The sequence below is a fragment of the Aulonocara stuartgranti genome (assembly GCF_965226115.1).
Source record: "Aulonocara stuartgranti genome assembly, chromosome: 14".
Taxonomy (NCBI): Eukaryota; Metazoa; Chordata; class Actinopteri; order Cichliformes; family Cichlidae; genus Aulonocara; species Aulonocara stuartgranti.
In genome coordinates this window covers 2,429,660-2,573,838 of record NC_138950.1, presented here as the reverse complement: position 1 = coordinate 2,573,838, position 144,179 = coordinate 2,429,660, and the positions used below count along the sequence as shown (strand labels likewise).

General features: G+C 42.8%; 5 protein-coding genes and 1 long non-coding RNA gene across 7 annotated transcripts; 2 read left to right on the top strand and 4 right to left on the bottom strand.

Annotated features, from left to right (window-relative positions):
• Positions 1–69,129: 69,129 nt before the first annotated feature.
• LOC309687843 (uncharacterized protein) lies at positions 69,130–79,560 on the bottom strand. 2 transcript variants are annotated; one of them, XM_082503074.1, is made up of 7 exons: positions 78,730–79,560; positions 74,133–74,402; positions 73,419–73,513; positions 72,810–72,966; positions 71,495–71,674; positions 71,187–71,234; positions 69,130–70,704 (listed from the first exon to the last, which is right to left on the bottom strand). In XM_082503074.1, the coding sequence occupies exons 2-7, from the start codon at positions 74,272–74,274 to the stop codon at positions 69,827–69,829; spliced, it is 1,500 nt and encodes a 499-aa protein (XP_082359200.1). In that variant the 5' UTR covers positions 74,275–74,402; positions 78,730–79,560; the 3' UTR covers positions 69,130–69,826. The 2 variants fall into 2 exon arrangements, with proteins under 2 accessions (XP_082359200.1, XP_082359199.1); XM_082503073.1 differs by lacking the exon at positions 78,730–79,560 and adding an exon at positions 78,046–78,289.
• A 20-nt stretch (positions 79,561–79,580) lies between these two features.
• LOC309686952 (synaptosomal-associated protein 25-like) lies at positions 79,581–82,934 on the bottom strand (the record flags this gene model as incomplete). Its single annotated transcript, XM_082501623.1, has 5 exons — positions 79,581–79,646; positions 81,106–81,250; positions 81,495–81,641; positions 82,553–82,664; positions 82,910–82,934. The coding sequence occupies 5 exons, from the start codon at positions 82,932–82,934 to the stop codon at positions 79,581–79,583; spliced, it is 495 nt and encodes a 164-aa protein (XP_082357749.1).
• Positions 82,935–83,241: 307 nt separating this feature from the next.
• Positions 83,242–93,502, bottom strand: LOC309687854 (synaptosomal-associated protein 25-like). Its single transcript, XM_082503097.1, has 5 exons — positions 93,298–93,502; positions 89,625–89,775; positions 84,708–84,749; positions 84,033–84,081; positions 83,242–83,758 (listed from the first exon to the last, which is right to left on the bottom strand). Exons 2-5 carry the CDS (start codon positions 89,706–89,708, stop codon positions 83,637–83,639), a joined length of 297 nt encoding a protein of 98 aa, XP_082359223.1. The 5' UTR covers positions 89,709–89,775; positions 93,298–93,502; the 3' UTR covers positions 83,242–83,636.
• Positions 93,503–95,608: 2,106 nt separating this feature from the next.
• Positions 95,609–103,723, bottom strand: LOC309687309 (calpain small subunit 1-like). Its single transcript, XM_082502167.1, has 11 exons — positions 103,579–103,723; positions 102,141–102,199; positions 102,022–102,058; positions 101,543–101,635; positions 98,167–98,224; positions 97,972–98,036; positions 97,764–97,832; positions 97,594–97,672; positions 97,292–97,408; positions 96,647–96,705; positions 95,609–95,917 (listed from the first exon to the last, which is right to left on the bottom strand). Exons 2-11 carry the CDS (start codon positions 102,185–102,187, stop codon positions 95,891–95,893), a joined length of 651 nt encoding a protein of 216 aa, XP_082358293.1. The 5' UTR covers positions 102,188–102,199; positions 103,579–103,723; the 3' UTR covers positions 95,609–95,890.
• Positions 103,724–105,384: 1,661 nt separating this feature from the next.
• Positions 105,385–127,581, top strand: LOC309687841 (transmembrane protein 87A). Its single transcript, XM_082503069.1, has 22 exons — positions 105,385–105,419; positions 105,635–105,866; positions 109,757–109,829; positions 110,266–110,360; positions 111,783–111,896; positions 111,993–112,049; positions 112,296–112,349; positions 113,013–113,051; positions 113,154–113,274; positions 114,099–114,160; positions 114,267–114,450; positions 114,536–114,635; positions 118,984–119,077; positions 119,167–119,243; positions 121,012–121,118; positions 121,193–121,251; positions 121,450–121,553; positions 121,639–121,712; positions 122,124–122,185; positions 122,750–122,802; positions 122,892–122,922; positions 127,053–127,581. The coding sequence occupies exons 2-22, from the start codon at positions 105,744–105,746 to the stop codon at positions 127,092–127,094; spliced, it is 1,725 nt and encodes a 574-aa protein (XP_082359195.1). The 5' UTR covers positions 105,385–105,419; positions 105,635–105,743; the 3' UTR covers positions 127,095–127,581.
• A 10,440-nt stretch (positions 127,582–138,021) lies between these two features.
• On the top strand, positions 138,022–139,799 carry LOC309687857. Its single transcript, XR_014270878.1, has 5 exons — positions 138,022–138,658; positions 138,771–138,839; positions 138,931–139,025; positions 139,440–139,566; positions 139,721–139,799. It is a non-coding gene; the product is annotated as an uncharacterized lncRNA (long non-coding RNA).
• Positions 139,800–144,179: the final 4,380 nt, after the last annotated feature.

Genomic DNA, 144,179 nt, shown 5'->3' with positions numbered 1-144,179 from the left:
AGTCACTCACAGACTAACACTGCAAAATTGTTAAAGTATTAATTTTCATTTCGATTCAGGTTAGATTTTTTTTGTGCGCAACACAGATTTTCTGTGCGCAGAGACGTGCCAGCAGTGCGCTATTGTGCACGAGCGCAGCTTAGAGGGAACATTGGCCTCGACTGACTTGGGAACACGTTGGAGTCCAGCCATGGACGACCTGAGCAAGAGGAAAGTCGTTTGGATGGATGGATGTGGCAAAGCAACAATTCTTTTCTTGTGCCTCTCTTCTTTGCTTTTTCACATATTTTCTCTTTTTTAAATTTTCTTTCTGATGTCTTTCCCTCCTTTGCTTGAATTCCCAAAGCCATCTGAATGTCCCCACTCTCTCTTTTCTCCTTTCCTCTTTCTTTGCAGGTCTCTCTCTCCCTGGGGTTTACTGTTGCAGTGATAACCAGTGTCTATCAGTTCTGTGTTACAGTGTCTGGGTGCTGTAGATAGCTTATCTTAGGAAGGCTTACACCTCCAGGAGCACACACACACACGAATCCCACTGTACATGCACACAGACACACATGTGCACACGCAGCGCTGAGACGTCGCACACTCGCTCAGCAAACACACACACATGTGCTGCAGAGAGAAAAGTGTCCCCCGACTGCTGTGTTATTATCTTCATTCACACCACGACAGATTTGAAAAATTCTTTGGGTGTATCTGCAGGCCCAAACAGAAGCAGGGTTTAATCAGCCAGGCCCAGACCCCGGAGTCTCCACAGTAAGTAGAACAGAAGAAGAGATGCTTAAATAAGCGTACCGTTTCATAAATGTCAGAGGTGGTGGTCTTAAGCAAATGTCCCAAAATTCCCATTACAATCCTCAGTTACTCCAGTTCAGTTAAAAAAAATGCTTTTGCAGGATGAGAGGCTTCAAGCTCCAATTTCTACATTTCATTGTTAGTGTAACTGTCCTGGTTCAAGGCCTTAGACCCTGATTTTTGACTCGTTTGGACTTGTTGTTCATTTTTGCAGAATATTGAGATTCTGCTGTTCAGTTTCAGAGAGCCTCTGAGTTTTGTCACATTTCTAGTTCTTGTTGATTCAATTCCCTTTCATCTCCAGTCTACTCCAGTCTTCCCTCCTCAGCGTCCCCAGTGTGCACTCAGTCCTGTCTGTTTATATTTGTCAAAATTTGGTGTCTTTCTCGCTCTCCGTCTCTTGGCCGTGTCGTCTGTGGTTCTTATGTTCTAGTTTGTCTTTTGCTTGCTTTCATGTCTGTTCCCCATTTCCAGCCCAGTCTTTTCTCTCTCTGTCGTTTGTTTCCCTGTCCTGGTATCAAGCTCACGTCTGAGTCTGAGTCTCAGTGTGCTTGCCACTTCCTGTTTTATTCTGACAGTCCCTGGTCTCACGTGCGTTATGTTTATTGTGCTCCCCCTGTTAGTCGGATTTGTTCCAGGTGTGTTTTCCACCTGTTGCCCATCCTCTCGTTATCCTGTGTATTTAGGGCCTTAGTTTTCCTCTGTTCCTTGTCATGTTGTCATCGCCTCTTGTTGTGTGTCTGTTTGTTAGTCAGGGTTTGGGGTTTCAGTTAGTTTGCTATAGTTCAGCTCTGCTTGTTATATTGTTCAATCAGCAGTTTGCCAGGAACTAAAACTGTTTAAGTTACGTCTGTCTGCCAGGTCTTGAAATTTTTTCTCACAAAAAGAAAAATGCAGGATAACCTTTTTTTAATGTCTTTCTGTTAAATCTATGCCAGTGTCTTTCTCTATCCCATAAACAACACAATCAAACGCTGTCAGTCACTCTCATGGCCAGTCAAAAGTTTATTGACCTGGAAGACAATTTTATGAAACAGTAACATAAAGCTGACCACGTCCTTCAGTGTTGTCTCAGCGAAGGATGACTTGTAACAGATTTCAGCTGCATTAAACAGAGTGGACTTCTTTATCAGCCTCACAGATTAGAAATTGTATCAGTGTCAATATTGTGTTACAGAAGAAAATGAAAGGACAGAAAAAGTGTGAACTTATAAACATGAGAGCCAAACAGCCCTGTGAGGTCTGTTCTTGTAGATCAAATGTTAAAAGTTGCTGCTCAGATAACATTAAAGGGGATTTTTTTTTCTTGTCCTTTTATATTTCATGCTGCCATCAAACATGATTATTTACAGAAATGTGTGCACTCATGTATGTGCATGTCTGTGTTCCATGTGCTGAGTGGTTTTTCTCTTTGGGCTTTTTGATCCATTATAGATCAGAGGCTGAATATAAAAATGAGATAAAATAAACAGCATAGGTATGTGCCGAATATTCGAGAAGGCCGAGGACAGGTGTCTGTCTGAGGCGAGCTCACTGTCAGCCGCGCCTGCACTTCCAGCTTAGCGCTGACACTGAATCTGGCCAGAATGTCATTCGCTCTGCTCCACGGATATATATCGTGGCAACTGGGCTGCTCGTGCCAGTTCATCTGAAATCACATCTCCGCTTTGCTCTCGAGCAGCTTCGGTTCTTGCTGTCATGAATTCACAAGAAGTTTAAACATTCCTTTGATATCCTGCTCCGCGTTGCATCACATAGTTTCTGCAGATTTGTCGGCTGCGAAATCTCTCGTTCTACCGCATGTGAAAGGTGCTCTGCTCGATTCACATCTGACTGAGGTCACTGAAGTCCACCAGAGAAACTGTCATTTTCATCAAACTAGTTCTAGTGAAACTTCATTTTTGACACGCTGTATTATCCTGCTCCAAGTTTCCTTCAAACGCAAGCCCAGACTCAGAGGCCGACACTCCAGCCTGTGCAGGAGAATTGTGGAATTTCTATTTGTTTTTGGTAAATAGTTTTTACTACATCACCAGCTCTCCTCCAAATATCCCAGGATGCATCTCTGGATATCCCAGAGGCTGGATTGGAATCTCTCTACCTGTCTGGAGCTTTTCTTCAGACCAGGAAATATAGATTCTACCTCACAAAGTACTGCCTGCACTCTCCAGTCTCAGCTTGAAACCTGTTCTTGGTGAACATTGCCCTTAGTGTGCTGTTCCTGTGCCACTGTAAAATAAAACACTTAAATGGTGGTTAGACCCTGTGTCTGCATTTACATCCTCTTGGCTACTAAATTATGACAAGTCCACCAAAATTCCTGTTGTGTAAAATAACCACACACCAGCCTTTGAGCCCGATAAGCAGCAAAAACATGATGAAAAACTGTTTTTCACCTAATTGTCCACTTTAAGCCGACTCCAAGCGACTCAGTCTCCATGGGGATCCATGTTTGAAATAGAAATGTTTTTGGCATTGGTGCATAGTTTCTACCTTCATGACAGCTGTACAGGGGGTTTATCTTTTAGAAAAATAATACAACAATTTGAATTTTGTTAAGACTTCGAGTACAGGACGGGTCCTCTGCGGAAAAATTGTTTTTTTTTATTGAAATTCCTAAAAGAAAAAGCGCCACAGAGCAATGACTGCACTGAACAAACATTACATAGCCGTGTCCTGCAGGTTTTAGACGTGTCCTTGATCCAACACAGCTGATTTAAATGGCTAAACGACCTCCTCAACATGTCCTGAAGTTCTCCAGAGGCCTGCTAATGAACCAATCATTTGATTCAGGTGTGCTGACCCAGGTATTTAAAACAAGCAGGATGCTGGCCCTCGAGGCCTGGAGTTCTCACCCCTGCTCTAGACAGTGAGGGAAACAAATGCAGGATGTATCACTTGCATGGTGCTGCTGAGATTAATATACATCAAACTAAATGTACTCAAAATTACATGAACGAGGTTAAAAAAGGATTGTTGGACGTTACAGGTGTGTACCAAATTTCATACACAGCAGCGGGGCTGCTGAAATTTGATGGAGACACTGTGCACCCTCTGTGTGCATAAAGCAATAAAGTGATTCATTTTCACCACTCCTGTGCAAACTTTACCACTTTTTGATCTGAGGCCCCAAAATTTGATTCATTTGCATAAATGACAATAAACGGTGCAGTCACATCACACGTCAGGTGCTCATTTTAAAAAGTGTGTGCATGTTACTGTAGCCAGTGATAAAAATGAACCTGTGTGGAGTGACAAGACGCCATTTACTCCAGTGAATCTCTTCATTAGCAATTAGCACATGAAACTCTAAGTCACATAAATCATTGCAGGACCTGTTTTAGTGGCTCCTGACCTCTTTCAGGCTAAAACAGCAGCTGTCCAGACAGCCATGTGAGCCCTGTCTGACAAATAGCTGACTGTCATTCTTGTCTCCATTCTTGTGTCGTTCCAGACTTAGAATAACTGTATAATGGCCACTCATCCATCAAACTCTGGGCTCTCTGAGGAACAGAAGGGCGACGGAACATTTCTGCTGTGTAGGGACATTGATAGTCGCTCGGTGTTACGGAGCCGCGGCTGATATTCACAACGTGTTGGAGAAATGAGTTGAATGACGGCATCGCCCGCGGTGTAATAGAGGACATTAAAGGCTTTTCAGACATAATTGGGTTTCTGGGGTTTGGCTGAATGAGTCCTCGCTCATAAATCACCACAATCACAATCTATATTCGTGTCTTACTCCCCTCGCCTTTCTCTTTATTGCTCCCTCGAGCCTCTTGTTTGCTTGTTTTTGTTGTCCTTCCTATCACTTTCCTTTGTGTAGTGTGTCTTTTTCCCTGTTGCACCTTTATTAAACATATGTAAATAAAGATGCCGGGAGGAGGCAGCTATGCTGCTCATTCTCAGACTTTGACTCTACTGGAGTAGCTTTGTATGATTCACAGTTCAGAATAATCTTGTCTTAATCTGGGGCTGTTTCCAGCCTCAACTTCATAATCTGTCTGAAATGAGTCATTTAGTCTCCCCCCTCCGATTTCCTCTCTCTGTGCTCTACGCAGAGCCAAGAGAAGAAAAAACTGTGTAAAACTGAGTGTTTAAAGCAGTCTAGAGGCTTAAAGTGTTTAGTTGTACATATACTGACCTTTATTCTGCCATATTTAATATGAACATCCACCAATAGAACAGCAGATCCATGATAGAAAATAAGGAAAAGCTGAATAGTTCCACTTTAATGGAAGCCACAAATATCCATGTAAAAAATATTGATTCATCTTCATCGTCTGTTGCTCATGACATCACTCACTAAACTCACATAAAGAAGCTGAGTGTCTTTGCTGAGGTCACAGATAGTCATTGGTGTCTTGATAACATCACCAGAAATCTCTCGTTGTCGTGTGTGTGTGTGTGTGTGTGTGTGTGTGTGTGTGTGTGTGTGTGTGTGTGTGTGTGTGTGTTCGTTCCATTGTCGTTTTTCAGGCTTTGTTCTTTGATGTCCTGATAATTTTGTTCAGAATGATCAGACATGATGTCCTCCAACCTTCTCTTGCTGATGTCAGCTGTAAAGAATAAATGATATTATTAATACTTGACATTAACTCTGGTAATAAACATGTCCCGTGTCCCGTGTGGACAAATAAACGCTGACTGCTAATCTGCTAATAAAGTTCAGTTGAGAAACAGTGATGAGGGGAAGAATTACCTGCTGAAGCTAATGGGACAATTTTAATTACTCAGCAACATAATAAAGTCGATCACTTTAATCATTTGCACTAAGTCATGATGAAATGTGACTATTAAAGATGTTTATGTGAGAGGGCCAATGAAAGAGCAGCAAGTGTGCCACAGCAGATTTCTCATTAACCCTTATGTGCAGCAGTTGATTCACTAATCCAGCTATTGTTCAAAACAGCCGAGTTCAAGGCAAAGGAGACACTCAAAGCCACAAAAGAAGCTTTTCCAAGAGGAAGTAAAATGTTCTTGGAAACCTCCTCTGGATTTCACACTGGTTTCTTTTCCTGTATCGCTGTATTTTTACGGGCTTCAGTTCCCAAATGGCATCAAATTGTAAAAACTTTTAGGTGTTGCACATTTTCCATCCATGTTTTTACTCCTTTCTTCAGTGCAGCCTTTAAAATCAAGCACTTGTATAACTGGGTCCTTTGTAATTCATGCAAATCTCAGAGGGACGCCAGAGCAAAAACTTTATTCACCACCCCGACACTCAATCTCCCTCCTTTTTTCCCTGCAAGATTCATAATAAAGCCGTGCTAATCTAGCCTCTTTTTTTCTTTTTTTTCTCTAAAGAGACCTGAAGGAAAAAAAAGTTTCACAAAAAGAGCGATAAGCTGAGCTAACAAGAGAACAAATCTAGTAATGAGAAAACAAGAAAGTGAAGGAGACACACAAAGAGCTAAAGGACGAAACAGATGAGAAGTCTGAAAGCGGCGCAGGCCTTCGGAGAATTAAATAACAGAGCACAGCAGCCATCCTGAGCATCCTTCTTAACACGCGTGTGCGTGTAACTGAACATCAACACTTCTGACACAGAAGAAAAGTGTTTGCTTCAAGTTAAAAACAGCAAAGAATCAAAGTTTGAAGTTAAATGAGAACATAAAACTGTTCTTTTGTTCAATGAGCAGAAGAAGGTAGAGGAGTTAAAGCCCATGATACAGGAGAAGGATAAAGTCTCACACCATGGAAACACGGGTGCCATTACTTACGCACAGCGCTTATTGTGACTCGCTTCCACGCCTGCAGTCGGGAGCCTTCCTGTGCTCTACAGAAAGCTTCACTGTGGGTTCCACGTGTGCTTCTGCCCAACATCTGTGCTTCACTGAACCCGAAATAAAGCGAGAGACTGAAGCAAAGCAGAGCTGGAGCAAGGCCACATTTCTTTAATAATATGTGATTAAAATAATGTTATTGAATAGGAATATATTAGCAGTCCCACCGTATCGATCACCACAGTCTCTCAGACACTTGAGATATCAGCTGAACTCAGACTGCGATAGACCGATAAGAGTTTCTTTGCTCTTGCAGGATTTTCTAGGAAGGGTAACCGTCTCCTGATTTAATTCAGACTCCTGCCAAGGCCCACATTAACACTTGTGCTGTTTATCTTTCTGTGAACTTTAGTTTATATTGACTTAACATCAAAAGAGCCTTAAAGATTTATATTTAAGTGCCTTCTCACTTGGCCTCTTATTCAGCTTGTCTTAAGTATTTTTGTTGTTCAGAAGATGTATAGGAGCCTAAAACTGGACTCTGCTGGGCTGTAAAGTGGTGTTACATTTTAGATCATCTGTTTGGAAACAGCTTGAAAACCTCGACTCTGCCTCCATGACTTACATTTGTGCACTGATGGTTGAACTTTTACATTTTCCTGGAAACATTACTGCAGCTGCTTCGATCACGTGACAGACCGCGTGGATATCCTGGATATTACACATGTGATCCATATAAACCGCTGTTCCGCTGCTTATTCTTCCTCTCACCTTGAAATGAAGTGGACCTCCTGTGCTTATTGGGTGGTTTTAACTTCAGCGACTTTAGACTGACAGACGTTTCCGGGGTGAGTCCGTGTCTGTCCATCTGACTTTAGGACATCATCAGCTTCTGAAACGTTTTAACCAAGATAACATGATATTACATTTCTCTAAACATAACACAGTGGTTTTAATGCCTGAACCACGGTGGCCCTGAGAGGCCAAACGGACTGCAACTAAAGAAAACATCAGCAATAAGAGAAACGCCGCAAAAGCACACGAAACACAACGGAAATAGGAAAAAACGGATTTCCAAAAGCACAAGGGAAGTGTTTCTGGGGAGACAATAACCCGACCGACCAGTTGCAGGAACCAAAATATGCTAAGAATTGCGCCGGGAGACACTTAAAAGAAGTGCAGGATCAATCGTTTTTGTGAGGAAAGAAAAGATGAGAGATAAGTGTGTTAGCCTAACTATTAGCCTAAAAATCCAGTATGAATCATGATAAAACACACCTACCATGTTTTGGGTTCCTGCAACTGGTCCCTCAGGTTATTGTCTCCCCAGAAACACTTCCCCTGTGCTTTTGGAAATCTGCTTTTTCCTATTTCCGTTTGTTTTGTTTTTCTTATTGCTGGTTCTTAAGTTGCAGTCCGTTTTGGCCTCTCAGGGCCACCGTACTGAACCAAATAAGTATGAAAACATGTGATGTGTACAACTCAAAACTGAGTGGCAAAATGATTCACTTCACTAAATATGGACTTTTTTTGCCCTGTAAAAGTACAGACACATTCATTGTGTGTACTGTGCATGAATCAACAGATTGGAAGTCATTACTATTATGCAAACTGTCACTAGACTGTTTTTCACAGAAACTATTAGTGAAGGTATCAGAAATAAAGAACTCAAAATGCAGTAGAGGCTCATGTTTGGTTTTTTCTGGCCTCAGGGCTGAGTGACGGGACTGGGAGAGGAAGCGTTGTGTTTGTCCGGTCCAGTTACAGTCATCTCAGAACGAACATTTTCAGTCCTATTAGAAACTAAATACACATCATGATTTAATATCTTGATTATTTTTCCAAACCCGGTGATGTGCGTTATGGCCAGAACTCTCTGCTTTGGTCTTGTCTGTCTTGAGTTTTGTTCAGATCTGAACCAAGTCATTAAATGATCTTATTAATAATGGAAGCATGTTTGATAGAAATGCACTGGTATCCAACAGTCGGTCTATTTGATAAGAATATATTTGATGTACTTCTGGTCTTCTTCCTTCCACACAAACCTGTGAGGTGAATAAAGATGTGTAATTTCATGCAGGATTATTCTTCGGGGTGTTTTACAGTACACAGACAGAGGGCTATGAACATCATCACTACAAAAGCAATACTAGCTGTTACATCAAAGCAGCAGGTAGGAGAGACCCATTGGCAGATGTACAGACAGTCCTGAGGGATGGATGTCTCTGCAACAGAGCCTATTATGTCACCAAACTAGGAGTACATAATGTATCCCTGCACCCAGAGGCACTGCTCGCTCTGCTCCTGCCTGGTAGCTCGTCTTGAGTCTAATGGGGAAATCTGGACGCCGACGGGCCATTTAGTTATCTGTATGTCTTTGGGGCCTGGGATAGGCCATTATAATCACTGGCTTCACCATTCGGTCTTCCTGCAGTATTAAAAGTGTTGGAGAAAAACTACCTATTCAAGTAAAACTAAAATGAAGTTTCTGACTTTTTTTTACCTTCTAAAAATTTCTGAAAGGGTCATTTAACACTTGCAATGAGGGCACAACGCAAAAAGAGCGAATACACCAACACCAATATTTGAAGCTCACCTGTTGCCTCCACCAAGGACATTATGTGACTGATTTGGTTTGTTTGTTTGCAGAATAGCTAAAAAAAAAAAAAACTTGATGTGAGCCTTGTTTCAGTGTGACGCTGACCTTTATCTTTGGGAGTTTATGATGAACAACCACATATAATATATTTGAATAAAATTAAGCCAAAATACAGATGCACTAAGTATGCCTTACTTCCATGGCAAGCAAGTGGGAAAGTAGCAGCCAGGTGTCACATGTCCGCCTCCATTAAAGCTGAAGTTCTGGCATTTTGTTGATCTGGATCATTCAGGTGTGTGTTAACACAATGAGGAGGAAAAACATCAGCACTGGTCTTCATGAAGCAAATACTGCTGCCTGTGAGTCTGGGAACCACTTAAAATCCATCATTCTGCAGTGAGAAAGATTATTCCCGAGTGGAAAACATTCAAGGCAGTCTTCCCAGGAGTCAACGTCCCAGCAACTGCAAAAACCCCAAGAGCTACGTCTGTGATTCTACAGGTCTCAGTTAGCACGTTAAAGTTGTCATATGTTGCTGTTTGGGGCAAGCAGGACCTCAAAAGAACCCCCAGCTTACACAGGGAACTGCTGGGCGGGCTTTCTTGAACCCCCAGCGGGTGAACAACGTTCTGACTGAGGCTGCGCAGGGCTCGACTCCGGCTGTGACTGTGGCTGAAGCTTGGTTGCTTTTCTCCGAGGAGCAGGTGCAGGTGCTAGGACTGGCCGAACACCAGCCGCCCCCACCCGAGGAACTGGTACGAGTGCAGGGAAAAACTGGCTCCTGGTTGCCCTTACCCAGGGAACTGGTCTAGGTGCAGGGACTGGCCGGACCTCTGCCGCTCCCACCTGAGGACCTGGACCTTGAGAAAAAAAAGGCCTAATAGTTAGTGTGCGTTTAATTTTTTACAAGACTGTAAACATTGCAAAACTCCCTCCATGTTCTCAAGAAACTATCACAAATTAACCAAGACCTATGCATCCTGTAATTACGCAATGTGCTTTGGTTTTAGTTATTCTCTTTGTGAAATATTATTATTAATATATAAAAGGAACTTATAAAGAAATAAAAGCTGGGTTAAAAAATAAGGTAGAGCTGCACTGAAGCTACAGGTTGTTTTCCACTTATTCTGTGGTACATAAATTCTAGTTGTACTGTTTCCCACCACATTCTGCCGGAGGGCCTTCACTCCAGATTTGTCGCCAAGAGATTTGGAAAAATGCAAACTCTACCAAAACAACGTGTACCTGGGCAATCATTCATACCTTCTAAAACTTTTGGCTTTTCATTTTTACCAATACTTTTACCAAGTACGACCTAAAGTAAATACAGGTAAACAACCGGGCAGATGGATTTGCTGTTAGGTAGCTGCGAGGATCTGCCAAGGTCAGTGTTTGCTGATGTCTGAGTGGCTTATGCAAACTTGGCAAGACCAGAGTGGACAATTATTAGAATAAAACCCAACATGGGAAATGCAGGACTTGGCCTTTAAGAGAACTGAAGTACTTGCAATGACAAGGATTATGTAACAAAAACACTTCACCAGTATGCAATGTATAAACTTCACTTCAGCAGTTGGATGAAAACATAAAGCAGCTTAGTGCAGCGAGACTCTGCTGTCCGTGCTGCAGGAGAGACTCTTGAGGGAAAGTGGTGATGAGCGTGTTTCTGTCTGCGGTGCTGAAATTACAGCTGAAGTAAATTGTTGCCTGAGGGCTGAATTTTAAACTCAGGAAAAGAACAAGTTGTTTAGAAAGCTGCACTTCCAGAATGCCATGCAATATATATCACTGAAAGAAATCTACAAAAGCTCCCGACACACAAGAAAAGAAGGAAACACTCGTGCAAATGTTCTTCTTTTTTAATTTAGAAGAAATCTGCTCAACGACACGTTTTCATCACTCTCCTATTTATCGATCTGCATGTGTGAAGTCTTTGTTCAGCTCTTTTCCATGTAAAGAATCACTCACACACTACTAAGCACAAGATACCAGTACACTCGCTCCTCTTCAGTACAGTTAAACTTCGACATTGTGGACTTCTATTTCACTGAAGTACTTTTGTAGAGGATTCATTGCTGGCGACATTCTGTGCTGGATTTCCAGTAAATTGCCTGTCAGTCAAACAGTGACTTCAGGACAGTCAGCGAGCTTCTTCGGTGTTTGATCGTGTAGCGTAATATTGAAAGGTCCAGGCTTGTGTAAGGCTGTTGCGCATTTATGGCTAATTCTCTTCATAAAAGATCCTCCTTCCTCTGCGAGAGGATTGATAAGAACTAATGGAATCTGATTCCATTATCAGTTCTCTTCTTGGCTCTCATTGGGTTCTCACTGGCTCCACTTTGAGAGTCACCACCATCACTAACCATCTCAATCTTAATCTGCATTCATGGAGAATAATTCCACGCTGTGTGCTCAAATGTTTGCACATGTTGGAGGCATTTCTCCTCTTTGTTTGGGGTCATTACTCAGTAGTAATTATACATATTACACAGAACTCTTTCTTAAAAGTAATGCCGTATGTCACTTAATCAGAAGTAACATTTATCCGTAAAATGACCTGAAACACATTGTCTCATAATTGTCAGTCAACAATATAAACTAAGAGGGTTTGATATTAAAATGTAAATGTGTCATTGTTTACAATTTCTGATAGCGAGAATATACTTTCATAACCGTAAATACAATTAAAACCTACAGTTTGGTAATGAAAAGGTTAAACTCCTGCATCAGCGATAAGTTTTTGCAGACATGTTAATTATTGGATCTGTAGCCATCATTATAGCATGACTGAGGATGAAGCTGATTGTTGGGCAGATGAGCCTTTGCAAGTCAGACTGGAGAGTAGCCCTGGTATGTCTCTTTGGAACTGGGAATTCTGCACTTCCACTTCCAGTATTTGCAAAGATCCTAGATCTACTTTTTTACCTTGAGAAAGCATTTCTCCCGAGTTGGGTACCCAGAGGCGCAAAGATAGCAGCTAGGGTGAAACGGTCACACTTCATGAAGGTTTTCATGGCAGGACCTGCCTCCACATGGAGCACCTTGAGCAAATGAGCTTGGAAGACTCATTCGGAACCTGCAGAGATGGATGGGTGTTGTGCCATCTAAGGACATGTTAGGCATGGGGAGTGTGTTGCCCCTACAGAATATAATGGTCCATCACAGACAGCCACATTGGATCCAGGTGACCTCAGGGTCCATTTGGAGGACACCTGTCATGGCGCCCAGAAGCCCCCATGTGTGTGTTTTTTTTTTTGTTGTTTTTTTTACCTGACGCAGGGTTATCATTTACAGTTCCTACACAGGCGGGAAGAGACACTTTTTTCAGTGGTGATAGATCTATTAAGGATATACAAAATTAAAAAGGTAAAATGAGGTAAATTAACCAAAAACACCCAATGTTAGTATCTGTACCACTCAGCACCTCTACTGTCTGCACTCATGCCCTAAACCTCCGAGCAGCTTTCTCGGTAAATGTTGTCACATCAGTGCATGTTGTTCTAAAAAAACGGCAGAAGAAGGACAAAGAGGTGAAAGCTGTGCACTTTTTATCTAATTATCTAACAAGTTGATCCCGTGAGCCCCTGAGTTACAACATGTTTTGAAATTTCCACTTTAGAAAAACATCTCCAAATTCAATCGGTATCCTTGGTCCCTTTGGATGAGAGACGCTGCAGATAAATCCGTGTCTCCATCACAAGGCCAAAACAAGATTTCAAAAATGTAATTAAAAACTGACACTTGTAACTTGTGCAATGGTCACCTTCAAAAAGTTTTCTCCTGAAAAGCTACAAAATCCGATGCTTCAGAAATAAAGAATACCAATACATCATTTAAGTCATAGAAATATAAGGAAGGTGCTTAGAGGGTTGTATTTCAACAGCAGATGCAGCTCTGGTGGTGAGATGGACTTCTGAAAGAATGAGACAAAGATGAATAAAAACAAGGTTAAAGGTAAAAAAAAAAATTAAATTTTTTTTTTAAACTGCAGTTCCATCAGTGGCCACAAGAGGCTGGCTCGAAAACTGAGTAAGTCCCCATAAACTCCCATGTTAAAATGTCGAATTTTACTGCAGAAATACACATGTTTACAGCCTGATGCAAAAACTGTGATGGTCTCCATTGCTAACAGCATGCTTCATGGCAATGGTGCAATCAGAGAACTGAAACATCCAGCTGTGTTTGTGCTGTTGAAGCATTTTAATGCAGCTTTTTCAGATACACTGCAGCTTGTTATGAAGTTAATTGCACAAACCGCACATCCAAGAAGTCTGTCAGCATGAAAAAGGGACATCGTATGTGACTTGGATGCTGCTGGATATGGTCACCCCTAAAAACTGTAGTTCACATATCAGAGGGTGACATCAGCAAGTATAGGTCCATCTTTTATATAAAGCCTATAACCTATATTAGCTCCAAAAAGTGCAAGTTCAAAGATTTGTGGTTCACTTTTCCGGCATGACAGCCACAATAAAAGAGCAAAGCAGGAAATGAAACCTGAGCAGAGAAACCTTCAGAATGAGCGACTGCTTTATTAATACTGCCAACTGGACACATTTCTTTTGCAGCAACAGGCCCACAGAAGGGTTCAGTCCTGCTTGTTGGATGGCTCTACAGAGAATGAAAATTGTAGAAAAGTCATTAATTATTCAGGGGTCTTCTTTCCAGCACATTAGACTCAATACTTGAAATGTGCAATTCACTTGTATTTTTATTTTTTTATTCCTATTTATTCTATTTATCCCCTTTGTATATTTTATTTATATTTGTCTCTGTATTTATGTGTGTGTGTGTGTGTGTGTATATATATATATATATATATATATAACAATTCTGTAACTGTAACTTCGGTCGTTGCTGTGCTTTTTGGAAGTCGAATTTCCCAGAGGAACCCACCCGAGGGATTAATAAAGTTCTATCTTATCTTATCTTATCTTATCTTATTCACTGCTATTCTCAGTCATGGGAAGTATGGACAGTTAATGCCTTTCCATCATAAGGAAGTAAAGCAAGGTTGCTGTTTAGACCCCAAATTCTCTACACGTGAGGGTTTTTCCAGCTTTCCTGTGTACTCAGATTATAATCCACATGACAGCACACTGATGTAGAAAAAACATGTATTTTAAAGACATCTTGGGATAAATGTAAAAAAAAACCAGTGAGTTATTATGCACTGGCTTTGCTGTTTCAGCCCACTTGAGATTAAATTGGACTGAAGTGTAAAAAGTAAAATGAGTGTGAGACCTCTGGTTTAAGATGAGGTGAGAACATGACCGATGGATCCGGATAAGAATAAAATCTCATTACAGCACAACACCAAAAGGTTCCACATTTCTAATTCACTGTTAGTCGGCCCTTTGGATTAAGCAGTATCCACCTCTCAGATTTAAAATCAGCTTTTGTAAAAGGAGTGCTGCTTTCAAAAGCACCAGGGCTGTCTAGTCTCTGAATGTTTGCCGTGTTGTGTCTGCTTTCCTCCTGTCACAATACTTTTGATATTCCAAGGCTGGATTTCAGGAGCTTTATTAAACTTTAACAATTCTCACGTCACCCATACATTTGTCTTGTTTTTTCTTTCTTTTTTTTAAATCAAAGTGGAGAGGTGGGTTGAAGAGTTCATGGCCTTCTGTCTCCTTCCCTGACAGAAGACAGTGTAGATGGTGTAATTGCCTCAGAGCCGTCCATGTGGCTTCAGCTGCTTTACCCTGGGCTCATGTCCAGTGCTGAGAAAGTGCGTGTGCTGGTTAGGTGTCTGCTTTAAGGTACAGCTTCAGAAGCCTATCAGTGAATGACTCTCAATCATACTGATGTGTGTGATAATTGTGGACACTGTAAAGACCTTTTTATTCACATAGGATGCTGAAGCATGCACACATGCACTTTAACCGAGGGGCAACGATTGGAGCTGAAAATGAAGCAATTCTTTAAGTTCCAAAATCTGCATTTCCTCTAATGTCCACATGAGCCTGGAGTCGGTCTGCATAGGTGTTAAATGTCCAACTTCACCACAGAAATAAAGCATATTTACAGCCGCCTGCAAAAGGCCGTTTGGATAGCTTTGCTTTCATAACAATCCTATTCAGGGGAATTTTCTTATAACTCTTCCACCTGGGTACTACAGGTTGGGTCGCTGTTACATTGACTGGCGTTTGTCCCAACATGGACGCGCCGTCGCTGTCTGCTAGACTTCATCCACCACTTCTGGATCATTGAACTGGATTTGGAGCATTTTTAATAGATTATCTGACAAATAATTCAACTTGTTGTGCAGGTAGTTACACTAACAGACCGGCCAAGAAGTCTGGGCTCCAGTTTTGTGTGTGAAATTCTAGGATTTTATTTGGATGTTACTTATCACTACTTCAAGTCAAGTCAATTTTATTTATACAGCGCCAAAGCACAACAACAGTCGCCTCAAGGCACTTTATATTGTAAGGTAGACACTACAACAATACATGCAGAGAAAAACCCAACAATCATATGACCCCTATGAGTGCGCATTTTGGTGACAGTGGGAAGGAAAAACTGCCTTGGGGGGAGGCAGGACTTTATTTACAATACCAAGTGAAATACATACATATATACAGTGATCTGATATACTTCATGTAGTGACTCACTCACGCTCATCCAAGGAGGGTCCAAGGGAAACGGGCAAGGGCCCCCGGGGGTCTGTACAAGGAGAAGGAGAAACAACCATTAGAAGGAAACCAAGGAACACAAGGGAATTCATTGAGGAGAGCCTGGCTACACCACCTGAGGTAAGTACAATGATCCAGCGAGGAACATTCTTAAAAACAGGCTGGAATAATCAGGAATGATGAGTCTCAGGTGTGGAGAACAGCAGAAGGCCAGAAAACCAGATGCTGCCCTGGCGGGAGGAGGGGAAAACAGCAACCCCCGGCAAAACCGGAGGACCATGACATCTCTTTTAACAGGAGGACACCTCCAGCAGGACCAGGCTCAGGGAGGGGCGGCCATCTGCCACTACCAGTTGGGTTGAGAGTTACACCCATGCTGTTTATTAATGAGCTGAAGCAAGTGCATTACTCACGACATGTTTTTATGCATATAAGGCGATTTCTGGCTCTAAAGCATTAACACATGCACTAAACCAAAGCTCTAAAGGGCCCTTTATGGCCACACCAACGGTGTCATGTGCAAACAGTGACGTCACCACACCTGGCACCATTTACACCACCACTGCAAGCATGGGTACTCCTGAACAAGTGTAGGTGTAGGAGCTGGAGAGTACATGACTGCTCGGGTTTGGAAAGGGACTCCAAGATCAGGTGAACAGGACCCACTCTGGTCATGAAGCAGGTTTTGAGGATTAAGGTTAAAACAATCTATACTGTGTTTGGCTGCATAAATGAGAAACAGTCATTTCTCTCCATTTGTCCAGCTTCATTCAGACACTCACTTAAAGAGTCTTGTTTTTCAAAGTGTCAAGCTTTGTTTTTCTGTGTGCCGGTTACCAAATGTTGTATCTATAATACATGAAAGGCCACCACCTCCTGCTAACTTTAGCTTCCAGCCTCGTGCTTCTTTTACTCACCTTCACACTGCTGTCAGGTTAAGTGGTTGCTCAGAACACAGCAGGAAGTTAATGCTCTCGTGCTTCATCGGTGCACACTGGACAAATAACTTTTTAGTCATGACCAAGTGTGAAGCAGTTTTTTATATTTGGAGCTTCGTTCTTCTAAAAGTCCAGAGCAGGTCTGCAGAGAAGTCTGTTGATGGCTTTTGGGTGGAGAAACGGTTACCATCTACGACATGTGTGTTTCATAGTCAGTGAGTCAACACTGCCCGCAAACATCCCAGCAATGGCTCAAGCCCAAGATCATGAAAATCTAATTATTAGTTGTTTTTAAATCAATAGAATCAAATGTATGAAATACGTTTTTTCACTTCTGGGATATAAGAAAGAACACCAACAGCAATCTGTCCTAAAGTCCAACCACAAGAAAAGTCCAATGTTTTCAGCTGCTGTATCAGTTTTACATTTACATTTAATGCCAGACCAACATCAGCCCTTCTTTTTCTTACTGTCACCATCTCTGGGGGTCAATCTTCTTTCTCCCTCCCTCTTTTCTTTCTCTCTTTTTGTCTAATTTCTGCAGAATCTTAATAAAGAGTTATTAGAAGAACCACAGTCAGGATACCTCTGGCTTCACTGTCAGCAAGTTCCTTTCCTATAGCATCATTTACCTGGATCACCTTGCCTTGCCAGCCTACTCATCTGCCTGTTCAGCAGCTTGCCCACAGTACCCCAACCTGATCCTATTGTAAGAAGTGAGCTAATAATTCCTTTGCTACTTCTCCAAGCTCTCGTTCTTACTACACTCAGACCTCTGGTGGCATTAGCTGGACTCAGATGCAGACGGAGTTAAAGACGAGTCCAGTAGAGGTAAAGTATTAAACTTTGACAGAACTTACAGATTCAATTTCTCTGATAACAAACTAAGAAATCTGATCAAAGAAACAGATTTTTATTAGTTTTTTTAATGTCTGATATAAGAAGGGTTGCCACCATGCACCGTTTTAGCCGGAACATCCCATATAATGTGCACAATTAGTTTTTCCCTTACTCTGCCTTTAATGTCATGCATATTGACCGTCACCTGTGATGCAACTTTCTGACCATCAGATGGCTCTCTTACAAACACCAATTCTGATTTGACCGCAATTGTATCAGACGAGTTTGTGTCCTTCAGTGACAGCCCACCAGATGTCTTTGGTCTGCTAGTATAATCTGGAAGGCAGTCATGGATAAACCTGCCAGAAAAAGACTTTGAACCCAGCTGTGCTTTTCCTCACATTGTTTGTTGTAGCTGCAAACTGCCAGCATTGATTCAAAAAATATCCTTGGAAAAAGTAAACTGGGTAATTGAAGCCCAGATTACTGTATTTTATTTCAGTTTTTTCTTATTTTCTCAAAGGGAATGCCCCTCGAAAAACATTTTTACAACTCAATGGTTTAAACTTTTAGGATTTTCTCAGTCGTTCCACATAATTTGTGATACAACAGTGGGTAGATCCAACTTTTTTGCAGCATTCATACACCATCACAGCCGTCTACCTTCCCTTTCAAACTACACTAACTAAATAATCCCAATACGATCCTCAGCGAAAGGGAACAGACTTACCAAGGTGGACAGATCTGAACTGAAGGAAACCTGAAGCTGACTTAAAGCAGATTTCATGAGAAGAAACCCATGATAGAAAAACCCAGAATCAGTGTGCTGGGGGATGATCTGGGTGAAACACAGGTCTCTGTGGTCCAACTCACTGGGATTTCAGCCTGCAGGGAACACAACTGAGGAAGCTCAAAGGACACAAACAGAGAGCCAGCCAATGGGGGAGCTCTGATCTGCTGATGTAAAAGCCACACTGCTGCAGGCTGTTTCATCAGTCAGCCAACAGATGGTGATTTATTAGCACAGTCTGAAAAGTCACACGTGCACAGTCATTGAGACATTTACAGGTTTTATTCAGTGGAATTCTATCTAACATTCACTCTCAGATCCAGATTTAGTCTTTTATTGGTTTTTCCCCTTATTTCTCTCCTATAAGCATTAAAATACTTTCCTAAAATAGAGCACGTATTTGTTATTGTCATGGTCTTGAGTCTGCTGACTCAGTGTTTGTGGTTTTTTGATCATTTTTATTCTCTGATTCATGGTTTTGGTTCCCTTTGTTTTCTGCTTGTGTTATATTCTTACTTTAGGTTTCTGTTGCTCTGCCTTCGCCGTGTTCCTCGTCTAGGCCCTCTTGTCCCTCTGTCTCACAAGTTAGTGATTCACATGTCTCTGTCTCAGTGTAAGGTCCACATCTTTGTGAATGGTTTTGATAGTTCCTTGTCCTGTGTTCAGTGTATTCCGTTTTGCTTCCTCCACCTCTCGTTATGTCTGATTAGTCCCAGCTGTGCTTCCCTTCTGTCACTCCCTTGTGTATTTAAGTCTTGTGTTTCCATTTGCCCTTTGTGGTTTTGTACCACTGTAGGTCTCGTGTTTCTGTTTCTTTCTTAGTCCCACGCTTCTAGTCTCCAAGTGTTTTGTTCTTAGTTTCTTACTCAGGGTTTTTTCCCAGTGACTAAAGCTTCTGTTCTCAGTTTACCTTTTTGTGTTTGAGTCCTGCATTTGGGTCCACTTCCTGCCTGCCACACACGTGACAGTTATTGTGGACTTCTTTTTTTCTACTTTCTCTTCATTGTCGAGCGCTTAAAAACCACCGGACTGCAGCTCGGGCACTAAAAACTGTCTCACACACATAAACATTAATTCAGTAGAATATCAGTTATAATCCCTCAGATTCTCCCGTTTCGTAACGATAGAGTTGTGATATTGAAAAGTCCGTTAACTCATACAGTCGGCATGTTTGCCGGCTTTCTTCTTGGTTTCATATAGACTAGACTTTGGTAAAGCGCTGCTATGTTAACAAAGTGTTTTAAGCACACACACACATTCATACAGCACTCTTAATATCGCACTGCTGTACAGCACTTTTCCTCTCACACACACCCTGACTGCAGCAGCTGTGTTGCTTCAGTCGGTATTATGTGTTTTACGTCGTCTAGTTTTATTTTGTTGCAAACATTGTCCCTTTCACGTGAACTCAGTTGTAGCTAAATTGAACCCTGGGTTTGCTCAGCAAGCTGTTAACCATCAGACTGCTTATCCTCAGTGTCCTCAGGGGTACGTGCACAGTGCAAAGAGAGCGTGGGTACGTTGAACTCACTGGTTACTGCAGGCCCCCGATGGAGAGGTAGGCTGTCCCAGAGTTTCAGAGCTGTAAGTGTGAAAGAAAGGACTGAAAAAGCCAGTCTAGTGTTTGGAGCTACTAACAGCTGCCGGGCGACTCACGTTTGTCCTGGGATAGAAAATTGTGAAAACCTGAGAGAAACTTCAGGGTAAAATATAGACGTGAACTAGAAGATTTTTAAATCATTTTCAATCATAGAGGTATTTCAAAAGGCCGAACTGAGATGATTATTCATGCTTTTATCGTTTCCCGTCTGGATTACTGCTGTGATCTTCTGACTTGTTTTAACAAGCCAGCTTTGGATGGCCTTCAGACTGTGCAGAATACTGCAGCAAGACTTAACTAGCACCAACAGAAGATCGCATACCCTTTAGCCTCCTTTCACAAGTAAATTTTAGGTTTCACTTTAAAATTGTAGTTTGAACTTTTAGGGCCCTACATGGTCAGGCTCCCCTGTACACCTCTCACCTGCTGAAACCTCGTTCTTCTTCCCGAGCTCGCAGGTCATCGGGTCAGAAAGCTGGCCACTGGCCTCACTCACTCGTAAAAACTTCTCTTTACGCTGTACAGACTCCACTCACTTTATTCTGCTGCTTTACATTGTTGTGATACATTATACTTGTTTTATTGTGAAGCATTTTGTGATTTTTATCTGTGAAAATTAGATATATCTATATCTAGACGGATGTATGGATGTTCCGCTGACATCTAGCATGTCATCATGAAGGCCACGTACTGTCTTCAGTTTGTGTCTAAAGTCTAAAAACATTGTGCAGATTCAACACTGACGCCTGAAAACGTTTACGTTCCCAGCAGCATCATTTCTGAATCTGTAGGTTGACTTTATTAACCTTCCATCTTTTGTTTGCTTATTCCTGCCATAGTGACTGTTCATTCAGAGTACTGATCTCTGCTTGAGACAGTTTTGCTGTGAGCATAAACGTATGGATAAAAAGACACCCTGCTATTTGTTTTAAACACACACCACGTGTGAAATGAGCATGTCATGTTGCGATTTTCCCTCTTTCTCACATCCTGCCTGAGACTTTCGCCCTGCCCGCAGGAACACCCAGCAGGTCGTTCTCAGACAGATGTCATTCAGAGGAGCAGATGCCTTTTGGATCTGATGTGCTAACAGGCTAACGAAGATCACTTTAAAAAAAAAGCAGCACAATTACAGCCATCTAAAGAGATAAAGATTAATTAGTTTAGAGGGAGACACATAAAGATGAAAAGTTAGAAAGCAAGACTGAAACATGCGCGTAGATGAAAGGCTGGTAGGGCGGTTAGCTAATGCTTAACTTTCAGGCATGTCAGATTATGTGTCGTGTATCTGCGTATGAGTCTGTTTCTGAGTGCATCCAAGTGTCGTGTGTATGTTTGCCAGAGTGTCTACGTCTACATGCAGCTCTCTCTCTCACACACACACACACACACACACACACACACACACACACACACACACACACACACACACACACACACACACACACACACACACACACACACACCGTAGCCCTTCTCAGCAGGCATCCCTCTTCTCCCTGCAGAACCTGTCAGCTCCCTCATGCTCTGAATCCATCATTAAAATTTAAAGGCACAGTCAGAGACACATACAGCAGCCTACTTTCTGACTTTATTTTTTATTAAAAATTACTCTGCAAAGTTTTAAAACTTTGCAAAGACCAGAAAATAAATACACATATAAAAAAGAAGAAACATACAAAGATATAAAATAAAGTAACATTTAAAAATGAAATAGAATTCATAAGAATAAAATTTGCAATTAAATATTACATAAAATTTAAGCTGAGTGAGTTAAAATACACCAAAATACAACCTGACATCAGGACAATCACATATCAGCATCATGCAAATTCACAGTGGTGTGCTTGTGGTCGTACCACCCCGAGCATGTCCGGGCGTCTGGATGCATGAATTTCTAGACCCTGCCAAGTGTTTTCAGAAGCAGCAAAGACATTTAAAAGGTACAAAAGAAAGCAAATAGTGAGGTGCTGGGCAGACATATTGCATTTTGATGTAGGTGATGCTGTGCGCAACTCATTCGTTTCTAACAGCATCTTCATACTGAAGAGGAAAAGTGTGAACGGTAAAGCAGCTTATTTAAGGAACACAGAGTTGACAATTTGGGATTAAACAAAAGAAAGCACAAAGCTTCTCTACTCTTGAAACACTGTCCTAATTTTTAAAAAGCCGGCTGTTTGCTGAAAGGAGATCTTTCATGGAGTGCTTATACTCCCTTTGTTACTGAGTTTTGTCTAATCTGCAGCAGCTCTGCCCTCCTGAAAGAATCTCTGAACACAGCATAAATTAACATTTGCTCTCTGACTAAAACTTGGCCGCATTCCTCTCGACTCATTTGGGCCACTTATCCATCCTACTCAGTGTCACTTTTTCATTCCCACACACCGCTGTTCTTTTCTTTTTGTTAACTCTTCTTCTGTTCTCCTGTCCTGTTTCTCTGCCCTGACTCCAGTGTGCTGTGCATCTATTGTTTGTATTATGTATTGATGATACTAACTAAATAATAATCTACCCGAAGATCACAGAAGACCAAGCAATGCTGACTGTCTGCACTTCCCACCATTCAAAACGGTGTGAAGCCAAGTTCTGCACAGAACACACTGTCTAAGCCCCACCCCCCATCAACCTACCTCAACGGGACGAGACTCGGCTGTCCATCTGCATCTAAAGGTCAAAGGTCACTCTTTCGAGGATACCAGCATTCACGTTTTGGACAGAGAAGACAGAGGAGTGAAAGAAGCCATTTATGTCCATTGTGAACGACCATCTTTGAACAGAGGCGGTGGTTTACGACACCAACTGTCTGCCATCTTTAATCTGGCTTTGAGATCCGTCTGAGACGCCCACTCACATCCGGGGCCACTTGACCTCCGTAAATCACATGATAGGGTGGGGCTAGGGTTCACAATGAGCTCACCTGAAACCTTGGCTGAGTGTGACCTACACCCGTTTTCACACCTTGGCTCATGTGATTAGGTAGAGGATCAACTGGGGGTTCATGACCCTCTTGGGGACACTCCCATAGGACTTAAAATTTGGGACTCTCCACCAGTTGCTCTTAGAACTGAAGAAGTTTCTCAGACGAAACATCTTCAAGAAACATAAAGAAGTCGAGATGGTTTCATTAGACTACGATGACCTGGACGACTGAGAACCTTCAGACACACTGAACATGCTGTCACTTTGTCCTGAGATTAAAGAAGTATTAGACTACTACATATTACCATTTCTAATGAAATAGCATTACATCCACAAATTAATGCAAAATAGACGTGTAATCACATCTGTTCTTGCATTTTGGATCCAATGTACAGGTACAGTATATCAATATGAATATGTACTTCTGCTCCATGTGGTGGAAGATTTGTTTTCTAAAGTCTGTGAGAGTTTCCAAAACCTGACGGTGATATTTGGGAGGACGTTTGATTTGTTGAGTAGTTTTTTTCTGTTGCTCTGCTTGGATTCTCCTTCTCATCTGCACCTCTAAGAAGTTACAAAAGCTTATTAAATGTCTTCAATCTTGAATTAAGCAGATAAATTGGCACCCTGCACCAAAGTTTGAGGTAACGAATGAGCTGCTTTGCTCTGCCGTTGCCCTCCTTCCCATCACATTCACAGTACAAAGAAACGTCCTCGAGGTTCACGCTCAGCTCACGCAGCTTCAGAGACATTTGTTGTTTGGGGTTTTTTTTATAAAGACTTAAAGAGGAAATTCACTTTGTCAGGTGAATACAGAGGGTGATGTGGTGCTTTTATTCCAGAAACTGGAAGACTGATTATTGAAAGACTGTCAGAGCTAATAAAGAGCTTTGATTCAGCCCTTTCACTCTCTGGCTTCTGGTTTTATTTCATATAGTCTCAGCTTCACACCAGAGACCTCTGTGTCCAGCAGGACAGGAGAAGCCCAATAACAACATGTGGCACCTGGACCCCATTAACCATCCTCATATCTTTCCCTTTGTTTGTGTCAGCAGAAGAGAGGCCTTGGGAGAAAAAGGGTGAGGAGCTGCGAGGCTCCTCTGCGTCACAAGGAAACAGTTTACAGCCCGTCTTCAGTGTAACTCGTCCTCTTTTCTTTTGTTCTTACCATCAAAAAACATGAGACACAATATTCATTCCATTAAAGGTAAAGGTAAGCCCTGAGTATGAATAGTAAAAATTACATTTAGATAAATGGAGGTAAAAAGGATTATTTTTACTGGACTTAAAGAGCCGTCTGTCTGGTTTCTAACCAAGAAAGATGACAAATTGGTGGAGCCGCCTCCCCCAGCTCTCCCAGTGACACACAGGTGTTCTCAAGCCAGCCACAGGAGATCATCTCTCCAGTGTTTCCTGGGTCCACCCCACGGTCTCCTCCTCCTTCAGGACATGTCCAACACTCCTCACCTCTGAACCACAGGAGGCATTTTCCCAGATCCCCTCAGCTGGCTTCTGTCAGTGTTGGGGTTCAGTGGATCTACTCTCAGCACAGCCCAGAGATCCTTCCAGAACAAAACAGAAGCTTTACTATTAGCTGTTTACTGTTAGCAGCTGTTAGACTTTCATTGTGTTTGGTGAGATTTGTGTTTTTCTACTTTTGTTGTATTTTATTCATCTTTTGCATTGTGTTTCTCTTTGCTCGTGTTTTCCTAAGTTGCAGAGTGTTTGAGCTCTCAGGGCCACCGTACCCTTCAGTTCTATCTGTGATCTTTTCCTTTCAGTCCCTACAGCTTGTGCTGGGTGATAGTAGGGAGCAGATTATCCAGCGCAAACTGAAAGGTTCACCGTCCAGCTCAGCTCTCTTTGCATCAAAACAGACCAAAGTAGCAGAACTAACAAAATGCTTCACTCATAAAAGTACAACAATGATGACAGTTGGCTCAGTAGGAGAGGAAGTAGCACCAAAGGCCAGAGGTTATAACCAATGAGGGTTTTTTCCTTCTCATTCTTACTATTGAGGAATAATGACAGAGACAGTAGAAAACAGTTCATGGACAAGTCTAACAAGGTGATCAGGGCAACCTTCACGTCCACGTTAAAAGTATCTTAAAGAAAATAAAATTTGCTTTCTGACAGTTTCACTGCAGAAATTGTCAGAATGGATTTTCTGACGTGTTTTAAACATTCATCTGAGCGCTTTTCAGAAAGCAACCAAATAGATTCTTAAAGAAAACCAAGGTGCTCCGCTTTGTTTAGGTGTCGGAGCAAAACAAGGCCACGTGAAACACATTGCTGACTCCTTTCAGCTGGAGAGGCTTCGACTGTGTGGTATGCCCGCAACACATTTTTATTTCGAGAGGTTAAACCAGGTCTTTAAAGAAGGATTTAAAAGCATTAAGCTTTGAGTCTAACTAATGTTTGACACTGTGAGCAATAAAGGAGGATTCTGCATGAATGAAGAAAAGAACAGAGGAGACTCAAACTGTCTGTATCACTGAAAGTTCGTGACACCAAACACGTGACAGAATGTAGAAACTCAGATGTTGCAGAAGAAAACAATGAAACTGTTGGAAAGATTTTACTAAACGCTGAGTTGCTTCAGAGAGAAGCTGTTTCTGAGATCTCTATTTCAAATCATTTCATACATTTTCAACATGCAAGTTGTAACTTGAAATGGGAGATCACCTTCTTTTGTGTTAATCTCATCGGGGAAACACTTTAGAAGTGAAAGTGCAGTTTGAGTGTCGGCTCCTGGTGAAATGAGACGTCGGCACTATTTGCACTCATTGTTGCTTTGGTGAAACGACCTCCAGCTCACCACACATGGAGTTAATATAAAGGAAAGAAACAAAGAAAACTGTCAACCTGCCGCAATACTACCCTCCTCGCTCGCCTCCTTTTTCATCCCACATAAGCATTTTGCATTTCCCAGAAAATCAGGAGATTCTGGGAAGTAACAGTAAAAGTTTCCAGGTCGACTTTTATTTTTATCATTAAAGGCTTTTACAGATAATTGAACTAAAAGCAACCAAAAAACCATTATTATTACGTTAGAGACACAGAAACACTCGGTCACCAAACCAAAGTGAGAAACAGCCCGTTTACGCTGCCCTTGTTTCCCGTACGCCAAAAGTGATGTCACAACTGCTGACCGCACATTGGTGTCGTTTTGCACGTCATGCAACTCCCGATTTTTGGAACCTGATGCATGAGTTTTGTTATGGAAATTTTAACAATAACCTGCAACACACCCACTGAGCGTTTTGAAATGATTTTTGAAATGACTCCAGCCAAACACTAGGATGATCTCTGAATTGTGGCCACCGCCCTTACATCTTATATACGCAGACACAGACGACCAACCGTCACCTCCTTTACAACAGGATGTCCAGAGCCCTCAAGAGGAAAATGAGTCTGCTGTGAAGGTGCCATAAAACCTGGGCCCCACTTGTGATCACATTCCACAAGCATACAAACTGGTGACAGGAGCGCTCTTACTATACTAAAGTGACTAAATTGATAGATAAATTGGAGCTCAGAGATTCCCAGATCGCAGACAGGCAGACGCTGCAGCCTGAAAAGACGAGACATTCTGGATAAAAATCCTCAAACGCTTTGCTTCCTGTTTTGATTTCTTCTGCTCTGATGAGCTGCAACACCGAGCGTTCAAGACTTCAGTGAGTCCGGTGCACCTGAAGCAAAAGTATTGACAGTTAAGGTCCTTTGTTGCATGTACAGCAACCAATGTGGGAACCATAAACTGGGCTTAACCCAAAATATGCTCCTATTCTTAAGGAGCCAGTAGCCACAAACACACGGTTCACTCCCTGCTGGCCTCAGAGCTCTCTGCTCCCCAACCTTAAGTAGTCTTTAGCTAATGAATGCAGTTAGCTGCTAGTAAAGCCACACCCACAAGGGGAAAATCACAGAGGGCCTTTGTAGCGCCATAACACTCTCTAATAACGCTGCAGCTCCGACACCAAAGCATGTCTTGAGTGCATCTCCCAAAGGGCAGCAGCTTTATTTGATGCCCACCATGAGAAGTTTTTCTGTCGGCATTTAAAGTAGTACAAGGTGATATATCAGTGCAAGTACACTCCATAATGTAGGATCAGTGTGACATGAAGTGATGCACAGGTGTCCATAACCAATCTTTGATTTACACATGCAAACAGAGAGGCTGAAACCTTGCATTGCTCTTGCTATACTCTGCTTGCCGGTGTTTAGTAAAGGCTTAGTTTCATACCTGAAACTCATAAATGCCTAAAATTAAAGATACTTGTCGAACAATCATCATTCTTTCCTGGTCTTGTTTTTACCAGTTTTCTTCCTTCTTGCTATCCTTCTTTCATCTCCTTTGTTCCTTTTCCACCTGGGATCGAAATAACTCTTTCCTACCTCCTCACCTTTCCTCCTTCCTTAACTCTCTCTGCCTCTCCTCTTCGCCCAGTATGTCAGTGCTGGGAGTGTTTGCCTTCTCCTGGAGACTCCTCCTGTCAGTCTGCTTGTACAAACCCACGGAGAACGGGCTGGATTAATAACAACCTGCTTCAGCCTGTCATCTCCTGGAGGAGAAAGAGCAGGAGGGAGGAAGGAAAGGAGAGAGAATGAAAGGATGCAAGAAAGATGGGGGCTTGAGGGAGGAATAATAGAAGGAAGAAAAAGGTAGAGGTGGAGGCAGGCGGTTTAAAAAGTCAAGGTAGGAATGGAAATATGTCACAAAGTAGAGGCGATTCTAGTGAAAGGGCAAAATGGTGGAGAAAAGGAGATGGACAGATGCAGAGGGAAAAAGATCAAGGCTAAGCTAAAAGCTACGAGGAGAGATGATAGAGGGGTGGATGCGGAGAAACATCAGGATGCCTGGAGGGAGAATTCCTGTTGAATCAAACTGGAGGAGTGTTAATTAGAAAATTCTTTTCTCCTCCCTGTCTTCATTAGCACCCCTCCCTTCCATCTCCGCTCCTTCACCACCTCTTTCCTCTCCACGTGCCCCTCACCCTTCCTCCACCCCTATGTCTTTAATTAACTGTCCTGTCCCCTCTCCCCTCAACCGACCCTGCTCCGGTCCTGAGCACTCATGAGCTGAGGCGTGTGTTCCGGAGCATTAACACCAGGAAGGCGGCCGGGCCGGATGGAGTGCTGGGCCGGGTGCTAAAAGACTGTGCTGCGGACCTGGCGGACGTCTTCACCTCTATATATAACACCTCGTTGTCCTGTTCACTGGTACCATCCTGTTTCAAAGCAGCAACCATCGTTCCCATCCCAAAACAGTCAAATGTCACATGTCTGAACGATTTCAGACCTGTGGCACTCACCCCCATTCCCGCCAAATGCCTGGAGAGACTGGTCATTAAACACATCAGAGCTGCTTTTCCACCATCCCTGGACTCGCACCAGTTTGCATACAGGGAGAACCGGTCAACCGAGGATGCGATCGCCACAGTGCTGCACACATTACTGAAGCACTTGGAACACAGGAACACCTATGCACGGCTCCTCTTTGTAGACTACAGCTCGGCTTTTAATACCATCCGGCCATACAAACTCCGTCCCAAACTCCACCAACTGGGACTTAACTCCTCTCTGTGCAACTGGATTGTGGACTTCCTCACTAACCGTAGACGGAGTGTCAGAGTGGGTAAGAACACCTCTTCCACCCTTGTGGTCAACACCGGTGCCCCTCAGGGGTGTGTTCTGAGCCCTCTGCTATACACTCTCTTCACCCATGACTGTATTTCCTCCTGCGCGTCCAATCTCATTGTTAAGTTTGCAGATGACACTACAGTGCTCGGACTTATATCCAACAATGATGAGACAAACTATAGGACAGAGGTGCAACAACTAGAGTCATGGTGCCACGACAATAACTTGGTCTTAAACACCAAAAAGACCAAGGAGATCATTGTAGATTTCCGGAAGAGGGGCCATAACAACCATCTGCCTCTCTTCATTGGCAGTGAGGCGGTGGAGAGGGTGAGCAGTTTTAAATTCTTGGGGGTAACTGTGACCGAGGACCTGTCCTGGGGCAACCATATCACCTCAGTTGTACGGAAGGCCCAACAGCGCCTCTACTACCTGAGGAGACTGCGGAGCGCACACATACCCAGATCTCTGATGTTGAACTTCTACAACTGTGCCATCAGCAGCGTTCTGACGTATGGATTTCTAGTGTGGTTCCCCAGCTGCACCAAGGCCGATCAGCAAGCACTCCAGCGGGTGGTGAAAGAAGCTGGCAGAATTATTGGAACAAGTCTGCCAGAGATCAGTAATATCTTCCCCACTCGCTGTCTGAGGAGGGTGCACAGTATCCTGCGGGACCAACATCACCCTGCGCGCCACCTTTTCCATCTGCTGCCCTCAGGGAGAAGGTACAGGTCTATACAGGCCAGAACATCCAGACTGGCCAACAGCCTGTATCCACAGGCTGTGAGGCTCCTGAACTCTCTGCCCCCCTCTCACGGACAATAACCATATCCAACTTCTTAATAGCAATGAACTGGTCTGCATTGGTGCATCATATCTTTATTCTCTTCCCCCTCCTGCCCCCCCCCCCTCTTTCTTAAATAGATAACTATCATATCTGATATCATATCTCACAGTACAATAATATTGAATGGGTTGCATTGTTGTATTTTGTCATGTTTCTCAGGTCTTTGTCTGAATTTCTACGAACATTATTGCTAAGGATTGTCTTATTGCATTGGAGTCACACTGGGTTAAATATGTACACTTGGGTTTTAAGGGGTATTTATTATTTTCTTCTTTTTTTTGGGTTGTATGGAAGCCCCAAACACAATTTCATTGTTCTTGACAATGACAATAAATAAATAAATACTAAATACTAACTTCCTCTCCTTTTTTAAATGACCAAAATCTCACCTTCTCACCCCCGTTTCTCCCACTACCTGCAGCTTTTCCACAGCTGTGTCACCAGGAATAAAAACACAAATAGAGTTCCCTGTTTTATCCACTGATGAGTCAGATCTGAGCTCATTGCTGCAGCTTCATCATGAGCAGCCATCAGCAAATTAAACTGACAAATCTGATCAGGGGCCACCTGTTTAGCTCCACTGATTAATACTCGCATAATGATGCCGTGATTCAGCCTTCTCGCAGAAAGCTGCAGGTTCAATCAGTCTTTACAAAATCCGTTGATAATATCACGTGATGTGCTTTACATGCTAACATGAAAGCCGTGTGTTTGCTGAATCATGATTTTGCTCTGAGCCTTCACTCAGCTGGTTTCCACTGAGCCAGAGTCCAGAGCTGTGTCCACTGATGCCCTCGCCTGGAGAATGGATAAGAGGAAACCCTGTTGATGTCTCCATGCTTCCTAGTTTGATTTAGTTATGTCTCCATGATGGGACCTGCAAGACTTTATCAAACTATATGTTCCTTTAGAAATCCATCCATCTATCTATCTTCTTCAAGGGCCGGGTCGTGGGGCAGCAGCCTAAGCAGAGAAGCCCAGAGCTCCCTCTCCACAGCCACCTCCTTCAGCTTGTCCAGAGGAACACCAAGGCGTTCCCAGGCCAGCCGAGAGATATAATCTCTCCAGCGTGTCCTGGGTCTGGCCTGGGGCTTCCTCCCAGTGGGATATGCCCAGAACACCTCACCCAGGAGGCATCCTTGTCAGTCTCCTTTGGATGTGGAGGAGCAGCTGCTCTACTCTGAGCCCCTCCCTGATGGCTAAACTTCTCACCCCATCTTTAAGGGAGAGGCCAGCCACCCTTCAGAGGAAGCTCATTTCTGCTGCTTGTATCTGCGATCTCGTTCTTTTAGTCTACCCACAGCTCGTGACCACAGGTGGCGGTAGGTTTCCTTCAGAAAGTTAAGTGAACATGGTGCTTATTGGACTGGATTTTTTTTTTGTCACAAATTTTGGCAGCAACGGTTGCTCAGTTTTCTTTCTGATATCCGTGCCAGGAAAAACATAAGGAAAACAGCTGAAGGATTGTAAAAAGCAGCCAGTTGTAAGATTTTAATTTTCCTCTTCCTCTGTCATAAAGCTGAGGGGTTTACATCATGTTCTCTCTTATGAAGCTATAATTGAACTGAAGTTCGGCGGAGCTCTGTGTGCTCTCGCCTTCCTGCGTTCATTCTTTTGCCCTTGCTGTCAAACACAGTTCTGCTGTCATCACTCTGATTCAATAATCATCTCTATGAACCAATCACAGACATCTTCCTGTTCTTTAAAATTCACTGCCATGCTTTCGTTCTGCCTCTCAGACTCTCATTTCTTTAACGTTCTCCAGTTTATCCTGGATGTTCAGAGACCCTCATTCAAGTCTCCACCTGCCATCTGCTCACCCACCAGCATCTAAACTGTGGGGGCATCTGTCCTACTGCTCAGCTTCATTGGAGCCACCAGTCTGCTAAGTGATGTATTAGTCAAATCTGTACATCAGTACATATTGTTACATGCTTTAAATTGACTGAACACCTGCGTGTTTAGGTGTTTTAGCATCCCTGCTGCCAAAAATACTCCATCTGTACATTTTCACCTGTTTATCCGGGTTAGGGTTGCAGAGCTAACCAGTGGCTTCTGACTGGGGGACATCGAGATGTCTCCAAGCAAACTGTGAGACATGAGCATGTCCCGCATCTGCCCTGGGGTGTCCCCCAGTCAGACAAGCACAAAACACCACAACCAGGAGGCATCCATCAAGATGTACCTCCTTTCATGTAGAGGAGTGGCTCTGTTCTGAGATTCTCCTGAATGGTCCTGCTCCTCACCGTGTCTTTGGTACATCCTTTTACAGAAACTTGTCTCTGCTTCTTGTTTTTGCGATCTCGTTCTTTCAGTCACAGTAACAGCTCGTGGCCATAGATAAGCATAAGAATACAGATCACAAAAATCACCAGGAGAGTCTACAGCAGACCTGTACTGTAGCCATTACATCAGACGCTGCACCAGCCTGCCTGCCAATTCTTCTCCCCCGACTTGTGAACAAGAGATACCATAAGATATTTGAACTCCTTCACTCAGGGCAGTAAGTCATCCGCCAACCTGGGACAGACACTCGCCTATTTGTTCATTCTCACCCAACTATCCAGCCTCTGAAAGCTGGAGGTCGTTGCTTGATGAGATCCTGAGACCAACAAATATGGCCGCTTTCTTTCCACGTCTGCACCTAGAAGTCCAACATCCATCGGGAATGTGCAGAGTTTAAATGAGTCATGTTTTGGGTTGTGAATCCTGCCAAACCTCTCCTGGGGCTCTTTATGAGGAAAGAGGGCGATCTTGGCACGGCTGTTTTTGTTTGTTTCACATGGATCATGGAGCCTTTTAATGTGCAGAGCTGCCCTTCTTAAAGACAAAAGTGAGGGTGAACATCAGCATACGATGAAGACTTTCTCTCTGAATCTGAAATAGCAACAACGTTAAACTATCCTTAGGGGACTTCTAAAATAGCAGCGCGTGGCACTGAAGATTATGCATGCATGTAATTGTTCTGCAAAGGGAAGAAGATTAATCAGTGAGTAGCATGACGCAGTGAAGCTCGTTCACGTCTTACTTTCAGAGTCTTTATTCCTTTTTGTGAGTTTAACGGTGGTTTTAGTTTGCCATCAGTCTGCTGTTGTTGCACCCTCAGAGACAGGACTCCATTCTGCTTTTGGCAACTTTTTTCTATTTTCCTCAGTTCAGGTTTGGAGTTTACATGAAGCACAGTGTTGGAGCTATTTGTTCTTTCTTTTTATTATTTTGAAATTTGTTAAAGTTTGTTGTTGTTGGTTTACTTATATTTTGGGGGTTATTCACAAGTTATATTTGTAGGTAATACTTGTTTCATTGTTTTGTTTTGTTGTTTATCTTGTTAAGTCAGTCAGGAAGAACTGTGAGGCCATTTTTCTATAAATAAAGCGACTGGTATAGGACCAGCATGCACTGGAGTGGGCCTATGGTTTTTTACCAGATCTTGTTGTTGCTTACCAAACTGGATAAATACACCATAAAGCGCAATTTTCAAGTTTGGACAGTGGACTTCTTTTACCTGCGTACAAAATATTATCTCAGTGCAGCAGTGGCTTGTGAAATTTAAATTTTTGGATGTTTGGTTGGTCAAACAAAAGGAATCGCCACTACACGTAGCATCCCATCAATGCCTATACTCTCTCGTCTCGCACTGTTTGTTGTTTGTTTTCTTTTTGTGCTTACTGATGACATCATGAGCCAGTCAGAACTCTAACCTCCCGGAAACAGTAAAACTCTAATAATTCACTGTGCCCAAAAATAAAATACAATTAAATCAGTGTCCTCCTTAAAGATTTTCAGCTCACAACACTATCAGTCTGCATGTTATGGGGTCAGGTTGTCAATTACTGTACTTACTCCTGTTGGTGAGAAATGAACAAAATCTGCAAATCTGTTTATGTCTATATAAACAGAAATTCCTCCCATGTCATTCATCTGTTCCTGACTCGCAGACTGGACTACTGCTGGTCTGTACTTTGGTTTGGACCAGGCCTCTCTGCATCGTCTACTGTTGGTCCAAAATGCAGCTGCTGGCACAAAACTGAAGGCGCATATTACCCCAGGCTTGGCTTCTCTACACTGGCGTCCTGTTCCTTACAGGATCCAGTTTAAAATCTTACTTTTTGTTCATAAATGACTTAACGGTCGAGCCCCTTCTTACCCGTCTGAGCTCCTATTTGTTTATGCTCCAGAAAGAATTGTGAGGTCCAGGTCAAAACTAACCTTAACTACTCCACGGACTAAACTTAAGCCTTGTGGCCACAGAGCCGCTCTGTGGCAGACTCTACACTAGTCTTCCTCTTAATATTGGATCTGCACAAACACTCGAACATTTAAAATTGTTACATTTTTTGGTCTGGCTTTTAAAACACATCGATCTAAACATTTTAGTTTTAACTGTCTTTACTGGATCATTGTTGTGCATTTTATTTATTTTAGTGGCATTTCACATTGTTAAGCACCTTGTGCAGCATGGACTTTTGGTAATGTGCTATATAAATAAACTTGACCTTGACCTCCCAAATCGTGACATACAGGACTGATTTCACTGCAAAGCGACTCTGGGGCTCATAGCCCTGTTTGTCTATAAAAATACAACCAGAATACAGCCAGTTAAGTCCAATCCCCTCCTGCCAAGAGAAGCGTCACAGACAAACTGCACTCACAATTGCAACAAGTTGCCCATCTGTCTGTATTTATAGATTAGGCTGCAGTTATTTGCAGACCTCCTCCAGCCCGTCTGAGAGCGACTGCAGTTAATCCGAATCACATCACAGTTGTTTGGAGACAAGTGGAGGTTTCTTTCCTATTTTGACCCTGGTGTGACTGAACCATTAACAATGCAAATGCAAAAATAAAAATGCATGTAGTTCTCAGGAGACTTCTCTACTGGGCATTTTCCTCAGGGGGCTGCTAAAAAAGTTCTCCAAACAGCCCTGCATGTTTGGTGCTCTGCTGTCATTGTGTGAAGTGCACTTCTTCTAGTTAGATTTTTTTCATGTGCTGATTCATGCATCTATTCCCCACTTTGGTTTATAGTTAGCACTGGGGCGGGTTTATGGGCTTTCACAACATATTGATGCTGGAAATCAAAGAATGTTCCAACACAAGTGACACAAAGGGACGTGCAGCAAATGAGAAAAGTGCGAGAGGAACAATGTCTTTCACACAGCTGGCCAATCAGATTGTGGGACACAGACACAGCCTCTCCAACTTTGGGGAAGGTGTGGGTGGTGTGGATTTTGCACAGTTATCCATCATGCAATAAGTCCAGAAGTATAAAGCAATCATTATTCACACTCAGAGATCCAAAAAGTAGTTTGCTGGTAAATTTGTCATCATTTCCACCAGATCCACGCGGACATTTTTCAGTTTGGAGTTTGACATTTCATATATCAAGTAATCTTCAAGCCAGTTACCTTTATTGGAACCTAAATTTAATCATCAACCAGCTGCAAATTGACTTTTCCTCCTCCTTCAGTCCTCCTCAGCTTCTAGGTTACTTCTAGCTTACCTGTGACTTTGGTAGAGCAAGACTATTGTTGCCAAAGTATGTGTTAAGTTTCAGTACGAAATGCAGTATTTAGTGCTCGCAGCACTGTTACTGTCTGAGGCTGAAATAAACAACGTGTTGGTCAGCCGATGGCAGTTTCTCGTATACTCGGCGTATAAAGAAAATAGCAATCATTTCTCCTTTGCAACTCGCACAACAGGCAACAAGCAGTTTGATCATATCGTCCTCCATGATGTTGGCATTAGCAATTCAAGCTGCCAGCTGGTCAGAGTTCCTGTTGGCAGTGCAAATTTAACCAAAAAAAGCCTGTAAAGGTAAATAAAGCGTTTAAAGCCTTCCTGATGAAGCATGCTATCAACAGAATGTAAGGACACAACCACTGTGACATTATTATGAGAGGATTTTGTACCACTGGATGGTGAGAGTCAGTGGTTCATCAGGAGAGGTAGAGGAAATGTTAGGGCAGCTGTAGCTTCCAGGTCTGACACATCAAGTCAGCATCCAGATACCTTAAACCTCCATCCTACCTTTTTTTTTTGGTCACCAGGGGGCGATACCTGTGACAACATGACTTCAGGTCCTATGGAAAAAAGAAAAAGCCCCTCGGGCCTGACCTTAGTGAACACTTTCCTCATGCACTCATATTGGGTCATACAATATCATACAGCATCGGCTAATGACAAGTTGGTAGCTAATAATGCTCCATCATTTGTCCCTGATTAACTTGTGATTAATTATTGGACACAAGTGGACAGACATCAGCTCAAAGGGTAAAACCGCCTATAGTAAATTTTCCACGAGGTTCCATTCTTGTCAAATATTTATTATTTTTGGGGGGGAAGAATATAATACCATGTAATAAATTCAACAGTAGCCTTTCATTAAAGGTTGTAGTTCTTGTCTATTAAAAGATCCCCAGTGCTTAGATTGTGCGGGGTTAACGTACAAAAGTAACGATACAGTTGCCGTGTGTGATTAGCACTTCTTAGCCATCTCCCAAACTGTCCACTGGAGGATTCTAGACCATCAATCTTCTTAATCGCTTTAGAGCTGAACTCTATCCCAGCTGTCACAGAGTGAGAGCCTGGGCTCCGGTCCATCAAAGGACCTTCACACAGGCACACATATGGCCAACTCAGACTCTCCAGTTACATACAACGATGTCTTTGTCCTGTGGGAGAACGTCCAACCTGCACAGGAAGTCTAAAATCAGAAGCTTCCTGCAGTAAGAAGAGGGTGCTAACCGCTGCCCAGCATCAGGGCAAATATCTCATTTTACTGTTTATAACTACAGGGGCAACTACACTGACAATTTCTGATAAAACACTGCCACCTAGTGGTGGAAAGTGTACTAACAGCATGAGAAAATCTAATTACACTCCCTTTAAAGGTATGTCATTACCAGGCAGCACCCCAGGGGGCGGTTATCATTAGAGAGCCCCCAGAACTGTCCTGTTGAGAAGCATTTTAAGTAAAGCTCAGGCTGGAGAGCCACACATGTCTTTACTCCCCGAGGTGTGCGCGGTCGTTTTTAATCTTGAGGCACCGGCGTCTTTCCTGGCACAGAGTGAACCTGCACATACACACCTGGGTGTTAATCCTGAATATTGTCTTCATTGTTCTATAACCTAACAAACAAAGTGGTTCTCAGAGGTCAGAGAGTCATGTTGCTTTCCTCTGTTCATTTTCATTATTATTTTGCCTCCAGCAAATTCAGCCCTAATGATAATTCATCTTCTTTTACACAAACATGCAGCTATATAAAAATTAAGCGTCTCTGTCGTGTTTGCATAAGATGGAAAGAGGAGGAAAAGGGTGGAACTGTGCTCATCGTGAATGAGTGAGCAACAGTTAGGGGCCATTCTGATCTCGAGTGTCTTTAATGAGATGATTAGAGTCCATTAACTGTTGCCACTGATGACTGCAAATCACGTGTCTAAAATTTTGATAAAGATGCTCCACGAGGATGACCGTTAGCCCCCTGCGGTTTACACCACACATTTTTCTAAATGAAATAGCCGTAGTTGACATTCTGTCCACTGCTGCAGCCACGCACACAACCACACACTGCATGTATTAGACAAACAGCACAGCATCTCATTCTTAAGCACCGGTTCTCAGCATTTTCACTGCAGCCATTTCTGCTTTTGGAGCAAGAAGCACCATAATTACATAGCAGGGTTAAGTGTAAGGTATCTGCACATTTACCTGAACAAAACTGGTGCACAGACTAATTGGATAGTCTGTTTGTGCAATTAATCACACAGCAGTCATAGGATTTGTCAAATAATTGCATCAAAAATGCTCCAGAAGCCTCCAACAGCACGGAGCACCAGAGGTCCAGCTCAGGGGCTCCAGTTAGAGGAGGTGAAGCCCCGGCTAGAAGCTATCTGTTAGTTGAAGCTGCCACACCCCCAACTTTAAGCTTCATCAGTGTCCACCTGAACCCGTGCAGCTGTTACGAAGGACAAAAACAGCTGCAGAGGCCAAAACTTTTAGTGGCAAGCTAAACATGTTTATTTCTGCTGTAAAGTTGGAGATTGGTCTGTCTGTTGCGACTCACTTTTGAAGACAATGCAATGTTTGGTACAGCTGCCTAATGTAGGACTTTACAGAAAATGTGAAAAGATCAGCTGAGTATGAAATGCATGCAAGAACATAATAAAGTCAGCAGAGAGCTAAAGCTCCCATACATCTGTGTGGACCAGGAGACACATGAAGTCACAGCGGTTTCCATCATGTCCATGATGCACGAGCCTCCACAGCTTCCACACATGCAGCAGCTCAAGGGGCAAAGAGTGCACAAAGCATGCAAAAGTGCTAGTAGTCACAGCAGCAGAGCAAAGAAGACTCAGCTTGTGTTTTCCTGATCATGAGCAGCAGATACAACATTTATTAAGGTCTTGATTCTCCTCCTCGCCTTCATAAAACATTAAGTCAAACGTGGTTTTATTGAATATATGAGAAAAGTGTGCCACTGTGTCGTGTACTGCTCTGCTTTTCCTCCGTGCGCTCCACACCTCGACGGTGTTGAAGGATGCACAGCAAGCAGCAGCTGCGTTTCATCTGTTTGCTTTGTCTGACGTTAATATTCTGTTTAACAGAAATGCATAAAAATGAAAGATAATCAAATGTATTACAAGTGGGATGTAGAGAATAAAGTAGCTCCCACAAAAACTGTGGGTAAGTTTGAGATCTGATTTTTCCTGCAGGAAGCTTCAGCTGCCTCTCATGCTGCAAGTGTCAAAACTGCCGATGTCTCATATATGCACAAGGTATCCTTTGGCATCAGTGCTGGGACACGTCAGGCGGTAATGAGACATTTTTAAAGGACCCGAAGGCATCATGTTTAAAACGTTTTTCATTGTGCAGGCTTCATGTTGTGAATATTTAAACCAAACCACAACCTTTTCCTAAAAATAAGCCAATAAGATTTGAGTATCCGGCTGCCAGCTGGGGTCTCCTGTGCTTACATCCTCCATCCCACCTATTTTCTGCTCTATTCACACATTAGATAAAGACATAGAGCTGCGACACCTGTGTGTGAAACTGCTGCAGTAACCTGTAGGTGTGATAATTGCGTTCTCATCTTTGCTCAAACACATTAACCACGCAAAAAGACTCCAAGTTTGTTTTTCCTCAGACGTGTCAAAGTGTCCCGGATGTCCCTGCTGTCTCCAGGTTGCGGGTGGCAGCAGGTGAATCCTGCGAGCTGCTGATTCTTCCCGGTGTTTGGTGATAAAAACTCGAGCTTCACGATGAGAAAAGCTGTTGGCACAGTGCAGCCGCTTGGAGAGAAAAGTGCTGACCAAAACGGAAAAACCTCAGCGCTGTGCTGAAGAACACCTCGAATGGAAAAAAGGAAAGGGAACACATTGGGCTGACAGCCCTGCTGCCATTTTGCAGTGTGAATGAAGCAAGTTAAACAAGAGTTTATAGGAAAGGGACGTTATTCACCCACATGCAGCAGAAATGAAGTACCTGCTCACTTGTTTTGGATGGTGAACAGCAGCTAGATGTAATGAGATTTACAAAGTGACGATGACCCCGAAGCGGATCGTAATTGAAACTCTAATTGGGTTGAACTCTTTGCAGTGTGTGTGTGTGTCGCATGTGCCAAACCTTCATGCGTGGAAGAGGAGTCCCTCCATCAGCCACTAATGAGCAAGTCCTGGTGAGAGACGTGTCATGCCTGTGTCTGTCACCCACAGTCTGAGGAAGTGAAAATAATCAGCGATCCATATGCAGCATACACGCGTGCCGTCATTCATCGCACAGAAACATGACGTGAAATCCAGATTAGCCTTTCACACGTCTTAGAAACGAATGAAACGTACTCTGTGGGGTATTTGCATAACAGAAACATTTAGTGTTGGCTGTCTTCCAGATGTTATTAACGTGCACGCATGGCTTCACGCGACAACTGCCGATGACACGGCTCAGTTACGTGGGTTTGTGTAAACCGTGTAAAAAGCTTTGTGTGATTGACAACACACATCATCTGTTGACGGGACTGATGCTAACAGGATGGAAGAAGCAAGACAGACACACACAAACACAGTAAAGCGGAAGACGACTTGATTTATGCGCACTCGTGTACTCGTACAATACACACTCGTGCTGTGAAGCCTCGCGTGTACTTGATAATCAGGATAATAGTCTAATTTGTCATATCTGTAATAGGCCGTTTGCATATATCGCAGTCTTCACCTAGCTTCCTTTACAGCATGTGCCACTTTTAATTACATCAAATCACGTTTTAAAATTAACCAACCAATGACCGCCTAAATTAGAAGACGTCACTGTCACACTTTTGAGGGATTACTTCCTTATGACACTTTCACCACATGTCTAAAAAGACAAAAAAGCTAACTGGATTTCTGTCTAAGCGGACAGGCTAATCCACGTTTTATCAAAACTGTGACAAACAGCTGTAGAGACAACGGCGGTCTCTGCGATTCTTTTGGTCCTGGTGGAGATCACGCTGAGATGTTTCCATGTTTCACTCAATCCTTTTATTACACATTATTCTTACAGATGCATCTGGAGATCAGCACACTGCGTCCATGCTAAAGGCTGATCTAAAGAACCTCTGGTCTCCTCCCCCCATCTCCTTTTAAGGTAGTGTCCGTTTGCCCTTTGTCTGCCCCTCCTGTCCTGCACCCCAGTTCTTTGTTCCCATTCCAGACCTATTTTCTATTTTGTATTCTTACACCCGCAATATTATAATGTTGCAAGCAATCCCAAACGATATTCTCTTTGACTCTGATGTATATTCAGGAATCTATTCTCAACACAGCTCATCGTGCCAGTGTTGCATATCTGAAGACACAACAGTGGCTTTAAACACACAATACATTCATCGGCTTCACACCCTCGTGTCTTATCATCTGTATTTGTGGAGCTCATTATCACCACATCAGTGCATCCTGAAGCTGTTGAGTTAAATATAAGTGCATCATCTGTGGGTCAGTCTCAGGGGTTGTTTTTCTATTAAAAGAGTCAGCAGGTCTTAAAATGAGATAAATACAACCTGAGATGACCAACATGATGAAGTCCACTGTGTCATGACAAACTCTAAGTGAAGATGCACTCCGCTGTACCAGCATCTTTAGAACCTCCTTTAGCAGCAGCGATGGTTTCCTGAATGACTTCATCAGCCTCTCACATCTTTCTGGTGGAGTTCTGGCCCGCTGTTCTTGACAGCGTTCCTTCAGTTCATTGCATTTGCATGCACTGATTTATGCACAGTTCTTTGAAGGTCCCATCGCATCATCTTATTTAACCTGAGGTCTGGACTTTGGCTGAAAAAGGAAAGAATTAATTTGCTGCAATGGTCCAATTAGTTGTCTGCTGTGCTTTGGATCGTTGTCCTGTTGATGACCCAGTTTGGTCCAAGCTTGATGGTCCCATCACTGACTGCAGTGTTCCCCTCCACTGCCGTGCTGACAGCTGCAGCTGATGCATCCCAGAGTGGGAGCTTGGGGAGAAATTGTTGGGACATCCACTCGTGGGAAGATTAGCTGTTCTCTTGAATGTTTTCTACGTGTAAATCATGTTTTTCACTGTAGAAAAATGCCCTCATAACCTTTCCCAGGCTGATGCACGGTTGCTTCTCAGCTGATGTCCTGACTTGTGTTAAATCTCACCTAAAAACTTCAGACCAGAGTTCTTCTACCTCCATAGAAGTGCTCACACAGTTAGTGTTAGTTTCATTATAGCAGCACCTGCCTGCTACTGACACCGAGGGTGTGCTTAGTTTTTTGAACGCAATTTTCATTTTGATTCATTTTTTGTTAAATACATAATTTAATAAACTTAATAAATATTTTAGTTGGTCTCTTTACTATAAGTTTAAACGAGCCGACCAACATTACTAATGTGTATAAACAATGAAATCTTTTGCCACACGTGACTCTCACCGACTATTTCTGATTGTTTTCTACTTTAAGTTTGCATTTTCATTACAGCTTTGACACATTTATCCTGCACAACTATAAAGCTGTCCAAAAATGTCATATTGCTTTGTCTTTGTTTTCTTTTTTTGCACACTTGCACTTCATGTAGTCCTGTGTTGGTCTGTCATATGTAGCACCATGGTCTCAGAGGTACGTTGTCTCGTTTCTCTGTGTACTGTACCGCTGCACATGGTTGGAACGACAGTAAAGCCACTTGACTTGACCTTTAAGAAAATATATAACATATATATGCTTTTATGTTTAATTCAAATGAATTTCTAACAATCGACTACCCAAACATTTTGTGGCTGCAACATGTTTGTGACAATAATGAACATTTAATGTCTTTCGCTTTATAAAAAATGCAGCTCTCAGCTTTTCGGCCATTTTTTGTGACACTCTCCTGAAAACGTCAGCACGAGTACGTCGTCCACATGACCTCTCAGACAAACTACTGAAAAATGGATGCGGTGTTATATAAATGCTTCTGTGCGCTGCAAAAGCTCAAACTTGATGTCACACACGAGTGATGCATTTCTCAGTCAAGTTTACTGAGCTGAAATTTTCAAAGATGAAAAAGTTTTTCTTACTTTTTCATGCAGTATTTGGACCAACTGTTTACTTTGGGACAAGCAAACATTTTGACCTGGATCTGTGTGTGACAGGGCTGTAGCACAGTGAGGGTGAGCTCAGCCACGCCTTAAAAAGGAGAGAGCTGGATTCCTGTTATGGCTCGGTTGTTATATACATCCAAAAGAGTTTACACCATCTCAAATTACTCAAAGAAACATATCTTCCCACCCAATTTCCTTCAGAGTCAACCTTCGGGATCAATAAAGTTTTATTGAATTGAATTTGAATCTTCCAAACATTTCCCCCTCTTCCCTAGCCCATTTGGTACAATCCCACAGGAGCTTGGCCAAAGGGCAGCAGCGTGTACTCATGAGGAAAGTTAAGAGAGACAAAAATGAAAGAGTAAAAACGTTTGACTGTTGTAAACAAAGAGCAGAAAAACCATGAACAGACTGATTCTTTACGTTCACTCAGGAATGTCCATCATGTGTCTTAGATGGAAAACAAAGGAGACACAACGTGAAGAAAAAACAGATTCAGTGGAGAAACTGGAATTGTAAAGCTCTCTTCAGCCAACGAGCCGCAGGGCTACTGTGCTTTAACCAAACCATCTGTCATAATACAACCTTGTTGGCTAACTAGCTAACCAGCTATTTAAAGCCATATGTCGTGCTGGCTCTCTGCTGCTTACTGCGAGGCTTTTATTGACCGACCATATGTGCTGTAAATGGCTCCATTAACTCAGAGTCACAGATTCTTTTTCACTGTTGATGGCAGCTTTGGTTTTCGGTCATCTCCAAATCATTTTCCCCTAATAAATCCTCATTTCCGGGTATTGTTTCACTTATAAGATAAGATAAGATAAGATAAGCTTATTTATTAATCCCTCGGGTGGGTTCCTCTGGGAAATTCGACTTCCAAAAAGCACAGCAACGACCGAAGTTACAGTTACAGAATTGTTATATATATATATATATATATACACACACACACACACACACACACACACACACACACACACACATATATAAATACAGAGACAAATATAAATAAAATATACAAAGGGGATAAATAGAATAAATAGGAATAAAAAATAAAAATACAAGTGAATTGCACATTTCAAGTATTGAGTCTATTGCACTGTTGACTATTTACAAAAAGTATTGCACAAGGTATTGTACAGTGAGGTGCAGAGGCACTACAGCTTAGTTGTTCCCCCCTCCTTTGTCCTCCTGTTTCCCCTCCCTCTCCCCTCCAGAGAGGAGTTAAACAGTTTGATGGCGTGTGGGACAAAGGAGTTTTTAAGTCTGTTAGTTCTTGTCTTGGGGAGAAGCAACCTGTCACTGAACAGACTCTTCTGATTGTTTATGGCCGTGTGCAGAGGATGCCCAGCATTGTTCATAATGTCCATCAGTTTCTTTAATGTCCTTTTCTCTGCCACTGTCACCAGAGTGTCCAGCTTCATGCCGACCACAGAGCTAGCCTTCCTGATCAGTTTCTCCAGCCTGGATGAGTCCTTCTTTGCTGTGCTGCTCCCCCAGCACACCACAGCATAGAAAAGTACTCCAGCAACCACCGACTGGTAAAACATCCTCAGGAGCTTCCTGCAGATGTTAAAAGACCTCAGCCTCCTGAGGAAGTACAGTCGGCTTTGGGCTTTTTTATACAGGTGCTCTGTGTTGCATGACCAGTCCAGTTTATTGTCCACCCACAGCCCGAGGTACTTGTACTTGTTGACCACCTCCACCTCCTCCCCCTCTATCTGAACCGGCAGTGGACCTGCTCTAGACCTCCCGAAGTCCACAACCAGTTCCTTAGTCTTTGAGGTGTTGAGTTGCAGGTGGTTTGTGTGACTCCATGCGACAAAGTTCCTCACCAGACTTCTGTACTCCTCTTCCTGATCATCCCAGATACACCCCATGATGGCCGTGTCATCTGCAAACTTCTGAATATGGCATAATTCAGAGTTGTAGCAGAAGTCAGAGGTGTACAGGGTGAAGAGAAGAGGGGACAGCACAGTTCCCTGTGGTGCTCCTGTGCTGCTGACCACAGTGTCAGACGTGATGTCCTTCAGCCTGACGTACTGTGGTCTGTCGGTGAGGTAGTCGGAGATCCAGGCGACCAGGCAGGGGTCCACCTCCATCCTGTTCAGTTTTTCCTGAAGCATACAGGGCCGGATGGTATTAAAGGCACTGGAAAAGTCAAGAAACAGGATCCTGACCGTGCCTTTTCCCCCATCCAGGTGTGAGTGGGCTCTGTGTAGGAGGTACAGGATGGCATCCTCCACTCCGACACCCGCCTTGTATGCAAACTGTAGTGGGTCCTGGGCATGTTGTACCTGTGGTCGGAGGAGGTTGAGGAAGAGCCGCTCTAGAGTCTTCATAAGATGTGACGTCAGTGCCACCGGTCGGAAGTCATTCAGCTCATTGGGCCGGTTCCTTTTAGGGACCGGGACGATGCAGGATGTCTTCCATAGGGCGGGCACTCTCTTATACACCTCATCTGCTTTGCTCTCGGTAATGTGCTCTGACAGTGTGTTATTTAGAGCTTGGAGCTCTTAAAGCCAGGAACAGCATTTGACTGTAAAAACTGCTCATTGGACAGCTCCAGAACACAAAGGCAGGCAAATTAATCTGTTGTTTATGTTGTCAGTGACATCTAACAATGCCGTGATTTACCTTTAGCTCATACTTCAAATGAAGTGATAAGAACGGGGCTGTCTCATTGGTTCATTTTATAAACTATAGTAGATTTAGTGACACTAGATCACAGCCAGCAATAAGTGTGCCGTGCTAACAAGAACTCGTAATATGGATGATTGGATTTTTTTCAGAAGAGCAAGCAGAAATAATTCAGTCTGAGACTAAAACATGGTGTTTCATGATTTCCACGTCTCCTGCACATCTTCAGCTTTCTGTTCTCCCTCCTGTTTGGATTTGTTTCATAGATGTTTTATCTCATCATCAAAACGTTGCCAGCAGTGGAGGAATTTCTAGAACCCTTTCTTTAAGAAACCAGCAGTACACCTAACTGCTGCGTACTAGTAGCAATGTTTATTTAAATACCTAAAAACAAATTATTCTTCAGAAAAATGTCCATCAGTGATAAATAGATGAATATTTCTGCTGTAATCTGATGTAATGCATCATATTTATAAAGTCATATGTTTGCAGAGTGACCGCAGCATGCTCCTTCTCCCATCAGTGTTCGGTCAGAGACCTCGGGTTAACGGTGAGAATGACAACCAAAGAAAGTAGCTTTCCTCTCAGCTTCACAGGTCTAGCTGTTGTTAATGGAGCAAGGAAAGTAAAAAAAAGTTGTAGATTCAAGTCAAGCTCGCTCACAGAGACAGGCGCCACCTGCAGCCAGAAGATGGCAGAATTTACAAAAATGATGCAAATGAGCAACAGGAGAGCCGTTACTGGACAGGATGCTGATCATTCAATTCAATTTTATTTATACAGTGCCAAATCACAACAACAGTCGCCTCAAGGCGCTTTATATTGCACAGTATATCCTACAATAATACATACAGAGAAAAACCCAACAATCATATGACCCCCTATGAGCAAGCACTTTGCATCATGGGAATCCCCGGCAGCCTACGTCTATTGCAGCATAACTAAGGGAGGATTCAGGGTCACCTGGTCCAGCCCTAACTATATGCTTTAGCAAAAAGGAAAGTTTGAAGCCTAATCTTGAAAGTAGAGATAGTGTCTGTCTCCTGAATCCAAACTGGAAGCTGGTTCCACAGAAGAGGGGCCTGAAAACTGAAGGCTCTGCCTCCCATTCTACTTTTAAATACTCTAGGAACAACAAGTAGGCCTGCAGAGCGAGAGCGAAGTGCTCTAATAGGGTGATATGGTACTACAAGGTCATTAAGGTAAGATGGGGCCTGATTATTTAAGACCTTGTATGTGAGGAGCAGGATTTTGAATTCTGGATTTAACAGGAAGCCAAAACAGGAGAAATCTGCTCTCTCTTTCTAGTCCCTGTCAGGACTCTTGCTGCAGCATTTTGGATCAGCTGAAGGCTTTTCAGGGAGTTTTTAGGACTTCCTGATAATAATGAATTACAGTCGTCCAGCCTGGAAGTAATAAATGCATGAACTAGTTTTTCAGCGTCACTCTGAGACAGGATATTTCTAACTTTAGAGATGTTGCACAAATGGAAGAAAGCAGTCTTACATATTTGTTTAATATGTGCGTTGAAGGACATGTCCTGGTCAAACATGACTCCAAGGTTCCTCACAGCGTTACTGGAGGCCAAGGTAATGCCATCCAGAGTAAGAATCTGGTTAGATACCATATTTCTAAGATTTTCAGGGCCGAGTACAATAACCTCAGTTTTATCTGAATTAAGAAGCAGAAAGTTAGCGGCCATCCAGGTCTTTATGTCTTTAAGACATTCCTGCAGTTTAACTCATTGGTGTGTGTTATCTGGCTTCATGGACAGATAGAGCTGAAAATGTATGCTATGTCTTCTAATGATGCTGCCTGATAGGATGGAGCCATTATGCTCTCATGTCACATCATGTGTTGCACAGCCTTGGTGGCGTGTGGTGCGCTCTGGTGCGCCGTGGTTGCCCCAGCTAAGTTGACACAGGTCTACAATAGCCTCATCATAACAAAGTAAGGACTGTATGATTCAAGTGTACAATACAGAGACATCCAGATGTACAGAAGGAGATTTCAAAGTCTTGTCTTTTGGTTTTGATTTCTTCTTCTCCTACATCAGCACTTATGTGGTAATGTTTTCTGAGTGGTGACGCCTATCGTTCAGGAGAATACTGCCGCCGCTTCCTGCACCTTTATGGCGTTAAAAAACACAAGTGGCTGTGAGACAAGATGGCGGTGAGCAAAGCGATCATCCTGGTGGGTTGACCGGTGCCTTAAGACAGGAGGAGAGGGATTGCTTTCACTGTGTTAGGTTTGAACTGATGTCTGTTTTTTAGCTTCCAGTGCCCTGCCCTGACCAAACGCGCACACTCAGACCCTTACAGTTATTATTCCTCTGAACAGAAACACCGCTGTGTCCAGAAAATTCAAATGTGGGATGGGAATGTGACTAATCTACAGATGATTACACACTTGGCCAAACTGTCAGATCTGTCCTCAGTGCAGAGCTAAACACGATACCCTTGCCTCTTCCCGTACGAGAGAGCAGCTTCATCTCGTCCAGGTTGCTTACAACCATCAGCTGCAACAGTGCCTTAATAAAATATGACTGGTTAACAGGCTTGTATTTCTGTCGAAGGCAGCAAGGTTTTAGTGTAAGCATAGGGTTCACTCGGGGCTTCGTGCAGAGACACAACAGACACACAAAGTTGCTCAGATTTATCCACTTTAAACCAGTGACTGCTCCGTCCCATGCACACCTCTTTGAGCTCTAAGGTCACAGCGCTGACACGTTGGAACGATTCTGTGCCGGTCAGCGAGACGAAAAGTCATCAGTCCTGCCCACAGAGACTGAAGGATGACTGGACTGCACGCTATGTTGCTTTCTGACGCGAAGACGAGAAATGACGTCAGGCCCGACAGAGCAGAGCCGAGGCCATCAGACTGAAGGGATGCCTCATTGTTAGGTCAGCTCATTAAAGCACCTCGTTAGGAAACGTCCTGCATCATTAACTGGAGTGGCCTCCAGACAGAGATAAATGGAGGAGTTAGTCTGGTTGGAGGAAAGCGCGGTTTCTCTCCAAATCTGTTACAGATCTGTGTATTTTGTGTGTGTGTTACAAAGTATCACAAAAACCTCATTCTGGGCTCCATTAGCTGATGCCTGGTAGGAAGTGAACAAGCTGGAGGAAAAGAGATAATCAGACCAATTTAACAATTATCTGCTTTGACCTTTGACCAAAGAAGTGATGAAGAAAAAATAACAGGGAAGCATTCAAATTTTGTTCGATTTAAAATTCTTTATTGGACATCATAATAAAATCTTAATTTCTTTTAGTCTTAGCTTTTAGTAGATGTGCTAAATGACAAAACACGTGCATTTAAAATATGAGCAAAGATTTTTGCTCAATTTAACTGTTATTGTGTAATTTAGCTGGCAGACTAGCTAACTGCAGATATTAATAAAGCGAGAGCAAAGTAAGGATTGTTTTAGATCATCTGACTAATCTCCAGCTTGTTTAGTCTTTCTTTCTGGTACATTTTGGACTCAGCTGCAGGTTCTCCCGTGGCTGGCTCTTCGTGAGTGCTGGGTATCGACACCACTGTTGCAGGCTATTCCATCATTGGACTCAGGGTCTGTCTCACCAATACAAGCGCAGGAAATGAGCTTCTGCAGAAGGCTGTGTAGGCTCAGAGATGGGGTCAGGAACTCGAGTCATTCAGGAGGGTCCATCGAAGGGAGCCAGTTCAGCCGGCCTGAGAGGAGAACCTGAGTCATACCTGCCTTACATACACCTCAGAAGACCTAAAGGTGGTGGCTGGGGAGAGGATGATCCTTCCACAGGACGGTCTATCTGTCAATCATGAAAACGTCACTTTTCCCTCCCTGACATGAATCTCTCTTGTGGTAAGAGGCGACAAACGTCTTTAGAAGACATAAAAACGACATCTTCTCTTGATGATTTGTGTCATGACTTCGGAGGATACAAGATAATAGAAGAGGTAGGATTCTGGTCTTCAGCCAGTGCTTGTGTACCTGCTGCTCGTGTTACCAGTTTAGTCTGACCATTTTAAACAGAAGACATGAAAAGGAAAATCTAAATATGGCCAAATATTCAAATGTTGGAGGTTATGAAACCAAATCACATGTACGATTTCTGTTACCCAGCTTCTGCAAATTAAACCTAGGTTGTAAAGTGATGTAAATCAGATGAAGGGATCGTGCAGTAGTGCTGTGTAACATCCTGTATGTCAGGATGCTGGATGAATGAGGAGGGAGGCCTCGACTGTGAGCCCTCAGAGATCACGATGGTCTGAGGAAGAGTGAGAAGTGTGCAGGCAGATATGGACTGATGCTATTAGCTAAGGGTGGCACACGTTTTCGTATTATCCAAACATAAAACCAAAAGCTGCCAATATATTTCAGCTCATCTTCATCCTGGCACATGCACTTTTGACACATCACTGTATGAAGCTGGCAGGGCTCTTCAACTTTTCCTGGCTGCCTGTTTGATTTATGTGTGTTTTAGGAAAAGCATCTGTGTTGCTGACAGGCCAAAATAGACATCGCACAGTCATATTCATATAAAATATCATTGAACCTGGCTGAGATGGATGGACCCTCAGACTCAGAAAGGCATGTCTGGTCACGCAAAGGCTAAATATATTCAGTAAGTCATTATCTCAGTAAACCAGCAGTGATGTGAGCAACCTCTGAGTGAACTAGGAAAGAGGAGTAACAACAAAGACGACTTTTAAAATTAGAAAAGAGCCAAGGTGACAGCGAGGAAGGATTTCTAAAGGGATTATATCAGGATACACTTTAAATTCTGTCAGATTGGTTAAAAAGGCCAGGCAGGCATTAGCTGATGTTTATGGCTTCACCAAATATTAATCAAGTTACCTAAACTGGAGGTGTTTTGTCCTCAGTGACACCTTTGTGTTCTTCAAAATCAGTTCCTCCAGAAACTCAGAAGATGCTGTCTTATATTCTGTCAGGTGTGTTGACCCAGGGTCGTATCTGAAACCTGCAGGACGCCGGCCATTGAGGCCTGGAGTTCCCACTCCTGCTGTAGATATCAGTTTAAGGTGTTTTTGTTCTACTCTTGATACGTAGGGAGGGGGCGTGTCTCTAATTGTGGTACACGGCTCTGCCTGTGAGCACAGCAGCTTTATTCAACCAAACTACAAAGCAAGTCCAGCATCTTTGAGTTACCGTGGCAATGTACCACAGTAAGACGTGAACCTTTATCACAGTGAAAGCCTCAAAGTTACCGCGCTACATGCTCCCAGTTTACATTCTGATCTGCAAAAATGTGGTTCCACAAATCAACCATTAGCAAAGTTCTGTCAGTCTGGAAGTTTGAATTTGACAAAGTGAATTCGAACTCCAACCTTGCCAGGGCAGGAACTTCTGCAGCTCAACAGCAGCTAAAAGAAGTTAAGTTATAACAAGTTAAAATTAAATGTTAGTGCTTGCTTCTAGATTTCTTACATATAAACACTTCTGGTTTTCTCCCATTTTATTTTTGTGCCTCTGTTCTCATTTTTGAATAAAAGAGACACTCTTATTAAATGTGGTGAAGCTTGAATCTGCAGAACGTATGTGAGGCGTGACCAACATTAGCTTTTCAGATTTGACACGAGGTTTTACAGTGAGCCAGGAGAGGGGAGTTTAGGACAACTGGGAGACACAGGAGAATGTTGGGGAGGCAGCAGACGAGACAGCTTTCTGGATGAGTTGTTGTGACTGAAGTGAGTATTTTAGGACATGAGTGGGGGAGTACAGCAGTACAACAGCTGAGGGTTGGACTGATTCCCCAGTGACAGACACTTTTTTAAAAGATGTTTTCAGCACTGCAGCAGCTTAGACAAGAGAAGAAGTCGGAGGACCGGTGCTGTATAATGCATGCTCTCCTAAAACGTGTCACGGAGTCTCAGCCGCCCTCTCGTGAGGGTTCATCACCCACCTCTTGCATAATGCAGGAACTCTGCCCCCCAAACAACAACACACAAACAGATCCTGCAGAGAGATGCAAACTCATTCTCTCTGCTCTCTGATGTCTTGAATACCAGTTTGAAAACACAAAGTGAATATCCAGAGAGTCTGCATCTGCTTGTATAATAAATGATCTTAGATGACCTCCAGACCTCTGCTTTGTTTTAGAAGCCAATTATGTGGAAGAAAAGCAGAGGTTCATGTGGAGTCACAGCTCAGTAGTGATGTGTACGGTGTCTGGTTATAGATCGAGTGCGCCTCTCTTTCTCTCCTCCCCCTTTTTTCTGATCTGAGTCACTTTTTCCTCAGTTTCATTTCCCTCTCTTACTTCATCGGACCACATGCACGAAGCTGTATAACACTGTGAAGCAGTGCAGTAAGGACTCATTAAATGGTTATGTAAAGTATATATTTCTTGATCATGCTTATTCTAACCTGTTACAGCACCCAGTTCACTCACATGGCAAAATATCAATAACCTCCTTTTTATGGGTACATGGCACGAATAGCTTTCCTTTCAGTCAGCACAGCTTTGTAACTACTGTATTCCACTAAAGAGAGAGCATTTGCAAGACCTGAGCTCTAAAGTGCAGTTTGAGTGATAACTGCAGCAATTAGCCCGATAGGTCCAACGACGCTGTGTATCAAGGTGGACCCCAACAATGACAGGAAGTAGCACGGGCTGGTGGCTGTAGAGATGAAGCAGGTGGAGACTTGGATGAGGGTCTTTGATTGGGTGGAGATGTGAAAGGATTCAGGTCGCATGAATGAGATTTAGAGCAGAGGGAACAGAGTCATCATTTTGGTTCTTTTTTGGTTCTTTATGTTACCACTGTATGTTTACCTGGATGTGATGTCTCCAAACACCTCTGACTTCGTTCGGCTGCTTCTGTCCTGTGTCATCAATAAACACTAGTGTCCCGGTGCCACGGCAGCCATCACACTGCCTCCGCCGTGCTTTACAGATGATGTGTATGCTTGGGATCATGAGCTGTTCCACGCCTTCACCATACCTTTGTCTTCTGGTAGAGGTTGATCTCGGTTTCACCTGTCCAAAGCATGTTTTACTAGAACTATGCCGACTTCTTTGGATGTTTATTAGCCAATCTAGCCTTTCTGTTCTTGAGGCTTATGAGTGGTTTGCATCTTGCACTGAACTCTCTGCATCTACTTTCATGCAGTCTTCTATTTCCTGTAGACTTGGATATCGATACACCTTCCTCCTGGTGTTGTGAAAGGGTTTCTTATTAGTGTGGAAATGAGGCTTTTTATCTGCTTAATCTATAATAACATAACAAAAGCCCATGAAATAGTCTTTGAGTCAATTTTCTAATTACTTTTGTTCACTTTAAAAAGATGGTGGCACATGTTAAGGAGCTGAAACTTCTAACCCTTCATCCTATTTGAGTGTGGACACCCTCAAATAAAAGCTGAGAGTCTGCACATTACGTTCATGTCCATTATATAACTATAACTGGAATATGTTTCAGTAAACAAGCAAAAAAAATAAAAGTTGTGTCAGTGTCCAGATATATATGGACCTAACTGTAAGTGTTAATAACATCTAAATGGCTCTAATGGTCATAACAGAAACTAAAATTGAATAAATGATCAAAAAAGAGAACAAACACACTCTCAGGTGTTTCTCAGAAAACCCATCAGTCAAAACTACAGCGTCACATGGGTGAGTCATAAAAACATCTGACCTTGCTCAGCTGTAACGAAGGTGCAAACCGTCAGGCCAAATCTGCTTTTATAGGTGTTTATGCACGAGAGTCTGTAGGGACGGACTCACTCTTGCATTCAGTTGAAGTGGACATTAGAAGAACTGCAGCTTTTGCCACTTCCCTGCTGGCTTCATTTCTCAGCTCAGAGGGTTTCTGTCTGGTTCCTTCCTTCTGCAAGTTCAACAGACGTAGCATCCTCATTTATTTCCACTAGTGTGACCTCGTCTGATACGAACACTCTCCTGCGGTGGGCCATGTGGAAAAGGACAGATTTGGCTCAGCTTAACTCCTCATATTTTCTTATGTGAAAGCATCTATAATGTGCTCTCCCAACAAATACTTGAGAGCAGCACACGTGTTTCCTTAAAGCGGAATGCTAATAATTACATTTCTATCTGTCATAACAAAATTAGGAAATAAGACTGAAACAAAAACAACACAAACACAAGGAGAGAAACGCGCGCCTCCAATCCAAGTAAAACAATGCAAAAGTAATTAAGTTCAGTTAAATGAACCTTATAATAGATCCATGTAAAGCAGAAGGAAAAAAACACAATCAGTGAAGCTGGCAAAAAATATAAACAACTCCAGTGTGTAGTTTTAACAAGTGCACATACTTTTGATTTTATTCAGCTTTAAGCAACAAACTTTGTCGTGTGTGTGTGTGTGTGTAGACTTTAAAGTTCTGATGCTGGCCTATAAAGCTCTGAATGGTTTAGGACCAAAATACATCAATGACCTCCTGACCCAGTATGAACCATCCAGATCCCTCAGGTCATCTGGATCCGGTCTTTTATCAGTTCCCAGAGTCAGAACCAGACACGGAGAAGCTGCATTCAGCTTTTATGCTCCTTATATCTGGAACAAACTCCCAGAAAGCCTCAGATCAGCTGAAACACTCAGTTTATTTAAATCCAGGTTGAAGACTCACCTGTTCTCAGCTGCATTTGAATAAAGCACCAAATCCACACTTTAAGCTTAAATTTCAAAACTTACATTTAACTACTGATTTTATCTACTGTTCTGATTTTATCTGTTTTGATTTTATATACTGTTGTTTGTTTGTTTGTTTGTTTGTTTGTTTGTTAATTAGTTAGTTAGTTTATTTGCTTGTTTTAATCAATTTTAAATCATGCTTTTTATTTGTTCTTGTTTCTAATGTCTCTGTAAAGCACTTTGAATCACCTTGTTGTTGAATTGTGCTATACAAATAAACTTGCCTTGCCTTGCCTTGTGTGTGTGTGTGTGTGTGTGTGTGTGTGTGTGTGTGTGTGTGTGTGTGTGTGTGTGTTTTGCCTTGTACACACATTATGAAGTCATTTTGTTTCTTTATGTCAGTGGAGATAAAATACTTGCAGCAAAATGATGACTCTCAATTTCACAGGTATTGACTTTACAACAAGCTGCCTGCAGGCAACAACCTGCTAGCTGATTGTTGTTTGTTTAGTGGCAATCCAACACACACACACACACACACACACACACACACACACACACACACACACACACACACACACACACACACACACACACAGGGAGAGAGAGACAAGTTGTGTATGCAAACATTCAGCCTAAGGGAATTGAATAAATATCCACAATCTGTGTGCGTGTGTCTTTCATCATCAGTGCTCATTTCTTTGAACATACATCATCTTGATGCACCTGGACAGATCATCAGGAATGTTTGGGTGTAATTTGTTCTCCATGACCCAGGAAAACCAGTTGGGTTCACCTCCTCTCTTTGCCTTCCTCAGTTTGTGTGCCTGGAAGAGGAAAATAGTGGCGCAGTCTGCAGTGTGGATATGGACAATACATTCACTTTTTCTGCACAATTCAATTCAATTTTATTTATATAGCGCCAAATCACAACACAAGTCGCCTCAAGGCGCTTCATAGATACAGAGAAAAACCCAACAATCACATGACCCCCTATGAGCAGCACTTTGGCAACAGTGGGAAGGAAAAACTCCCTTTTGAGATTGATTGGTAATTTATTTCAACATGTGAACAATATACAAGTACATTTAGAAAAGAAATAAGAGAGAAAAAAAAATACTATACAAATTACATACAAAAAAACATTCTGATTAATTTACATGTTGAAAGGGAGTGGGAAGAAGTATACACTTATTTAATCCCACCCCTTTGCCATAAATTATCAGTGAATATTTAGTCAGCTTCCTTACTGATATAATTTGTAATAAAAATAGGAAGACAGGAAGAAACCTCCGGCAGAACCAGGCTCAGGGAGGGGCGGGGCCATCTGCTGTGATTGGTTGGGGTGAGAGAAGGAAGGCAGGATAAAGACATGCTGTGGAAGAGAGACAGAGGTTAATAACAGATATGATTCAATGCAGAGACGTCTGTTAACACATAGTGAGTGAGAAAGGTGTCTGGAAAGGAAAAACTCAATGCATCATGGGAATCCCCGGCAGCCTACGTCTATTGCAGCATAACTAAGGGAGGATTCAGGGTCACCTGGTCCAGCCCTAACTATATGCTTTACCAAAAGGAAAGTTTGAAGCCTAATCTTGAAAGTAGAGATAGTGTCTGTCTCCTGAATCCAAACTGGAAGCTGGTTCCACAGAAGAGGGGCCTGAAAACTGAAGGCTCTGCCTCCCATTCTACTTTTAAATACTCCAGGGGAGTGCAACAGCGAGGTAATGGATGTTAAGTTATGACCGGACCTGATTATTAAAGCGTTTGCATGTGAGGAGAAGGATTATGAATCCAAATCTGGATTTAACAGGGAGCCAATGCAGAAAAGTCATTATAGGGAAAACGTGGTCTTCTAGTACAAAAACCTCATGTTTGTCTGAATATAGACGCAGAAATCTTCCAGCCAGCTCCTCCCAGGAAACCCAGTTATTGGCCATGAATGGTTAGAACACTTGAATGTGGCTTTCAGTCTCTGAGTGGTCAGTTAGATCAGTTATAATACCGCAGACATGCTGGGCTATTTTCATTATTCCACACTAGTGCACAGGGTGCTGCATTGAGAGTTGTGCATTATTGCGACAGATTTTTGGGAATGACTGTAAAATTCAGCGTCTTCTGTTCAAGATCCAGCTGGAGAACAATTTTGTAAACGTCATACAGCGTATTGACTTTGAACAGAAAAATAATCCAGATAGTTATTTGATATGTTGTAAAGTAGTGTTATCAAAAACCCACAAAGGACACAAGTTACTCACCAGCTTTGAATGAGCATCATAATTTGGTTTAATTTTGTATTATCAGCGGTTTGTTGAGGGAGGTGTCACAGGCGGAAATGACAGATTTAAAGAAAAGAAATCTCATTTCGTCTTTTCTGTCTCCACCAAATACAGAAAATGAAGACAATAAGAAACAAATGGAGGCTGGAGGAAGATAAAGAAACAAAGTGAATTATTAAAACATGGAGTCTGTCAGTGAGCCTGTGAAGAATTCAAGAGGAACATTTGGTTTTCTGAACATTTCAAAGGAAAGTAGCAGGAGACTTTATCACTGTTTGGAGCAGAGAGACCCTGAGAGGGAGAGAGTGGTGGAGCGATTGATTATTAGCATTTCTGTCGAAAGAAAAGGTTTATCAGAGTCCGATGAGGCAAGTTTATCAATGCCTTAAATTCACAAAATCTGAGTTATGTGTTTTAGAAGAAGGGAAACGATGACTGTTGGTTTTATCGGATTTTCCAAATGAAAATGAACACAAAAGGTTGAAAGGCAGGAGACGGGGAGAGCGAGAGATCCGAGGGTAGATTAGTCCAACATACGTTTTACACATTGTGTACATGAAGGACAAAGATGTGTCATTCCACCGCGAATCAAAGAAAATGTTCTGATGGACCATTTCCAATTTGCATGAAAATTTAATGTTTGGGTTGGTTTTTTTAGCCAAAACAATTTTTGATGTATTCGACTCAAGTCTTAGGTTCTGATCCAGTTTTATGGCAAGAAAGGCTGCAGTCTCTGTGAGCGAGCTTGACTTGAAGCCGCCGGCGGGTGGACAACCAGGTGAGCTGCAGGATACAGAAGAAAAATAGTCCGAGAACGTTGATTCTGTTCATCACTGAGAGAATACAGCCTACAATAAATAACACAGTTAAAGTTAGTGTCACAGGCAGGTTTTATACATCGGGGAAACCAATCAACCTCTGGCGAAGCGGATGACACAACACGGAAGAGCCACTTCATGAGGCCAGGACTCTGCAGTCTATTCACACCTACAGGCCAGTGGACACTCTTTCAATGATGAGGATGTAACATCCTGGACAGGGAGGAACGCTGGTTTGAGGGCGGAGTCAAGGAGGCCATTTACGTGAAAAGGGAAAGACCATCTCTGAATGGAGGAGGGGCCTCTGTCAGTGACGTTTTTCCCACTGAAAACGCTACGTCCACATGAACAGAATCACAGGCACATAGTGAGGGCCTTATAACATGAGTGCAAAAATGTTACATATGTGCACTACAAATCCAACAAAACCCGCTGTAATCTTTATTATATAAACATTAGCTGCTTCTGTAAGCTAGCTTTCACTGGATCAGCCCATAACAAGCAGGTTTGGCACATGGTGGACGGGCTGCTGCGTCATACAGAGCCAAGACTAGAAAAAAGTGCCGCAGCCTGAGCAGTCGTTTCACTGGGATTACTGGAACATACACTGACACCATCGTTTGAAACTGTGGCCATGTTTAATATGAACCTTAGATATTTGATAGATCATTTTAAAAAGGGAGGATTTGGTTGAGGATATGTAAGATTTGTCCCTGTGTGGTTCAAAACTTTAACACAGTCACTGAGTAGCTGAGAGGGCATCTTCAGACAGAGCCATTGATTCATCTTGTTTATAATCTTCTGCGGATTAAAGACCGACGGCCCGGCCCACACTGGGTCCCCGTTCAGGCAGGGAGGTGGGCGAGGCTGACCTCACATACAGGACACACAGTGCTTCTTCTCTGCTTGGGTTCTTTATCTCGAGTGTGAGAACAATAACGGCGGTCTTGCTAAGAACTTTTAAAAGTTACAGCCTGTGGTTTGGTGTTAGCTAGCAAGCTGCACAAACTCATGCATGTTCCTCACAACCCTAGCCACACAGTTTCCTGCCCTGTTTGCTTTTTTACGTTAACACAAAACCAGATTTCTGACAGAAATGTGTGTAGATGCATGTTTAATCAGTACAGCTCTATCACACTTCAGCAGGTGTGGTTGAGCCACCAGATGAGCCCTCATTCCAACTGGATCAGTACTTGGAAGAAAGAGACTCCCCATCTGCTGCCTCTGACACTCCCGAACAGCCGGAGGAGCATCCATGTGTCTCGGGGCTCTTATTTCTCAATAAACACCTACTGCAGGTTTCCTCTGAAGCTCCAACCACCCAAATTAGAGTTATTCATTTCAGGAATAAAACAATCTTCCTTCTCAGCCCCGGCTAACGCCTCTTTGCTCTCGACAGCTTCCTCGGGCACTGAAATGGGACCCATGATGAAAGATATGCTGACCCTTCTACACGAGCATCAATCTGCCTTGTTATCTCGACCGCTGTGTGCCTCCTGAAGGAAAAGTAATATCTAACCGCTCGTACTGGGAAAAGCTGCTACTAAAGCACTTTTCTGTTCATCTGCCTCAACACTCATATCCCCAGTACTGACTTCTGGGTCCCTATTTCCCCCCAATTTTCCAAAAATACTCATCTGCAGGGAACTCATTTGAACAACTTTGCAGAAAAGAGCAAAGAAGAAACAGAATCTGTCACCAAGTTTAAAGAGAAGAACTACGTACTTGGACCACTTTCCTACACTTTTCCCCAATCAAATCAGTAATACATCAAGTTTTTGCATCAAAGGAAAAGAATCTAGTTCTAATCCAGTACAGCCTCGGGTTTATAAGGTTATTTCTCTCTGATGCCCTTTGGGATTCCTTACAATGATGCATCCTTTAAAACTATCTCCTGTATAAATTCTGAAATTATGGTCAACAAAGGCGCCCCACTCTGATGGTACTGATTCTACAGGGTCGGGTCCCCAGTGCTCTTGTTTGACTGCTCAACTACTTTTAGCAGTAATTAAGGCAAAAGATTAAAATACAACCATGGGGGTATTAGTATTTTTTCAGCGAATCCACTAAATAAAATGGTAACTACATCCTCCCTCCCAAATCCAACAGCTAAGGCAGGGGTGGAGAACCCCAGGCCTGTGAGGCATTCACACTATTAGGACACATCTGAAACCTGCAGGACACCAGCCCTTGAGGCCTGGAGTTCCCTCACCCCTAATTTAAGGCCTCAGTGTCACAAGCCTAGGTGCTGCTTGGTAACCACTGGTCACTAGGGAATAATGACCTTAACTGGTAGCTACACAGAAACCCTCTTTGACTGGTGTGGTCAATAGCAAACAGTCATCGTCACCTGTGGTTTGTATGGAAGATGTTGACTTGTCTACAAACACTCTCCAACTGCTCGCCAAGAAACTACAATTCAAACAAGAAATGGAGAGCGTTCGCCTTCAATGTAAAACTAACAACTAACAAACTAAAGAAGGACTCATCCAGGCTGGAAAAACTGATCAGGAAGGCTAGCTCTGTGGTCGGCATGAAGCTGGACACTCTGGTGACAGTGGCAGAGAAAAGGACATTAAAGAAACTGCTGGACATTATGAACAATGCTGGGCATCCTCTGCACACGGCCATTAACAACCAGAAGAGTCTGTTCAGTGACAGGTTGCTTCTCCCAAAGACAAGAACTAACAGACTTAAAAACTCCTTTGTCCCACACGCCATCAGACTGTTTAACTCCTCTCTGGAGGGGAGAGGGAGGGGAGACAGGAGGACAAAGGAGGGGGGAACAACTAAGCTGTAGTGCCTCTGCACTGTGGAATACTTTTTGTTAATATCTAACGATGCAATAGACTCACAATACTTGTAATGTGCAATTCCCTTGTATTCTTACTCCTATTTATTCTATTTTCCTTTTGTACACTGTATTTATATATGTCTCTGTAGTTACATATGTGTATATATGGTATATTTCTGCTCACATTCTGTAACTTCTGTCGGTGCTGTGCTATTGGAAACCAAATTTCCCAGAGGAACCCACCCGAGGGATTAATAAAGTTTTATCTAATCTAATCTAACATGATCCAGAGGACACAGCTTTTACTTTGAAGGTCACACTCTCCATTTCCTGTTTGAGTTGTACTTTTCACAGTTTCACTAACACTTGGTGAGTAGTTTGCAAGTATTTGCAGACAAGACATAAAAGCACAGCAACCTGTCAACAGCCAGTTTAACTCTACTGATACCCAGCAACCAGTGGTTGCCAGGGTCACTGACTGGTCTGTAGGTTTAAGTGGATGCAGTTTTAACAATTATTTTCACAGCAACTGTTTTTGGCTTCTGTAGAAACCCTTTCATTATCCAATTGAGCTCCGTAGAATCTTCTACAAATGTTTCAGAGGAAGCTGATTGATCATTCACCTGCGCTTTTGTGCACATTGATTTATTATCGGGAAAAGAAGCTAACGTGCTGCATGTCTGTACACACTCTGTAAGGACCTCCCTGAAAATTAAAAACTGTTTGAGAATATATGAATGTTCACTGACTGAAAACTGAATCTGTGGTTACAGCAGTCACATCTGCCATTTACCGATGCGTGCAGTTAGGTCTGTACTGGTACCAGTGCTCCATCACTGCTGAATGCTGACCCACTAAGCCATCTCCCAATCTCCTACAAAACACTGGATCCGTGTTTTCAGATATGTGGGAGTTAAAATTCTCCTCTAATCCAGCTGCTAGCTATTTGGAGTCGAGTACCGGGGTAGATGAATGTTGTGGGTTTGCGGCCCTTCTCTAGAAAGGGGAAACAGGAAACCGGTGTTGAGACTCACTGCTTCTGTTTTTTTAAAATAATCTACTCATCATTGGAAGGAGGATCCATTTTTAATCAGGTCATGTGTGCACTGGGAACCTGTTTCTGTGTGGGTCTCAGAAGGAAAAGCTCACTGTGCAACTAGAAAGTGCATTTTCTGAAGAAACTGCAGTGTGAATGCTTGAATCTGAATGTATGCATTGAAATGAAATAATTACTGAATTTAAGTTAAAAATTTTGAATGAGATAAAAAAAAAAAAACCCGAATTTAACCTGAAAACAAAAGTGCTGAACTGCTAAAAGCTGAAGGTTACACAGAAGAAGAAGTTGGAAAAAAGCTGAAAATGTTTTAATTGTAAATTAGAAAAACCTAAGAAATGAGAAAAGAACATTTAGAGTCAGAAAACATCTGAAAGAATATTAAAAGGTCATATTCTTTGAATCACTGAATGACTCAAATGTGATCCCTCCACTTTGATCCACACAGTTTAAAAAGTTTAAATGCCTGAGCTTTGAAAGATACGGTGTTGGAAAGAGAACAATAATGGCGACAATTTGAGGGTAAAATGATGGCTGTAACACTGTGGACACAGCAGCAGTTGAAAGAGAAGTGTTTAAGATGAATCTTGGTACAGTGGCAGGCAGAGCTCGTTAAGCAGGCAGGTGTGAGCCTGGTTGCTATAGTGACTGCACCCAATGGTTCCATACACACGTACACAGACATGCGCCTCACTTTTGCTGCTTAAAATGAACAGAAAAGTCAGGCCGAAACAAATCGCTCCCAAATGAAAAGTATAGGTCGTATTGACGAAATTCTTTCACCGTGAGCGGCAGCAATGTCCACTCTACCTAATTCTCAGTTTTCATGCCTGTGGAGTTTATTATATGGACGTGGTGACAGTGTAAAAACACCATGCTCTTCTGATTTTCAAACCAACCTTCTGAGCCGTTTTAACATTAGAGTCTATGGAAGAGTTGGAGGGAGGAGGCTGTGCATTGGTGACATTTATGAAAGAACCGTAACACCTAGGACAATAGTAAACACATTGGATGAAAGAGGACAGCCATGGCTACGTTTTGAGGGTAAAATCATACCTGTAGAGCAAACGCTGTGGACACAGCAGCAGTTTTAAAAAAGATTTTAAGATTAATTTTTTTGCTCCTCTCACTCTAGCAGTTGAGCTGCCTCACTCTAGCCCCAACATTCCGTCCCATACACACCCATTATAAACTCTGAAACGGGTGAAAAAACATCATGAAACTTAAACTGGAACTGAAGAAAAAGTATAATAGATATTGAAAAGATAAATACAAGTTGAATAGTTGAATGTCTTGTCTTCGTTTTAAAGTTTGAATGGTGGCTCTATGTCAATGTATGTGGAAGTAGATACAGTTTAAAGAGGAGGAAGTTGAATGAGAATTTGAAGGGTCTCCCCATTGAAATACATTATAAATTTTTGTTGAAAAAAGTTGAATAAAATTAAAAATATAAATGTTAAAAATGAGAAAAAATAGAAGCAATGTTGTCCAAAAGAATAGGAATCTAATGGTGTTTGAATGGTTTTTCTAAGTTGAACGGTTTTGAAGGAGTAGGCTTTCAAAAAACGTACGGAATAGATAATAATAATAACTAGAAAGTGCATTTTCTGAAGAAACTGCAGTGTGAATGCTTGAATCTGAATGTATGCATTGAAATGAAATAATTACTGAATTTAAGTTAAAAATTTTGAATGAGATTAAAAAAAAAACCCGAATTTAACCTGAAAACAAAAGTGCTGAACTGCTAAAAGCTGAAGGTTACACAGAAGAAGAAGTTGGAAAAAAGCTGAAAATGTTTTAATTGTAAATTAGAAAAACCTAAGAAATGAGAAAAGAACATTTAGAGTCAGAAAACATCTGAAAGAATATTAAAAGGTCATATTCTTTGAATCACTGAATGACTAAAATGTGATCCCTCCACTTGGACCCACACAGTTTAAAAAGTTTACATCTCTGAGCTTTGAAAGACAAGATGTTGGAAAAAGAACAACGATGGCGACGTTTTGAGGGTAAAATGATGGCTTTAACACTGTGGACACAGCAGCAGTTGAAAGAGAAGTGCTTAAGATGAATCTTGGTACAGTGGCAGGCAGAGCTCGTTAAGCAGGCAGGTGTGAGCCTGGTTGCTATAGTGACCGCACCCAATGGCTCCATACACACGTACACAGACATGCGCCTCACTTTTGCTGCTTAAAATGAACAGAAAAGTCAGGCCGAAACAAATCGTTCCCAAATGAAAAGTAAAAGTCGTATTGACAAAATTCTTTCACCGTGAGTGACAGCAGCTTCTAGTCTACTGAATTCTCAGTTTTCATGCCTGTGGAGTTTATTATATGGACGTGGTGACAGTGGAAAGACACCATGCTCTTCTGATTTTCAAACGAACCTTCTGAGCCATTTTAACATTAGAGTCTATGGAAGAGTTGGAGGGAGGAGGCTGTGCATTGGTGACATTTATGAAAGAACCATAACACCTAGTACAATAGTAAACACATTGGATGAAAGAGGACAGCCATGGCTACGTTTTGAGGGTAAAATCATACCTGTAGAGCAAACGCTGCGGACACAGCAGCAGTTTTAAAAAAGATTTTAAGATTATTTTTTTTGCTCCTCTCACTCTAGCAGTTGAGCTGCCTCACTCTAGCCCCAACATTCCGTCCCATACACACCCATTATAAACTCTGAAACGGGTGAAAAAACATCATGAAACTTAAACTGGAACTGAAGAAAAAGTATAATAGATATTGAAAAGATAAATACAAGTTGAATAGTTGAATGTCTTGTCTTCGTTTTAAAGTTTGAATGGTGGCTCTATGTGAACGTATGTTGAAGTAGTAAGAGTTTAAAAATGAGTAAGTTGAATGAGAATTTGAAGGGTCTCCCCATTGAAATACATGGGAAATTTTTGTTGAATAAAGTTGAATAAAATTAAAAATATAAACGTTAAAAATGAGAAAAATACAAGCAATCATGTCCAAAAGAATAGGAATCTAACGATGTTTGAATGGTTTTTCTAAGTTGAACGGTTTTGAAGGAGTAGGCTTTCAAAAAACGTACGGAATAGATAAAATATAATAATAAAGATTAGAAGAACAATACTGTGAATGCTTTTCAAGCATTCACACTAACTAGAAAGTGCATTTTCTGAAGAAACTGCAGTGTGAATGCTTGAATCTGAATGTATGCATTGAAATGAAATAATTACTGAATTTAAGTTAAAAATATTGAATGAGATAAAAAAAAAAACCCGAATTTAACCTGAAAACAAAAGTGCTGAACTGCTAAAAGCTGAAGGTTACACAGAAGAAGAAGTTGGAAAAAAGCTGAAAATGTTTTAATTGTAAATTAGAAAAACCTAAGAAATGAGAAAAGAACATTTAGAGTCAGAAAACATCTGAAAGAATATTAAAAGGTCATATTCTTTGAATCACTGAATGACTCAAATGTGATCCCTCCACTTTGATCCACACAGTTTAAAAAGTTTAAATGCCTGAGCTTTGAAAGACAAGATGTTGGAAAGAGAACAATAATGGCGACAATTTGAGGGTAAAATGATGGCTGTAACACTGTGGACACAGCAGCAGTTGAAAGAGAAGTGCTTAAGATGAATCTTGGGACAGTGGCAGGCAGAGCTCGTTAAGCAGGCAGGTGTGAGCCTGGTTGCTATAGTGACTGCACCCAATGGCTCCATACACACGTACACAGACATGCGCCTCACTTTTGCTGCTTAAAATGAACAGAAAAGTCAGGCCGAAACAAATCGCTCCCAAATGAAAAGTATAGGTCGTATTGACGAAATTCTTTCACCGTGAGCGGCAGCAATGTCCACTCTACCTAATTCTCAGTTTTCATGCCTGTGGAGTTTATTATATGGACGTGGTGACAGTGTAAAAACACCATGCTCTTCTGATTTTCAAACCAACCTTCTGAGCCGTTTTAACATTAGAGTCTATGGAAGAGTTGGAGGGAGGAGGCTGTGCATTGGTGACATTTATGAAAGAACCATAACACCTAGTACAATAGTAAACACATTGGATGAAAGAGGACAGCCATGGCTACGTTTTGAGGGTAAAATCATACCTGTAGAGCAAACGCTGTGGACACAGCAGCAGTTTTAAAAAAGATTTTAAGATTAATTTTTTTGCTCCTCTCACTCTAGCAGTTGAGCTGCCTCACTCTAGCCCCAACATTCCGTCCCATACACACCCATTATAAACTCTGAAACGGGTGAAAAAACATCATGAAACTTAAACTGGAACTGAAGAAAAAGTATAATAGATATTGAAAAGATAAATACAAGTTGAATAGTTGAATGTCTTGTCTTCGTTTTAAAGTTTGAATGGTGGCTCTATGTCAATGTATGTGGAAGTAGATACAGTTTAAAGAGGAGGAAGTTGAATGAGAATTTGAAGGGTGTCCCCATTGAAATACATTATAAATTTTTGTTGAAAAAAGTTGAATAAAATTAAAAATATAAATGTTAAAAATGAGAAAAAATAGAAGCAATGTTGTCCAAAAGAATAGGAATCTAATGGTGTTTGAATGGTTTTTCTAAGTTGAACGGTTTTGAAGGAGTAGGCTTTCAAAAAACGTACGGAATAGATAATAATAATAATAAAATATAATAATAAAGATTACAACAACAATACTGTGAATGCTTTTCAAGCATTCACACTAATAAAATATAATAATAAAGATTACAACAACAATACTGTGAATGCTTTTCAAGCATTCACACTAATTAGGAAGCAGCCAGCCTGGTGGAAGCATGGAGGACCTGGAGAGGAGGAACATTCCCAGGAGGAAGGTCTCTCCCTGCTAACGCTGGGCCTTGTGTTAGCGGAGTGTTACAGTGGTTGAAAACTTTTTCTTAACAAGATGCAAGACTGATGATGTCATTCCTCTGAGTGACCCACCTTTTCTCGTCTATAACCAAGCTGATCTGATAACTCCGTGGTGTCCTGGGCTTCCCACTCCCAGCCCACTAATCCACCTGGAAAAGATCAATTCTTGTGTAGCATAACTCCAGTGTGAGAGGAGTGGTTTTCTTCTGGTCACTGTTAGAACTTATTTCCTTCTTATATCAAGGCAGATTTTTGCAGATGGCCTCCTCGCCTCGATCCTGGTTCTGACGGAGGTTTTCCTTCCCACTGTTGACACGTGGAGGGTCAGTTTTCTCTGCATTACTGTAGGGTCTGAACTGATTTGAATATTCAGGCTCTAACAGACAGATCTCTGATGAATAAATACAAGGACAGCAGTGGTCCACACTTATAATGCAAAGAAACAAAGGTCAAAATAAACGGTTCAGCATAATTGATTTCAAACACCTGACGTTGTTGCCGTCTGTAATCTGGTGACATCCAGGTGAGATCGTACTGAACACAGCCTGAAAACTAAAAGACTACCGCTCGAGTTTTATTGTAGTTCAGTGATGAGTCCATGTGTTTCTTTTTATTTCTGCTTCAGACTCTCTGCTGTTCTTCTTCCTCCCACTCCCTCTGCCCGGATCATCTGTTAAATCTTCTCTAGTTCAACAACTTCGTCCTTAAAAACTTTTTGCTTGAACTTTGTGCTGCATACTGTAGACATGGATGTCAAACACACAGTACCAGACCAGCACAGGGCCTCATCTGCCCGCCTGGAAGCTGCCAAAAAACTAAAATTCCAAAGAAGGTGATAAAGTTCGGTTAGTTTTAAATCGTCTTACTGACAAAGATGATAGCCTGCCATACACTAAAGTAAAAGACAAGTCATTATATGATAGAGTTCTTTTGTTTGTTTTTTTATTGACAATATTTCATTAAATAATAAAGCCTCTATTTCTTGCAGCTGGTCCACAGTATTATAAAAAAAAATTGAGAGAAGTTGTGTTTTGGGCAACGAGCTGACTGGGATTTTTCTGTAGTTCTACAAATTTCATCCTTAATCTTTTTTTACAGGTTATTAAGCCAGATTAGATCAAATTGGGCTTCATGTGGCCCACAGTGTAAAACAAGTTTGATGTCCTGCTACAGACTGAATATTCAGGACAGTCACATCCACGCTCGCTGCTTTCTGATCTCCACATTTTCAAGATTTGTTGTTTTGGAGAATGCAAAGACAAACACCAGCTGATTAGTGATGAGCAACAGAATTACAAAATGCAAGAATTTCACCGACTGAAACTGAAGCAGACGTCTCAGTCGGTCTCCTCTGCAGAGCCAGCTGTACGTCACCTATTTAAAAGATAAAAGCTGTTTTCTATAGTTGGCTGTAAATATTTATTTCTGCTGTAAAGTTAAATATTTTAACATGTTAACGTTTAACGAGCAATTTTTTTTACTCATTTATAGATTTTATTTTATTGACCTGGTTCTGTTGGATGTTTCTTGAATTTCTTGTTTTGTTTGTTCTTTGCTTTCATTCATTTTGGATTTTTTGGTCCATCAACTCTACTTGTGGCCGACATTATTTTACATCTATACCACTTAAAAAGCCGCAGTAGGTGTTTTGTTCTGGTACAGCAGCAGTTTGAAAAACTGAGTGGACACCAGAATAAACTATAATCACACGGAGAATGAAAACCAGTATAAGCAAAGAAGTTTGGTGTTAGTGGAATAAACTCTTGCAGAAGAGAGAATCACTTCTTCGTGCAAAGGCCACGACGGCTGACGAGAAATTTAGCAGAGATGTTTGACTGCCTGGAACATTCATCAAGCATTGATTCAGTGCTGATGTGTGACTGAGCCTTTAAAGTGATGGTTAAGGTGGAAGCTCGGTCTTTATTTTCCAGAAAATGGAAGAGTAATAATACTGCTACAAGACAGTTTATTAATATTGTTTATCAACTCAACTCTATTCACTGGTTTATGTCAAGGAGAAAATCGAGTAAAGGTTTCAACAGTCCCTGGGAATGCAAAGTTTAAAGAAAGCAGGATTTTGAACTACATTAAATAAGATTTACAGCACCTGCCAACAACCGGCTGGAAATGCAGACATTCAGACGTTTAAATCTTTGTAGCTGGGATTTAAATCCACAATAACTCCATAGGAAACATCTAAATACTGGGCACGACTGACACTGCGCTGTTATCTAAATTAAATCTGGGCTAGAAGAATAGTTGATAGTAGACGTCTAACAGGAAGTGAGCTTTGGCACGAGGAGGCTCAAGTTCTCCCCTGTTTAAGCTGCAGCTGTGCTGCTGATGCCTCCCAGTTCCACCTTTTAAATGACAGGTAAAGGTGAGAACCACCCCACAGCGAAAACACTGTGGGCACCGTCTCTACAGCGTTAACGTGCCCTGACACAGGAAGTAAAGCCTTCCTTTTTGCAACTTCCTAACCTTTGCATCTAAAGTGGGAATCAGTGGAATAATCAGAAAGCTCATTATTCCACAGAGACGGTCACTTCTGATTGAACAACTTCAATCGTGTGTTGGTTTTTCTCCGTCTTAAAAAGGCATCTGACACATTAACCCATGACATGAACTTTCTAAGCTTACTGCAGGATTTTATTAGAAAAAATAAGTTTAAATCGTATCTAATTGGGAAATGTGATGTTGTTCTCCAATAATGAAAAGTAACCTCTGACAGGTGTTCCACAGGGTTCTGTCCTCAGCCCACTTCTGCTTGTTATAAGCAGTTATAAATATAAATGGACTACAGCCACGTCCTGGTGCAGGTTTACAGAGGGGACACCCAGCATTTAGAAAACAGACTTTAAGCAGCTTGGAAAGAAAAGTGACTGGATTTCTTAAAGTTTCTTGAAGTTGATCTTTGCTCAGCGACGGCCTTCTTTTCTTGTATCGTGAGGTTAGATGGAGGAACTTTTGTAGTGGAGAGGGTGGGTGAAACCTTCACCCTGATTCGCTGCTTCGGGTTGTTACTTTATTAATCCTTATGGCGGTTTCCGTGGCTGTGATGTCATCCACTACGGGCAGCTGTTGTGGAGAAATGGCAAAAACTGAGTCGTTTGGCTGGCATCTCCTGTTCAGCTTCAGTGAGAGTCCTGCCTGAAAAGTTCGTCACCCATTTTTCCTGACTGTCCTCGGCTGTGACGTCTTCCTGTTCTTGTTTGTATTGTCTAGACTGGGAAATATAAGTTTGTGTTAGGGAAGTATGGAATTTTTGGAGTTGTCTTACTTTTCCTTAAATGTGAGCTTAGCCTTGTCCACAAACCCAAAAATGTCTTCTAACATAGGAGAGAGTATGGGTTTGAGTTCCTGCAGAATCTGATCTTGTTGTGGAGTGCATCTATAGTGACCCGTCCCATCCTTTCACCTAGAAGTTGGTTTTGTGCTCTCCACAGAAACAACGCCATTCTGTGTCGCCTCACCGTGGATCCAAGGTGCAAACTCTTGGAAATAAGTCTGCTTTGTGTGCATCTTAGGTGGAAACGGAGATGGTTTCTATAATCTGCTAGTTTCCTTGATTCTTGATTTTCATACTCCAGTCGAAGGGTGTTCCTCCCTGAGTGCAAGGCACGGTACTCTAAAGAGCCTCGAAAGAAAAGCGACTGGACTTCTTAACGTTTTGTGAAACTTTGCTTTTCTCCGTCCTTAAAACAGGCAAATAAGTTAAAGATTCACGTGTGAGCCACAGCACAAGTTACAGAGCTACAATATCTGATTTATGTTAGTTTCAGGAAGCACACAAAGAAGGTGCCCAGGCTGCAAAAGTACATTTATAAAGATATAAGAGACTCTGTCAGCTCACATTTGTTTTTCCCATTTACATTATGATGCGGTGTCACGGTCACCTGCAGCAGTTAATCCTCCTGTAATGGTTTACAGTCAGGAAACTTTGGATACTGTTGGGTTGCACATTTGCAATTTTATAGCTTTGTTCAATAAAAGGCGGAGCTTCTATTGAAAACTGCACGGCTGCTTAGACCCTGACTGGGTTAAAGGGAACCAGTTTGTGAATCAGTCGTTAATATCTGCTGCCTCCTGTTTTAGGTACTTTATTATGCTGCACGCTCTGGGTGTGTTGTTTGTGTCTACAGTGAAGTTTATCTGATTTTGTGCATGAATGCATTCTGTAAGCAGATTACACAGATTACCAAAAGAGAACTGTTTGTTTTTAATGAGGGAAAGAGATTCAGTTCATCTATTGGTCAATTACAGCTAAAGTTTCATCAGCAGCAGCGAAATTCAGCAGTAACCCCCAAAAAAAGGTTCCTTCTGCTCAACAATTTATCCTAATTTACTACAGACATGAAGCACCTGTCCCACCTGTCCCCAGGTGTTGCTCCTCTGGTGTTTCAGGAAACTGAAATGGAGCCAGTCTGAGTTTAAGAGCGCCGTGACTCTTGAGCCTGGCTCTGGAGATCAGATGCAGGGTTAGTGTTCTCCTCTCATGTCCACACAGGAAGCAGAATTATCAAACTGCAGATCGTGTCCTTGCACCACGTAGTGTATCATCTCCTGTAAATGCGCTCGGTCACTCTGGGTTTGTGTGGAAATGTTCACGGCGGTTGTGAGACTACAGCAGCTCAGCACCTTTAGAAATGCTGATTATTACAGTGTGGAAAACTTTTAGAATTTGACACAAATAAAACTAGAAAAAGGGAAAACAACAAAACAGGATTTAGGCACATAAATAAAATTGAGCTCTGGGCCTAAATCTGCGTGTGCTCGAGTCACCAGTGGAAAGCAGCTTTTGTGTGCAGCAAACAGGAACACCCACCAGAAAGACTCCCGACTGATGAGAAGCTCCTCGCACTGCTCAAACCTGTCCTTTCTCCCTCTGGGTTTCAGAAGTGCGAGGCGGGATGATGTCGGTGGTGATGGTGGGCCAGCTGCCCGCTGCTGGCCTTGTCTCTCAGCATGGTTAGTGCAGTGTTGGAGAAATCCCTCAGGATGTCCACGGTCTCCCGCTGGAGCTGCAGGGACTCCTGCACGAATTCATGCTGGCTCTCCACGAGCAGCTGGACCGATTGAGCCAACGTCTCCAGAGACTGAGACACCGAGGTCAGGAGCATCCTGCTGGCCCGCTGCTGCTGCAGGCTTTGAGACGCCACCTGGGCGACCTGCTCGTGTGCCCTGCGTGAGGACGCTCCAGCTGGGAGAGGGTCCGATAGGCTTGAGCCTGAGGTGGGAGCACTGCGTGGAAAGATGGAGGAGGAGGGAGGAGGCTGGCTTCGAGAAGAAGAGGAAATAGTGGCAGAGGTGACTGTTGAGAACGCGGAGGAAGCTTCAGGTGGTGGAATTGAGGTAGAAGGTCGAGGGTGAGAGGAAGCACCATTGGCTGCAGCAGGTGCAGAGGAAGATGATGGAGGAGGGAATGAAGAGGGAGCAGGGAGGGCGGAGCCAGGTCTGTTGGAGGTGCTGGGGGACCGTGATGGTGGGGGGACAACAGAGGATGAAGCAGCTTCTGAATCAGAAGCCAAAGGAAAGCCAGAGGACGTGGAAGCCACTGAGGAGGAGGAAGGTCCGGGTGGAGGTCTGCTGGAGGAGGAGGAGTTCTGGATGGTTTGGCTCTGGCCGTTGCTGCTTCGGGAGTACGTGTAGACGGGCTTCACCCTCATCAGGGCGTTATCGGGCAGAGGATCGAGGGAGGTGGGGGGTGGCCGGACGGAGGAAGGGTAGGAGAACATGGAGTCGTCGTTTTCATCAAAATCCATCATTTGTTCTGTGAAGGACAAACGCCACAGGAGGATCAGTTTATTCTTTAAAGGAGCAGCACTGAAACATGCAGGGTGATGCAAACTCTCATTACTGTCATTGATGCTGTCACCAGATTAAAACGAGGACAGAAGAAACCGCACCGTTGAGATGTTTACATCGTGTTTCTACACGCAGTAAACCATCTTTGTTTCTCCACATTTTACAGGAATTTCTAAGAAACGCACAAATCTAGAAGATGAATGTTCAGGGTTTTCATTTCTTATTCCTCACTTCACTGCCTCCATCAGATTATGGCCGAGGCTCAGGTATGACATTCATGCTTGTGCCAAATGAAAGCAGGAAGTTTACAGGACCTCACAACATTTTCAAACACCCACGTCATGCCTGATTCATATTCATTTAATGCACATTATGTATGATTTTTAACACTTGCAGCCAAACGTTGGACTGCATGGTTTAAAAAATAAGTATCAACAGTGTCCTTACCTCCATCGTCACCCAGGTCAAAGTCAGACGAGGAGTGGAAAGGATCTCCTGCAAAAACATGAGAACGTCATGAAAATGTCCAAGAAGGCCTCAAGAAGGCTTTGACATCTGAACTGGATATAAGAACTTTTTTTTCTCTTCTTAAACAATCGATTTGTACGTCGGTGACAATGGGAGATCAGTCTCACAACCAACCGTTTCATATTTATATTAAATGTAAAACAGGACCCTGAAGCTCCATGGTTTACACCTCAGAGTCTGGTCCAAATAACCCTCGATCGAGCTGCCAGAGCTTTTTCTTTACTCACCACCAAGTTCTTTTTCAGGTGAGGAGAGAGGTGAAATTTCAAAAGAGGGTCCTCCTGATAAAGTGTGAGTGCCGTCTGTCAGACTGAGGTAGGAGTAGGGGGAACTGCTGGAGGGTAGCCCTTTACTGCACATCTTTGAGAAGTCGTCGTCTTCTCCCAGGTCCAGGTCGCTGTCGCCGTCTGAAAACCAACACATGAAATCTGAGTAAATTCTGATACTCTGACTGGACGGATCCTCATAGATATATCTGATGCCTTTTTTTAAATATCACTGTAACCTCCTCTCTCAGTTTTACACTGACCACGCTAACAATGCAGCACCATCCTGCAAAGTGAAATGCCTTTGAGAGGCAGCGGACAGAGCGCATCTGCTGATTGGCTGCCAGTAATGTGATCAGCTTCCAGCTGCAGCAGCAAAGAATACATCAGACAGATTACTTAGTTCAGGAAGTCAGTTTGTGCATGCAGTGTTTTCCTTAGCCTCTAGGGGCAGTGCTGAGTACAACGCTTCTCTAGACTTTCAGCACTTGACCCAGGAAGTACACAGCCCCCGGCAGGCTGATAAAAACACTTTCTAACCACAGTTTGTGTACACAGCACATTAAATCTGTAATAAAATAAACAACAGAACACACACACTGAAGCCACAGCAATATGAAATATACACCAGTGTCAGTGATGCACGACGCTGTAACTCGAGTCAGTTGTAAAATCAGCTGTACGAATTTAGACCAGTTTTTACAGCCACCTAGCAGGATGCAGAGCATCTCTGCTGCCAGAAGGTGGCGTTAATGCGCCGTGAAGCTGTCGAACAACAGATCACCTCACTAGCAGGTGCTGGGTCACTGACAGCTGAGTGGCACAGTGAGAAAAACCAGGAGAAACCTGTGAAGTCGAGACAAACTTCTGAAAAACAAACAAAAATGAGGTCTGGTTGAAATGCCAACGCGTGCAGTGACATGACGGCAGCTTGGGGTGAGACTAATCTCTGAAGAACATCAGCCTTTTATGAGGTAAAAAGGACTATTACATTAAAGAATTTATAAAGCAGTGAAGTGAAACTAAACTAACACGTGTTTTCATCACGGGCTGGATGGCATCATCTTGTTTCCTTTCCTAAAGGATGGATTTTAGTGCATCCTTTGCGAAAGGAGGCAGCAGTGAAGCGCCTTTCCTTCGGATTTGGAGAGTTGAACAGCTGTTATTGTGGCTGAAACTCTGATACTTCTGGGTCACTTCACTCACTTAGAAACCTTCCCAAGAAAGAAAATGGACAATCTGATTAAACCCTGAGTTGCTCTATGCCTCGCCTCACCTCCTCTAGGACTCATCATCAGTATCTTATGGACCATCCTCTCCACGGGGCCCAGTTTCTTCTTCCTCAGGGTTGTGCCGTTGGGACCCCGCAGCGCTGCAATGCGTCGCTTCCCATCACATTTGAGGTCTGCCCATTTCTTCATGATCTGACGCACCTGAGTGGAAACAAAACCTTTGAGGAGTGCTGAGTGACATATCGCATCCATCACACTGCCTGCAACTGCTGCAAGTTCTTAAACTACTGTCGACAATCCGCCGGTCGTTTATGAAGCACAAACGATAAAAAAAATAAATCTATCGCATCCTGAAGTGAAGACTTTCAGCTTATGTGATTGTTAAGTTTGGTATGAGTATAACTGCAAAGGTTTTATACAGCCTTTGTGTTCAAACAGCAGAGGGCAGCATGGTGTGGCAGGACTGAATGGCCTTATCTATTAATTCGCTCATCTGGGAGAACTGATTCTTTTTACATGACTTTGAATAAATTAATAACGTAATGCAGAAAAACAAAACGTTGAAGGACAGATCAGGGCTTCTCTGAACTGTGCCAACTTCACAAATCATCTTTCGAAGGACTTTCTGGAGCTGAGAATGATGTAAAACAAACCTCTCTGTGATTCTCTCCCAGACCGTTGATCTGATTGGTGATCTCGACCCACGTCTGTTTCTTCGTTTCAGCCGACACACCTTGGTTAAACTTCCCTACAGAGAGAACGAATCAGTCTCAAGTATTAAATCACAGCAGTGCTGTAAAAGGTGACCCACGTGCTCCCTCTGCTGGTAAGGATCTTTAAAAGCACAGTGCACTAAAAACAGAGAGAGGGCAGACTGACCAGTAAAACATCCTGTAACTTCACAATAAAATCAAATGTTATGTTTGACATCTGACTGATTGTATCAGTGGTGTCAGGGGTTCCTGAACTAAACAATATTAAAAAATGTCCCTGTGTTTTAACTGCCCAAACGCCGTGATGACAAAAACAAAAGGATGGAGGGATTCTGACTGCAGCCTCTCTGAGCAGGACGACAGAGCAGCATCAGAAGCAGCTCTCCACCTGCTGCCAGTCGGCTGGAGTGCATTTTGCAGCAGAATACAGATCACTGTCACCAAATGCAGCCCAAGGTGGCGAAGCTGGCATCCATCAGCCTATGTGATGAGAGATTTGAGGAGCTCAACACTCGCATGATAAACACGACCAACAGGACGGTCAGTAGGTCGTACCAGAATGGCCTCAACGGCACACGTTTTATTACGAACAGCTCCTCAAAGACTTTCCTCCTAAATAGAAAAGAACTAATCTACTTTTTTATTCCTACTCACTGAGGATGATGTATCTGTTCCTCTTCACCGCCTCCAGCAGCAGCTTGACCTCAGTGAAGGAGAACCTCGTTTTGGCTTTCAATGCTCCTTTTACTCCTCCCACCCTCAGTTCCTCATCGTCCTCACGCCACGTGGCTGACATGGCTCCACCGCTGCCTCGGACGGCCCACTAAAACAGAGACCGAGTCCAAATTCACCGCCCTCCACGACTAGCTGATCCTGATCCAGCTGCCAGTCGGGACTAGACACGCCTGGCTGACTGCACAGGACCTGCAGAAAAAACACAAAGGAAAAAACGATGGAGGATAAAATGAATTATAAGCAGGCAGAAATAGCATCTCTGCTTCATAAGCATACAAAATATTTCCCTCCGTTTAAAAACTATTCCTTATTATTGCTCTAAATAAGCTCCTTAATAAGCTTTTGTGCAGATCAAAGTTTATCTTTTCATTTTATACAAAATAACTTTAAATTTCAGCATAAACAGATGAGTACATTTTGACTAATGTGAGATTTAATCCATGTAAGATAATAACATCATTGAGTTACACTCAACAGTCTCCTAACCCTCGCTCTTATTCTGAAAATTCAGTCATTGCTAATCAGCTAGTTGTGCTGCTTCCTGTCTCATATTTTCCCATGCTGTGATGCAGGCCTGGGTCGGATGGACTCCATGACTCGATTTGACTGATCAGATTTACACTGCAAACGAGCACCACCTAAATGTGCATGTGGTCATCAAAGTAACGTGGCTGAAAGTCTTGTGATGTCATGTTTATATAACACAAACACAAAAAGAGGATTTCGAGGTGATGCTACACCTGCTGCTCAGTCTCTGGCTTTCTGTCAGACTCGGGGACCAGAGTGTTGGATGTTGTGTGGCTATTTGTGGCCGAGATTCAAAAATAGCAGTTTTGATTTCTTTGAAGGAGACAATCTCATGACTCAGCGAGCAACGCCACAGCCTGGCCAGTCACCAGCATGCAGTCTGTCGACGTCACATTTTTGCAACTAGGGCTGGTTATCGTCAAGGATTTCCATGACCGATTCAATTCTGATTCACAAGGTGCCGATATGATTCAATTTGATTTTGACTCAGACAGTCAGAAATATTATAATTCTGATCATTTAGCCGTACATCCATATTTTATATCTATGTATAAAAACAAGGCTGACACTGTGAGACTTCATCAGAGGTGTGAGCAGATGCCTTTGTGTCAAAGTAACTGAGGATAAAACACAAAAACATGAAGCAGATTTTCCTGTCCTGGCTTTTTATAGCAGAAAACCTTAAAATATTCTGCAATAGAAAAAAAAACTGAAGAAAACCATGAATCAACATCTGAACATGACCTGATGCTGCTGAAGTGAAGCAGAGCAAAGTTACAGAGGTTTGATGAGAGACACAACTGAGGGTTTTGCAATTTGACATCATTTGTAAAAGTTTACATTTCTTTAGGATCGAACACAAACGAGGCTTCTTGTCGGAGGTCACGTGTGGCAGACAGCGCTGTACACAACGGTAGACTGGTGTGTAGTAAGCTAGCGAATAATCCAGAAAACAGATTTTTGATGCTAAACTGGTCTCTGAGTACAGAGAGAGAGAGAGAGAGAGAGAGAGAGAGAGAGAGAGAGAGAGCTGTGCAGGAAGTGTAATTTTATCGTGGTGGAAGCAAAACTGCCAAAACAAGAGTGTATCCATGACGATGTTTCTAAACGTGAAGCGGTTTTGATTACCTGCTTTTTAATCGTTTGCGGTTTTAGCTGTTGGTGGTTGTTGAAATAGTTTCGTTAGCTTTAACCTGAGATTCTGGCATTTCTGGAAAAATACATTTATATTTAAGTCGACTCAGGATTTAATGAATCCATATCGCATTATTCAAACTGAAATCGATTTGAATCGGAAAATCTATTTTTTAAACCCAACCCTACTTGCAACCCCCACTGAACAGGTACTAAAAAAGTAACCAGTACCAGGTACTACTACCTAATGGAAAAACCTAACAACAGAGTTAAGACGAGTAGATACCAGCGGAAAAGAGGCGTAACTACTGTCTTGGATCACGGGAAGTGATAGCAGTCCCATTCCTCCAAGCTTTGTATGTTAATGGCCAGCCAAGTATATCTGCCCACTCAAGTTTATAATAATAATAATAATGGAGTGGATTTATATAGCGCTTTTCAAGGCACCCAAAGCGCTTTACAATACCACTATTCATTCACTCTCACATACACACTGGTGGAGGCAGCTACAGTTGTAGCCACAGCTGCCTGGGGCAGACTGACAGAAGCGAGGCTGCCATATTGCGCCATCGGCTCACTCTAGTGAGCATTTAGAGCACTGGTACACCTAATACGTTCATATTACAAGCTACCAAGCTGTGGAGTGAGTAGTTTCTGTAGGAATCTGAGCAATATTGTTTTTTTCCCCTATTGTGAGCTGTTGTTTCTTCTAAGTCTGTGAAGCCATTAAATTTCTTCAGACAAAAGAAAAAAATCAAAACATTTTTATTCACTGGACCAATTTTCTGGTCCCAGCGGCACTAACTGATCCACTGAAACAAATATATTTGAAGTGATGAATATAGAATTTGGCATTTTCTTTTTACAAGTTGTGAGACAAAACTTTCTTCATACAGTTTCATAAATATTTCATGCATGTTTCAAGTATGTTCCCAATTTTAAAAATGACTGCAGAAGCAGGTAGTCCAGTCATCCACTGGCACTTTTAAATGTACCCGCAGCTCACAATTTAAAGGTTACAAAATTATGTTCTCAAAAATCCTTCTACATACTTTCAAAAAAAAAAAATACAAATTTAGCGACTGCGACGAATTCATATAAAACTGGACTTCACAGATGTTATCACCTGAGCCACAGCTGTGCAGCTGAACCGAACCTACGTCTCCTCCTTTGACACACAAGACTTCTGAGAAATGGATTTTATGTTGTGAAAACTTAATTTTAATTAGCAACACAGACAAAAAGTGCTGCATGCGTAGCAGACTGTGGACTGTTTTCAGGGTGACTGAACCATAAACAGCCAGTGCAGATTTCAGGAAAACCACCTGCAGTGTTGGACAGGGGCCGCTTTCATGGCTGTGGACGAGAACATCTCGTTTTTCCTTCAGCTCGTGTCCCCATACTGCCCCCTCCTGGCTGGACTTTAACATACACGAACACTGATAGATGACTGTTTTCCTGTCTTTCAGAAATTATTCTTTTTCTACTTTCTGAGGAAACCTAAAGACACCCACACGTGTGTGTAGGAAATTCCTCTACATACACATGTATGTGTGTATCCATATATCAAGCAGTTACAAAGTAAGTAACCATGTCAGTGCAGCTTTTATTAGTTACTTTGTTTCTTTTAGTTAATCTGTTGAATTCTGTTTACGTCACGGAGTTCGGACCGGCGCTGATTGGCTGGCTGTAAACATCCACGAGAGCGTACTAATGTTCCAGATCTCATTAAATACCTGATAAACATTGCGTTCTACCAGGCCACGTGACCCACGCGAACCAATCAGCTGCGACCGTGCTGTGTCTTTGTTGAGCTCGTGCCTGATGGTTCACACGGGGAGCTGCCCACCAGACTCCTCCGCGTCTGTTAGCTACGCGGGGCTGAACCGGTGCTGCGTGAAAACGACGAAACGTGCGAATCCTGCGAATTTCCGTAACCACGAGCCGGATTATCGCGAACATTACAAGCGGAGCTGTGCAGTGTCTTTGCGCTCCAACTGTCGGTGTCAGAGCTGGAGGAGACGCCTGCTAGCTCGGCGATACGCTTTTATTTCGCAGTGTAGCACGTTCGTACGCTTTGCGCGAAAACGCCGCCCGTGCGGGCTGCTATTGCGGATTCCGCGTGACGTGCAGTGTTTTTTAAAAGGCCGCATATGCTGTAAATAATTACCAGGCAAATGGCGCTGTTCTCCCCTCCTTCCTTCGTGGTTCTCCCGAAAGTTCGGAGTGACGCGAACAAGCGAATTGCGCAGACTCTATTCACGCAGCGCGTGTGGTTTTTTTCCTTCTTCTTCCTCGAACGCGCAACATTTTCAGGCCGCTGCGCGCCCCCATGTGCCGCAGAAGCGTATGCACCAGTCACTCCCATTCCCAACACACCAGTCACCAAACTCACGAAGTCTGCACGTTCAGCCACACGGTGAATATTTAATGACTACCATCACCCTCACAGCCCCTCCTCCCGCCTCACATAATTAATTAGTCCCAAAATCACGTACGCTATATTCCTGCGCACATTTTTTTATTCATTACGTTCACATTTCAACATTTCATCGTAGCAAACACACACAAGTGAGCCTCAGCTGTAGTAGTTACCTTGTAGTTACGCACATGAAGGCCTTTTTAGGTCAACATAGGTCAGCATCATCTACACTTCTATGATTTGTACTATATTACTCATCAGTACATAATTAAACAAAAAACAGCTTCTACCCAATGGACGATTTCAAACCTAGCAGCTAATAAAAAGACAGCATAGTTTACTTAAGGATCTCCCTGATTGGCTAACATTACAAACACAGACATCAAGTACAAATCATTTAGGATATGGTGACTTTTGGCATTGTCAGCAAACCTTTGATGTGCACGACTGAGAGACAGGGTCGTAAAATCAGCAACAACGTCACTTGGTGTCACCACCATTTTCTATCAACATGGAGACAGAAGGAAGATGGGAGAGGCCAGGAAGAATGCATGTTCCGCTTGCGTCCGCTTGGTGTCGCCAGAGATCCTCCATTGTGGGGAAATACGTATTTCCTTCTTCTGGGCAATACCCGACTGGGCCGACAGAGGGCGCCGTCACATACGTGTTTCATCCACAGTGGCAGATTTTGGAGAAAGTGGAATTACAGGGTTGTGTAATTTGGGACTGGACTGGTTGCTTTTCAGAACATTTTGCTGCACAGATGCGGTTATTCCCCTGTCCGTCCGGCAGATGGAAAAGGCGACGTATGGGCTCATGTTTCATAACACCACAGCAGGGACAGCCGCTCTTCACACAAATTGACGTATTTGTGTGATTGTGCTCTCTACTGCTACTGCTGGCAGTGATGGTGCTGCTGGAGTGACCCATTTTTTCCCCACAGGGACCATTAAAGGTTCCCAAGAGCTAAAGGAGGCCACGCTGAGGGGTAAAACAGAGCGTACATTGCACTGCAAACTGACTTATAATAATCATAGGTCACATTTTATACAAATAAACAAAACTACGACTTTCTATTATGATATTTGGGGAACAAACAGGAATGTTAAAATACGGGTTACGGAATAAAGAGCTCCACTTTAAACCCCTTACGGCCTCTAGATGAGTTTTACAGCACATTTCACTGTCAAAAGTGAGAAATGGGAGGTTTAAAATAACAGGGTCAGCATATTGGCACGGCACGCAAAAGCACAGTTTAATAGAAAAAGACCGGAAGAGCACTTCTATCGTTTCATGAGGTTGGTAGCCTTCTGGTTGGCAGCGCTGATTCGGGTAACGTTGAGATTAGCCTGCAGAGGATAGGAAAAAAGAAAGAACAAGGAAGTGTTAACAAGAATGTGGTAGGCAGGCACAAACAGCTGTGCTCTCCATCTATCTTTCACTTTCAGGTTTGCTTAATTGCACTGGTTAATCAAAGGAAGGCTGTAGAGCTCGGCAAGCTCTACAGTCCAACAACACACAGTAGGGTGAATATAATCAAACACCTCCTGCTCAGAAGGAACTGTTCATAGATAAGAATTCTTAGCTTTAGTGCTGTTAGCACAAGTTCCTGTGCTGCTTTCATCTCTGACTCAAAGGGAAGAGCACAAACTGCTTCTGTCAGGTAAGAAGCCACATTATTGATTTCATTCATCTCCCTCTCTGGGCACAAGCCTGAGATGAACTGCCATAATTCCTCATTTCTCTCCTCACTAAGATCCCAGATGGATCCGTGTGAAACTCACGGAACTCCGTCTGACTAAAGGATCTGGAAACAGCTCTCCCCCCCTTACCTACCTCTCAGCTGGTCTACTGCAACTCTGTATATAAGATTGCCTAATTCCACTCTCACTCTCTATTTCACATAGTTCAGTGTACAGCAGCTTGACTTTTAACTGGTACAAAGAAAAGACAGCACGTCACTCCTGTTTATGGCTGCTCAGGTCTGTTAACTGCTTATTTTGCCTCCATCATTATCCCAACAACTTCTGGGAATTCTCTCCTAACGGTGACCAGGCCACGCTCTCATTGCTTCCAGACTCTGGAATAGTCGGCCCTCCTACATAAGAACCTGTGAAATCAACTTTGAAGATGAACCTATTTTCAGTTGCTTTTATTCAGGTATAGTCTTGAGAAGCTATTGCTCTTTTGTTTGACTGTTTACCATTGTTAGTGCTTCTTCTCTTTATAACGCTGTCTTTTACATGAGCTCCATGCTATTTTTTTAACTGGGTTCTTGGAGAACTGGATGCAAAACCAGATACAGGAGTCTGAGGTTTGCTGGCATGTTCTAGGAGTGGCTGTTTTCACAGAGTTTCACCGGTCTAGAACATGTCAAAGGAAAAGCTTTTATGTAAAGTCCTCCAGTTTTGTAAAATGTGTGTATTCATCATGTGGCTAAAACAAAATCCAACTCTAACCCTGACCTGGTGGGAGTTAAGCGCTTAATGTCTTCCTTGGCCTCCTACTCTTCCGAATCCCTACCTGAGTTTACTACAAGGTGCTTTGAGAATCTTGTAAAAGTAATCATCGACTATTTACTCTTTATCTGGCTTTGTTTGAGCGATATATCAAAGAGTGACACGAAAGCAGAGGGGAAGGCATGCGGCAAAGGCTACAGGTCGGATTCAAACCCGGCATATGGTTGCACGTTCATCCCAGCGAGCTAAACCAGCACCCTTAAATTGTTACATTTAACAGAGTCTGGTGAAATGAATTTTATTTGATTAGTACACACTGAGGTGTACATGCAGAACAGGACGGCGGTACCTTTCCCTGTATGCGGTCGATTTGGGAATTCTGTGTTTCCAGCTCGTTGCCAATGTCCAGGGCCATGCTCTTCAGATTTCCGACGATGCTGCCCACATGTGCCAGGTTTTCCTCCATCTCGTCCTCACGGGCGTCGCCGGTCGCCCTGACACGGGCAGGAATAAAGCAGGAAAACATTAATGCTGCAAAGATGTGTGCAAGTTTTTGTGTTTGTGTTTGACCAGCTGCCTGTGTGCGATGGCTTAAGTATTAGATGTCAGTTTGCTGTAAAGAAGAGCAAACACAGACACACACACACACACACACACACAAACCGTGTATGCAGCTGCCGTCTCTCAGCTCACACAATAACACACTCCACTAAACTCTGTGTGTCACTCTCTCCCTACCTTCGTATGTATCCTCCACTCATAATCATCTGTTCTCTCTCATCCACGACCCGAGATGATGGCGGCTGATTGGCTACAACGCCATCCTGGCTTGAGGCTCTGCCCCAAACTGCCTTGTATGCCCCACTCTCCTCAAAAGCCTTTAGTCTGGAAGAGAAAGAGTGATGACCCCATGGATGTCAATTTAATAAGTCTGTTAAACGTGAAACGTGAGAACCACAGCGTACCCATACTGCTCCTGCAGCTACAGTACGGGTACACCAAGGGTCCATTTATACCATAAAACACGACAAACATGGCGCTGGACGACTTCAGAGCAAATCAGAGCAGCAAAGCAAGCCGACAGCAAAAGCTAAAAGCAACTAATGAACCAAATCTGAAGAGTTTTCTCATGTTTAAATCTCACGAGGCTATTTGCTCGTTGTCAGCATCGCACTGTATGTTAAAGCACCTTACTGGAAACATCTATTTTACCTCCAGTGCTCACTGGTATCACTGGGATCATCCTGATCAGTGCGTTTGTGGAAGAACAAGAACTATATCACATTTAGATCTGCACTTCAGAGTGGTTTCTTTAAGAAGAACACTCAGTTTAGCTTTCCTGCTATGTTTGGTTTTCTGTCTTTGTGAGTAACGTCTGGGCATAGAAGTGCCAAAAACTACAAATATGGTCACTTCCAACACGGCAGCAGCCATAACACCAACGCCGAGCCCTGAAAGTGTGAAATCGCCAGAAAAAACTGGTGAATAAGATGGCTGCTCATTGTGATGGTGTTTGAATGTTGCAGCCTGACCTTACAGGACCAATTCAACTCTATTAACATTATAATAACAGGACCGAGCTGACAGATCGCTTTGATATGGTGGAAAAGTGCCTTTTGTATAAATCTGAGGTTTGTGGTGAAGCCGCTGCAGTAAACGTGGCCCAGGGCTGTGAATCAGGTATAATTTAGGTTTTTACAAATAGATTCTTATGACTACATCTCACATACTTACCTCTGGATAATGTTTACAGACAAACACACACTCACACACACGCCACACACATCTCCACCTACTTATCACAGGAGCAGAGACCACAGCACTTGCCCAGGTCAGTCAGGTTTTTCTCTGCCTCCTTCATATCAGAGTTGATCTGATCCAAGCCCTCCTCTATTCGCTCCAACTGCTCTATGAGAGGATGCAGCGGAGCAGGATGAAGGAAGAGCAAAGGTGAAAGAAAGCAGGAACGTAACGAGAAGAATGGAGGCAGAAAGAGGAGGAGGGAGGTGGAATAAAAGAAAAAAATCACAAAGTATTTCCACGCGGCTGCACTATGAACTTAAAAACCAGCCACCAGAAACGTGAAACAGAACACCACCACGCTGCGCTAAATGCTAACAGCACACTGGACCAAACGGTGCAGAGCCAACGACCTTTGACCTCGGTGCCCACTTCCATTCTGTTTTCTTCTCTCGGGCTATGTACGAAGGATGTTTCTGCATCTGTGCTTCTTTTAAAGAAGATTTTAAGGAACATTTATACAAATATGTCTTCTAAATCCAAATTTAGGTATTTTTAGTCACATGCAGTTAGAAAACTCTTCATTGTCACCGTTCTGCTATAAACAGACATCAGATGCAAGAGATGCAGAGCTTATCTGTTATATCGAGTTCATTTTTACAGGCCTTTGTCTATAAATTAGATTTTTCTGATCCTTCAAGCCAAAAAATCTCTACTTCAGAAACAGCAAACGTGTAGTTATTCACATCCTGAAGGCTTTTACCAAATAGTTTGTTCATATATATCATTCAGATCTTGATTCACTGAACATCTACTAGTAAAAACATGCATTCTTTGTATTTTGGGATTATTTTATTCTTAATGGCTCAATTAAAACTAATTATTAAATTAAAAAAAACTTTGAGTTTAATACTTGGGCAAAAGGAAACGAGCAGAGAGTGACATCATTCAGTCAGGATGGCTTATCGAGTAATTTAAGCCCCTGATTATTATGATGATGACGACTGATTACGATTATCGTTGCTGAAGGAGTCTGATAATCTAATCACATTTGATAAACACTGCAACACATTTAATGGAACTGGGCACCAGTACGGGGCTTTTTAGGGCCTGTTTGGATAAAGACGCAGGTTCCTGGACCTACTTCCTGAGTGGCCAGATACAAAGGCCACAGCACTGGGCCATGTCTGTCAGATTCTTCTCTGCCTCTCTCATGTCCCTGTTGATGGAGTCCATACCCTCCTCAATACGCTCCAACTGCTCTGTTTGAACGGGAGTTTTATGGTGTTGCCACAGCAGGAGCAGAGATCAATACAGAGATGGGCATGTTTACACAATGTGTACTGGCAAGGCTTCCAAACCAAAAGCTCAAATCAGAGATATTTACACAAAAAGGCTAAATTATGAGAAAAAAACTTGATACAATGAGAAATTTAAGAATAAACACAAATTTCTGAGGAACAAAGAAACCCAGCAAATTTCAAATTTCATGGTCAAGACAAGTCTTTACATTTAAGCCAAGAAAAACCTGTTTACCTCCTTGTTCATCCAACATCACCACAGTCCTGATCCCAACATCTTTACTCTGGAGGATGGAACACATAACAACCCGTTACTGACAGGAGCCCCAGCGACGTTTCCAAACAGGTTCTTATTGCACATATGGAAATCGATTTAAAGACGTTTGCTGCAGACGCCACGTGGCGATCCACTGAGCTCATGCTCACTTCTTTAAATTCTTTCTATTTTAGATTTATGGTAAAAAGCCAACAAGGTAAGACTGCCTGAACTGTTTATCTGCAGTAAGATCACATGACCTCGATCCTGATCACAGTGACTAAAAGTAAACAAATGGCTGTTATGGATAAAGGACGTATGAGCACTTGACATGAATGCTGTGCATTATGGAGTAATGAAAAAACATCCTTTCCTGCTTTCCTCACTGTTCTGCTCTCCCGGCCGTCATTTGTCCAAAATCATTTTCCAGGAGCTTAAACTTAATCATAACACTGCATCCGTCTTTGTTAGAGTCATCCTGACATGGATCTCTGGCCATTTCCTCATGTGGAAACACAGCAGGCTAATTTACAGATGATGATGACAAAGTTCACAGTGAGGTTTGTGCTTTATCACTCCATCACTGTGGGGGTCTTTGTTAGATTATATTGTGTGTGTGTGTGTGTGTGTGTGTGTGTGTGTGTGTGTGTGTACCTCCTCAACCAACTGAACCATCCGCCGCGTGCTCTCCAGTGACTGAAAGACACAAAATCACTGCTTCAATATTTCACATTCAACACATTACATGAGCTTGTGAACTGCGTGCCCATTAAGTCATTTTTGTAGCTTTAATTTTGTTCTTAGTTATACAAACAGTTAAAGTTTAGTACAACCTACAGTGAAGTCTTTAAATTCCCCTCTGCAGCTACACATAAGTTAAAGAAATACATTAAATGCATCCAACCAACATAAGAAACGGTGCGACAGTAACAGAAGTGCAAGAGTGACTCTGAGTCTTGGAGGTCTTTCAGTCTGATTTAGCAGTGTGATGGTGTGAGGTCAGAAGCTGCTCCTCATTCAGCAGACGATGCAGGTGAATCATTTCACGTAGCTGTCCTGCAAAGTGGGGAGGGTGGTCTTAATGGTCCTGTCAGTGGTGTGGATCACCACCTTAAACACACACTACACAGGAAGCTCAAGCTTCCAGGCCTCTGGTAGAGCAGTGGTCCCCAACCCCTGGGCCACAGACCGGTACCGGTCCATGAGTCGTTTGGTACCAGGTTTTTATCGTTAACTCGTTTCTCTGGGTCTTTTCCCGTGTGTTATGACTAAATCTTATTTCTTTTTGGTACCAGCACTGGTTTTATTTTGTTGTATTTATCCGGGACACCTTAAAGGCCAGTCCGTGAAAATACTGTCGGACCTAAACCGGTCCGTGCGCACCCGTGGCCGCCTACAGGGGCGAGATAGACCTCGTCCTCCATTATACCAGATATTGACGCAATTTCTTATCATCATCTGAACAATGACAGCAGCTGGTAGTAAGTTAATATTCTACATTTTAAATATTAAGCTTGAGGGTGTAAAAACACATTTAAGCTCTGTCAAAAATGCAGTCAAACTCATTTTACACTCGCACCAAGTGTGAAAATCTAAAGCTACAACTTGTTCTCGCTCCTCACTATTGTTCAGTAACCATCTCTGAGCATCAGTATTGTGGAATGTGTTATAGTTTCAGCTCCAAATGTAAAGGGTGACACATGGGAGCAGGAACAAGTAAGATATCTGATGTGTTTAGAAAGTCATTTCTAGTTAAAAGAACTTTTAACTTTCCATCAAAATCGTCTTTGTGTCATTAAGGAGTTATTATAGGTTATAGTAGGAGGATACAGTCTACATCAGTTATGTGCAGAAACTGCTAGCTGCCTGTTTATCTACCCCTAGGTCTGTGTGTGTGTGTGTGTGTGTGTGTGTGTGTGTGTGTTGTGTAAATATCATGTCAGTCCTCTGGGATTTCCCCACTGATGGGATGATGGGGTGACACATGTCTCTGACCTGCAGTAGCCTTTAAACACCAGGGAGTGTGTGTGTGTGTGTGTGCGTGTGTGTGTGTCTGTGTGTGTTGTGAGCTCATCTGTGCCAGACAGTTGCACATGGAGACCAGCTGTCTCCAAGGCAACCAGGTGAGCCAGGTGCCCTTGAAGAGGCCCTCCCCTCAGGCAGGGCTGTGTCCTCTGTGGCTCAGCAGGTTGTGTAGTAGTTTGCGTCACTCTTCTTGCCAGTTTGTTTATTATGAATTCTTGGTTTTATTGCTGAGATGCTCTAATTATAATTATCCTCATTAGGTTTCTCTGACTGACACACAGAGTGTGACACGCTCTCCGGGGTATAAGCTGAGGATGCTGCTGTGACTCGCTCCCGTCCATATCACCACTGTTAGATTGTATTTTTCTCTGCTCCTTGCCAGCCTCAAAAATGTGTTGGCAAAGGAAATACCCGACTACACTGTTCTGGTCTGACACTTTCACAATCCGTTCTTTAGGCCGAGTTAGCTGAAGGGTAACGCACATGTAAAACCATGTTCATATGAAACATGGCAAAAGTGTCAAAGGAGAAGATGAATCCGTGTAATTCCCATGTGCCGAACATTCAGGCTTGGCTTAGTTTCACATCGTTTTTCTACTGCAGACGGGGGATAAGTGGATATGGCCCAATATCCTCCTCCCGTTTTCTGTTTACAGGAGCAGCCAGTCAGAAGAAAGGGAAGATGGCCTTAAAGGGGAGGAGCTATAACATCTGGAACTGGGAATTCAGAGTCTGTTACTTGTAGTCATGATGATATAGTGTAGGATTGGAAGGTCGTGCAACAAAATGCTCCGTGAGGTAACTGTTGAAAACTATCTCTGCTTTTAAGATTAGACAGACCGTTTTCACTCCCGAAGCGTAACATGCCGACGTTTTGTCACATCCTGCGGTGTTCCTGAGGAACGCAAAAGGAGACCTTCCGCGTTCTAATGCTACGTGCCGGGTTATGGATGAAATCCATAAATCTAACCTTCTCCCTAACCTTAACCAGTAGTTTAATGACGTGAAAAGCGTTTTTAAGAAAATGAACAAACATGTGTAGATTGTGTCCAAACAGTTCTCATATTTCCTCATTTTGCTAATGTCGTCATTTAGGAACGCGTTGGGTGGCCGAAAACGTAATATGTTGACGATTTGTCACCTAGCGTAAAATGTTACGCTTTGGGATGAGAACGTGTTGGATTAGACCTAAAACTTTCCTTTTTGCTAAAGCATATAGTTAGGGCTGAATCAGGTGACCCTGAATCCTCCCTTAGTTATGCTGCAATCCAGTTGTTCAGTCTGACGTCACTAGCCGTGTCTGGGCCTAAACTCCGCTGCAGGTCCATATCAAACGATCACTATGGCATTACTGAGTTGAAAAACTGTCTAAAGTCTTTCATCTTTAATAAAATGATCAGCGTTCTGCTCTACCAGGTGTAACAATTGAGTTTAACATCCAGGCATCCATGAAAACGGAATTTATGACATTTAACGGAGTTAGAAGTTAGCAGGGAGTTAGCTCGCTAGCTTCTATCTAAATACAATATAGCATGTCCTGCCTGCGGGGTTTTGGAAACAAATTAAAACGTACAGCTCTGTTATCACTTCCAGCATAAATGAAGACAGAAAACTAAACAGCAGTGACGTTTGTAGGGTTACTGAAGTTGGGCTAGCTGGTATATAATGATGTGCTACGTGACCGCTAGCGACACAGCTATGTTAGCATAATATAAACAAGCCAACTTTTTTTCCACTCGATAAAAGTAAACGTGAGTGTTCTCGGTGGTCAGGAACAAATGTAATCGCATGGCAGGATGCTGTAAAAGGACCAAACTTCAGCCAGGAGAACAACTGAGATAATCCATCCACAATACGAGGTTAGTCATTCATATACTGCTGCATGGGCTGGGCTGTAGTTACATCCTAAGGTTTTAAAAACTGAGCTTAAATAAATGATTAGCGGTAATAAAAGCCGAGGGAGGTCAACAGTGATCACTGACTGTTTTAGGAGCTTTTTGAGATTAAATAGAAGAAAATACATAACATTAAACATGTTAACAACACAAAAGCCATATTAAACGCAGACTACTTTAGACCCGGAAGTAGGATTCGTCACGTCATCACTGAACAACCGGATAGGTGTAGGCTGCTGGGGAATTTCCCATGATGCACTGGGTGTTTGTTCTTCACTCACTATGTGCTAACAGACCTCTCTGCATTGAATCATACTTGTTATTAATCTCAGGCTCTCTTCCACAGCATGTCTTTATCCATGTCTTTTTATGGCCTGAGCCTGGTTCTGCTGGACGTTTCTTCCTGTTAAAAGGGAGTTTTTCCTTCCCACTGTCGCCAAAGTGCTTGCTCACAGGGTTCATATGATTGTTGGGTTTTTCTCTGTATGTATTATTCAAACTTTTTCTTTTTCTGAAGCCAGCCTAGAGCCCAAAGACAGCCCAGGCTCAGTATGGAGCTCCATACTCCATAACTGGTCATGGTATGCAGTCTGATTCATTATTAATGACTTGCAACATAATGTTTCCTTAAGCAAAATACAGTGTAAAGTGTATTATAGCCCCTCTTTATTCGCAGTTTTTGCTCTCCCTATGGTGGGCTGCACTGAAAGGAAATATTTGGCATCCCTGATAAAATTCACTATATAAAAAAGAAATAATACGTTTTTATTTTTAAGTAGAATCACTTAAATCCCCCTGCTGATTCAAGGCAGTCTATGAAATACTCCAAACATCCAATTTATTCATTTGTGATTCTGGAAATGAATTTCATGTCCTTGAACCTGATGTTTCAGATGTGCCGTCTCATACGAACTAATCTGTGTCCACATTTAGAGGTTAGTGGAGCTGAGGAAGTCCTTTCGCCTCCACAGAGAGACCACAGCTCGAGTTATACACTTCACAGATATGGTTGTGTTTTAGCCATATGCTACACAGACACAACTAGAACAACTTTGTTTGGTCCTTTAGTTCTTATACAACAACTTTTTACGTTGGGACAAAAGAGGTTAAAAGATATCAAGAAATTATTTCACTTTTTATAAACAACAAAATTCCAGAATTCCAAACGCTTCCATTTTCCTCCAAACCTTCATTTATGTTGTCACGTTTGTTGACTTCCTGCTCCTGGATTTACAGCCGGGTCGTGAGATATATTGTTTATTTGTTCATGCTCATGGACATGAATTGTGAAATTTTTTTGAGATGGCACAAATTTGTAAGTAACGTTTACAAGAGGGAAGTATATTTCATGTCTGCAGCACATGTTTTGTCCAGTCAAAGGAAACTAAGGACGTGGTGAGATGACCAAAAATCTTCTTTCAGTCAGGGAGAAAAGGCTTAAGACTGAAAATGGTGAAGGACCGTCGTTGACGGTTTAAATCACAGGAGGGTTTTAGGCATGAGAAAAGTAGGTAAATTACACAAACAGGTGAGTCAACGGCTGTTATCAGGTTAATGTGCACTGGATACAAGGGTAACAAGTAAACGGCCATTTCTATGTGTGGTTGTTAATAATTAATAAAACACTTATTTACCATCATAATCCTCTTACCTCATCTGTGACCTGATTGGCTCTTCTCTGTAACTCCTCCTGCTCTGTGAGGATGGGCGGGTCTGAACGTGCGTTAGCAGCCATGTTTGTTTGTGTGTGTGTTCAGTCCCAGGTGAGCGGATCAGACTGCAGCATCAGGTGTCTTTAACAGCTGGAGAGGGTGAGAGCGAGGCCATGATTATTTTTCATGACTGACAATAGACGCCAGGCAGGCAGACACGCAGCACAGGCTCTTACACAAACACGCTTCAGGATAACCACATTTATTTTTTAAGAAGCAGTTACTTTTATATCCAACAGACTGTTTCGTTTTAATGGCAGTTACTGTAACTGTCAACGGTCATCCAGTTAGCACTCAAAACATCAGCTGCAGCAGCCTTTTGCACACATGAATGTGATACTTCAAGGTCAAGGGGACCCATAATACTCATTTCCTATCAAAAGAATAGTTCTGAAACATCCACAGTTCAGAATAATCCTTCTTTGTCTAGCACGGGCTTTGATACAGCGTCTCTTGTCTAAAACAAGCTCTCTTAGCTCCTTCCTCCAGCCTTAAAGGCTAGCTTATTTGTGATTCACTGCTCTTCATAAACACCTAACACACTAAATTACACTAAAATCATCTTCAGCTAAAACCACAAGCAATTCAAATGGCCAAACAGGAAGAAGGATGAACTCTCAGGTTAGCTTAGTCTGAATAAGTCATTTAATGTGTGCCAGTAAAAAGCACTGAAGCACACTGTCGGGTTCCTTCTTGTCCCTGTCGTCATTCTTCTTAAATTCATCCATAGTTTCTGCTGCTGATCCAGGTCCAAGTCACGCAGGTCTGAGCAGAGACACCCAGACCGCCCTTTCCCCAGCCACCATCTCCGATTAATCCGGGGGTTAATCAGAGTCATTACTCACTTATATATCCACAGATACAGGCCCTTATAGGGCACAGGGGTGGGTGTGAAACTGGCTGCTTTTTAGTTATATTTTCAGCCTTTGGAGCTCTTCTAACTTTTGAAGAAGAGGAGATATATTCACACAACATTTTCAGGTTTAAGTGCTCAGTTTTACACCCACTCTGAATCTGCTTTTCTTAAGCACGACTTAGTTTGAGCATTAATATCAAGTCAAAATTATTTTCATCTAAAACAAAGCTCATATGAGTGAATCTCTGTTTTTTACCTCCAGTTTCAGTTTGCCCTGCAGAGTGATGACATCACACACATATTCTTTTTAACCTGCTTTCCCGTTGTTTCCTGCTCAGATCGTTCGCTCTGCATATATCATTCAAATATGAAATGGTAGGAATTTTCGTCCTCTTTCACTGGATGTTATTCTTGTGATGGCAAGACACACGGTCTTCGCACAACTCCCACAAAGGCTCTTTAGAAAAGACCACAATTCAGTTATAAAGTGTTACAGTATCTGCATGAATGCAGTGCGGCCGTCGGCTCTCACAAGCGCCTAAAACGAATCCCTCCTCACTCTTACAACAACTGCCTCCTCTGTAATTAGGAGTCCACACAATGTCAGCTTCTAACCAGGTGTTGAGTCCTCACACACACACACACACACACACACACACACACTTCTCTTTGTGTGATCAGGCTGCAGCATCATAATTAGCCCCAACCACTAATCACCACCTGTTGGAATAAAGAAGAGGAACAACAAGAAAGAAGAAAAGAACAAATGAGCCACGATGTTCTTGATATTAAAAAAATCAGTTTTAAATATTATGCACCATAAACTGATAAATCTTTTAGTCTACAAAATGAAACTGCTAAAATAGACAGAGGTATTCAGTCTGGGACACAACACAGAGAAGAAAACGACTGTGTTCGGCTTTTAAAGGCCGATGTTCATCAGGTTGACTGTAAACTAGATTTTCTGTAACACTTCTGTAACAGACCAGACTGTATAGAAAAGAGTCACCTCCTTTAGCTTGACATCATCACCAGTATCTCCTCCAGCTGTCACGTTAAAGTGATGCACGCTTAGCTAAGAGTGACCAGAGACAAATAACCAACACACACACAAACATGCAGGCTTTGGCACTGCTTCCTAATCACAGGCATAATAATGAGCATTCATGTTCAGGAGTGCCCAAAAGTGGGCGGGGCATCACATGGCACATCCCCCAAAATATGATGTATTAATGTACTACACAGTACTACTATAGATAGATACCTGCACTATACAAGTCATTAAAATCTTCTCCAGCTCAAATCCACAACTATGATCCATATTTTCATATTACAACTTTTTACTATTATTTAAAGGGGGATTGTGAATTTTACTAAAGAGTCTAAATATTTGTTTTACCACTTTGGAAAACTGAAATTTAGCACAGATCTTTTTTCATGTGGTAAATCTGTTTTTGTCCTGGGCTCCAGATGAGTCTGAAAATCTGTTTTCGACACTAAACTAATTATTCCTCCTTAAATATTGGCTCTTCAGTGCTGCCCACCTCACCCCGTCACAATCAGCTTTAACATGTTTAATGAAGCCATGAAAGACTTTACCTTCATAATTTCTGCATTAACAGCCTTCAGAGGACAGAGGCGGGCTGAAATTTAATGTTTTTTAATTATTATTCCCAACATTTTTGACCATTTACAACTTTTTAAGTAGATGAGATAGTCGTGTGACAGTTTCAGGATCTGTAGAAAACTTGAAATCTGTTTTACACCCACTCCAAGTGTCACAAAGCCAAATCTTCTTTTCTTCATTACGACTGTTTGTTCTGGTCAGTTTAGAGCATTAATATCAATTCAAAATCTTTTTCACGACTACGTTAGAAAATTATTTTAGAAGATGAGCCTGGGATCAAATTTAGGTAAAAGGAGACTTTTCATATGGTACAACCTGTTCTGAGCAGCTACTTCCGTCGTATAGTGACATCACTCTTGTAAGTTTACCACAAAAATGCTCTTTGGATATTTTTTTTTTAAAATCAAACATCCGGGTACCATGCTGTCTTTTGTTCCTCTACTGTTTTTTGACCGCATTGTGATTTCTTGGCTACCTCTGGTTCTGTAGTGACAGCAGGTGCAGGTGTGCGTCACAGGCTCACCTGGTCACAGGCTATGGCAGTTCATTTACGTGTACACGAGTGAAACTGCAGCCTCAGCTGTGAGGCTGACACGGAGTGATGGGGATGATAACGAAGACAGGATTCTCCTCATCGTGCTGCCCTGTGAATCGGCGTGGTGACGTATATTTGTTTGCCGTTTTCGCGGTCAACTCGTGCGTGAGAATATCACCAGGTACACTCGCGACAGTTTTTAGTATTTGATTGTTCAAGAGCAAAAAGACGGAGTCTCACAGATGAAATATTTATTTTTTTATTGCCTGTTTGACCGTCACCAGTTAACCTGTGACACCAGTTAATCTGGAACACCGGCCCTGTTTAACACCGAGCACACACAATATGAATGAACTTAAAGTAACGGGTCTGTTTTAAAACGTAAAGAGTAAAAGTAGAGATATTTGTTTAAAAATGTGGGGAGTCAAAGTAAAAAGTAACAAGAAAAATAAACGCTCGAGTTAAATAGAGATACCTGGTAATTCTACTTCGTTACTTCCCACCTCTGGGTCACTCTGATGACCAACTTTTACATTTGAAATAAAAACAGTTTTTTTGAAGCTGCCTCTTTTCAGAGATGACGTCCATACGAACCTGTGTTCCGTACCTTTCATCCGGTCCTCTTCATACGCTCGTGCTCTGTCCTCGTGAACCCATCAGCACACTGAAACCTGTTGCTCTTCCTCGGTTACTCCTCCTCAGCATCACCGCTCCCCTCCTCCGCACAGGCCCCGCCCCCCAACAAACAGCAACCCAAACTTTCTTCCTGAGCGTGACGTCAGAGAGCAGCGGCTTTGAACGCCTCTCTCCACCCAAGGACGCAGCTGAAGGTGGAGGAACCAGCGACATGTTTAAGGGTAAACGATGGGCGTGTTTTCAGCGCTGGTCAGCAGGAAGCTCTGCTCGCATCCTGACAGTTTAGCAAACTTTACAAAAAAATATTTTCATAATTAACAGTTTGAATCCTGCTTTGATTGTTTTGAAGCTGCCGCCATGAAATCTGCATCTTTCCTGCGTTTGTCAAACACATGTGTTAATGCTCTCTTAGTGACGTCATAGTGATGGTGTTTTTCTCATTTATCCGTTTATCCGCTGAACAAAGCATTAGAAACCCTGTCCAAAGGTGTCTAAATGGCACACTGGACATGACTGAAGCCTTAAACTGGGATGAAGTTGGTTTAGAAGGTGAAAGTTTAGCAGACACGTATATCACGTTCAGTGGTTTGAGCGGTGTGTCAAACATTTGACTTTTTTTAAATGACATGTTTGTAAAATAGTTGTGATCAAACAGCCACACAGGCGCTCATCATTTTTTAAACATGACCGAAAAAGTCTTTATACTTGTCTAAATGTCAGTCACATGGTGTCTGTGAAGGTTCTCAGTCATCCAGGTCATCGTAGTCAAAGGAGCTTGTAAAGAAAAGCGTCTGGACTTCTTTAAGTTGCTTGAAGACGTTTCACCTCTCATCCGAGAAGCTTCTTCAGTTCTAAGGTCAAATGGTGGAGAGTCCCAGATATAAACCTAGTGGGAGTGACCCCCCACAGAGGGACAAAAGGACCCCCGATGATCCTCTAATCGCCTGAGCCAAGGTGGGAAACTGGGCGTGGGTCCCAATCAGCCGGAGTTTCGGGTGTGTTCATTGTGAAACCTGGCCCCACCTTATCATGCGAATTCCTGAGGTCAGATGGCCCAGGATGTGAGTGGGCGTTAAGGCGTCTGGGAAGAGATCTCAAAACTGGATTATAGATGGCAGAGAGTTGGTGTCGTAAACCCCGCCTCTGTTCAAAGATGGTCGCTCACAGTGGACATAGATGGCTTCTTTCACTCCTCTTTCAAACCATCTGTCCTCTCTGTCCAAAATGTGAACATTGGCATCCTCGAAAGAGTGACCTTTATCCTTAAGATGCAGATGGACTGCTGAGTCTTGTCCTGTGGAGGTGGCTCTTCTGTGTTGTGCCATGCGCTTGTGAAGTGGCTGTTTGGTCTCTCCAATGTAGAGGTCTGAGCATTCCTCGCTGCACTGTACAGCATACACCACATTGTTAAGTCTGTGTTTTGGCGTTTTGCCTTTTGGGTGAACCAGTTTTTGTCTGGTTCACATGGTGTTTCTTTGAACATCAAATTCATCGTTTCCTAACGAGGTGTGCGGACCTCAGGTGTCGAGGACAGAGACGACCCTCCACTTTTAACCAAATTCAAACTGAAGTTGAAGACTGTGTAAAAACAGTTTTCATTAAGCTTTTGTTTTTCAGACATCTGCCAGAGGCGCTCTCAGCCGCTCATGCCTGGTGTGACCGCTTATGAACTGAAGCCCCCTGGTGGGCTCTGACGGTACTGCACTGGGTAACAAATAAGCTGAAGAGAAAATGTCAAACCTTTTGAATGTTTTGCATCTCACAGGTTAAACTTGCAGGATAAGTTACACCATTAGGATCCATAAGCCGATCATCCTTTTGGTTTCTGTACAATAAAATCTTTTAGGATTCGTCAACACATTTTCTGAAGGACATTTCAACTCAGGTTTTGTAACTTCGCTTAAAATTTCCAAAAAATCTTCACAGTTTAAGGGAAAGAATAAAACAGCCATGATTTTAAGCCTGTCTCATGTCTCACATTCAGATAAAAGAATCAAGCTCAACAAGTAAGGTGTTGTAAAGTGTCTTTAAAAGTCAAAATGAATGAATGAAAACGTAAAAGCAATATTTCATCTTTCACTTGCGAGACGAGCAGAGCTGCCACTAAAGGTTCGGGGCTGCAGAAGAACCTCGGCAGGCTGAAGTTGAGCTTTGAAATTTGATGCAGTAAAAAATATTCCTGATCAGACGAATGAGTGTAACATCACATGTGGTCACGTGCATGAACAAGGACAAAGCGTGCATGAAAACTCAGAGAAAAGGACAACTGTAGCATCAGCTGTGTCAGTTTATTCTTTCAAACATTCAGAGTCATCAAACTTTCAGCCTAATAAAATTCATTTAGAGACAAAAGAACAGAAATCTTTAACACAGAGATGCCGCAGCGCCGGAGAGTGCAACGGCAGCACGAGCTTTCCCTTCGTGTCTGCTCAGTGCCGGCGTTTTGGTCCCGTTACAGAGATGAAGACGATAACTGCGCATCGCGGGTTGAGTGAGAGGAAGGAGAAGGTGTGAGAAGTGAGAAGCTGTGGAGAGGCTTCCCTCCGTCGCCTCACGAATACATCGTGAGCTGAAGCCACTGTGAGGAAGAAAGAGACCGTCAGTGTTTACATGTGACCACAAGCCGTCCTCTGTCCTCCTCGGTTTTATAGTTTCAGTTTGATTGTCACCCCAGGAGCTGACCGATGTTTTCCTACAGACTTCTGTGCGATTCAAGTTCATTTCCAACCAGACCAGACTGTATAGAAAAGAACGATGTGGCCATTACTGCTCGCTGAGCCTCGAGCTGAGCATTTCTGACTGAGGGAGACTGTGCACTCATCATCAGGCCAGAATTACGAAATCAAAGGATGCTTTGCTCAAAAAGACTTGAAACTAGGGATTGAGACCATAACGCAGTCAATGAAGAAGAAGAAATGTTGCCCCCTAGTGGATATTAGAAAAAATACAGATTTAAGGCACTAGTTGTTTTTTTCCTGTGGTTCACAGTCAGTAAATCCGTCTCCACCTCATGTTTTTTCTGCTCCATATCATTGCAAAATATTAATCATGTTTTCTTTTCCTACTTCAGACTGTTTCCGTGCATTTCTAATCTCGTTCTCGTCTTTGGCCTTTGACCCGACCCCCACCCATTTTGCTTGCCTGCCCCTTGATGAATTTGATGCACCCTCGTCTCCTGTGTTTGGATCTTTTCCCCTGTGAGCTGACACACACGTTCCTACTTTTACCACACTCGTCCACTCAGTGTCTAAACTTCAGAATCGAGAGAATTAGAAAACATTCTGAAGTGAACCAGTCTGGGTTTTACCTCCTTGACGTCCAGATCGATGGTGCCGCTGTTGTCCTTATCCAGCGTCTTGAACGCTCCTGCAACACACACACACACACACACACACACACACACACACACAGGTTGTGCATTTTAAATTGATATAAAAAAAAATTTTCTTCTGTGCTTTTTGTTTCTTGGGTGGATGAGGAGGGAGGAGGAGTTTGGTGTAGGTTAGAGATGAACTAGGTGCTTCAGGCTGGTCCCTTGTTTCCCAGGGGATTGCCACAGTGGACGGATCCACATGTTTTGGTGTAGCACAGATTTGAACTTTAACACAGCCCTCCTGTTTATCTGGGCTTGGGATTGGTCCACTAGCTACAATAGCTTTGACCCCCTGAGGCTGGGTTTGTCTCTCCTCTGAGAATAGACTCGTGCAAATGGGTTCACCACACCCCACGCGGCAACACACTGGAGATACACTAACTACTTCTATTATGCATAAGAGAGACAAAGAAGTAGGGACAACACGTCATGTACAGCATGTACAGCTGTTCACAGGTGAGGAAAGTTAAACACATCATTATACAAACTTTACGTGTTCAGAAACGTAAAGCTGAAAATAAGACGGTCGGACAGCCGAGTGCACGCATATCTGAAATCACAGGGTGAAGAGAGACTCACTGCACATGGCGTCCAGTCGCACCAGGCAGCCAATGAAATTGTCAAAGTCCATATCGCCGTTCTCATCACTATAGCGACGGATAATCATCTTGTAGAGCTGGTCATTCAGCGGGAAGCCTGCAAAACACACACACACACTTAGTATGAAACTACACACACTCAAACGTCTTTGGTTCCCACAAGTACAGTGAACGTCCAGGTTTTGGTCCCAACAAATGTATGAACACACACACACACACACACACACACACACACACACACACACACACACACACACACACACACACAGCAGCATTTCTTACCTGCAGCCTTGAAGGCACCAGGCACCTCGCTAGCGCTGATCACACCTGAGTTATCGGTGTCATAGTTAATGTAGATGCCCTGAAAACAAGACAACAAATAATAAACAACACAAACATAAAACCAGCGTGGAAACCGTCAGAGTGCGTCTGCACGGCTGCTCCCGACCGACCTGCCATCTCTTGATGTTATTCCAGAGGTACTTGAACTCGTGGAAGCCCAGTTTTCCTGTGCTGTCACTCTGATGGGAGCCAGGTCAAAGGTCAAACTCAGCAACACAAGCAGAACTCACTGAGAACCGTGATCTGATCTGCTGCTACTAATTCTGCAACCACTGAGATTACTGTGTTCAGTCTGCACTATGTTTTGTGGAAGGATACGTCCATCACAGCAACCATACTCCTGCAGGACTCACTGCTGAAGCCGTCGGTCTTCAGCTTCCCATCTGAACGACAGATCCACAACTTCAGTTCAGCTTAGTTAAAATACAAATTTACTGCAAACACACAAAACACTGAAACTAGAAAATAACAATAAGAACGATTTAATGAGCTGCAGAAGGAAACCAGACTCACGTTTGCAGACCACTTTATTCAAGATGTTCATCAGTTCATTGGGACTCACCTCCATGTCCTGGAGACACACACACACACACACACACACACACACACACACACACACACACACACACAGCGTATTAGTTCTCCACACAGGAAGTCCCCTGAGTTAGTCACAGCCTCACAGAATGACTCAAACCAAAGCCTTCGATCGAGCGTCTGACTCACTGCAGTCACTGTTGCCAACAACACGCAACCAAAACACAGAAGCAGCGCTAAAAGTTCCGGACGCGGCTTCCTCAAAAACTCTTTTTTTTCTTCACGCGATGAAAGCCTGTAGCTGTGAGCTGGGCTCCAAGGCCACGGGGTGAGCGGGAAAGATTTATTTTCACATGCTGGCCGATCGGCTCACAAACCTCGACTTCAAATCAAATGTTCATCCGGCAGTGAGCTGGGATGTTTCCCGAGCTTTCTCTGAAGCTCTAAACTCTTAGTCACGGCCACTTGAGTCACTTCAATCTCTTTTCCTTCTTCTTTTTACTTCATTTTTCCACTATTTACATCTAACTGTAAAAAAGTACGAAGAAGCCACACGTGACAAACACTGTACTGAATAAGGAGCATTTATGGCACTAAAAACTGTTCTGTGAGCCAAAGATAACTAGGTGGGCCCAGTATGTGTTACAGCAAGTATACTGGGCCTTATAAGGTGGCCCTGCAGACCTAACAAAGCTGCAGGTGTTCATCACATCTGGGCCCAACGTTAAGCTTCAGAACAGAAATCCTTTCTTCCGTTTCCTTTCTGAGTCGAGGTCTTCCTCCTCTTCAGATACAACCAGGCCTGTTCTCAAAGTTTTCATGCTTTGCAAACTCATCGACAGCATCAGCCCCGGTCACCTGACGGGCTCCCCTTAGTGATGTTAAGGGTAAACTAAACTCCTGGAAATTTCCACAAAGTACTCACCTTTCACAGCCTCCTGACTCCACCCGCCTGAAGCAAATGGGAGGAGCATACTTTACTACAAGCCTCTGTCACAGCAGTTATCACTGCTGTTGGTTTAGCCGAGAACCAGCTGTGTTCTGGTCTAACTGGTGCGCACGCCCATCAGATGAGTAGAAGAAACACACACACACAGCATGACTGCGGCTGTGCCAGACAATGGCAGGAATGCAGAGAGGGAGTTCTCTGTGTAACACGCCCTGCAGCGAACTGCAGTTTCCACATGTTTGTCAGAGGATTCACCGAACGAGTTCACTGTTTATGTCTGCGACAGAACCGCACGCTATAATTAAAAAGCAGGAAAAAGCTGCTCCTTTATTCACCAGGCCTTCCACAGAGTGCGGCTCCATGTTTGATTTGGCTGAATTTTACACCGGTGGCATTTCCTGATCCAGTCCCAGAAGGAGCTTTCACTCCACTGTGATTAAAATATAATACAGCAAAATTATGATAACCAAAGAAAGCACATCTCAGAGTGGAAGTGTAGACTGTACAGCAGGGCCAGGAAGAAGCACATTAAAGACAATCACTAGTGCACAATAAGAACAGCTCTGGAGCTTTCTCTGCTCTCACTAACTTCATTTACAAACCTCCAAATCATATTTAAGGCTCTCTGACATGGATACGGTGAGGTCAGTGGCTGGAAACACACCAACACACACATTCGCTTCGATAAAAAAGTAGGAAACACTCTTCACCTCATCACGTTGAAGTCACTGATGTTAAGGGTAATTCAGTTTCCTCCAGCTCTCTTTATTTTTTCAGTCATCTTTGATTCTTTGGTTTGGAAGTTTTGGTCTCCACAGATAATTTCCCCCTCAGGTACAGGGGCTGAATGTATTTAGAGTTCACCCATTTAAACTGTATTAAGGCTTAAAGTGTGCATTATTAGGGGCGTGGCCTCTGACAGGTGGATGGCGGCACAGGTAGCTGCTGTCTGTCTGCTAGTTGGAGTCCCTGAGCTGCACTGTGTTTGTGCTGTTGGAGCATTTTTAATGACATTATCTGACCAATAACGATCTTTCCCGGTTGGCTGTAATGGTGCGAGGACGTCTCAGCGCTGCACTCTGTGGCTCAGGGCTTCAACCTGCAGCTGTAACATCCAAGCACATCTGCGCCTGGTTTACAGTCAGGGGCCCACATGACTCGGGGACTCACACACAACCAACCGCACAGAGTCGGCTTCCCCTTGTGCTCCTGAGACGACCAAATTGCGACTCTTTAAAGCTCCTGATTTCCAGCTCTGTGTTTTTATCTTTGGACTCTGTGACTGCAGATTTACACGACACACAATTGATTCCTGATATTGTAGTTTTCCTGCTTCTATACTGCACCCTCTAGTCAGCAATACAGATGGAAGCACTGTAAGTGCATTTAGTATTTTCTAGTGTAAATGCACAGATAAAGCATGCACCCATCTACACACATCCTTCTATTGTATACGACCTGCAGAGCACACAGAAACCATGTCTGTCCTTATTGTGAGGGATGATACTTGAGCGTACAGCCGCGCCCTGCTACAGGAGTTTCTCGTTTCACGGGTCAAAAACAGGCGGTTGAAGTTTAGAAGTGCAAACTGACAGTTAGTTCACTGCTGTGGAAACTCCAGAGCTGCTGAGCTGGTTCGAGCTCGTTGCGCACAGTTTTTATTTTTCTGTTAAAGGTCCGATATCCAGAAAAGGCCTTTCTACAATGTTATGAGATATTTATGAACAGAACAAGCTCTGAAAGTCACACTTTTTCTCACACCGCTGTCAACAAGGCTGCTTCACAGCTTTACAAGCCAGTAAAAATACACAGGAGCTCTTCCTGGTTCACAGCAAGCAGCGCATCGTACTGTAGCATGCTGCTAGCACAGATGCTAAACATACAGCTGTGCACAGTCGGCAGCTGTAGGCCCTCTCTCTCTCTCTCAGTCAGTGTCTGTGCTTCACCTGAGCCATCACACCTCACCACACCTGTCTGCCTGCTTTTCATACTCCAACCCTCATCCCGTCTGTCCGGTCCCCTGTCCATTTTCTCACCTTGACTACTTATACTTCACCCTTCAGGTTTTCTACGCCTTCTATGAGGGGTCACCACAGCAGAGCATCTGCTCCATCTTTACCGTCCTCCTCTGTCACGCCAACCCTCTGCAGGTCCTCCTTCACCGTTTCTACTAAAAATGCTCCAAACAGGCACCAGAGCACAAACACAGAGTGCACAGGTGTTACCCAGTCTATGCAGATGAGCCTAAATACACTTTCTACCCACCAGAACAAGCTGATTTAAGGGGCCGCTGATCTTTCTGCAGACACCACAGTGACTTTAAAAGTTTAGTGAAAGAGGCCACGCCCCCAATAATGCTTTAAGCCTGGTTTAAAGAGAAGAGCATCAGGACACAGGTGCACTCACATCTCCAGCCAGCTGTTTGAAAACCCTCCGAAACTGTTTCTCCTCTTCGCTCTCATTGGCCTCAGCGAACTGCAGAGGTCTGCGGGGAGGAGGCTGCACACAGAAGAAGCTTCTGTTAGGTCACACACTCACACACATCCTCCCTCCAACTGTGTTTGGACAGTTTGTGTGTTTGTTTGCACATAAAATCTTCCACTGAGAGGGCGTCGCTTCAGTCACACAGTTCAAGGTTCAAGCGATGCACATAAGCTCAGAGTTATCCACTGTGTGTCATCAGTTGTTAACAGGAACAAGACAAAAAATCTTTCTGTTTCTGCTACATTAAATATTAAAACTTGTTCATCGACATTCAGGTGCTGCACACAAGCAGAAATTTGATCTGGGATCTATTTTTCCCGTTTCTCATTGACGCAAATCTACCTGTGCTTTCATTAGAAATGTTGGAGGCTGCATTAGGACAGACTTTACAGAGTACTTACAGGGTCTGACGGCATGAACTGAGACGGGTCGATGTCGCTGTGGGGAAGAAATCACAGGCTCGGTTAGCCTAGCTCAGCATAAACACTCGAGTAGAAACTGATAGAAAAAGTGTGCTCACGTCACAGATTTGATGACGCTCCCGATCACTCCTTTCAACAGAAACATTTTGGCGTCGATCTGAAAAAGACCGAAGATTTAATCGACACTGATACGTGAAATCTGCGGGAGGTTTTTCACCATACTGGCTGTAAATGACCTGAACACCAAGGTCGAGACAGAAACCGCCGACTGCAGACGAACTCACGCAGAAGTTTAACGAACGTTTCATTAAAGTTAACGTTTTTATACTCTTTGATCAGTATGATGTCATAGATAATAACTATTATAATAATAATAATATGATAATATGATTATATACTTCTGATAATAGCCCGTTTTCATATTAATAACATCATCATGGAGAAATAATCATATAAAGAGAACAAACACTGATTCATTAAACTACATGCTTTAAATATTTTCAACTAACTCATCAGGCTCCAAACTGCATTCAGAGGCAGGGCCGTGTCCAGAGAGGGGACACGTGGTGGCACCACCCCTCCTGAAATATGAATATGAACTCAACATGAAACGCTACTGTCAGTCTTACAAATACGACCTGTGCTGGAATCTAACCAAGTACATGTACTCAAGCATTTTACTGATCTAATATTTTAGTGTACTTCACTCAAGTATTTCTATGTTATTCTACTTTAAAGCTTCTGTTACTTCTTATTTTGCTGACTCTTGCAAAGACACAGTGCTTATTATTATTATACCTGAAGCTGGAGCAGTTCATGAGTAAATGTAGTTTATCCACTGAGCTCATTTTGGCTCTCAGAGATTATTAAAACAACAAACTCAACGATTATTATTCAAATGAAATGATTGTGTCTGGAACAGTTCTCAGGTTCCATTCAGCCCAGCATCCCTCCCACCGCTGGATTCGCTTTATTCAGCTTTCTCAGACGAATTAAACTCACAGCTCATTGATCAAATGTAAAAGACATTTTTCTTCTTTTTAAAGGGAACTCACAATTTTCCAGTCTGAGTAATCTGACCAAATTAACCGATAATCAAATATGAATGAATCAGTAATTCATGTAGTAACTTTTATGTAGTAGTAACGATTATACTTGTACTTTAAGTGTATTTCGATTCATTCAAACAAGAGTATTAAACATATTAGTAACACACACACACACACACACACACACACACACACACACACACACACACACACTTGTCCATTTTGTGCCATGTTTTCTTAAATAAAGCGCAGCGTCAGCGGCGGGAGGAGGCTCCGTCGGTACTGAAGGCTCACAGCTCCTGTCTTATCTCACCCTCGGTAATCTTTCCATGCCTCCGTGTTCTGGCCGCGCTGGGTTGTTTTCTCCACTTTAACCTTGTTTTGTAAATTTCCACCGGGTGGGTGGGACAGCATGCACAATTCTGCACTTTTACACAGCTGAGGCAAAGCCAGCACACAGGACACAGAGGAGCTTTGTGGTACTTACAGAAGCTTCAGCTGAGGACAGACGGAGGCAGAGACCGCGGAGCCGGCGACAGAGAGACGATCACGGACTGCGGGGAACACGGACACGGAGGAACTGCAGGGCGAGCCCACTGACAGCGTTCTTTTTCAATGCGTCATCAACCCCTCCCCAAACACACGCACATATGCACGGGCAGGCCGCCAGATCATAGCGCCCTCTAGAGTTCAAATACGTGGTGCGTTCAGGGGCCCACAGGTCAAATGACTCATCACCAACAGAGGAGACCTCACCTCATATTAGCTGTTCTGATGAGTTTCAACGATCAGAGTTTGGAAGCGTGGATTCAGCCTGTCTGTAAACGCACGTCAGGCTGCTGGTGGTGTGGGGGATATTATCCTGACACACTTTGGGTCCAACTCGTCCACAGCTTACCTGAGTGTTGCTGTGGACATGGTCAGCCTTTCCTGCCCGGGGCAGATGAACACGTTAATGTTTTTATATTCGACGTGATGTGAAATGATGTGGGTGGTTTATTATCCTCTGATAACCTGGTAAATGTTGTCTGCGTTTCTTTTGACTCACAGACTTCAGACCTGGAACTTTTCAGATTTCAGGAAAAAGATCATGTTGGACAAGGTGGGACGTAAAAGGAACATTCTAGCCACTGATCCATCAGCTGAGTACTGCCAGAAATATTTCAGATATGTTCCATCTTTCCTGTTTCAGTGGGTGTGTCTGTTAAAGAGCTGGCTGACCTGTTTTACGTCTCCCACCTTTAAACGCCTCCTCTGACAGCTCCAGCCTCTCTGTGGAGCTCAGCTTGTGTCTCAGCTTCGAGAACTGAAGATCACATCATTACTGATGTTACTACAGCTGACATCGTGACAAAGACTTCCTCATAAACACACGTTTACAGAGACATTATTAAAGGCATCACTATCATTATTTACTCTGAAGCAGAGAAGTGTGGATTGGAATAACTTGCACTGAATTATTCTACAGTTCTTTAGATGAATCCTCTGCTGTTTATGTATTTTATAAGGTTTTATGATTTGATTTATTTTTGTTCTTTTCATTTGACTTTAGTTATTAAATTTTAATGCATTTATAATTTAATTATTTTGTATTATTTTACTTTGTGTTTGTATTTTATAAATATTTATTTTATATTATTGTATTGTTGATAGTTGATTGCATTTGTTTTATTTTATCTAAGTTTGTGGTTTTTAAGGAGGGAGTTTAGCAGAAAATAGCATTTTATTTATTTAATTGTATTTTCTGTTTAATTAATAAATTGATTATGTTTTATCACATTTATTTTCTTCATTTTTATGATTGTGCGTTTAAAACTATGTCTGTATCCTTTGGCGGTGATAACATGAAGTGTAAACCTCGCATAAATGATTTCTTCATGCGGTATAACCGGATGTTTCTCGCTTCTCCAGAGCCGGTGCAGCTCCTGCCTCTTGTCACTGGGAGGCCTGGTTGCCATCAGTTACTGGTTGTTGTTGGTACTGCTGTTCAGGGTGCAGCCGCACCGACAGCTAACGTGTCGTTAATTTGACACATTTTACTGCATCTATTTTTAGTTTCTTTGTATTGTTTGCTCTTAGCTTTCAGCTCCACCTTCTCACAACTTTTTCCACACCAAACTTTGTCTACAAGTTGCTGAGCGCACAGCGAATTATAGAGATCTGATTGGGCAATCCAGTGTCTGTAAGGAAAATGAACCAATCGGCTGTTTAACAAAACGGTAATGAAAGAGCTTTCACTGCCCTCTAGTGGTGAAAGTAAAGAACTGCACGTGTAAGACAGCAACAGCAACAATGCCTGAGGCTGCCCTGTAGTGCTCGTCGCTACCAGTTAGTTGGGATGTTTTACGTTCTCTTGTAGTCATTTCTCTTAATTTCTAACTTTTAATTAATTAATTTTATTACGATTTCATAAATAATGTTCTCGGATAAGTAAAAAAAATATCTCTCCCTGTCCTAAACAACAACGCGTTCTTGAAAAGAAACAATGCAAATGTATTTTATTTTATTTTATTTAAGTTTATTTTATTACGTCTCCCCTGAAGAGTCATTGCGCTACGTGTACGTCACCCGGAAGCAGGAAGTGTTCAGGAGCTTGTGAGTTGTCGTGGAGGCTTTGCTGCTGTTGTCGGTCTCGTCTTCCTGTTGGCTCAAATGGCGAGCTTCACGGGTCCGGGACTCTGGTGCTGGGCTCTGGTCCTGCTGATGCTGGCGGAAGCGAGCTGGCCGGTGGCGGCCGTGTCGGAACCGGGGAAGTGGGACCTGGACATCAATAACGTGAGTTTCCTGCTCGTACCTCCCGCTGTGATTCTGTGATGGTTCGTTTAGGTTCTGTGATGGACGGGTTGGAGCGGAGAGGAGCTTTGAGCAGATAAAACGTGTTTCAGCTGCGAAGCAGCCGCTAAAATACCGCTCTGTTTGCCCTGCGCCATAATCGTTACGCCGCTAACGGCTAACGTTAGCTAAAGTGAAAGTATTCAAGTGGCGCGTCACTCAACACGAACGATCCTGTGATAACCAGCTGCGCCATGAAGACGTTTGATATCAATAAAATCACCAGTTACTCGCGTATATGTGAAACAGGCCGATACCAGCCGCTCGTCTGATGCTGAAGCCTTGTTTAAAGATTCTGCTGAGAAATCCGTTGGGCATCTTTCTTTGCCTTTAGACAATAATTCTGATGGCAAAAGAGCCAAACGGGACAGGCAAAAAAATACTGCTGAGAGGACAGAAGGAGTACTTTGAGTTATCGTGAATGAAGAGAGACTGGAGGACAGTTGGTGAATCAGGAAGAGGATTGGTAAGAAAGACAGTGACGGCAGCTTTGAAGACTGCAAGTGGACGCTTCAGATGACACACGTGGAGGCCAGCAGGCTTTTTAACCGGACTGTTCAACACAGTCCTGTAGGATGAGAAGATGCCTGAGCAATGCAGAAGCGGTGCTGGTACTTTTCAAGGACAAGCGCGATGTACAGAGCTGCAGTAACTACAGTGGAATACAGCTGATGAGCAAACCAATAAAAAGTGTGGGAAAGAGTCGTGAGCAGGTTAAAGAGAGGGGATAATCAGCGAGCAGCAGTATGGCTTCATGCTGAGAAACAGCTCCACACATGTGATGTTTGAGTCTGTGGAGCCAGAAAAGCAGATGCAGAAGACCTGAATGAGGAGGTGAGAGAAGTATGAGAGGGTGTTGGACATGTCTGAGGAGACGAAGTTTTGTGTGTCTTAAAGGAAACAATATCTGCTGATAGATCAGATTTTTAATCGCTGTGGGTCTGAGATCCTGCATTGGTTGGCCTGTAAGCACAGTCTGTCCACCTGTTACATGCATTAGTCTGCAGAAGACTGTAAAGCTGTGACTGTGCACTGGAAACCCAGACTTACAGTATGAAGGTTAATGATAAACCAGAGTCATCAATGCTGCGGGTTAAATATCAAAGCTGATGCACAAAGACAGCACTGTCCGGGCTCGCAAAATCGCTAGCCCGACGTCCCGGCCTATCATAGGAAAATGTCAGTGCTTTTGCATTCTTTGGAAAATGTATCTGAGTAATTATGTCATTGGCATCAGTGAGCCACTGTCACTATGTGACATATTGAAATCGCGTTTGAATTTGCGCTTGTTTTTTGCTTTCACTTTGCGATTGCGCGAACGGCGTGTAGAGAGCGACAGCACTGATTGGTGAGTGACGATTAATTGTGCACCAATTCCTCTGACATCGTCTTATCACTCATTAGCTTACTACGCAAACATGACAAGTGAAATCTCCCGCAGCTTAAACATGTGAGAGGTTGATCGCGCAGAGAATCGCTGAGCGTTATGTGAGTGCGTGTGTGTGTGTGTGTGTGAGTGCGTGTGTAAAAGCAGCAGGATATATATTTTAGTTCTGCTGAGCCAAATAAGACAGGTCAGGGTGAAGAAGTGACAGCCAAAGAAAAGCTTACCACAAAACGGAGAAGTTATGACAAATCAGACTATAAGGCAAAAAGAAAGTGCAGCTTTATGGTTTCATGGACAAAATCATTTCTGTGGCTGGAACATGACGAGCTAAATAACATGATGTTCTGCAGGTGTGTTGTGAGTCGACAAGCGCCTTTGTTACTGGGACCAGTAATTTTAAGAAAGACCCCATTAGAACCCATGACAAATGCAAGAAATGCATTATTGCCCAGTCTGCAGTATCTTTCCCAGAACGAACAGCAATTGCAAAAAACATTCTAAAAATGAACCGAGCACAAGAAGAAGTCCTGACAAAGCTGTTTAGAGCCGCGTGCTGTGTAGCAAAGAGTGAACTACCACTGGCCAGATTTAGCAAACTTCAAAAAGCAAACGTCCTAGATGTTGGTTCCACTCGCCTCTTACCAGTGACTCCAGTGGAAATGTCAGATTCATGTCCTACGCAGTTCTTACAAGTTCATAGAAATTTCTGTTCAATGAGAGCCAAGTATTTGAGTTGATGATTGTCATTTTTATACAGTTGTTGTGATTTATATTGTAACACTTTTTTGATTAATTTTTGTTTCTGTTACAACGGAAACAAAACGGGAAACAAAACATAAAAAAATGCTCTTTTTTTATTCAGGCTACTTGAATTTATTTTTACCAAAAACTGCAGAGTGCCGGCCCAAAGGGCTGCCAGGGATTTAGAAATTTTGCGAGCCTTGACACTGTACCACTGTTTTTAATCTGCACAACCAGCAGTGGTGTGGAATTAAATACACAAAGTTCCCGAACACTGTAAGCCACCTTTCCAAAAACAGGAACATGAACCACTGATGTTGTTATCAACTGCCAAAGCGAAGGCCTCAGATCATCGGTTAACACAGAGTAACACGATAACAGGCATCTCCCAGCTCAGGGGCTGAAATTTGTATTTCCTTTAATGCTTCACACACGGGGCTGCAAATGAGTGTTTTTAGGAGTATAGCGAAATAGTTTTATCACAGTCCTGGTGATTTTCCTTTGGTGGAACTTGTATGCAGAAAAACCCTGAATTTATTCACTTTCGGGAGGGACCACGGCTGGATGGAGGGCACTGTGTTTGTGTGGGCAGCTGGAAATATCGGACTGGGACCGCTTACAAACAATAAGCCTGCAGGTTACAGGCTTTAGTCTCCCAGGAGATGAGTAAAGATCATAATTAATCAACACATTTTACAAGTCATGTAAAAACAAAGCCCACCTTGTGTTAGCTGTGAGGTTTTTCACATCAGAACAGAATGAAACAGATATCTGGTCCTGACCAAGTGTTTAAAAGCCACAGAATATAAAAATGCATGAATGATTGCTGGTCAGGGTCTCTACATGTTAGTATTTATGAAAGGTATGTTGTGACTTATCTTCACAGTTACAGCAGTCGCTCGCTATAACGCGGTTCACCTTTCGCGGTCTCGCTGATTTTATTTTGGTGCAGTTTTGCATGCTTTTTTTTTTTTAAAGCGCATTGTGTTGTGCGTCCCGATCGGCTGTAGATCGTTGTCGATCTCCTCCGTGCCGTCTCTCCTGTACAGTACATCAATCACCAGCAGTGTGACTCTGTAGTGCTGTACTGTAAGTTTGTAAGTTTTCTCCCCGACAAACACGACAACGTCCACGAAACACACGGAGACGTCTGTTAGCCACCAGCTCGTAGCTAGCTCAGGTTCAAGCCTCACTAGAGCCGGCGAGAACAGCGACATCCCGGCACATGGTTTTCAGATCTGTGCCTACTCAAACATGATATAGAAGTCACTTAGATAACTTAAAAATATTATTGTTTGGCTGAGATTAAAGTTCTAATTTTCACACAGCTGAATAAACGTCAAACAGAAAACTGATTAAACAGAAGTGTGAGACGGTCGAGAGTTTACTCCTGTGTCCTGTTATATTTAGATAGAAAGAACAGACGGACAAATTTATTAAACTCCACCGAGACAATCTGCAAATGTCATTAAAAGTTTAATAAACCATCATCTTGTCTTTATTGTTAGTTAGCACAGACCTTAAACACTTAAAGCTGTAAGCTAATGATAGTTATATAAGAGCAGATGCTGCTGGTGCAATAAGCTGTACGTCCAATGGATGATGATCTGACTAGTCGACTATCAGAATAATCGTTTGTGGCAGCCCTAGTTGTGACTTAATTAACTGTCAGAGAATAAAAATGGATTTTCTTTGTTTGTTTCAGGCTGTCCTGAAGGACCAGACGTACTTCTTCTACAGTAAAACTCTGTTCAATAACAGCTTTATCAGTATCAAATGTAAGCAGATGTTTCTTCTTTCTTAAATCTTTATTTTACAGAGTTGGATAATAACGTTTGGGTTTGTCCAAAAAGTCCAGTTTATGTTTGCTGTGCAGGCAGAAGCAGAAACTAATGTCTCACATTCTGAAAGAAAAAGCTTACTTAAAGTGGACTTATTAAACTTTATTTTACAGAACATATCACGTGTTCATATTAAATGTAGGCAGACACTTTCAGGTTTACCTGTGTGTCTGTCTGAGAGGACAGAAGCTCCACCCACCCACTCTTCAAACGTTTTGTTAATGAAGGATAGCCAATCAGAAGAAAGCTGACTTTGAGCATTGGTTTAGAAACACTGGGTCAGGTTAAAATTATGAAGTGAAATAAAGAAAATAACAAGTGGAACAGCATTGCGGCCTAGAAGTGAGTTAATTTGGTTTGTTTGTGTGTGCAGTTGTATCAAAAGACTGCACCACCTCTCACCCGATCCTGAACATTTCCTGGTATCTGAGGAGCTCGCGCTGCAGCGACGAAGTCTTCAACCTGAACGTAAGACGCTCTGCTTTCTTCTCTGGAAACTGCTTATTTGGAGTATTCACTACTTCCATGTTTTGGACTTCTGCAAACTTCTACAGATGATCTGAGTATTTTCTTTTAACCTGTAACTTTGTCGCACACAGACGCTCAAAAACACAGAGTCCGAACATCATTACTGATTAACAGTTAGGGTTGGAAGTTTGTGGACAGTTTTGCCTTTGTGCACTAGCCCGAGTCAGACAGTCACGTGAAGTGCAGACGTTCAGCTTTAAGGGTTTAACAGACGTATTAACTCCAACCATTATTCATTGAATAATACAAATAACGGGACAGGATCAGTAAGGAGGTGATGTATAACTTGACTTTTAAAAAAAAGGATCTTCAATGCACATTTTTTGTGCTTTATTTACGGCTCTGACCACACAGGCTCCAGTTTCTTAACAGCAACACTGATAACACAACATCAGCAGTGAGGATGATGTTGTCATATAGCACCAAATCACAACAACAGTCGCCTCAAGGCGCTTTATATTTTAAGGTCGACCCTACAGTAATATGTACAGAGAAAAACCCACCAATTATATGACCTCCTATCAGCAAGCAGGTTAATGTGGAGTCTGTCCACACACACAGGAACACAGCGAGGAAGCAGAGGTGATCCAAGCGAGCGGTGCTTGTTCCTCTAGTCACCTTTAAAGCAAAGCACCTGATCCACAAGCTTCAGCGTGAAGGAAGGAGAACTCTGTAGATGCTTCATCCACACAGAGAAAAAAGAAGCTGCATTAAAATATGCAGATGAGCTGTAAACTTCTTCTGATATGATAAACTGTCTACGGCAGTGATACCTGCAAGAAGCAGGGGTGAATCTAAAGGTGGGCATGGGGTGCATAAGACCATATTTCTTTCCAGGATGTCATAACATTCTGACTTAAAGTGAAATTATATATTCTATTAGTTAATTTGCATTAATATTTTAAAATACAAACACAATGCTTTTTTTGAAGGGCAGTAAAACTTTGGCTCTGCTGCAGACGAGTTGATGCAACACTTCTCCAACAGGAAGTGTTGCAAACCTCAGAGAATGTTGATATGCTTGAGTTGACACACACACCCCACATATACGTGTAATCTGATGGTCTGCGGGTAAAGACTACAAAGATGGCGGCCCTTCCCCAAACCTTTGGGCCTCGCTGCGTCTGTCCTCCTTCTGTTTACACTCCACACAGGAGCGTTCCCAAACAATCAGGATTCAGTTTTCACGTTTCATTTTCTTTTTTCTGTCATCTAGTTGCTTTCCCACTGAATGCAATAACAACAATCACAGTTTTAATTGTTTTTTTAAATTCATAATCCTCGGACTGCTATAAGTGTGACAACACTGAGTCTCGTCTCAGGATCCAACATGTCAAATGATCACATGTGTGCCATCTGCAGGAAGACCTGGCAAAAGAGTACTCCGTGTCCGAGAGCGTCAAGAGAGAAGGAGGAACTGGGTCCTATTCTTCACACACGTATGATACAATCCACTGTGACCATCAGAACCCCAAGGTGAACACACACACGCGCACATACAGTGCAAATACTGAATGAAGTGTCTGTGTGGTGATTGAACGCTAAGACGGGCGTGTTTGTTTTATGACTCAGTTCAACCTGAATCAATCGGAGGCGATACATCCACTGAAACCACTGCAGCAGGCACAGGTGAGCTTTTTCCTTCTGTTCTTCACAATCAAAAAAGCCAAACACCCGAAGCACTACGGCCCTTTGTCTCGGCAGCTAGCTTCAGCTCTGTGTACTGACTGTACTCCCAGTTTGACCCTTAGAGGTGTGTCTCAGACTGCGCGTGTTTTACATGCTCTGCGTGTCTGATGAGAATCATCATGGCCGCTTTGCTCACACACCTTTTCTGGTTTGTCCGGTTGGTTTAAGCTGCTGTTTGTATTTCAGCCAAGCACAGGAAACGCTTCAGGGAGACGAAAGAGAGAGGCTCCAAAGCCACAGGTGAGCACATCATGCACACGCGTTGGGTATTCATATCTTGTGGGGACAAGGATTTTGGTCCCCACAAAGATATGAATGCGCATTCACTGAGCATAAAGGGGAGCATGCAGAAAATGTAATTGCATGCCTGCATAAATACACAGTGTCAGACCAACAGTTGAATTTCAGGGCGTTAATGTGTAAAATAACGAACAGCAGAAGCTGAGATAAGCTCTTTCCACGCTCGTAAAAACAGCTGCTGCTCTCAGCTTCACCCTCCACAGATTGTGCACCCTACCTCACGCCCTTTATAACCCCACGCTCCTGTTCCTCATCTAGGATCAGTATGAGAGCTACACTAGTTTGTGCCCCTCTGAGCCTGGGCTTCTGTCTCCGCCCGGTCTGGAACCAGGGCTCCTTAACATTTAAGGAAATTATGTTGATAATAAATTTAAATAATTGTGGGAGCAGCTGAAAGTACCTTTACTTTCTCTGCTGTGGCAGCAAACAAAGCTTTGTGATGTTCTGATTTGTGTGTTTGCTTATCTGTTGTCTTCAGTTAATGGAAGAATAGGAAATGATGTCATTGTTGTGCATGTTTTGGACCAAATTACGAAACGCTTCATGGGACGAAGTCGAGTGTTTGAGTCAGTTTAACTAATGTTGTTCTTCTTTGTCTCACAGTCAGCAAAGACGAACGACACCGTCAAAGATCAAAAACAGGTCAGCTGCTATTCCTGAAAGATTATCTTGTGATCCCAGGACATCCAGGTGGAGGCTTCTTTAAATTGATGTAAAAGCTGCTCTCTCTCCGCTGTTGCTCAGGCTGGGAATCCTGGTTTCGATGCGGTGGCTCAGAGCTGGGATGACGGACCCTACATGTTCATCCTCAAAATCGAAGACAAGAACCAGCAGTCTAGTGCCAAAAATCCATGGAACCTGAAGCGTCAGTGCACGCGCATACATAAAACACAAACACAGACAGCTGTCTGCATTAGTCTCAGGATTAGTTAACAATCAATGAGATTTACAATTGTAATTAAAATATGTTAAGTCTGTGTCTCATAATGAAATCATTCAAAATCACAATAACAGGCTTTTTAAATAAAACATTTCAACCAGCGTGTCAGTGAAGTCTAATCAGAGCGAATTTGAGAAACATCAACTGCAGTTCACCTGGTGTTGCTGCAGGGGGCGCTCGAGAGCTGGTCCTCAATCAAAGGCGTAAATCAGGGGTGTCCAACTCCAGGCCTCAAGGGCCGGTGTCCTGCAAGTTTTAGATCTCACCCTGGGTCAACACTCCTGAATCACATCTAAATCCACATCCTGGATCAAGGACGCATCTAAACCCAGCAGGACACCGGCCCTCGAGGCCTGGAGTTGGACACCCCTGGTGTAAATGAAACTAAACTGGTGAAAAACAACCATTTAAACCTGCTTCTGTACAACAAAAGAACATCTTTGATTTGGTTTTTCTCAAATCCAGCATCCATAACACGTCCAAACTGAAATAAAATGACTTTCATGTCCTTCAGTTTGTTTTAGAGTGAGGCTGATTCTGCCTGTTTTTTTGGGGTTTTGTTTGTTTGTTTGTTTGTTTGTGTTTAAAGCTAGCATTTGCTAAAGGAGGCTGATTGGTCGAGTAGAGGACTATAACATGGAGCTATGTTGAGAGGAGTTGGATGGTCTGCTCTGATGTTCAGTGAGCAGAGGCTACTTTATATAATGCTTTTAGTCACCGTCTGATACCCACTCTGTTTGCATTTGCAGTCGAGATCAGTATGAAGGGTCCACATGGCTTTATATCGGCGTCCGAATGGCCTCTAATGATGGTAAGAGCAAACACGTGCACGCAGAGAAATTAAAATGATATTTATTTGCTCTGGTATTTAAAATGCAGCAATAAGTCATTTACTTCCTGTCGCTCCTTTCTTCCAGTTCTACATGGTGATGTGCATCGTGTACGTGCTGCTCGCCGTGCTCTGGTTGGTTCTGTCCGCGTGTTACTGGAGGGACCTGCTCCGGATTCAGTTCTGGATCGGAGGTGTCATCTTCCTGGGCATGTTGGAGAAAGCCGTTTACTATGCCGAGTTCCAGAGCCTCAGATATGAAGGCGTGTCAGGTAGACAAAGACGCACACAGGTGGTGGCCCACGTGGTTTGTGACAGAGCTGTGATGAATATCCTGTGTCACGTGTCCTCCTGCAGTCACCGGGGCGGTGGTGTTTGCTGAGGTGCTCTCTGCAGTGAAGAGAACTCTGGCCAGAGTGCTGGTCATCATCGCCAGTCTGGGATACGGCATCGTCAAGTGAGTTTCACAGCTGTTACTGACGGCTGGCAGGTGCTTTATATGTTTCCACTGTGAGAACCTCCTCTGTAGTAGAAGGAAGGACCGACTCTGAGGCTGATGTGTCTGAAAACCTCCAGCTGTGCAGTTAAAAACCCAGCAGCTTAGCTGAAGCCAGTTAGCAGATTTACGAGCCTAGTGCCGGTAATGTTATGCACCCGTTTGCCACCAGATGGAGCTGTAGCCCAGCATCATCGTAGAAAAATACCATAAATGTTAATTTAGGCCTGGAAATTGTTTTGTTGTTGTTGCAAAAAAGGTGTACTGGGAAACAAAAATGCTTTTTGTGACATTTTTGTCTGGTGGTGTCCTATGTGATTTTACTAATGTGAAATATGTGCTGTGGCCAGTGTTGGGTAAATTACTTTAAAATAGTAACTTAGTTACATTACTAGTTCTCTCAAAAGTAACTCAGTTACTTCAAGTTACTCGTTACTTTCAAAGTAACTAGTTACTAGGGAAAGTAACTTTGGTTTTACTCAGACTTCTCTTGTTAATGTGTTGCTTCCATAACTTTGCCAGTCTTCTAGCTTGCTTACTTGCCACAGTGCACTGTGCCACCTACCAACAGAAAGGAAAAGATAATGTGCACATTTCCACGAGAGAAATCCCACGCCTGGACAGTCATTGACTGCTGCCATGATTCTAGCCTACGTCACAGCGTCATGTGCGCCTTTTACATCCAACACAAAAACTGCAGTCGTGGTGCTTTCGATTGTACTCAGAACTCGGAAATTCTGCCTTCTGAATAGGAAGATGTGGGTAACACCAGACTGCAGATGAGCTGCATACAGGGCTGGACTGGGACAGAAAATTGGCCCGGACATTTTGACTAGAGAGCGGCCCACCAATATAGGAAAAATCATAAAGCCTTTGAATGAAAACAAACACTGTTGTGACAGTGATGTACGCTGTTCTGATGGTATATATGCATCAATCTATCAATCGTTTGTTGTAAGATTCAGATAATTATTTTTTAAAAGCTATACATTTTAAATGAGAATAAGAAAGAAAAGTATTTCTTTGTGCCCCCCTCTCCCTGTTAATGTCCTACCTGGCCCCCTGGCAACACTTTGCTAGACCCGCCCCTGCACAGTTACCAGCTGTCAGCTACTTAGAAAAGGATCCTGGTGTTATTTGTCTCTCAGAAACAGTTCATAACTTCAACTCATCCATGTCACCTAAAAGGTAAACCTGTTTCTCCATCACCTGTTCAGCTCTGATGATTCAGTAAGGACATCTCCTGGTTTCATCTTCATGTTTCCCTCTCACCACATATCCAAACCGACATCATGACCAGCAGCTTTGCAGCTGTGGCTCCAGCAAACATCAGCTGATACTAGAAATTAATATTAAATAAATTCTAACAACAGCTGATCAAGCTTAAACGTGCTGCTGTTGTTTAGCGCGACATCCACTGGTTTCCTCTTTCGGCGCAAAGTGAGCGATAAACAAACAAGAGAGAAAAGCCGATCAGCTGATCATCGATCAGTTTCATGATTGAAGTAGAAACGGGAGAGGGAGGGGGAGAGGATGAGAGAAGAAGAGGCAGCTGTGCAGCGTAAACACAGAATAACTCCAGCTTTGTGCCTTTTCCATTGTAGCTGAATTACGGGACAAACTGTTCCTTTTCACCTCAATAAGAAACGCGTAATATTTTCTCTCAATACCAGACGGGACGGTTGGCAACTCTAATAACTTATGAACAAAATAAAGTTCAACTTCATAGCACCACCCAGCTGTATAGAAACTCCGTCATGCTAGCTAGCACGCAGTACGGAAAAAGTCAGAATAACGAACATAAACTCCACCTAAACTTGGTTCATATCTGACCCAGAGAGACTGCAGGTCATAACTTCTTACCTGAAGTTCAGTTCACACTTGGACCAGCGGCCGCCTCGGGTCTCTTTTCCTTCTGCGTCCCCTTTCCATCATCCACCTGCTGGCCTCCACCACTTGCTAATGTTACTGAATCTGTGGAAGCTCTGCGATGCCACCACACGAAGTAACGAGTAACGAGCCTATCTAAATCCCAGTAACGACTAACGCGTTCCTGATTTTGGCATAATAACTAGTTACCGTGCTCGTTACCACAATAATAACGTAGTTACTGTAACGCGTTACTTAATAACGCGTTAGTCCCAACACTGGCTGTGGCTCCAAAACGTTGGGAAACGCTGTTCTATGTAATCAGAAGTCTTTGGAACCAGAGGAGCCCCCTGCTGGTCTTTAGTGGTGTCACTTTTCAGCCCTGAAACTACATCTATGAAGTCCTGGATGGGTCCAGAGTGCTTCGTATTATTTTGAATCCTCGACATAAAGGAGAAAGTCTTACCTTTAGTTACATAATAATAGGATATAAAAATTGCTTGTGTCGAGTCTCCAGTCAAGTCTCATAAAATAATCAAAACATTTTGCTGACTTTGCTCAAAAATACGATTTCCTCCCTTTTCTGTTCTGTGCAGCGTCACATGACATTACTTTTAAATGCAGACCGCTGATGCTATCGTCAGTTCTGCTGATCCAACCAGAGGACTGAACGGACTCCATTAAAATTTATATCATGCATCAAGGAAAGTTAGAAAACCCAAAAAGAAATGGCGCACAACTCCATCCTCAGATCAGTGCGGCTACCTGATTGGGTTACAGGTTTTTGTTTGTTTACCTGGCTCAGAATCGATGTCATGTCAAAAGCATACTCTTTGCATTTTTTAAATTTCATTCACTAAACAAAAAAAGTTTGATTCCAGCTTTAAACAAGGAGGAAGATAAGAGTCTCTGTAGCAGATCCCAGAACTTGCTTGTGTTTCGCGGTTTAAGGGATAACCGCCATGTTTGCAGATGGGGAATCCTCCCATAGATTTCTATTAATATCACTACTGTGGAAATGCAGTCAAGCGGCGAACTGAAAGAACTTTGAGATCCACTGAAAGTGTTTCTGATTCCATCCATCCATCTCCTTCTGCTTATCCGGGACGGGGTCGAGGGCACAGCAGCCTAAGCAGAGAAGCCCAGACCTCCCCTTCCCCAGCCACCTCCTCCAGCTTGTGTGGGGGAAGACCAAGGCGTTCCCAGGCCAGCCAAGAGATATAATCTCTCCAGTGTGTCCTGGGTCTGCCTCGGGGCCTCATCCCGGTGGGACATGCACGGAACGAGGCACCCAGGAGGCATCTCTGTCAGATGCTCGAAACACCTCAACTGGCTCCTTTTGATGTGAAGGGGCAGTGGCTCTACTCTGAGCCCCTCCTGGATGGCCGTACTCACCCTATCTCTAAGGGAGAGGCCAGCCACCCTTCAGAGGAAGCTCATTTCTGCCACTTGTATCGGCAACCTCGTTCTTTCGGTCACTACCCACAGCTCGTGACCATAGTTGAGGGTAGGGACGTAGATCAACCGGGAAATTGAGCATCTGCATCACTGCGGCCGCTGCCCAGTCCGTCTGTCGATCTCCCGATCAAGTCTGACTTATTGCCGATATGTGGACCAATCTCTTGCAATAGTTGTATAGGGACTGAATGGCCATAGCAATGGGCCAGACACCCCATACTCCCTGAGCACCCCCCACAGGACCCCCCGAGGGACACGGTCGAATGCCTTCTCCAAGTCCATAAAACACATGTAGATTGGTGGGCAAACTCCCATGCACCCGCAAGTATCCTTGTGAGGGTAAAGGGCTGGTCCAGTGATCTATGACCAGGATGAAAACCGCATTGTTCCTCCTGTATCCGAGGTTCGACTAATGGACTAACTCTCCTTTCCAGCACCCTGGCATAGACTTTCCCAGGGAGGCCGAGGAGTGTGATTCCCCCTGTAGTTGGAATACAACTGGGGTAGCTCAGGAGGTAGAGCAGGTCATCTGTTGATCGGTTGGTGGTTCGATCCCTGGCTCCTGTCTGCATGCCGAATACACTTGCTCCCCACTTGCTCTCCGATGCATTCATACTCCTATCAGAGCTTGGTGGCTCCTTCACATCTGGTGTCCACCATTTGGTGCGGGGGTTACCACCACGACAGGCACCAACCACCTTGCGGCCGCAGCTCAGTGCAGCGGCTTCGACAGTGGAGATGCTGAACATGGTCCATCCGGACTCAATGTCCCCAGTCTCCCTCAGAATGCTGTTGAAGCTGAAGATCTCGCGGACTGGGCCTCTGCTAGGCGTTACCAACACACCCTCACTATACATTTTAGCGTGACAGGTCTGTCCAGCGCCATCCCTTGCCACCTGATCCAACTCATTTTATATAGCGGTCATTATCTCCAGGTACAGTTCACACACACAGAGTGACGTTTCTCGTTTCTCTCCCGCAGGCCGAGACTCGGCGCTCTGCTGCACAGAGTCGTTGGCGTTGGTCTGCTCTACCTGATCTTCTCCATCATCGAGGGACTCTTAAGAGTCAACGCTGTGAGTCCCAAGAGCGCTGCAGTACTCTGTGTGTGTGTGTGTGTGTGTGTGTGTGTGTGTGTGTGTGTCTGACATGTTTTTCTCTGCAGGATCGAGGGGACACCAGCAGTAGAGTTTTGTGTGACATAGTGCTGGCCTTCACTGATTCCTGTATTGTCTGGTGGATATCCTTTAACATGTATTAAGAGAATCATCCTCTCACGCTTAATTAATCTTTTGAAAACTAAATAAAATCCGTCACACATAAGTGCACATAAATCACTGAAGAATGTATTAATGACACTGTCAGGATTTAATAAAGAGGCATCGGCGTGGGGAGGCATCTTTTTGTGTTTGTAGGGGTTTTCCTCTCAGAGTCATCGTTTTGGCAGGAGAGTATTGAAATGAATCATACCGAGGGTTTTTCTTAATTTAATGCAGACAAGAGTCTCTTTTGCACCTGTTGTGGCTGTGTTAGCTTCCATTAGGGGCGTTAATTTATTTGAAATGCCAGAGCGAGGTGTCCGTGCATAATTGGTTTGAGTGGACGGCTCAAAGCTGCGAGCTCCGTGCCAAAGGTTTGGTTCGGTCCTGTAAATCTCTGCAGGCTTAAAGCTGAGCCCCAAATGTTTCTGCTCTGCACATTTGAGCTACACGGACCTAAACTAGGTGTCAAATGCATCCAGGGAGCATCGGCAGTGAAGGTTTCTTTTTCCTGTTTCATGCCTTTTCTTGGACAAACACATTGCTTACAAGATTTTATTTTATTTAGAAGCCTGAGCCCTCGTCAGTGGCAGGTCACCAAAAGTCTTCGACTGTGGGGGGGAAAGTTACAGCAGTCAAAATGAAGTAAAACACACCGGATGTATAAGAAATAGCTGAAACGAGTCCAATCAGATAAAAATAACAATAAGCAAAATGAAAACGTCAATGAGGTAAAAATGGACCATCCAATAAACTAAAATAAGCATAAATTAAAGTAAAAACTGAATTTATAATAAAAAATTCAGCAAAGCAAAAAAACCACAGAATTCAACTGACTTAATATTTTATGTCACATTTAAGTCTAAATTTAAAGTCCAAACGAAGCGGCTGTTTCAGCTGCAGCCACCAGAGGGCGATACATCTCTGAACACACCGGGTCCTCTTGTTTGTCTCTTCCTGTTTGTTTTTCCCTGCTGGGGGATGTAAATGCGTCCGACCCACTAAAATATCCAATGATGGAGCGACATGAGGGATGCTGAATAAACTCCACCCACCTGCTGCACCCTGATGAGCAAAACAAACCTTTTAGACTGAACAGAAGCTGTTCGCTGTGCTGCGTGTGGGTGGGCTGTGTGTGCATTTCTCTTCTTCCTCTCACCCTTCTCTTTTCTGTGTACTTCCTCCGTTCTTTTCCTTCCCTTCCTGCTTTCTTGCGTCCCTCCTCTTCCTCTTCATTTTGTCTCCTTCGCCTCATCCTCCGTGTCTTCTCCTGTCTTTCCCTCTCCAGGCTGAAGATGATGTAGTGCTCCTGGCTGCTATTCCTCTTGCTGTGCTCGACTCTACCCTCTGCTGGTGGATATCCGCCGCTGCACCTTCCCCCCTTTGTAGTGAAAGTTTGGCTTTCTCTCCCTTTCTTTTTCACTTGTTTCTACCTTGCTGCTTTGTTACATATTTAGCCAGAGCTAACTGATACATGGACCCTTGAATCAGAGGTGTCCTTAAACATCAGAGGGTCCGTTTTGAGAGTTACCCTGAAGCACCAGGAGAACTCAAAGCATGATCGGCACAGAGAAAATCCGACAGGTGCGTCTGCTGTTGGGTTGTTCCTACCTGTGCAGTGGCAGGGAGGGAGTGGATGTTAGCTGAGTGGGACAGAGTTAAAGTATTAAATTGTCCTGCGTGTGAAGTGAATGTTGCATGACAAGTTTCAGCCTTCCTCTTGGTGAAGTTCCTTGACCGTGTCGTCACATCTTTGTGAGCCTGATTCAGACGATGAAGCTGCTGCGCCTCAGGAGGAACGTGGTGAAGCTCATGCTCTACAGACACTTCACCAACACGCTCATCTTCGCTGTCATAGGTATTCAAAGTTCTCTTTGTGTTTAACATTTTATTTTCATGTCCTTGTTTTAAGGATGTTTGTGTGCTTTTCAGCGTCGGTCATCTTCATCATCTGGACCACGAAGACCTTCAGGATGTCCAAATGTCAGTCTGTAAGTGCTTCAGCGCTTGGATTCAGTTAAAGCTGCTCTCCAGCTTCTCTCTCTTTCATTTCTTGCTTTCATTTGGTTGGTAAATTTCATTGGAGAATATTTAACTGCAAAAATGAGAAGAATTACGATTAATTCGATTTATTCTCTGAACCGAGTTTGTTTTTTCTTCCTCACTGCTGAATCTCTCTCTCTCTGCAGGACTGGAGGGAGCTGTGGATAGATGACGCTTTCTGGCGTTTCTTGTTCTCCATCATCCTATTGGTCATTATGTTTCTATGGCGACCGTCAGCCAATAACCAGAGGTGGGATGTTGTTTTGGGGTTTTTTAATCCCCAGTCTCCAGTTTGTGTCTGTAAAGTAAAGCCGTGTCCTCTGTGTCTGTAACAGGTACGCCTTCAGTCCTCTGGTGGATGAAGAGAGCGATGAAGAGGAGAAGGAGCCCATGATGAACGAGGCTTTTGGTCAGAATGCACACCCGCCTCACTTCTCTCCTCTTTCTGTTTAGCCTGAGATGAAATGAATCCATTAAAGTGGATTCGTTCGGTTTATTCTTCAGCTCCATGATTCACTCTTCATAATAATCCGTTATCTGATACTCAGTCCATCCTCCGTCTAGGGCGAGCCGTTTTAGCTTTTAGCCCTTTAAACCAGCCTTCTTCTGATTGGATGCCCCTCATTAACAAGAGCTTTGAGGAGCAGCTGTGACCTCATTATTAGAAACTCATTTTTAACACGTTAACGATGTTAAATACGTTTCCATCATTGAAACAGGAGCCATGCTGCACATGTGTGAGGTACCTCTGGTAAACGATCATCTACGTTTTATTATTTTTCTCACGGTTTGTTTGTTTTTCACTCCTTTGTGTCTCCAGAGGGGATGAAGATGAGGGGCGTGAAGAATGAGGCCAACGGCTCAGCCAAAGCTAACAAAGTGGTGAGTCAGAGGAATCTGAACACCGCCAGACATCAGCCCGTGTTAGTGGTTTGTACAGGAACCTCGCAGCAGCCGTGTTACTGGTCAGATTGTGGCATTAAAATGGTCCTAAAGGCACCAACAGCACAAACACAGTCCAGAAAAGTTGCTCAATAAAATGTGAACTAATGATTTATTTAAAAAAATTACAAAAGCGTATTTCTTTGTATCAGGCTGTAAACGTGCTTCATTTGTGCTGTAACGTTTTAACATGACTGTCAGCAGCTGGAGCCTCCGGTGGACGTCAGAGGAACTGCAGCTTTTGGTGCTCCAGCGTTATCTTAATTTTTTTGGATCCGTTGAATGGATTAGAAACTAAAACTTATTTTTCTTTTTTTATATCCTTTTTTTAACTTTACTCACTAAAGTTTTTACTAAACTGATTATTGTTCAGTCGTGGTAGCTGCTTATTTTACTGCATTCAGTCACAGTTTCTGTAACAGCTGATGAACCCATGTTTAGTGTTCAAAGGAAAATCTTCTATTTGCATCATGCAGCATGATCCCTCATGTTTAATCTCCTTAGGATGAGGACCTGAAGTGGGTTGAGGAGAACATCCCGTCATCTATTGCAGATGTGTAAGTCGTGACGAGCGTTAATCAGTGTGAATCTGCTGATTATTGTAAATCACAAACGTGACACTGAACGTGTTTTCCCTTCCTCGCAGCGCCCTGCCGCCCCTGCTGGACTCTGACGAGGTAAACTTTCACTTCACTGGAAAAAATTGACATCACTTCAAACGTAAAATGAAACTTTGAAACACTGTGGAGAATTTAGAGCACAAAGGCACAAATGGTACCCGGAGTAGACTCACTGGGATCTGACCAGCTGATGGTTTAGTTATTAAAGTTTAAACTTTATCACAGTTTGAAAATTGTGTTTGAGGCCGCTAACAGATAAATAATAAATGAGATCGTCATCGTTACTGACAATAACCTGCAGGTAACAACGACAAAATCAAGCAGCACGCAGCTTTATCACCTGAGTCTGTTTATCTGCGTTAAAGAGAAATGCAGGAAGTGTCTCTGGACATGAGAAGTCCCGAAAGGTCCCCAGAGAGTGTGGGGTCCCCTCATGGGCTGCGAGGTATCGCATTTGAGCCATCAGAGCTCATTTAATGTCAATAAACTGTTTCTTTTCCAGTTAATTGAAATTCTGAAGTCTGTAAAACTTTGAAATCCACAGGAATATATCATTTTTAAAGGTCACATCTTTTATGCTTTAGAGGACAAGGTGCCCAACTCCTCTGGGATCAGGTGCAAAGTCAAGCAGATGTTTCTATTATAAACTATGTTTCTGTTATAGAGGGCTAAAAAAATCAACTTTAACATATTAAATATATTTGCATTTAAAAGAGAAACTGAACCAGTGGAACGAAGCTGCAGGGTTTAAATAGTGTTTTCATTTCTGTGATTCACCCTGAAACTCCACGTTATCATCATTATCACTTTATATTCATTTGTGAAGTAAAGCTGTGGTGGTTTGGATGGATCTCCCTCTGGAGACCACAGAGCGTCAAACTGTTCTCACCTGCAGTCTTACTGAGTTTACTCGGAGAGCTCAGTGAACGAACTCGAACTTATTGAGAAACACACACACACATTCTCGTTTTCATGTTTTGTTTGTGAGGACATCTAATTTACATAATGCTTTCCCTAGCTGCTAACCCTAACCATCAGCCTGAACCATAGCTATAACCTAACTGTAACCATGACTCTAAAACCACATTTTGAGTCTCAAAAATGCCCTCAGTCTCGTGAGGACGGCCACTTTTGTGTAGTATGTAGTATTTATTTATTGTCATTGTCAAGAACAATGAAATTGCGTTTGGGGCTTCCATACAACCCAAAAAAAGAAGAAAATAATAAATACCCCTTAAAACCCAAGTGTACATATTTAACCCAGTGTGACTCCAATGCAATAAGACAATCCTTAGCAATAATGTTCGTAGAAATTCAGACAAAGACCTGAGAAACATGACAAAATACAACAATGCAACCCATTCAATATTATTGTACTGTGAGATATGATATCAGATATGATAGTTATCTATTTAAGAAAGAGGGGGGGGCAGGAGGGGGAAGAGAATAAAGATATGATGCACCAATGCAGACCAGTTCATTGCTATTAAGAAGTTGGATATGGTTATTGTCCGTGAGAGGGGGGCAGAGAGTTCAGGAGCCTCACAGCCTGTGGATACAGGCTGTTGGCCAGTCTGGATGTTCTGGCCTGTATAGACCTGTACCTTCTCCCTGAGGGCAGCAGATGGAAAAGGTGGCGCGCAGGGTGATGTTGGTCCCGCAGGATACTGTGCACCCTCCTCAGACAGCGAGTGGGGAAGATATTACTGATCTCTGGCAGACTTGTTCCAATAATTCTGCCAGCTTCTTTCACCACCCGCTGGAGTGCTTGCTGATCGGCCTTGGTGCAGCTGGGGAACCACACTAGAAATCCATACGTCAGAACGCTGCTGATGGCACAGTTGTAGAAGTTCAACATCAGAGATCTGGGAATGTGTGCGCTCCGCAGTCTCCTCAGGTAGTAGAGGCGCTGTTGGGCCTTCCGTACAACTGAGGTGATATGGTTGCCCCAGGACAGGTCCTCGGTCACAGTTACCCCCAAGAATTTAAAACTGCTCACCCTCTCCACCGCCTCACTGCCAATGAAGAGAGGCAGATGGTTGTTATGACCCCTCTTCCGGAAATCTACAATGATCTCCTTGGTCTTTTTGGTGTTTAAGACCAGGTTATTGTCGTGGCACCATGACTCTAGTTGTTGCACCTCTGTCCTATAGTTTGTCTCATCATTGTTGGATATAAGTCCGAGCACTGTAGTGTCATCTGCAAACTTAACAATGAGATTGGACGCGCAGGAGGAAATACAGTCATGGGTGAAGAGAGTGTATAGCAGAGGGCTCAGAACACACCCCTGAGGGGCACCGGTGTTGACCACAAGGGTGGAAGAGGTGTTCTTACCCACTCTGACACTCTGTCTACGGTTAGTGAGGAAGTCCACAATCCAGTTGCACAGAGAGGAGTTAAGTCCCAGTTGGTGGAGTTTGGGACGGAGTTTGTATGGCCGGATGGTATTAAAAGCCGAGCTGTAGTCTACAAAGAGGAGCCGTGCATAGGTGTTCCTGTGTTCCAAGTGCTTCAGTAATGTGTGCAGCACTGTGGCGATCGCATCCTCGGTTGACCGGTTCTCCCTGTATGCAAACTGGTGCGAGTCCAGGGATGGTGGAAAAGCAGCTCTGATGTGTTTAATGACCACTTTTGTCCTCATAAGTCACTGTTGGTCCCCACAAAGATCTCTACACAGGTACACACACACACACACACACACACACACACACACACACAGCTTACGAGCAGCAGGGGGCAGCAGATCCACAGTAGACACCCTGTGCTGCTGGTTACGTCATACTGTTGTTTATCGTCCTCTGTGTTGTCATGGTGAGCAGAAAGATGTGACGCGACAGGTGTGTGTGCGTGTGTGTGTGTGTGTGCTGCAGCTGTTAATGATCCTCTGAATAAAAACAAATTTGTATTTTTTCTCATCATTGTTTGTGTGATCAGTAAAAATGCTCCCGTGGCCTCAGACTGACGTCCAGCAGACGCCGCGCTCGTTTTAATATCCGTCTGTGTTTTTCCTCGTGTCCTCTGTTGGCTGTTCATTCAAACCATTTTCCAAATTATTTACTCTCTCGTCTCCAAACCGAGCCTCTTTAAGGCGTCCGGCAATCAACAAAGTGCCTCTTATGTAAAATCAATTTCTTACATAAGCGGCCATATGAACGCAGAGGGGTATTAAAACCCACAGAAGATATGAAGTGTGCACACGCTCTGTTCCCCGCAGGGCGAGCGGGCTTCGTTCTGCCAGCGAGGATAATGGACGTGTACGTAACGAAGCCGGCTCATCAAAGGGTTAAATTAAGGGGAAATAATGCCTTTAACTCCCTGCTCGTCACCTCCTTTTGGTAGATTATGTAACGCGTTCTTGTTATTTAAGAGATAAACGAGGGCTGAATCTGAACCCAACCTGCCTGTTATGGTAAATTACGCAATTCATCACGATCGAGGAGGAAATTCTGCCTCACCTGCCGTCACCCCGACGCTTTGTGTTGTTTTGCTACCTGAATAAATCCTGTTAACCTGGATTCTGGCAGCTGAGCCGGCGTGTGAAGATTCCTGCTTTGTTTGAAACGCTCCTCAGTGTCTCTCATGAAAACACGGAGGTGAAGACAGAAGCTGCTCTCTGACCTTCCTTAATCCCCGAGCCTGAAATAACCTGATGTAAAAGAGCTTTTTAATATTTGTAAATGGTGCTGACCTCTGCAGGTTGTCGCTCAGAGAGTGCACCGAGCTGTCAGAAAGGCCGGTTCTGAGCAGAAGGTTTAGGCTGTAGATCCACTCAGGACCATCGCTGTTTACGTCCACGCTGAGCTCCACTGTCCTGCTGTGGAAACATTTTGACTGCTTGAGAATGTAAAGCAGGGGTCACGTGGGACCAGAACCACCAGAGGGTCCAGTTCAGCTCGCCGGGCTGAGTCTGCAAAAGGTGCAAATTTCAGTGAGGTCAACTCCAGTAATTTTAACAAAAACACAAAATTCCCCGTGTGGCCGTGCAGGAGTGGAACAGCCTGCAGACGATATTCCAGCGTCGAGTCAAAAGGATGTAAATCCTTCCTAAATCTGTCTTTCTGTAAGATATGATATAGATGATTTTCAGGAGCTCTGAGGCCGTGCGTCTGCTCTAAGGTGGACGCTTCAACAGTCTGTGGGTTAAAGCTCCTGAAACTATAAACGTGCTGCTGTGTTTTCTGTTGCAGGAAACGATGACGACCAAGTTTGAGATGTCCAAGATGGAGTGAAGCACAAAAGAGAAGCTTTTTAAAAAAAACAAGAGACTGGCATCACCGAGAGGTACGCCCACGTGACGAGGAGGAGGGAGAGATGAAGGAGGGAACCGATGGGAGCGAGAGCTCACTGTCGCCGTGTGATTTCATCCCTGAACTTATGAGCTTTGTAAGCCTTGACCTGTACATACGCTGGGAGCAGAGTTGATGCTCAGATCCTTTTATTTCCTGTTTGTACTTATACGCCTCTCTGTATACTCTGCATACACAAACAGTATATTTTGACCGATTTAACGTTAAATGTTTTGTGTTTGTTGGATTTTTCACGTTTACACGCGCAGGTGTCTGTCTCCTCACCGCAGTGGGTTTTGGGGGCTTTTTTGGTTTGTTTGGTTTTTTAAGCTGAATGAAAAAATTGTGTTTTGATTTCTTCAACCTGCAGAGACTTAAATTGTGAATCATAAAAGTAAAATGTGAGTAAACATGGAGTATTTCTGATGAAGCTGAAGTTTGTCTTTCATGCCAGTTTTGTGTTTTCGTGGAGCTCGTTTAATTCTCATTATTAATTCATAACTTAACGTCCTTCCTGTGCTGAGACGGCTTGTTTGAGTTTGACGCCTTCTGCAGGCTCCGGTTCAGATGCCGTAAAACGTGCGACGAGGCCCCGACGCACAGGGTTTCATTACTGCACAGAAAGGAGCAGGAAAACGAAACGGCGCGGTCTGTCTTTGGTGATAATTTAGGTCTATTATTCGATCATAACGCCAAAAATCAGACCTCAGAGTCTGGCTGGGGGTAAAATCATAGACTGTATATAAAAGATGCTTTCCTAAATGTTGGCGCTTTGGCGCCAGCGGGGACTGTATTTGGATGAGAGCTGAGGTGCCGCATTATTAGCTAACATGGCTAACACGCTCACATCACAGATACCTGCTAATTAGCGCTGAGTCACATCCAAATAAAGTCCTCGACTTTCACTCAGACTTCATGGTTACTACAGTAACCTCACAGAAGCCATATAATTGGTCAGATGATGTCATTAAAAAGGCTCCAACGGTACAAACAAGGTCCAGTTCAGGGACTGGAATTACCCGAGGTGCCAGGCTGGAGCTGCCTGTGGCAGTTTTTAACTTGTCGATTTACTTGTTTCGGCTCCTTCCAGTGTTTTCTGTCAGACTGTGAGAAGTTTAAAGCTAGTTCTGCTGATCCTCTGCCATAAAAGGTTTCACAGCAGGTGGTTTGATTTTGCAGATTTACGCTGGATTCCCTTCCTGATGCAACCTCACAGGGGAATTGTGGCTCTGGCTTGACCCAGCGACCTTTCTCCTGCCAACTGAATGTATGAATCACAGCCCCGCGGAGCCCCTGTCCGATTTTTTACAAGTCTAAAAGAACCTGGCAAACACTCAGACACACCAAAGTAGCAAATACTTCAAACTCGGGTTGTATCGACAAATTTATGGTCATCTACCTGGAAGGTTGATAGTCTGGATGCCAGAGTATTCCTCTGAAAGGCACCGAACCCCAAAGTGCTCTCAGATGCATCCACGGCAGTGTGAATGTTAGAAACTGTGCTCGTGTCACTGAGACGCTGGATGAAGCCCTTTGAGTGTGCAGTTAAGAACCAGTCCAGTCGCCACACTTGGTTCACTGTCACGACTTGTTAGATCCATTCTTGCCCGATCAGCGTTTCAGCCTGTTGGTCGCTTTGTCGGCTTCTCCTCGTCCAACCACCGACCAAAGATTCTGGGTCAGATTACGATACGGGAATTTTCCTGCCCATGAATCCAAAGTTTCAAGATTTCTGCAAACTTCAGATCATGTTTGTCTTGTGACATGGAGCTCCATCATGCTGGAAGGTGCACAGATTGTCAGCAGATTGTTCCTGGATAGTTGCAGGAAGTCGGTCTCTGAGGATTCTTTCAGTATATTTCAAATTGATTTGTTTGCCGGTAAAATTACCTCTGGTTACTCTTCACTGCATAAGAGAATTTTTTTTTTTAAAGGCAAAGTGTTTGAAACAAAACTGCCGCTGACTCACTTATGGAGCCTCGAGTGGACCCTGGAGGAACTGCAGCTTTTGGAGGACTTGGCTAATGATGTCACAATGGCTGCATCCATCTTTTATATTCAATTCAGTTTTATTTATACCGCGCCAAATCACAACAACAGTCACCTCAAGGTGGTTTATATTGAAAGGTCGACCCTACAATAATACATAAATAGATAAACCCAACAATCATATGACCCCCTATGAGCAGCACTTTGGCGACAGTGGGAAGGAAAAACTCCCTTTTAACAGGAAGAAACCCTGGAGGCTTCTTCCTGTTTCCAGATATCCAGTCTGTGCTTCAGCCCCGGGAAAACGTCTCCTATTCAAACTTTGCACCATCTTTTTATCTGTCTGTTCGGCCGCCTGCAGTGTCTTCTCTCTCAGCCACACACACTTTACACAGCCCTGTGTGTGTGTGTGTGTGTGTGTGTGTGTGTGTGTGTGTGTGTGTGTGTGTGTTTCAGTTAAAGTGTTGACGCTGACTTGTCTGGATGGACTAAATGCTCCATGAATCGCCCGGATCAGCTGCAGGAAAACTCTCCCTGTGTGCTGCCCGCTCCCATCAGCCTGCAGCGCTCGCTCGCTTTCACAGAAATCAGCTCCACTTTCATCTTTTTCTCAGTGAGGTTTGAGGCTGGACTTTTATTTTGGAGGGCTGCTGATCCCGAGTCATATTCAGTGTTTTGTGTTTGCTTACATAATGCAGCTGCTCTCATAAAGTGGACCTACAGCAAATCCCGAGCAGATAAGACGGGTCTGACAGCGAGCATTGTCTCATTTTAAATCCAGCGAGCAGCAGCTGTTACAGATGAAAAGTGCGTCACATAAATAAAATCCATGTAATGCAGGCTTTGAGCTTTACACTGGAGTATGTGCGCAGCGTTCGTGCAGCAGTGTGTGATTACGGGGCCGTTAAATTTAGATGAAAAGTAAAAACCAAACATCTGTTCCTGCTGAACTGTGGACGCAGGAGTCGCTCAGTCGTCTGCGGCGATGACCGTTTGTCTCTGTGAAAAGTGTGTTTTTGTATCAGCTGTGATGTTGGGGAGAAACTTTGTTTTCCACTTCAGTCTGTAAAATTATTTTGCCGTTTGCTTTTTAAAAAAATCAGAAGTTGTTAATAAAAAGTAAGTTATGAGCTTTGCCCCTAAATTCTGATTTTACTCACATATTTCAATTCTTATGTGTTTGATATTTGCATCTTATGACATTTATTGTTTATTGGCTTTATTGGTTGTTCTGATTGGTTGTCTAATGACTTTTACACAGAATAGACTACCCGTCTACCCCCCTCCCTCGAGGGGGATAACCGGGTAGTCCTCCATGGAGGATGCCACCACCACCACCATCTGCTCCTGGATCTTCCAAACAAACCGGCCTCAATCAGCCCGACTCGGCCCGCACCTCCCGGACCCCTGCAGAGCTGCGTTCTCTGCCCCCTCTGAGATGAGACGGCGTACAGGGTGGAGGTAGAGAACTTGTCCCGCTGCTGCAAAGAGAATAACCTGAAGCTGACGTCTCATAATGGGTGTCAGCAGGCTCAGACAGGTCCACTCAACTCTCACTGTAAATGGAGAACAGGTGGAATATGACCTCACCTGGTGTAGGGCTGGGCCATATCATACCGTTCACGGTATAATGTTGGGCAACGATAAGAAAATGAAATATGGCGATAGAATTTGGGTAAAACGCGCATGCGCTGTGCCTTTGTTTTCATACGCACATGGCGGAGAAAGCGGATCGTTGAATGAAACCATGAACCTTTGATTTTTCTGAAAGTCGACAGAGCCCCTTATAATCCCGTGTGCCTTATGTATGAACTCTGGTTGTGTTTACTGACCTCGAAACGATTTTATGTGCACGGCGCTCGAAAATCTGTCAGATGTTTCAGTACGACTTTGCTGAGCTACGAAGCCGCACCGCTTGATGGATTGTCGGAGCGTTACGGCATCGTAGGCAGGAGCCTCGCGGAGTGATACGTGCTGTGCTTCAACATAATGTTACCGCAGGGGTCGGCAACCTTTCTGATGACGAGTGCATCTAAAATTTGCTCAGCAGTCAGTGTGCCATATGATTGCTTTAGCAATAAATTTAATAATGCTCTATATTAACAGTTACACATTATATAGAACAACTTTATAGAATTATATTTGTTCGCAGATGTTGGCAGCTGTCAGCGAATAGTTATCAGCTATTTTGAAACAACAAAAAAGACTTTTTATCCATAACAGCAAATGAACTGTACAACAGAAAATACAAATGCTATTTATGGTCTCCTCACAACAATGATAAGAAAAATAAAATGAGCCAATATGGCATGTTTGTTAATACAGAGACACACATGTTAATGTGATCTCTGGTCTCCCACTCAGAGACACAGGTCTCAGAGTGTCCAGCATTCAGAGGCTGCCTGAGGACACATGTGAGAGAAAATCTGCTCACACAGACATGTAGAGCCAAACACTGTCAATAAGGCCTCTGCAATGTTCTGAAGACAGTTAAACTTGTCAGGTAGTGATGTCCAGCAGGTGAGCATGCAGCTCCATGAACACGCACAGCTGTGGATTCCAGCTGCGTCTGTAGTTCTGCAAACTTTGACCCCACAGAGTCGAGCTTTTCAGTTCAATCAGCTGCATTTCGATGTCGCATTAACTGGCATTAACTCAGCCAGTTAATGTGAGACAAACCAGCTGCTCATTGAAGCTTTCTGGTTTGATCAGAAAAGAAAACATTGGTCCAAACACCTGAAAACACATTGTGAATTCTGTCTCAGTCTACGGATGTATCCGTGTGTTTCCGTGGTGCTGATGCTGCGCTGAGCGGACAGATGCTGAAGCATTTGAAGTGTTGGAATGTGGAAATTTCATCGCTCAAAGTTATTTTTAGCCAATTACAAGTTGAATCTGGTAGTTGGGGTTGTTAGCTAAGATATCGTCATTAAGAAGCGGCACAACTAATGTGTCTATGCGAGCTGATTTGCGATGTGCATCGCTGGCCCGGCCATTTATTTTTTAATGCACCTCTCAGATTGATTCACTGCGTGTCGTGCCCAGGGCTGGACTGGGACAAAAAAATGGGCATTTTGACTAGAGACCGGCCCACCAGGCATTAAAGCCATAAAGCCTTTGAATGAAAGCAAACGCTGTTGTGACAGTGATGTACAGTCTTGTTGGTATATGTGTGATTTCTATACATTTTACATCAGATAAAAACTTTGGTTGTAAGATTCAGATAATTATTTAATAAAAGCTAAATATTTTAAATGAGAATAAGAAAGAAAAGTATTTCTTTGTGCCCCCCTCTCCCTGTTAATGCCTACCTGCCCCCCTGGCAACACTTTGCTAGACCCGCCCCTGCACAGTTACCAGCTGTCAGCTACCTAAAAAAGGATCCTGGTGTTATTTGTCTCTCAGAAACAGTTCATAACTTCCCTTCAACTCATTCATGTCACCTAAAAGGTAAACCTGTTTCTCCATCACAGCTCTGATGATTCAGTAAGGACATCTCCTGGTTTCATCTTCATGTTTCCCTCTCACCACATATCCAAACCATATCATGACCAATGTTGCCTCTAATGTTTCATGTGTCTGAGCAAACACACAAACTCCCTGAGCGTCCCCTGGACCACTGTGAGCAACAGCAGACGTGTGCACTGTGGTCACGCCAGCATCCAAGTTACATGTTTATTAAAATAATCAAATTACAGCATTTACATTTATGTTAGACGACTTTTAATTAACTGCTTTACAATGACAATTTAAACAAATCTAGTTCCTGACCTGTAGCATGTTAACACTACTGGAAGGAAAAATAACTTGAACTCCAATTTTGAAAACACAACTTTCTTTCTTTTTAAAAAAAATAAAGCTCTGACTTGTATGATGAGTCTGTGGTCTGGGAGAGAGTCTGTAACTCTGTCTGCAAAATACAGTAAATAATGACCAATGTTGGCCAATTAATTATATAGTTACTTCTTCAAAAAAGTTACTGAGTCATGCAAACAACAAAGTGTTTTGCAGCTTTTACCTAAAAATGCAGCCAAGGTGTTTTTAAACAAACATTTCAAACTATTTACAGAACAATCAGCTGTTCTGCATCAAATCTGATGCCACACAAATTATTTGTGTCACAAAAAATAATTTGTGTCCACTATGAGATGAAGGAGAACAACAGCCTGATACCTGCAGGCCTGACAGCAGCAGATGTGTCACTGCTGTAACACCTGTAACACTCAGCAGGCGCCTCATTGTTCTGACACACAACAAAACTACTGACTACACTACACACTAACTACACACTAACTACACACTGACTACACACTGACTACACACTGACTACACACTAACTACACACTAACTACACACTGACTACACACTGACTACACACTGACTACACACTAACTACACACTGACTACACACTGACTACACACTGACTACACACTAACTACACACTGACTACACACTGACTACACACTGACTACACACTAACTACACACTGACTACACACTGACTACACACTAACTACACACTAACTACACAAGATTTGTGCTAAACGTCTCAAATCTCTCACATCTCAAAACACGCCGTCACTCCTAAAACTTCCCCCTCCCTAAACAACTAAATACCATGTTGCCTTATCATTTTTTGATTGGTCCACGTGGTACATTTTTCCACCAATAGGAAAGGCTGGGCGGGGGTTTGGTTTCCAAATATAAACAGCGACAGTATTCAGGAAGAAAAACAAACATTGCAGATATTTTATCATAACTCTGGTTTTACGTGGCCGATCAACACAATTTAAAAACTGGTATAAAGTCCACACTTTGTCCGTCAGTTGTTCCGTCTGTCCTGCTCACATCTCCAATGGTTGTACACGTTGTCATTAACGTGGCTTCACTCCACATCAGCCGCTTTGCTAAAACACCGGTGTCGCACATAAGGACGCTGTCACAGCCTGTCTACGACGTTGATTAGCTGCGTCTGTGGGATAAGATGGCATCTTTCTAATCCCATACAGGAGCAGCCAGTCACTCACTGACTAACACTGCAAAACACGATTGTTAAAGTTTTAATGTTAATTTCAATTCAGGTCAGATTTTGTTTGTGCGCCACGGAGATTCTCTGTGCGCAGAGACGTGCCAGCAGTGCGCTATTGCCCGCAGTTTTTACAGCTGTGGCTCCAGCAAACATCAGCTGATACTAGAAATTAATATTAAATAAATTCTAACAACAGCTGATCAAGCTAAAACGTGCTGCTGTTGTTTAGCGCGACATCCGCTGGTTTCCTCTTTCTGGCGCAAAGTGGGCAATAAACAAACAAGAGAGAAAAGCCGATCAGCTGATCATTGATCAGTTTCATGATTGAAGTAGCAACAGGAGAACTGCGGTCAAGTGAGCCCTCACTTACGAAGTCACAGTCAAGCTAGCCGCCCCGCCAGCCGCACCGAAAATGTGGTTGCACTACTCTTACGCATATTACGGTATCGGTGCCGACTGGCTTAGAAACGCAGTGTTTTGTGTCCTGACACTATTTTACTTCACAATCCACTCCCAGTTTTGGTTTATCTCCACTTTCCCCCCTGTGATCCACAGCCCAAATTACTGTATGATTCAGAGAAAATTAACAATAAAATTTACCCAATTTACTCAACTGTACTCTTAATATTCTCATCTTTGAGCTCAGATTACAGGAAAACTGTAAGAGGTGACGCAGATATTTTACTGGATTATGACTCTGGGCCATCTCCACTCTTCACCCTGTGATCCACAGCCAAATATACTGTACGGTTTCTGAGATTGCTGTGTTGACAGAGTATGATAAAGGCTAAGAAAATATACTGCCTAAAATAATATCAAAGTTATACAACAAATTACAAAATTGCCACATCTGCTGTTATTGCCATGTGTTAGAGCATTATTTAGTCATAGAAAATACATATCATTGTAATATCATCAGTAAAAGAAATACTCCCACTATGTAAGACATGTTTTTAAATTCAGTTAATAAATATTGTTATAAATGTAAATTGTTATAAATATAAATATTGTAATAAATGTAGGACCCTCCAGGGGTTAAAGACATAATGCAAAGCATGTTTGTTTCTTATGGCTTACAAATGTGTTTGCCTTTAACATAATTTACATTTCATTTATACATTTTCACAGACGAAACAATAAAAGAGGTTTCCTGAACTGTTCTTCATGGCCCAAATTTTGAATCCTTTTGAGGGTGATGCATTATCCAAGAAAGTGGGAAATTTGTTCATTGATGTCTGACCCTCGCTGACTATGACGCCTCCTAATTCTGCTTCCAGCCTTGTTGATTAATTTGTTCTTCCTTTTGGCATCCCTGTCACTGATGCTGTCACCAGTTGTACACAGCATCTCTGTTTGTCCACCAGTCTAATCTGTAATTCAGGTGAACCCAGAATTACATGTATCTTTGTAATGTTTCAAAAAATATACACTATATGTTGATGGGCATTGTCACACTTTTCTTTCCGTTATAAGTAAGAATCTCTATGGTTTTAATGACAATTCATATACAGATTGTGGAGGACATTTAATTCAACATTCAAAAAAGTTCCTCATCAGCAGACTGTAGTACAATTTCAGCCCACCGTTAATAAACCCATCCAATGCAGGGTTATCAGAGAAATTATGCAAATGTTATGTTTTCATGTACTGGTAATCTATTTATCATTTATCATGATTCCTGCTCTGATGATTACTTTCTTCTACTTCTGTAATTTTAATAGATAAAGGATGTTGAACATTAAGCTCCAAACAGGATGAGTGAGGAAGACCACAGAGGAGAATCATGGATGTAGTAAAAGAATACATGCAGTTGTTTTTTTTTTTCATGGTGGAGGAGCAACTTCTGATACTATCTTAAAGAAAAAACACATCAAATTGAAGAGTAAAAATAATGACAACAATATGTCTACATTTTTTTTATTAATTCCTTAAAGTAAATGCAGTCTTGTCATGGTCAGAGTTGCCCACTCATATTTAACTAATTCAAATACAATTACTGCATATCAATGCTTATGTTCTAATAAAAGGCATTGTTTAATACTTCTTCCATGACAACCCAAATAAATCAATGAGAGGGAAACGGGAAGATTAGTAATAAGGCAAGGTTTACTGTTCATTTACCATGCCCTGATAACAGTAAGCTTAACAAAAGAAAAATGTTGGGGACGAGAACCGGGCGGCTGAGCCAGATCAAAGACATTACTAAAACAAAAAGACGCCAACAGCTTCCCTAAAGTGGAAATAAAATAATATGCAAAACAAAAGGCCTGTGTACCTGCTTGACACATACAGTGGGGCAAAAAAGTATTTAGTCAGCCACCGATTGTGCAAGTTCCCCCACTTAAAATGATGACAGAGGTCAGTAATTTGCACCAGAGGTACACTTCAACTGTGAGAGACAGAATGTGAAAAAAAAATCCATGAATCCACATGGTAGGATTTGTAAAGAATTTATTGGTAAATCAGGGTGGAAAATAAGTATTTGGTCAATAACAAAAATACAACTCAATACTTTGTAACATAACCTTTGTTGGCAATAACAGAGGTCAAACGTTTACTATAGGTCTTTACCAGGTTTGCACACACAGTAGCTGGTATTTTGGCCCATTCCTCCATGCAGATCTTCTCGAGAGCAGTGATGTTTTGGGGCTGTCGCCGAGCAACACGGACTTTCAACTCCCGCCACAGATTTTCTATGGGGTTGAGGTCTGGAGACTGGCTAGGCCACTCCAGGACTTTCAAATGCTTCTTACGGAGCCACTCCTTTGTTGCCCGGGCGGTGTGTTTTGGATCATTGTCATGTTGGAAGACCCAGCCTCGTTTCATCTTCAAAGTTCTCACTGATGGAAGGAGGTTTTGGCTCAAAATCTCACGATACATGGCCCCATTCATTCTGTCCTTAACACGGATCAGTCGTCCTGTCCCCTTGGCAGAAAAACAGCCCCATAGCATGATGTTTCCACCCCCATGCTTCACAGTAGGTATGGTGTTCTTGGGATGCAACTCAGTATTCTTCTTCCTCCAAACACGACGAGTTGAGTTTATACCAAAAAGTTCTACTTTGGTTTCATCTGACCACATGACATTCTCCCAATCCTCTGCTGTATCATCCATGTGCTCTCTGGCAAACTTCAGACGGGCCTGGACATGCACTGGCTTCAGCAGCGGAACACGTCTGGCACTGTGGGATTTGATTCCCTGCCGTTGTAGTGTGTTACTGATGGTGACCTTTGTTACTTTGGTCCCAGCTCTCTGCAGGTCATTCACCAGGTCCCCCCGTGTGGTTCTGGGATCTTTGCTCACCGTTCTCATGATCATTTTGACCCCACGGGATGAGATCTTGCGTGGAGCCCCAGATGGAGGGAGATTATCAGTGGTCTTGTATGTCTTCCATTTTCTGATGATTGCTCCCACAGTTGATTTTTTCACACCACGCTGCTTGCCTATTGTAGATTCACTCTTCCCAGTCTGGTGCAGGTCTACAATACTTTTCCTGGTGTCCTTCGAAAGCTCTTTGGTCTTGGCCATGGCGGAGTTTGGAGTCTGACTGTTTGAGGCTGTGGACAGGTGTCTTTTATACAGATGATGAGTTCAAACAGGTGCCATTCATACAGGTAACGAGTGGGGGACAGAAAAGCTTCTTACAGAAGACGTTACAGGTCTGTGAGAGCCAGAGATTTTCCTTGTTTGAGGTGACCAAATACTTATTTTCCACCCTGATTTACGAATAAATTCTTTACAAATCCTACCATGTGGATTCATGGATTTTTTTTTCACATTCTGTCTCTCACAGTTGAAGTGTACCTCTGGTGCAAATTACTGACCTCTGTCATCATTGTAAGTGGGGGAACTTGCACAATCGGTGGCTGACTAAATACTTTTTTGAGTTAGATTTAAAACCGTTGTAATTGATTACAATGAATGTTCTCATAAGAAGAATTATTTGAATTTAGTTACTATTGTCTTGTTGAAACACAGGTCGCATATTTGTGGAAACAACAGGAAACGGAAGTTGTTGTTTCTGTGGTCCCATCTCAGATTAGAGGTAACAACTTTGTCATACGTCACAGTGAGTTCCTGACCCTTAGACCACACAGCTGGCTTGTTGGAGAGGTATGTAAACTAGTTATTTAAAAAAAAAAAAAGTATTGCATAAGGTTAACGTTAAAGCTGGGGCAGGACATTAGTTTTTCCCTACACATTCAGTAAGTACTACTTTAGATCGACATTCCAGGCATATCCTCATGACTGAATACTGAGTATACGTAAGTAAAAAAAATCTTTATTAAACTTTGTATTCCAAAACTTTATCATGTTTACAAAGTAATAAAAGGTTATTTATTATACTCCTCAGGTCATTGAAAGTCTCCTGCAGCACTGGGCCATTCGGCTAAATCAGGGGAATAATATCTACATTATGAACCACTACACGAGCGGTGTGATCCTCTATGGAGAGAGAGAACTAATCAGGAGACAAAGCTTGTCCAAGGTAAAAAAAATTTTTTTATATATTCTAGAATTAATTTTTTAAAAGTTAATTAATGTCTCAAAATGGAAACGGTATTGTTGCAAATTTGTAATTAATTCCTAATATGTCACAGGTGAACTTTGACAACTACAGAGCCGTTTTATCCTTTGTGAACATTGGAAATATACACTGGAAGTTTCTGGTTAGTATGAGCAGCATTTCTGTGAAAACAGTTTGTTTCAATAACACATTATTGAAAATTTATGTACTTTTTAAATTTATATATATCGCAGTACATAAATGCAGATGACAGCTGTCTGTATTTGGTCGATCCTTCAAGAAACTCTTTGGAGCAGGAAGAGTCTGACCGTGCAGCCAAAAGATTCCGGTAATTATGCGTTATTACATGTATATAATAACATGAAGTATTAGAGAAGTGACAGGAGGACTTAGGAGGTCTTTTTCTAAAGGTGAACGTATGGTTGTAGATGAAAGTTTAATAAAATCTGTGGTTATCAGTTCTTTAAAGAATTTTAAAAAATAATTCAAAATTACTCACATATGTAATTTTAAATAATAAAAAACCACTGACAGTGTTTAAGCAGTGATACATTTGAGACAGTTAACATTTGTAGATTTAAAAGAACATGTTAATAAGTTTGATACTTCATCTAACATAATGTAGAGCACAGGGCTTTCTGACAGACCATTAAAAACAGTGATATGTACTATATGTGTCTTTTTCTGTGTGACTTTTATCTTTCATTATTATATAAATGTGATGTATGTTATGTTCACAAAGTGAATACTTCAAAATGAGGAGGACATGCTACAACAAAACAGACTGGGTGAATGTGAGACTTCGAGGAGGAGTACTGACACATCCATTTCAACGGGATGGTTCTAGCTGAGGAGTAATGGTCGTCATGGTATGGCACCACATTAACGCAATAATATTTTTCTGTGAAATTAGATAAGAAGATGGGGTGGGGGAAGTTAAAATAATCTTAAAAGGTTAAATTGTGTAAACAGGAAGTGTTTGCAGATGTTTTCAATTAATTGTTTTTGGTTTTTTTATTTCAGATGGTCAAAGCAGTAATGGAAGCATTCCCAAATAAACCAGAAATGACATTTTTGACGACAAAAAAAGAGATGGCCCAGGCACGAAGGACAATACTTGAGGCCTCTGGTGTGTAATATCTTCTTCAAATGGACATATTTATTTGTGTCAAACTGATGAACACTAACATATATATATATATATATATATATATATATATATATATATATATATATATATATATATATATATATATATATATTTAAGTATTTGACAGTGACAACAACTGTGCCATGTGTGCAACGGTGAAACCACCTAATCCAGGACCCTCCATCACTGACTGGGTATAGTATTTTTTTAAATAGTTTTATGTTATCTACAACAAAGTATTTGACTCTGTGTCTTTAAGGATTGTAATTGATTAAAACATAGAATTATTTACGTAATGTGTTTATGAAAGTTCATATGCTTTTGTTTACAGATCCAATGTGATAACCGCTGGTTCCATTCTGAATGCCTGGACATGACAAATGAACAGCTCAGCAGTGCTCAGAAGACAGAGTGGAAGTGTGTGCTTTGTGTAACCTAATTCCACATGCAGTGAAAGCTACTTGAATAATCTGCTTATAGTTGTTATTGGTGTTTTGAGGAACACATGTGTAAAACACAATGTGTATAACATTCTTGCTTTGTGCTCGTACTTCAAGTATTTCCTTTTTGATTTTTTGGGTTGATTTGTGTGATGACAGATAATGAATAACAATATATCTAAACTGTGTAGTAGTAATATGAGAAATCAGTAATCTGAGAAATGTAATTTCTCACCCTGACTGGTTGGGGCAGATGGCCCCGCCCCTCCCTGAGCCTGGTTCTGCCGGTGGTTTCTTCCTGTTAAAAGGGAGTTTTTCCTTCCCACTGTTGCTCATAGGGGGTCATATGATTGTTGGGTTTTTCTCTGTATGTATTATTGTAAGGTTTAACTTATTATGTAAGTGCCTTAAGGTGGCTATTGTTGTGATTAAGCACTGAATAAATAATGTCTAAAACTGAAGTTGATACTTGAGGTGGTGTGTGAATGACATTTTGAAAAATTTAAATTGTGTGTGGAAAGAAATTTCTTGTAGTTAAGCAAATACTTCAATGAACTCATTTTGTTTGGTAATGGAATAGGATTTAATTTTATCAGAAATCCATACAGTAATTGTTGCTGTGGATCACGGGGTGCAGAGTGGGGGTCACCCAGAGTCATAATCCAGTGAAATATCTGTGTCACCTCTTACAGTTTTCCTGTAATCTGAGGTCAAAGACGAGGACAATAAAAGTACAGTAGAGTAAATTGTGCAAAGTTTACTATCAATTTTCTCAAAAACCGTAAAGTAATTTTGGCTGTGGATCACAGGGTGAAGAGTGGGGGTCACCCAGAGTCAGAATCCAGTGAAATATCTGTGTCACCTCTTACAGTTTTCCTGTAATCTGAGCTCAAAGATGAGGACATTAAGAGTACAGTTGAGTAAATTGGGTAAATTTTATTGTTAATTTTCTCTGAATCATACAGTAATTTGGGCTGTGGATCACAGGGGGGAAAGTGGAGATACACTAAAACTGGGAGTGGATTGTGAAGTAAAATAGTGTCAGGACACAAAACACTGCGTTTCTAAGCCAGTCTTCACCCATACCGTAATATACGTAAGAGTAGTGCAACCACATTCTCGGTGCGGCTGGCGGAGCGGCTAGCTTGACTGTGACTTCGTAAGTGAGGGCTCACTTGACCGCAGTAACAGGAGAGAGAGGAGAAGAGGCATCTGTGCAGCGTAAACACAGAATAAATCCAGCTTTGTGTCTTTTTCATTGTAGCTGAAGTCCGGTGTTCTGGGAATCCATCCTACCTGGCCTGGGACAAACTGCGTTCCTTCTCAGCTCAACACAAAACGAGTAATATTTTCTCTGAATGTGGGACGATTCCGTTTTGTACAGGACGGTTGGCAACTCTACTAACTGACCTTATGAATAAAATAAAGTTCACTATCAGTGACATCATAGCACCACCCAGCTGTATAGAAACTCCGTCATGCTAGCTCACGCAGTACGAGTTATTGTAACTGACGGTAAAAAGTCAGCACAACAAAATAAACTCCACCTAAACTTGGTTTATATCTGACCCAGACAGACTGCAGCTCATAACTTCTTACCCGAAGTTCAGTTCACCTCGGGTCTCTCCTCCTCCTCCTGCCTCCCCTTCCCTCATCCACCTGTTGCCTCAGTGGAAGCTCCGCCACAGCCACCACCAAACAACTGAGTTATTGTTACACATCGACCAGCATCTGGCCAATCCACCACCTCTCACTGTTTATACCGTTACAAAAATAAAATAAAATAAAAAAAATCATTGACCCATAAAAACGAAAAATCACAGTCCAGCTATGGTCGTGCCATCAGTTAACCCTTTGTGTGCCAGCTGCAGCGTGCCCGGGGTTGCCGACCCCTGATATTACCATATTGTGTGTGTATAACCTCTTTTTAAGTTTTGTGGATATGATACATGGTTATGCTGAGGACATGTCGGCCAGTTTCCACTGGAAATGCCTTTTGGTTAAACTGTCAGCGAGGAGTTTGCATTTGCACTGTTATGTTTTTATATAACTTTAATGCAGATAAAAAACAGCTGCTTGTTTAAGTGAAAATACACTGATGTTTTTTTTTGCACTAATAAAGTTGTGGCGTTGTAAAGTATTTTGTCTCGTGTCAGTTATATCGTTATCGCAAATTTTCAAATGTATATCGTGATAAATATTTTTGGCCATGTCCCCCTGCTCTAACCTGGACCATTGCCATCTTCCTGTTTCAGGTAAAGCAGGCCCATCACAGAGCCCTGGCATCCCCGCCCACCGCCTGTTTGACCCGATGCACCTGAGGTCAGTCAGGTCCACACCTCCAGACTCACTAACAGCTTCCTCCCCTGGGCCATCAGACTGCTAACAAACCCCACCCCTCTCCACCCACCCACGAATCATCACTCAGGCCACTCAGACTCTATTCGCCTCCAAGTACAACTATTTTGTTTCCTCCTTGATTGTATATATTTACACTGTATGTCATTTATTCCTGCTGTCTGCTATTTCTGTTTTATTCTGGCACAGTTGGCGCAGAGAACCTGGACGATGAACTAAAAAGTTACACCGAGCCTCAGAATAAGATGGTTTATTTTGAACAAGGACTTATGCAAAGCTGCTCTAGCAGAGTCTGAACTAAGAAAGCTAAAGAATTTGTGTCCAAGTACACTTTTAAAAAGCCAGTAAAGCCTCAATTAGTTTCAAACTGTGAATCATGCAAAGCTGCTCCAGACTCCAAGCATGAAAAACTGGCACTGAGCATGAGCAGAAAGGGTTTCTTTAAATAAAACATTCAAATTTGGGTTACGTTATCTGTCTTTAATGAAATGAAGAATAGAATTCATCCAAACTTGAGGACGGCTGCTGGAGCCTGGATGTTAGTCTGTGCGCTGGTGTTACTTTAATCCTAAAAGCAGAGGCCTGTGGGCCCCGTTCATGTAGGTGTTGCTCTGTAATTAGCAGCTGGTGTCTCTGCGTTATAATCCCGATTTGTAATCCGTCTGTTCGGCCTGTTTTTTTCCGTCTTTGACCTGAACTCAGAAAAAGACGACTTTAACCACCGAGCTGTTATTCCGACATCGTCTCCATCTGCTATTCAGAGCTGTTCCCAACATGAGCGGTATTATCACACGCCGTCCATTAAGATGTCTTTAAATGACAAAGCAGCAGTTTTCCTCAGGGTGTTTCCGTGTGTGTGTGCGCACGCTCGGCTACTGTACTCCCACATTATAATAACATAATCCCAGAGATTTGGCCTGACAGCGAGACAGTATGCTGCCGATTTTAACTGACAGCGGGGAATTATCATCATCACACACTTCACAGACGGCGAGACATGTGTTATTACTGCTGCCGTGAGCGTCAACGTTTGGCCCGCGGACCTTCACCCGGACACTGGAAGCTCGACTCTCTAATCTCCACCAGTAAACCTTCTACATATATACAGCACACGATTTTCTGCTGCACAGCCCTCGTCTCTTAGCCCCTCCCCTCCACCCTTTGAGACCTATTTGATTTAGGAGTAACAACATCAGGCAAGTCAAATGCTTTTCTTACAAAGGGGATCTATACTGCTGCTCCGACATTCCACTTTCTTTTATAAATGTTGCTCAGATATTGGCTGAAACTCAGCAGGACCAAATCCTCGATGATGAGAGTGAATGGAGCTAAAATGATTTCCTGTTTTAAAACACCAAAGCCTGCATTTTATTGCAGTTATCAGCCATGGAAAATTACATTTATGTCCTTTAGTTTTCCCTCAGAGTGAACCGATTGGATCCTACTGGATAGTGTAGTAGTAAGACTACATGCCTTTGGAGTGGGAGTTGCAAGTTCAATTCCAGCTGTGTGGAGGAGGGGACCACTCTCACGG

Bases quoted from the DNA above. Each gene is read 5' to 3' on its own strand.
- LOC309687843 (XM_082503074.1), bottom strand. From the start codon at position 74,274: ATGTCAGCCACGTGGCGTGAGGACGATGAGGAACTGAGGGTGGGAGGA. The intron at 73,514-74,132 runs GTGAGTAGGAAT...TTCTCTCTGTAG, and splicing joins GAACAGATACATCATCCTCA to GGAAGTTTAACCAAGGTGTG. The intron at 70,705-71,186 runs GTAAGGACACTG...TGTCCTTCACAG, and splicing joins TGACCTGGGTGACGATGGAG to AACAAATGATGGATTTTGAT.
- LOC309687854 (XM_082503097.1), bottom strand. From the start codon at position 89,708: ATGGCTGCTAACGCACGTTCAGACCCGCCCATCCTCACAGAGCAGGAG. The intron at 84,082-84,707 runs GTACACACACAC...TCCATCCTCCAG, and splicing joins TGGTTCAGTTGGTTGAGGAG to AGTAAAGATGTTGGGATCAG. The intron at 83,759-84,032 runs GTAAACAGGTTT...CCGTTCAAACAG, and splicing joins GATGTTGGATGAACAAGGAG to AGCAGTTGGAGCGTATTGAG.
- LOC309687309 (XM_082502167.1), bottom strand. From the start codon at position 102,187: ATGTTTCTGTTGAAAGGAGTGATCGGGAGCGTCATCAAATCTGTGAC. The intron at 102,059-102,140 runs GTGAGCACACTT...TCTTCCCCACAG, and splicing joins AGCGTCATCAAATCTGTGAC to CGACATCGACCCGTCTCAGT. The intron at 95,918-96,646 runs GTAAAACCCAGA...TCTTCCTCACAG, and splicing joins TCGATCTGGACGTCAAGGAG to TGGCTTCAGCTCACGATGTA.
- LOC309687841 (XM_082503069.1), top strand. From the start codon at position 105,744: ATGGCGAGCTTCACGGGTCCGGGACTCTGGTGCTGGGCTCTGGTCCTG. The intron at 113,275-114,098 runs GTCAGTGCACGC...TTGCATTTGCAG, and splicing joins AAATCCATGGAACCTGAAGC to TCGAGATCAGTATGAAGGGT. The intron at 114,451-114,535 runs GTAGACAAAGAC...GTCCTCCTGCAG, and splicing joins CAGATATGAAGGCGTGTCAG to TCACCGGGGCGGTGGTGTTT.